This window comes from Asterias amurensis, chromosome 8 (assembly GCF_032118995.1).
Source record: "Asterias amurensis chromosome 8, ASM3211899v1".
NCBI classification, from domain to species: Eukaryota; Metazoa; Echinodermata; class Asteroidea; order Forcipulatida; family Asteriidae; genus Asterias; species Asterias amurensis.
In genome coordinates this window covers 12179461-12291401 of record NC_092655.1, presented here as the reverse complement: position 1 = coordinate 12291401, position 111941 = coordinate 12179461, and the positions used below count along the sequence as shown (strand labels likewise).

At 39.2% G+C, this 111941-nt stretch overlaps 7 protein-coding genes and 1 non-coding gene across 8 annotated transcripts in view; 5 read left to right on the top strand and 3 right to left on the bottom strand.

Annotated features, from left to right (window-relative positions):
* Positions 1-16965: 16965 nt before the first annotated feature.
* Positions 16966-34866, top strand: LOC139940589 (uncharacterized). The gene is made up of 11 exons (XM_071936920.1): positions 16966-17070; positions 17416-17479; positions 18808-18918; positions 19783-19872; positions 21972-22208; positions 25611-25736; positions 27289-27378; positions 28514-28759; positions 31124-31252; positions 31595-31684; positions 31783-34866. Exons 1-11 carry the CDS (start codon positions 17014-17016, stop codon positions 32148-32150), a joined length of 1608 nt encoding a protein of 535 aa, XP_071793021.1. The 5' UTR covers positions 16966-17013; the 3' UTR covers positions 32151-34866.
* Positions 34867-37108: 2242 nt separating this feature from the next.
* Positions 37109-46912, top strand: LOC139940591 (uncharacterized). Its single transcript, XM_071936923.1, has 10 exons — positions 37109-37208; positions 38525-38588; positions 39536-39643; positions 40648-40737; positions 42294-42536; positions 42941-43066; positions 44035-44121; positions 45261-45506; positions 46115-46243; positions 46345-46912. The coding sequence occupies exons 1-10, from the start codon at positions 37152-37154 to the stop codon at positions 46461-46463; spliced, it is 1269 nt and encodes a 422-aa protein (XP_071793024.1). The 5' UTR covers positions 37109-37151; the 3' UTR covers positions 46464-46912.
* An 11610-nt stretch (positions 46913-58522) lies between these two features.
* Positions 58523-60682, bottom strand: LOC139940869 (uncharacterized). The gene has a single exon (XM_071937245.1). It carries the CDS (start codon positions 60680-60682, stop codon positions 58523-58525), a length of 2160 nt encoding a protein of 719 aa, XP_071793346.1.
* A 42-nt stretch (positions 60683-60724) lies between these two features.
* Positions 60725-62128, bottom strand: LOC139940868 (uncharacterized). Its single transcript, XM_071937244.1, has one exon. It carries the CDS (start codon positions 62126-62128, stop codon positions 60725-60727), a length of 1404 nt encoding a protein of 467 aa, XP_071793345.1.
* A 4093-nt stretch (positions 62129-66221) lies between these two features.
* On the top strand, positions 66222-80277 carry LOC139940590 (uncharacterized). The gene is made up of 11 exons (XM_071936922.1): positions 66222-66343; positions 66653-66716; positions 67967-68077; positions 69442-69531; positions 71150-71386; positions 73833-73958; positions 75128-75217; positions 76553-76798; positions 78554-78682; positions 78830-78919; positions 79018-80277. Exons 1-11 carry the CDS (start codon positions 66287-66289, stop codon positions 79383-79385), a joined length of 1608 nt encoding a protein of 535 aa, XP_071793023.1. The 5' UTR covers positions 66222-66286; the 3' UTR covers positions 79386-80277.
* Positions 80278-91333: 11056 nt separating this feature from the next.
* Trnas-aga (transfer RNA serine (anticodon AGA)) lies at positions 91334-91408 on the bottom strand. The gene has a single exon. It is a non-coding gene; the product is annotated as a tRNA-Ser (tRNA).
* A 395-nt stretch (positions 91409-91803) lies between these two features.
* Positions 91804-102846, top strand: LOC139940867 (uncharacterized). The gene is made up of 9 exons (XM_071937243.1): positions 91804-91918; positions 92727-92816; positions 93762-94004; positions 94586-94711; positions 96731-96820; positions 98197-98442; positions 101472-101600; positions 102131-102220; positions 102323-102846. Exons 1-9 carry the CDS (start codon positions 91804-91806, stop codon positions 102730-102732), a joined length of 1539 nt encoding a protein of 512 aa, XP_071793344.1. The 3' UTR covers positions 102733-102846.
* A 6237-nt stretch (positions 102847-109083) lies between these two features.
* The window catches only part of LOC139940588 (uncharacterized), a 13037-nt gene continuing 10179 nt past the window's right edge, over positions 109084-111941 (top strand). The window contains exons 1-3 of the mRNA XM_071936919.1: positions 109084-109181; positions 110628-110673; positions 111165-111281. Coding sequence (XP_071793020.1) covers positions 109125-109181; positions 110628-110673; positions 111165-111281 — 220 coding nt within the window. The 5' untranslated portion in view covers positions 109084-109124. The remainder of the gene's footprint in view (positions 109182-110627; positions 110674-111164; positions 111282-111941) is intronic.

Sequence of the window (111941 nt, the reverse complement as noted above, 5' to 3'; positions counted from 1 at the left end):
TACCATATTTTTTGCTCTCAAAATTCCATTTTTTCAGGGGTCTCAGAATATTTTCCTTTCGGTTTTGATCAGAGCCATAATTTGTCTTTTTATTTCTGGTAAGAAAAACTCGGGCAATTGTATCCTGATGTAACAGAACTGTCTCAAAAATAGACCCTTTTCCCCGAAAACATAGAGAAATGCATTTTGAAATATTTGCTTCATTTTGAATTTATAACATGAAGAAGTTAGCTATAATTCCATCAATCTGGCAGCTTTTTATAAGCACTTTGTAGGTTTAGTGCATTACCAAACATTGATCAGGACTTGTTGATGACCTAAATCTTATAATTTGCCCCACCCCGGCCCTGGCCCAATCATATTTCTTGACATTGCATAAAATAAAATAACAGTTTTGTGAACAGCGCCTCTTTTTTGAAAGTCACATTTTTTAATTCCCCTTGCACATCAAGAAAGTTTGTACTGTCTTTAATGTTTTATTGGTTCTCGGAATATTTCCCTTTTTGTTTTGATGGGCTATCATTATGGTTTGCATGTCTACTTGGGAGAAACACTTTGGTTTATTGTATCCTGTTGTGACACTTCTGCCTCAAAAATGGTAATTTTTCCAAAAACAATAAAAATGCATTTTGAAGTTATCCCTTAGTTTGAATTGATAAAAAACAAAAAACGAGCATGCTTGTTAAAAGAATATGGCACTGTTTCCATGCTCTTTAAGCCACTGAGTTCTTGTTTTGTCATAACTACTTTACCTAGTTGTACAGGTATGATTCACATTGCAAGAAGAGAAGTAGTGCGATGAGCAATCTTTACTGTTCTTGTCTTTACATGGCCTTATAACAGTCTTCTTGGTCCCCTGCCCGCTACCAAACTAAACATTATCATCCTAATCAGAACAAAGAGGCTCTAAAAGTGAGCAAAAACTGTATCCAAAGTATCTAACCATTTAGCCGCTGTACCGCCCAGCCGCATTATAGCGATACACTGTATGCGGTACGAGGAAACCTCGCTAGCTTGTGTTTGTAGAAAAAAAGGAACATCAAAAGAAAACTTGATAGTCATTAGTAGGTCTACGCATTAGTTAATATATCTAGTTGTTATAGATCGTTATTAATTCTCCCTTCACAGTTGACTTGTCGAAGCTAATGATGAATATGAAATAATTTAGCTCTTACGAAAAATAAAACGCTCATTTGTAAACAGGAAACTGTTCATTATTTATGATATTGTCAAAAATTAACGCCTTCGCATTTAATCAGTATGAGCATTGAGCCAGAAAAAAGCCTTGAAAAGCTATTGTATTCATTTTATCCGTGCACAAAAATATTCGCCATAAAAATTACCGTAGCCGTTTAACGAGAGGCATTTATTGTTCCCATGAGAACTTTTATACAAATATTACCAAAAGGGTAAAAAATTGTGCATACACATTAACCATGGCTATCTTTTAAAATTTGAACTATGATTCCAGTAATTTACTGCAAGACTCTTGAGAAATTGGATTTCAGCAAACTCGGGCGGTGCAGGGACTAAAGGGCTAAATGGCCATTCACCTGCTTTGGCCTTCTGTAAGCAGTTCCCCCATCTATGGTGGGGTTCCTTTCAATTGTACTGTTGCAAACAATAAAAGAGTTGGTTTATTTAATGTGATAAAAAATTCAATGTTTTAGTGAATTAGTAAGATAGTGAATGGAAAAAATATCAAACTAGCCTGATTAGACTTTTGTCACTGCAAATGCATCTTACTTATTTATGTTCAGCAGGTGCAAGTTTTTACAACTTCTTTCAATGTTGTTTCATTAAAGGAACACGTTGCCTTGGATCGGTCGAGTTGGTATTTGAAAAGCGTTTGTAAACGTTTATTAAAAAATGCATATGATTAGAAAGATATTTTAAAAGTAGAATATAATGATCCACACAAGTATCACTCAAAAACATCTTTCTAACCATGCATTTTAAAACAAACCGTTACAAACGCATTTCAAAGACCAACTTAACCGATCCCAGGCAACGTGTTCCTTTTAAATAATCTCTTACGCTCATCTTGCAAATCGTTAGTATCATTGTTTTTAATAAGATCTTGGCAAACTTTTCCAACAATTTTAAGTGGGCTTTTTAATTTCCCACGTTTGTGTTGGATATGATTGGATGCTCTAAACCATCTGCCGCAAGCACAGAAACTACATTGTTTATGATCTCTATCTCTAAGAAAAGTTTTACATTTGGTAGCAGGCAGGGACCAAGGAGAGTAGGCCCTGTATTAAAGACAACTTGTAAAGAATGCTCATCGCACTCTACTTGCAATGGGAATCATACCTGTACAATAGGTAAAGTAGCCAAATCAAGAACTCTCAGTGGCAAAGCATTGGTTATGGTTTGGTTGGATACCATTATGTTTAAATAAAAACTTTGCATTCATTACTCAAAGGGCATGGAAACAGTTCCAGATTTTTAACAAGCATGCATTGTTTTTGGAAAAATTACTATACTTAAGGCATGATCAGTCACAACAGGATACAATAAACACAGTGTTTCTACCCAGAAGATATGAAAACACCAATAACAACCGAACACTTTCACAAAAAGAGGCGCTATTCACAAAACATTGTTTTATGCAATGTCAAGAAATATGATTGGGGCTGGGCCGGGCAAATTGTAAAATTAAGGTCATCAACACTTCCTGATCAATGTTGGGTAATCCACTAGTGCTAAGGAAAAGCTGCAAGATTGATAGAATTATTACTTTTTAATGTTAGAAATTCAATATGAAGAAGAAACAATTCAAAATGCATTTTTCTGTTTGAGGAAAAAAGTCTATTTTTGAGACAGTACTGTTAACATCAGGATACACTTGCCAAGTTTTTCTTACCAGAAATAAAAAAGACAAATTTTGGCCCTGATCAAAACCGAAAGGACAATATTCTGAGACCCCTGAAAAAAAAAATGAAATTTTGAGGGCAAAAAATATGGTAAAAATGTTGATTTTGCAAGTTCTAAAAACATACTCTAATGCATGTTCTAAAAATAGCACAAGGGGGAAATTTATAGCAATATTTTTGTCTCAAGTAAAGCCAAAGATGATAATTTGTAGTGATGTAAAAGGTTTTATGAAATAATTTTGTTTTTTGGTGGGGTGGAGTTGTAAATATTAACTAAAAAAAACAGTTTTTCATTCCCCAAGATCAGCCTAAAGTGGCCTAAACACACATGAACTGTTACCATGGCAACGTGTTATATTATGATTTGAAATGTAAATGTTGTTTATTTCGACCCCAAGTCCTTACCATCCTTCTATCCACAAAAAAATGAAAAATATTCTTCTTTTTTTTTACCGTGGACACGTATTTCGATATTATGTGAAAAGACCCTTAAAAAGGCATTTTTCATGTTTTGGGGAAAAAAGTCTAGTTTTGAGGCAGTACTGTCACAACAGGATACAATTGCCCAAGTTTTTGACACCAGATATGGAAAGACCACTGTTGGCCCTAATCACAGCCGAAAGGGAAATTTTCTGAGACCCCTGGCAAGTTGACATTTTGGGGTCCAAAAATAGGGTAAAAATGCTGATTTTGCAAGTTCTAAAAACATACTGTAATGCATAATGCAAAAATAACACAAGGGTGATATTTAAAGCAATAATTTTTTATCTCAAGGAAGCCCAAGGATGATACTTTGTAGTGATATAAAAGGTTTTTTGAAATAATGTTGCATTTTGGTTGGGTGGAGTTGTAAATATGAGCTAAAAACCAGTTTTTCAGACCCCAAAATCGGCCTAAAATGGCCAAAAAACAAAATGAGCCGTAACCATGGCAACGGGCTATATATAGAATTGAAAATGCAATTTTATTTACTTGCACCCCAAGGCCCTTCAACCAACAAAGTATAAAAAAAATTCATTTTTTGACCGTGAGCAAGTATGTCAACTATTTACCTGAACTGACTCTTAAGACTAGTCTTATCTCGAGTTAGGACGAGTTACTCGTCCTAACTTAGGACTAGCCATACGTTTTTCATATCTCCTATGGATTAGCCCTAAAATAGGACTAGTCCTAACTCTTTGTGAAATCGACCCCTGGACACTTTTGCATATGCAATCGTGTCCGGGGCTTTGCAAAAACCGTCCGGCGGACATGTACATGACTGCACATGTATGTGCGCGCGTTATAAGCGAGCTTGCATGCACTGAACCTTTGCAGGATGAATATTCACGTATTTTATGATTTTATTTCCCATGTCATTCGTGACATGCACTTAGCTTGTCGAAAAAATGGCGAACGTGTTCTGTCGACCCAGGGCGTTTAATTTACTGCAAGGACGGTTTTGCACGGGGGCGGACACAACTGCATATGCAAAATGTGTCCGGGCGGACACAATTGCATTATGCAGCAGCGTCCGGGAGGCCCAATTGCATGCGACACCTGGGCCCAATTTCATAAAGCTGTTACCCGTAAGCAAATATTTTGTGTGCTTACTGTGGCAGACACTTTGCGTAATAATCTCAATTGATCAGATAATAGGCGCACATGCACGTTCAGCAAGGATTTGCGTTATTACGTCACTCGTGTGCTTACCGCGGGTTAGTATTTACCCTTGCTTACGGTAAATAGCTTAATGAAGAAAAAAAATTGCAAAGGGAAGCGCCGTAAGCACATAGCGGCTGCTTACATCTTTTATGAATTCGGGTCCTGCTTTCGGCGCTTATGGAAGCAGGGAATTCCGAGCTTTACGTCAAGCGTATATTTCACGGGTTAGCATGCGACCCCATAGCCCAAATTTATTACGCTGCTTAACGGCCGATTTGTGCTTACTGGTGCGCCTTTAGGTCATTTTCGTTTCAAAGCATTTTACAGCTTAGCATGGTTTGCAATCAAAAATGAGAATTAAAGCCAGCAGCAGATTTCACGAAACGCTAGGATAAATCCTAACTCGAGTTTGTAGGACGAGTATTTTTTCACAAATTAGGATGGGTTCCATGCGTCCTTACTGCTTTGGAAACGGATATTAACTCATCCTCGGTCCTAAGATTAATCCTTATAAGTTTAATTTAGGAAGAGTTTCGTGAAATCAAAGGCAGGTCTATGTTCTGCTATGAAATTTGGCCGAGGTTACTAAGCATTCTTTGCTTAAAATACAGCTGCGCAGATATTTGGCGCTCACAAAGTAAGTCTTTCGCAGGACGTATTCTCTCCTGTTTGACATCAAAGATGGCGGCCAGTGTAAAGGTCTATTCACACACCAATTAATGCAGGGCACCCCAAAGGCCATGCGAACATACAGAGCTCATGATATCAGCATCATTCCAGCTCTTTTAAAAGAAATTGTAAAAAGTAGTTCTCATTTATGAGGGCTTTGTTAGTGTTTTGGAATGCTTAAAGCCATTGGACCCTTTCGGTAAACAGTATTGTCCAAGGCCCACACTTCGTGTATCACAACTTCTATATCAAATAACAAACCTGTGAAAATTTAGGCTCAATCGGTCATCGGAGTCGGGAGAAAATAACGGGAAAACCCACCCTTGTATCCGCGCGTTTCGCCGTGTCATGACATGTGTTTAAAATAAATCCGTAATTCTCGCTATCGAGAATTGATATTGTTTTACTGTTTTCTCAAAAAGTAAAGCATTTCATGGAATAATATTTCAAGAGAACTTTTTTACCATTACCTTTTGTAAACCCTGTCAGTTATTTGTAAATCTGCGAACTTTTTTTTCTGTCTGAAAGTGTATAGTGGCTTTAATGAATGATAAAGTACAAGGAAACCAAACTATCATTATGGTATTATGAATCGGCAACTGGAAAGTTTTGTTCTGATTGGAACTATCGATGATCAGGAAAGGGGTGGGGTATGATGAGGGGTGTTCCCTTCCCCCAAACCAAAATTACACCGGCTGTTATAATGACATTAATCACATTTCCGGAGCTTAATATCAAGAGAACAAATCTACCAAAAAGATTATCAGGGCTGCTATACACAGAGCAGAAATGGGGGCAAATAACAACAGAAACTGTTTAAGAAGGTCACAGTTTAGTGGAAATCTTCAGCCTCATAAATAAGTACCAAGCTGAACATTCCTAGTGTAGTTGTTCCTTTCTACTGCATTGTTTATCGGCTGGCCGAATACCTTTATAAAGTGGCCACGTTTATTTTACACTATTGCCGGTATGCATTTGAATGTATGCCAGCGTTACGGTCTCATTCGACTCAGAGCCCGGGATGGGACGCTGACCGGCTGCAACACGGGAGTTGACGGCACTCATCTATGGAACGCCAAAGAGGCATTTAATCATCGGTGATGGTCGTTTGCAACCGGTGATCAAATTTGTCATCGGTGGTGGTCCTATGCGATCGGTGATCAACTTTAGCAATCGGTGATAAAACACGATCGGTGGTCCATTTTAGCGATCGGTCATGCATATTTATGATCGGTGATGGTATTAGCGATCGGTCATGCATATTCACGACCGGTGATGGCTTTTTGCAATCGGTGGTCAACTTTAATGATCGGTGGTGGCTTTTTGCAATCGGTCAACTTAAGTGATCGGTGATGGCTTTTTGCAATCGGTCAACTTTAGGGATCGGTGCTGGCTTTTTGCAATCGGTCAACTTTAGTGATCGGTGGTGGAATTTGGGGATATCCGAATTGTGCGTTCAAAACCTATGATTGTGTAGATTGTGGATATTATTAATTGTTGTTATTTTCTAGTTCACACCACCATGGAGGAATATTACACTCACCAGCGGGTTGAATGACTTGCCAAACATTTTTAGAAGAGTACCATTTTATAACTATGTAAGGGGGAACGCAACAAACATCAAATTAATTAGCTCTTTGTGAAAGAAATAATAATAATAACAAATCGGTAGGAGAGGGTGGGGTTAGGGTCTGTACCGATAATTTTTCTGAATTTCATGATTGCTCTATGAAATTATGACAAAATACTCTCATTTTGTTTGACAAGTGACCCTACTCAGATTTCTCACATATTCGCTTTTGTTTGGCCATGGTTGGTGTGTCTTTGTGTGCATATAGTTCAGGGAATGAAATTTTGCCCCTTTGTTCAAAGGAGAAGTTAGCTTTGTTCAGAGGAGAAGTTGAAACTTAAGATACGGTAGATTTACAGATTGAGTTTGGAAAAGGAAATCACTAGTTTTTGTATGAGTATTTGAACTGGAGATTTCCAAATTCTAGAAGATAAAGACATACAGATGATCAATGAAGTGAGACCAGTCACTCAAGTTGTCCCCACGCCTTTGGTTATTGTGAATTTATTGTTTCCCATAGCCACTGCACTATAGCTTAGTTCTTATTAAAACGTGGTACGGTTTAACAATTTTATAATGATATGCATGCAACCAGGTGGTTAAAGATACCTATACTACAGTACAGTACATGGACACAGGAAGACTCCTGCTGGGGACGTCCAGAGATGGGTGTTGATCGGGACATTCCTCCATGATTGGGAGATAAACTATGAGATAAACTGGTCAAGTGAATGATTATTCAGTGAAGTACGGTCCCCCATGAGAGTGTCATACCACGTCAGGTCAGAGCTTTAGCGATTTTCTCGAATTGTCAATGCTATTGAATTAGGTTTTAACGTTTTTTTTTTTTAATGATTATGTTATCAATGACTCAAACAGTCAGATACCACACCGATAACATGTTTTCCTTTTCCAAACACCTCCACCCCCCTGACACTGGATTTGGTTGAGAATTTCTCGCTCCTGTATTATTTCCGCTTTAGTACTTTATAACACCTGTTTCGCCTTGCGCCCCCCCCCCCCTAAATTAAGAACTTTATACAGTACGTTTTTCACTTTGGATTCAATTAATACATGCCTCTCCGTTTAAAAGGAAATATTTGTGTAATACTTTACCTAGCCTTTTATAAAACGTGTTGAGTGCGACCCGGTTTTACTATATCTGTGCTTGTCCTAAAAAAAAACACATTCATATGATGCACATAAAAATTATGTTTTTTCGATCAAAAACGGTTTTTGAGTGGTCTGTTTCAATTTGTGCTCGTTGAATTCAGCATATTAAACAAACGTTCTGTTTACTAGCTGATCAAAGTTTAGTTTAAAATGACGTGGGTTATAGAAAAGACTGTTTTGATTGGTCGACAGCCGAGTGATATCGGTGACCGATTTGCATTTCGTGATGGTACTCTGGTGGTCGAGTGATTCGAAAAATTAAATATTGATTTCACTGGATTCAAATGCAACTTTCTTTAACAATTTGTTTTTTTAAAGCATTTCAGACAAAAACATGTCTCTATTTTGCTGGGGATAAATTTCAACTTTTTTTAAGTAACCTTACAGACAAAATATCACAACTTTATATCTAGACACTAGACTTAGCTTTTGCGAACTGCTATACCAACCAAAAGGACATATGGTTTAATTGGAAGATAAATATTATTGGCCTGACGGAGGCTAAAAAAGAAAGATTCTGCAAGGGTCGAAACGTCGGGTTATGAACTTTCTTTCTTTTTCTTTTTTCCCCTTTTTTCTTTCTTTCTTTTTTTTTCTTTTTTTTTTTTTTTTTCTTTTTTTTTTTGGGGGGGGGGGGGGTGGGTTACCAACTGTTTAGCTGTTGAAAGTGTATATAATGTAGGCCCCTTCCCATAACAGAATTACAAATACCTAATGCAAATCTTGACTGTTGATGTTGTGTGCTGTCAACTGACGGGAATGTGAACCAGTGGAATTTTGAACAAAAGAATGAAAAAAAACCATACATTCAAAATCAGGGTTGCTCAGCTACTGTGAAGTCAGTTTGCTTTTCAACTCATCAATGTTTATTTTCGAATTTTAAAATTCATTTAGAATATTGACTTAAAGGCAGTGGACACTATTGGTAATTACTCAAAATAATAATTTGCATAAAACCTTTCTTGGTAAAGAGTAATGGGGAGAGGTTTATAGTATAAAACATTGTGAGAAACGGCTCCCTCTGAAGTGACGTAGTTTTTGAGAAAGAAGTAATTTTCAACGAATTTGATTTCGAGACCTCAAGTTTAAAATTTGAGGTCTCGAAATCAATCATGTAAAAGCACACAACTTCGTGCGACAAGGGTGTTTGTTTACTTCATTCATATCTTGCAACTTCGACGACCATTTGAGCTCAAATTTTCACAGGTTGGTTATTTTATGCATATGTTGAGATACACCAAGTGAGAAGACTGGTCTTTGACAATTACCAATAGTGTCCACTGTCTTTAAGCCCTTATAATGAATGCATTAATGGGCGATGTGATGTCCTATGTGTTTTATTTGCATTTATATTGTAGCGGCGGTACCGATCGACCGGTAGGGGGCGCCAGCACGCGTCCCCATCGGAGCACCGCTGGCAACTCAAGCAGACCGATCGGTATATCTGCTCGCCAGAGCTTAGGTTTCTGCTTCGTGTAATTTTATGACTTGTGTGTGAATAAACCTCCATAGAAACGGACAGAAAAGGCAGTTAATTGTACGTTCTTGTGTCATTAAACTGTGTACAACGCAACCCACGGTCAACGCCACAATATATAAAGGGGGGTACAAACACTTATATTTTGTGTGCGTGCATTTCTAAGTATTTGGTATTATACATTTTTTTGAAGAAATCTAGATGACAGACCCGTGTTAATCTTTCTTCACTAGGAACTCAACCCAACCATTCCAACCTCATATTCCCATGTATGTATGGACTTTCATACCATCTTTACTAAGAACAATCAATGTTGAATTAGTGTTTCGAATGGTCATATATCTTTACATATATATATTTTTAAATGTAACATTTTCCTCTGTAAACGGATCAGTGTTAATTGTAAAGAAATAACTAAACAAAATGAATAAACACAATTGTGAAAACCCTCAAGAAACGTCAATAGATATAAGTGCAGGGCTGATGAACGAACTGAAGTTTTGAGGAAAACCAATGACTATCCTTTATTGTTTTTGATCATCTGTAGTTTTGGTATACACGCATTATTCAACAGATAAGTGCCGTAGTGGGTGTATACGATGTTAAAATAATGTCCACAGTGTCAAATCAATCATCTTTGCTAATTAATTTTGTTGTATCTAATTAGATACAAACTTGTTGTCCTTAGTTGAAGTATACCCGCGTCACCTCGATAGAACCGGGCGTCAATCGGTTTAATACATAAGACTCCAGACAGTAATTGGGTTTTACTTGTAACAGCCTTGACTTTAGGCTACACTATTGGTATATTAGTCACAATAATTGTTAGAAAAAACTTACTTGGTAACGAGCAGTGGAGAGCTGTTGATAGTTTAAAACATTGTGAAGAACGGCTCCCTTTGTAGTAACGTAGTTTTTTGAGAAAGAGGTAAATTCTCACTCAAATATTGAAAGACTTCTAGGCATCTGAAAGTACACACATTGTGCAACAAGGGTGTTTTTCATTTCATTATTTTCTTGCAACTTTCGATGACTAATTGAGTCAAACTTTTCACAGATTTGTTATTTTGTGCATTATGAATACTGGTCTTTGACAGTTACTACACACGTCCAGTGCATTTAACACGAAATGAGTTCACGTACAGTTCATTATTGTGCGTGCGGTTTATATGCTTTACGTAAAAAACCCGAAAATGATTAAAAGTTGCGTTTAGGTTCCATGGCCCAATTTTTGACAACATTGGGTGCGTTCGATTAGCTTCTCCGGGTCGACCCCGATATGCCCCGGTGCGTTCGAATAGCTTTGACGTCATTCCAGGGGCTCACCCGGGTCAGCCCCAAACCAAGTGCCCTGCTTATGGAACGGGTCACTTGGGGCTGACCCGCGGTGCACGACGTCACCACGAGAGGGTGAGTGATCGTTCGATTAGCTCTTGTCAGGAGCTCACCCGAATGAGCCCGCGGGTTCGACACAGGGAAGCTATTATCGAACGCACCCATTGTTTGTGTAAAACACATATCGGAACTAATTTTGCCAGATGGTGCTACTTCCTAACTAAAACCATAAAAACATTTTCGCATTATGACATTGATAATGCACAACACATGTAAAATGCAAAATTATTTGTACGGCTTATGGTCGCGAAATAATATCCGATTCCTGGCAATGAGTAAACTTTTCAATGAACTATACCCGCACACCATTATTAGACTTGCGGGTACAACCATGTGTAAAATCTCTTTTTAGGGAGTGTTGGCTCGATCTGAAAAGAGCCGTTGTGGTCTTGACGTTTCGGACAGTATACTGTGCTCGTCTTCAGGAGAATGCTGCACTACTGGTGGTGATTGAGCTTATGGCTTGAGGGATGGGGCGGGAAGCTGTGAATTGGTTGCTGGCTGGATGTGTGTGCCATAGTCCAGCATTCTCCAAGACGAGCAGAGTATACTGTTCGAAACCGGCTCTTTTCAGAGCCGCGAACACACCCTCATAAGAGATTTTACACATGGTTCTCTACTAACTATTTTATTTATAGTTATTGTGTACAAAACATATTTGAACTTGTTTTGACAAAATTGGTGCTGCTTCCTTTGATTATATTCTTATATAATAAGCAATGTTCATACTTTCTGCTGAAACAATACGGAAAGGAATTGATAAGCTCACAGATGATATAACTTACAATCCATAATTATTTTTTATCATCCACAAGAAGACTATATTGTTTTTGTGTAATAATTTCCATAAACAGCGTGTCCGAATTAATTCACTCAGTGCCCCCATAACTCAAAGTTTTCTTGACAAGAAGTTACTGGCAGACCTCGACTTGATATGTCAAGAGAGAGTAAACATTAATTTGCAATCTATATGCAAATCTCAATCATGTTCAAGGCCTGTGACCTTCAATCATAACTATTCAATTTAATGTTCATGGAAATAACTTTTCCCATTAAAAAAAAGCGGGTTTTGGCAGTACGAACCGTTGTGTTAACGCTCCTCTCCAAATTCACCTCTCCAACTTTGTAGCGAGAAGTCAAAAAGGTAATTAATAATAAACTGTGAATTATTCCACCATGACGCCATCAGTAAGATGTAAAAGTACTTGAGTCGTAATGAGATACAATGAAAATCATATTTCTTTATTTAAATTTCGTAAACTCATCAAAAAAGAGAAAAATTGGCTTTCCCTGCAAGGTTGGCATCAAAAACAAGCTGGTACTCAACAAGGCTATGTTGTTGTTTGACATTTCTTTTTGACATTTTGTGACATTCAAAGATTACAGGGCTAAAAGGGGGCGTTTCCCCATTGTTTCCAGGCTCCGCCCATATTTGTTGTCCCAAACAGACTTGGCAAGATAAGCACTGTCCCTACTATTAAAGTTTATTTGAATAAGGCTTGCGGATGAGTATGGAACGCCAAAGAGGCATTTAATCATCGGTGATGGTCTTTTGCAACCGGTGATCAAATTTGTCATCGGTGGTGGTCCTATGCGATCGGTGATCAACTTTAGCAATCGGTGATAAAACACGATCGGTGGTCCATTTTAGCGATCGGCCATGCATATTCATGATCGGTGATGGTATTAGCGATCGGTCATGCATATTCACGACCGGTGATGGCTTTTTGCAATCAGTGGTCAACTTTAGTGATCGGTGATGGCTTTTTGCAATCGGTCAACTATAGGGGTCGGTGATGGCTTTTTGCAATCGGTCAACTTTAGGGATCGGTGGTAGCTTTTTGCAATCGGTCAACTTTAGTGATCGGTGGTGGCTTTTTGCAATCGGTCAACTTTAGGGATCGGTGATGGCTTTTTGCAATCGGTCAACTTTAGTGATCGGTGATGGCTTTTTACAATCGGTCAACTTTAGGGATCGGTGATGGCTTTTTGCAATTGGTCAACTTTAGGGATCGGTGATGGCTTTTTGCAATTGGTTAACTTTAGGGATCGGTGGTGGCTTTTTGCAATCGGTCAACTTTTGCAACCGGTGATGGAATTTTGGGATATCCGAATTTTGCGTCCGGTCGGTGCAGGCCTACTTCAAAACCTATGATTGTGTAGATTGTGGATATTAATTGTAAGTTATTATCTAGTTCACACCACCATGGAGGAATAAATTACACGCAGCGGGTTGACTGACTTGCGAAACATTTTAAGAAGAGTACCATTTTATAACTATGTAAGGGGGAACGCAACAAACATCAAATTAATCAGCTTTTTCTAAAAAGATAATAATAATAATAACAAATGGGTAGGAGAGGGTGTGGAAGGGTTATCTATGTCCCACAATTGGTTTCCTAGTTCACACCACCATGGAGGAATAAATTACACTCACCAGCGGGTTGACTGACTTGCCAAACATTTTTAGAAGAGTACCGTTTTATACCCAGATAACATAAATACATTGGGCAATCAGTTATTCCAAATTATTACATTATTGCAATCAAGATTTATTAATATCTACAATTTCTGGGGTATTTTATAGCAAAAAAAATCTCAACAAATTACATTACTTTGTCATTTTTTAATTGTTTTGACAATCCCAAGACATCCTGTGCCACGGCTTTGACACCCTGCCTTGAAAATTGCATATTATGACCAATGTCGGTTCAATGCCGGCCCAATGGTGGCCGTTACCAAATCAGTATTGGCACAAAAAAAGTTGTTTTATACCATTATTTGCCAAAATGGTGTGCCACTTCGAAACCAGTATTGGCCCAGAAAAAGTTTTCTATACCATTTTGTCAAAATGGCGTGGCGCAAAAAAAAAGCATTGGCCCAGAAAAGATTGTCTATGGTGCAGCTACAAAACCAGTGTTGGCCCAATAGAGGTTTTCTACCATTTTGCCAAAATGGTGTGCCGCCAACAAACCAGTAGACAGATGACAGAAAGTAAAACTTTCATTATCAGACGAAAATTCAACCAGCATTTTAACTCGTAAGTTTTTATTCATAAAATAAAAATGCAAAAAGTATATCAAATATATTAAATTTCAATGAAATTACTTTGCAATAAAAAAGTTCATTACAATAAAGTGTAGCTGTCCATGATAAACTAAAAACATAAAAAATAAAAAAAAAACAGCAGCAATGAATCAATCAAATTAAAAATGCTATGTAAAAACCAGTAAAATAATAAAGGAGGTATACGTTTTATAATTTTGTTTTATTAATAGTATTCGGTTTCTCAAAATGCCGGTACCATCAGGGGTCGATTTCACAGAGAGTTAGGCCTACTCCTAACTTAGAACATAGTCCTTGGAGATATAAGAAACGTATGACTTGTCCTAAGTTAGGACGATTAACTATTCCTAACTCGAGATAAGACTAGTCTTAACTCTTTGTGAAATCCACCCCAGCTTAAATAACTTGCATGGGCTAAACACAATATTCTCAAATTGGAAGATATTTATAATGTGCAAATAGCTACTCATTATTTTGATTATCGGAATAATTCACTTCCAGAAAATCTAAGCAATCCCATTTTCTTTTCATTGAATCGAGATTTTCATGCTTTCTCCACAAGACAAGACAGTCTACTTCACGCCTTTTGTATTTGTAGAGTTGACGTTGCTTCATCCAATTATCGCTTTACCCTTCCAAAAATTTACAATTCTTTTCCTAATGAACTTAGGGAATGTTTTATTAATGTTCCAAAAAAGCGCTTGATTAAACAACTGAAAGACTTTTATTTAATTAAGTATAAAGATTTTCTATGTACTAATTTGAATTGTCACACATGTCATTAGAGCAGGACATTGAAAGAAAAATATATATTTATATTTAAATATGTGTACAAGTTTATATCTTTTAGGCCTAATACCTATATTTTGCTTTACACTATTGTTCTTCAAAGATGTGCTTTATTTTATTTTAGGGTTACTATAATTTACTTTCATATTACACTTGTCATTTGTGAAACCAGTGCAGCATTTTATTTTTTATTTTTTATAGCAGTTCGGGTGCTCCACTACAGGAGGGTCTTACCTCCTCTGGCTGCAACCCCCATTTGTACTTAATTTAAATTTATAACAGTATTTATATACTTGAAATCATCATTGTTGTATTTTTTGTTGTACAAATGGAAAAACAAAACAAAAAACAAACAAACAAACAAACAAACAAACAAACAAACAAACAAACCACCCACCGCAGCACCACCATCCACAGCAACCCCCGGACAACGACCCTCGACCGTCCCTGGACAAAAACTGACGCCAAAATCAAAGGAACAACAAAAGAAACCTTCACTCCCACCGAAACCTACACTACAGCCAAAACCTAAACCCCCACCGAAACTAGAACACACTACACCCAACCAAGAACCCAACCTAAGTGACTCAAGCCTGCCTACATCAACAGACCACCCTTCAGACGACGGCGACGACGGCGACGACTCCGACGGATCACAAATGTCCGTGGTAAGTACATCAACAAAACGCCACCTCACCACGGATGAGTCGGAGTCGTCATTCCACGACGCACAAATACCCCAGACACCAGAACCAGAGCCTTCGCCGGAACTGGAGTTCAGAAGCCAATGACGAAAGAAATCACGGAGAAGGAAACCCTATGAACATTGAACATTGAATAATGAACTGGTTTCTTTACTCATTCACAGGCACACACAACTTTGGCATTTTTGTTATATTTATCATGTGTAGCTTAAACATATGTACTTTAAATGTAAACGGGCTGAGAAACCCGATCAAAACGCAGAACCCATAAAATATCCATCCGTGGCGTCACTATTTCTTATAACACCTGTTCCCTATCAATAATTGAGAAATAACATAATTGACAGAATAACATAATGATAATTACACCATTGCTTATTAATCAAAATAACTATTAAAAAATTAATATATTAAAAATTACTCTGTATAACGAGAAAATGGAAAGCTGTTACAGTATACAAACATTGAAAAGTATATTATTTTTGAGAAAGAGGTAATTTCTTACTCAAATATTAGAGCGGAAATCTTTTCATAATTTCTCAGACATTTGTAAGCTACCAAGAGTGTTTTTCTTTCTTTCTTTCATTTTTTTCTTGCAACTTCGATGACCAATTGAGTACCAATTTTCACACATTATGTTATGTAATGTAGCCTTGCTCAAGGCAGTCGCATTATTCGCTCCGAAAAGACGCCGCTGTAAACCCACCCGTATACCCTGTTCGTGGTGCGTGCGATCACACCGCATGACCCACCCGTATACACACTGTCAGATCGTACGAATACTGTTCACACAAGTCATCGCACTCGTACCACTAACCGCATGCGGAGGCCGTCAGGCCGACAGCCTTGTCGGGTCTGTATCTTCCGGGTTTAATGTGTTGTATTGAAAAAATTCCACTAGTGGAAAAAATTGGGGGGGGGGGGGGTCTCTCGGATATGCTAGTATGCAGCTCATGAATATGTATATCGTTCGTCAGACCTATCAGACAACACAGGATGTGAGGCAAATGAATTATTCATTTTGACGTCCAATCACGCACGCCTATCATGCTCGCTGAGCGTCCGTGGTGGTGGTGTGTGATGATGTAGACATGTCTCGTCTTTTGCGGGCATTATGGTAATGAGCTGACCGTGGGAACTCTTCGCTTATTATAGTAATGAGGTCAGTGGCTTCAAAACAGACCCTACAAGGCTGTCGGCCTGACGGCCTCCGCATGCGGATAGTGTACGGGGGCACCGTGTCGTGCGATGTTACGCAGAGTGAATACGGGTGGGTTTTATACAACGGCGGTCTTTTTTTGGAGTGAACAATTCGACTGCCTTGAGCAAGGCTATATGTAATGCGGATGTTTGGATACACAAAGTGAGCAAACTGAACTTGGCAAATTGCCAGCCGTGTCCAGTGCTTTAAAGTGCGCTTAGTACGTTATTTTAAGAGCTGTCACGTCTGACAAAACATATGGGGGTTCGTTTTAATGTGTCAAATGAAAGGACCTTGAAAGCATGCGTCCTTTACCTTTAATTTTAGTTAATGAATATTTTTTAGCCGGGGTTTTTATAATAAAAAGCAACTGAGAGAGAACTTAGCATCAATTGGTGTCTGCATCAGTGAGAAGAGAGGAACAGATGAGAATAAATTAATGTACAATGGAGGTCTTCATCCTTGTGTTACTGTTCAGCCTCTTGACAACCAAGGGAGCAGTGGTAAGACAAACATTTATTTCTGTATCTCTACTCTGACTTGTCCATGGCGTGATACTTCACTCAGAGCGGGGGGACGGGGCAATTGCCATTATGCCCCTTTGACACATTTACATGGGCGTCACCGGGGGGGGGGGTGCAGGGGTATATATCCCCAACTGTTCCAAATCTCGGCTAAGAATCCTCCTGCGCCCTTTCCCATGTAAATGTTCTCAAGTTTGTTAATATTTGTTTTGCTTTTTCATAGCTGTGCATGAAAAGAATGAGTCTCTTCTTTTTAAATCACTAGCTCACGGTAGCCCCAAAATGTCTAAAACCAGTTTTTGTTCATTTTGTTTCTCGTTACAGGCTCAAGATGATTTGGACTGGGACGGTTTTGGAGAGGCTGATTACAGTCTGTATAAACTCAAACGTACGTAGAAACTTTGGGATTATAGTTAGCGAAGTGGTTCACTCCCTGCTTTTCACATCATGTTGAGACCCAGGTTCCATTCCCATGCCTGAACCTTGCTTCAGGTATTACAGTTCCTTTTGCAATCGTCAACAAATTAGTGACAATACAAAACATACTTTTGGTATAAAGAGCACTTGAGAGTTGTTGAACCCCTTGTGGTTTATATTGATATCTGAAACAAAAAGTCGCACCCCCTTAAGGTGATCCCCTGGCTGCCGCTTCCCAGGTTGTATCGTAATTTGGGTGTGATCCCTGGCTACACGGCAGTTAACGGTTGTAAGGCTTCTGACTGTTACCCCGAACAAAGATATTGACAAAACAGAGACTCCGCCAAAATAGGGCTAGATAGCGCCGGCACGTTAATCCGGAGGTCGTTGGTTTGAATCCCACTCTAGTCAATTCTTTGTTCAACCCAAAAAATCATTTCAAAATTTACCCAGTCAGTTTCCCTTGTGGTTTATATTGATATCTGAAACAAAAAGTCGCACCCCCTTAAGGTCTATATTGATATTAAAAACAGTATGAGGAACGACCCTTTTAACTAGTTTTAGAGAAAGGGGTATCTTTGTTACCCCCACAGGTTTTAATCTGAGAAAGGCGTCAGGCTTATTGGCATGAAATCTATAACAAAATACACTTTCTATGATCCAAAGATGTTTCAAACCAAACACATTTTTTTTTTTTTTTTTTTTTTTTTGGGGGGGGGGACGTTTAGGAAAAGGTATACTTTGTCTTTAAAACTGCAAGTGTTATTATCAAGACTGATAAAGTCTTTCAAAGTTGAACCGTTCGATTGTTTTAATCCTTTAATAATGTAGATGTACATACAACGAAATTTGGCCCTGATCATCACATGTTATTCCCTTATTGTTGTTCATATTTATTAACTTTTTGTTCATGCGTAAATGTACATCCCTCACAAAGTCTACACAAGCTTCAGCAGTTATATCACCACCACAAACAAATGAATGGAAAGGGTGTAAACAAATCACAAAAGTCGAAGCCGGGAGTAACGAAAGGAACCATTTCTAGAACTCACATGTTTTGGTCATGCAGGCCCAAAAGGTGTAAACAAATCACAAAACATAAAATGTTGAGAAAGCTTACAGAAATACGAACATTCTTTGGATTTTGTTCAAAATTCTGTAGATTTTGTTTCCTTTAAATAAAACATTCAGATACTATAGTTTGATGGTATGTTATCTGCATACGATTGAAACAAGCGTATGGTCCCAAATACCAAATGTTATGCAATCCCTTGAAATGAATTTGGTTTTGTTTGACAGCATTGTCCATCATCGGATTCCATACGGAACAAAGTTCTGACTATGATAGCAACCTATATCCATCCTCAAAAGGTGTAGACGGAAACGTAGATTATGGCTTCTTCCATACAAGTGAGTATGAACCAATTGTAATCATGTATACATATTTTATTTATTTTATTTTATTTTAATTCTTCGGACAAAATAATAAAACAAGTACAGGCCGTCCAGGGAAGGGCAAAAGTAAGAACAATACAAAAAACAAAACACCTCACATCAAAAGTAAATGTGCCCTCCCAGACCTATAGCTCGTAAAAAGGTAAACATTTATATACTGTACATTAAACACTGGTAAATAAAAAGCAATTTACACAAACGATATAAACAAGAACTATTATAACATAAAACAATAAAACTAAGGCCCTTGAAGGATTTGGGTACTTTTTCAAAATGTCCACATTTCCAAACCAAACCTTCTAGGCCCGAAGACAATGACAGTAGAAAGCCTCCCCCTAAATACCACTCACTGAGGCGCTGCAGCCCCTGAGAAATGAGCAAACAAATATACAGTTTTTGAGTGATATTGATAATGCGTCTGTTTAATATTTTCTTCTATTGCCAATTACTTGCCCAACCGTCTGACGACTTCGTGTGTAGTTTTTTTAATTTAACTTATCGTTATAGTTCTAGAGATTTTGTTGTATCTATCTTTCATCTTCAGAATCTTCAGAAATTATACTGCATGAAAACGCCTTGGAAGGCTTTTTAAACACACAGTTATCATGGTAAATCTCGAATGCTCACTGTGCGATAAACTCCAAACACGGAAATAGATTATTCATTTCTCATCAAATGACTTTTCAGACAAACATTTTTTAGGGGATGTTTTCTGCTATCATCATCATGAGAACGTGCAAGCTGTAATCTGTGATCTTAACGATTATTTTTCTTAATTTCTTTAAATTCCCAAGTGTGTTTTGCCTGTTTCTAAAATAGAGAATGATGAGCATTCGTTCTGGACAGTTCAACTCAAGGAGGAACACTGTATTGGAAAGGTCACCCTTTTCAATCGTAAAGACTGTTGCGGTAAGTATTTAAAGACCAACTCGACGAACGAAGTCGCTAAAACAATTTGGACCCTTTATGTGTTAAGATATCATATGGCGTAAGTTTGAAGATTTCTACGCAAAAAATTTTGCTAAAATGTCATCGGTAAAACTATATAGCCCCGTTTCCCAACGAATGGAGTCCGCAATATATTTTGTTGCAGTGTTGTTTTGATTTATTTGTCAACTTCCAATACTAGTTCCTCAACTTCCAATATACTAGTTTCTCACTTTCCAGTAGGGTCAACTTCCAATACATGTCTGTCACTTCCAATACTAGTTCGTCAACTTGTATACTAGTTTCTCAAATTCCAACACTAGTTTATTAGCTTCAAATACTAGACCGCCAAGTTCCAATACTAGTTCGTCAACTTGAAATACAAGTTCCTCAACTTCCAATACTAGTTTCTCACTTTCCAGTATAGGGTCAACTTCCAATACATGTCTGTCACTTCCAATACTAGTTCGTCAACTTGAAATACTAGTTTCTCAAATTCCAACACTAGTTTATTAGCTTCAAATACTAGACCGCCAACTTCCAACACTAGTTTGTCCACTTCCAATACTAGTTTCTCAACTTCCAATACTAGTTACTCACTTTCCAGTAGGGTCAACTTCCAATAAAAATCTGTCACTTCCAATACTAGTTCGTCAACTTGAAATACTAGTTCCTCAACTTCCAATACTAGTTACTCACTTTCCAGTATAGGGTCAACTTCCAATACAAGTCTGTCACTTCCAATACTAGTTCGTCAACTTGAAATATTAGTTTCTCAACTTCCAACACTAGTTTAATGACTTCCAATACTAGACTGCCAACTTCCAATACTAATTTGTCAACTTCCAACACTAGTTTATTAACTTCAAATACTAGACCGCCAACTTCAAACACTAGATTGTCAACTTCCAGTACTAGTTTTTCAACTTCCATTACTGGTCTGTCAACACTAGTTTTTCAACTTCCAATACTAGTTTCTCACTTGCCAGTAGGGTAAACTTCCAATAGGCCTATACTAGTTTCTAACCTTCTATTACTAGTTTCTAAACTTCTGATACAAGTTTGCAACCTTCCAAAATACGAAGGGGAGCTAACATCAACTGGTCACCCGAAATAACCATGTATTGTTTGTATGATTTTATCTCAAACAGTTTACGATATCTCTGTTTCAGCTTCATTAAAGGATCTATGTACTTTTTGTTGAAAAAAACACAATGTCTACAGATTTACACTAAACTTATACAGTTTGAAGACAGTTTGATGATAGTAGAAAGCTTCCCTGAAAATATTACTTGCTGAAGTGCTATTGTTTTTTAGAAATGAGTAAAACAATATCATGAAAATAATTTTCGTCTCAGTGATCATGAGACAAACAATTTTTTAGCATGTAAAAACGTATTTTCATGACATTGTATTACTCATTTCTCAGCAACCAATAGTTTTAGGTACGCTTTCTACTATAATAATCTTCAAACGGTAGAGTTTAACGTAAATTTGTGGACATGGTGTTTTGTGTTTTGTAACAAGTATCCAAACCCTTTAAGCTCCACATGCGCCACCATTTTCATACGGCCTAAGGCATCGTTCACGCATGCGCGCAATATCGCCAGCTAATCCAACCATGTGATTAACAAGTGTGTACAAACTCTTCAAAACTCGTGAAAACATTGTAATATTCAACTAATGGCAAAGAAATACTATCTCGCTGAAAGGTGACATGGGACCATGTGGAAGTTAAAAAAATCACGACCATTCATAATTTGTGTGGAGATTCATCCAGTATCCAGAAATTACCCCAAAATGGATTTCACAAAGGTAGTCCTAACTTAGGACTAGTCCTAGGCAATGCTAATAGATAGGACCAGTCCTAAGTTAGGATGAGTTACGTCCTAACTTAGGACCAGTCCTATCTCTTAGCATTGCCTAGGACTAGTCCTAAGTTAGGACTACCTTTGTGAAATCCACCCCAGAGGTGCTTCATCTCTTGTGCCTAAATACCCCTTTCCATTTAGGCAATGACATATTGAACACTAATTAATCAAAACGACTGAAAGTTGAACACTTGTTTTTTTGTGCAACAGGTGCACGTTTAGCGAACGCCGTTGTCCGAGCTGGGGTCAGTCCATTCTACAATCTGAATCAACGATGCGGGTCACCAGTGGAATCCCACTTTAACAATGGGGACGTCATTGATGTTTACTGTGACCCGCCGTTGTTGGCGAGTGAGGTCAACGTTGTTCTACCAAACAGGGAATACCTACATCTTCATGAAGTTAAGGTTGAGGAATATCCTATTCAACGATGCCACCAAATAGAAAGTACGTCAGGGAGTATTATCAGAAATTATTTCCCCACTAAATCGTAAAATACTTTAGTAGTAAAAAAGTATACGTTTGATAATCACTCTTTTAAACTAATGACACTACTAATCTTTGTTTTTTATGAAGCCTACATCAGCGTTTGATAGTATACAGCATTTTGAGAAACATTTTACTTCGAAGAAATCTGGTTGTGAAAAAAAAAAGATTCTTATGACACGACATTTTGAATCTGTGCGCTGCAGATGTGTATTTTTTTGAAGGAATTGATCAGCCTAGAAATTGCAGGTTCAAATCCTTTGATCTTGTCATGTGTCTATCGCTTACACCATTATTACTGAAATCTAATTAAGTTAGCGATTATGCTACACTACATGTATAAAAAAGTTAATCCCGATAATTAAAGTAGGCCTATGCATCAACTATCGTGAATCATTTTCTATTAAAGGCAGTGGACACTATTGGTAGTTACTCACAATAATTATTAGCATAAAACCTTTCTTGTTGACGAGTAATGGGGAGAGGTTGGTGGTATAAAACATTGTGAGAAACGGCTCCCTCTGAAGTGCCATAGTTTTCGAGAAAGAAGCCATTTTTAACGAATTTGATTTCGAGACCTCAGATTTAGAACTTGAGGTCTCGAAATCAACCATCTAAACGCGCACAACTTAGTGTGATTAGGGTGTTTTCTTCTTTCATTATTATCTCGCAACTTTGATGACCGATTGAGCTCAAATTTTCACAAGTTATTTATTTTATGCATATGTTGAGATACACCAACTGTGAAGGCTAGTCGTTGACAATTACCAATAGTGTCCACTGCCTTTAACTGAAGAGCTAATTAGTTTGTACACAAAGGCATCTTACAGGTGTCGCCAACAAAACACATTTTGGTTTAACGTTCAATCCCATTTGGTTCCAAAGAGTTTGTCTTTCATTGTATGTAATCCATAATTTAAAGTTCACGAATACAAAAGAGGCGTTATGCATTAACCTTCATCCTTTTGTAGTTAGATGTAACACTACTGGAAATAACATTCATAACAGGAATCAATTTCACCCATTGATCACAGAGAGTTGAATAATCAGAATTACGTCAAACATAAAACATCCATAATTTTTTAATTAATGTGAATTTATGAGAACAAAAGGAAAACCAGATAATGCACGCTCTAACAGGATTCAGATTAATTTGAGTGTGTGTCTACAAGCATAGTAAAACAATAAATTGGGATGTAATTAGAATATGTTTAGTGAAGAAAAAGCAAAACAATAAGATGCGTATATTAACCTCTCATACCAAATTTACCCCTAAACCGAAATTAACATCTAAACTCAATATTTCTTAAACCCGAATGTACCTAAAAACCCAAATTTACACCAAAACCAAAATTTACATCTCAACCCAATTTACCTCTAAACCTCAAATTTACCTCCTTCCCAAATTTACCTCTAACTCAAATTTACCTCGAAACCATAAAGCTAATTTAGGTCTTATTATATAGCTCTATGCTCTAAACTCAAATGAACCTATTAAAGCCATTGGACACTTTCGGAACAGAAAGAAAAGTTCACAGATTTACAAATAATTTACAGGGTTTACAGAAGGGAATGGTGAAAGACTTCTCTTGAAATATTATTCCATGAAATGCTTTACTTTTTGAGAAAGAGATAAAACAATATCAATTCTCGACATCGAGATTTACGGATATATTTTAAACACATGTCATTACACGGCGAAACGTGCGGAAACAAGAGTGGGTTTTCCCGTTATTTTCTCCCGACTCCGATGACTGATTGAGCCTGAATTTTCGCAGGTTTGTCATTATTTTTGGCGAGCTGCTGTAGCAGTATGTGAGCCTATGTAATACCGTCCGTCCGTCTGTCCGTCCGTCCGGCCGTCCGCACTAAGTGGAAATGTTAAAGTTTATGGTTTAAGTTTCAGTCTTTGAATTGAATTGTTTTTGGTATGTACAAGCCCAAGTGAGATTGTTATATATACTTGTCAGTAATTTTTTGTAGTTTTTAGCTATGTTTTCCAATAATGGTGAAGTTTTTGGAATAAGAAAATGTTAAAGTTTTTGGAATACAAAAAATTTTAACGTTTTTTTTCATGCTCAAAGTCAAACATTGACATCTGGATTTTAAAGAAACAAACTCAAACTTAAATCTTAAAGTTTTGAAATAATTTGTTTAAACAAAAATCCATCTCTCTGTCACTGGTTCCAGTTGAATGAGCTGAAACAATGAAAAACATAAAATGATCATAACTCCTGATTGCAACGATGTACTGACTTGAAACTTAAGTAAAACATTGCTTCTGTCGTATAGATACATATGAAAAGATAAAATTCAAAGAGTGCATCAATGATTCCAGTTGAATGAGCTGAAACAATGAAAACCTTAAATGGTCATAACTTCTTATTGCAACGATGTACTGACTTGAAATTTAATACATTGCTTCTGTCGTATAGATACATATGAAAAGATAAAATTCAAAGAGTGCATCAATGATTCCAGTTGAATGAGCTGAAACAATGAAAACCTTAAATGATCATAACTTCTTATTGCACTGATGTACTGAATTGAAACTATTCTTCTGGAAATTAAACATCTGAATACATTTCTTGTACTTGTACGTGTATACATGTACATGTACCACTGACTAGTTCAATGAATGTGTGAGTGTGCACTGAATTGAACCAATGCATGTGTGGATTTTCTGGTGTACTGATGTGTGACACTATTGAACAATTGTGGTGGGGTCTAATTCAATTCCAATTGTACAGATTTTTTTCTCTGTTTGACACAAAGAGGGTTTTAGGTCTTGTTGTAAGTGTGGCAGAGATGCTGTTCAGTAGGTGTCTCTATTTTCAGCACAAGGCAACGTGTCCCTTTAAATTGTCATCACTCTTTATTGCGATGATGTACAGATTTAAAACTTCAATCAAATATTGCTACTTACATGTAGATAATATGAAAAGATGAAAACCTTAAATGGTCTTAACTTCATACTTGTCAATGTCTCCACCCCTGTGACCATCAGTTGATCACATGGTTGGTTTTTCTGTCAGTCATTGGTTCTATCTGGCGACCGGCAGCTCGTAATGGCAGCTTCGCTGTCTAGTTATATATAAATTGTGATACACGAAGTGTGGGCCTTGGGCAATACTGTTTACCGAAAGTGTCCAATGGCTTTAAACCCAAATTTACCTCCAAACCCAAATTTACCCCCTCAACATTATTTACCCCAAACCCAAATTAACCTCAAACCCCAAACTATTACCTCTTTACCCAAATTGACCTATTTCTCAAATTAACATCGGAACCGGAATTTACACCCAAACCCAAATTTACTTCTAACACAAATTTACCTCGTTCTCAAATTTACCTCTAACCCAGGGAGAATCTCCATTCTGAATTCCCCGACCGAACAAAGCTCCGGATACGATGATACCAAGTACCCAGCGAAGAGGGCCGCCGATGGTTTTATTGGCAAGTTTGTAAGTCCAGGTTTCAGTCACACCGGTAAGTCATTCTGCTGGACCGTAAGCAACCTATATTAGGGTGCCTCATCATATACCCACTGCCACTTAGAGACAATAACAGGTTCATTTTTTAAAGACACTGGACACTATTGGTAATTACTCAAAATAATTGTTAGCATTACAACTTTCTTGGTAACGAGTCATGAAGAGAGGTTGATAGTATAAAACATTGTGAGAAACGGCACCCTCTGAAGTAACGTAGTTTTCGAGAAAAAAGTAATTTTCCGCCAGAATATTCGAATTTGATTTCAAAACCTCAGAATTAGACTTTGAGCTCCCGAAATCAACATCTGAAAGCATACAACTTCAAAAGTTTCTCGCAACTTCGAAACATTTTCACAGGTTCATTATTTTGTTTATATGTTGAGATGCACCAAGCACAACATTTACCAACTGTGTCCAGTGTCTGAAACAAGTTAGCCATGATTGTTCACTCTTTTGTCGTAATGTATAGAAACTTGTCTAAAGGTTGTTTTCAAAATGTTAAAATTATACTGTTTTTCTTGGTAAAATAAAAGTGGAAAGGATAGATTTGTTTCTCCTTTGATGCTCAACTTGCTCTATGCTCAAACCTAGCGAAAAAGAGTTTGTGAAAGATTTGTTTATCTCTTAAAGGAACACGTTGCCTTGGATCGGTCGAGTTGGTCTTTGAAAAGCGTATGTAACCGTTTGTTATAGAATGCATATGATTAGAAAGATATTTTAAAAGTAGAATATAGTGATCCACAGAAGTATCACTCGAAATTACGTGGTTTTCTTTTTACCTCGCCGACAAACACGGTCGGCCATTTATGGGAGTCAATTTTTTTACTCCCATAAATGGCCGACCGTGTTAGCTCTCAAAGCAAAACGCAATTTCGAGGCAAATGTGTGTGGATCATTGTATTCTACTTTTTAAACATCTTTCTATCCATATGCATTTTATAACAAACGGTTATAAACGCTTTTCAAAGACCAACTCGACCGATCCAAGGCAACGTGTTCCTTTAAAGCTTAAACATAACGAATATAAATTATGTATTTGAACTGTAGTGTATACACTAATTGTACAAAGACTGTCGTGACGATAATTATTTTTTATTGACTAGTCTGGTCTGTGTAATTGTTTGTTTTTTGTTTATTTGTTCTGTTTTTGGTTGCTTTTGTTTTTTCTCCTTGTCGTCCAAGTCCTTGTCTGTCTCAGGGAAATAATATACAAAAGCATTATGCTTAAACTTTTTCCCTGCATGTTGACTATTACGTTAATTTTTGTAGTTATTATCTTCAAATCAGTACTTCATTATTATATTCATCGATATTTGTTTTCTAGTGTATATGTTTAAATTGTTATTGTCTACATGAAAATAAATGTTCATTGGATTGAATTGAACCTCTTTACGAATCAGGGTAGTGGAGACAGACCTCGGATAACTAAGTGACGTCACAAAAGATTAAGACGGGCAGTGTGTGATTTTCAAACTTTTATAGAGTAGGGTTTTAGTGGAAAGTATTCCCTCAGTTTTCCGTTCAAAATATCAATATTTCATTTGCAGGTCATGACTTTGATCCATGGTGGAGAGTAGATCTGGTAGACACGCACTGCATCAGTAAAGTGGTTTTGTTCAACCGTTGGGATTGCTGCAGTAAGTATAGGGTTTCCATGTCAGTTATGACAGATAGAAGCCTAATTCACAATCATGCATTCTTGTAAATTGCTACTCAGTTTATTTCGGCAAGCCGCATGCAGTGTGAATGTTAAATGAATTTAGGTGAAAGGTGATTATGGACTTTGATTGAAGTAAGCTAAAGGCAGATCTCCTGCCTAATTCACCAGCCTTGACGTGTGACGTCAGATGTCCAGGTTAGCAATGAGACCAATAGAGCATGCTATCCCCCAAGACACTGGACATTATTGGTAATTGTCAAAAACCAGTCAATTGGTCGTCGAAGTTGCGAGATAATAATGAAAGAGAAAAACACCCTTGTCACACGAAGTTCTGTGCGTTCAGATGCTTGATTTCGAGACCTCAAGTTCTAAGTCTGAGGTCTCGAAATAAAATTCTTTTATTATCTCGCAACCTCGACGACGACCAATTGATTTTAAATTTTCACAGGTTTGTTATTTGTATGCATATTATGTTGAGATACACAAAGTGAGAAGACTGGTCTTTGACAATTACCAATAATGTCCAGTATCTTTAAGAGCATGTACAGAGAGCAAGGCAATGTCCTCACAGCGACTGCACAACAAATTATTTTATAATCACTACCTTCTGGAGGCAGAGAAAAACAAAACCCCAAAACAGGGACTCATACTTAGACTTAGGGGCTCCTGCGTCGTCCGACGCATGAGGCAGTCAACGCTCTCCAGGCAGATCGGTCGGCAGTCAGTGACCTGACGTCGCTCCAGCCTCTATTGACCCTATGAAGGTCCCGCTGGATGGTCTGGTGCCAGTTCATTTTAGGTCGGCCTCTCCTCCTCCTTCCCGGCGGGTTCCACCACAGGACTTGATTGGCGAGTCTCGAAGGGGGGAGCCGCGAAACATGGCCCAGCCAGTTCATGAGCCGCCCACAGATTGTATTGGACACTGGAGTTTGTTGTGATCGATCTCTGACCTCCTCGTTGCGGACGAAGTCACTCCACTTAATGCCCAAGATCTTCCTTTGGACTCATAGGGGAATTCTAAATACTGTTTCCACAAGGATGCAAAACATTGAATGTGTGCGTGTGACCAAAGTAAGATTTTGATATTGTATTTTTTCCATTTATTTCATTAGGCGACCGTTTATCGAATGCTGTTGTGAGAGCAGGAACAAGCAAATGCATACATACAAATACCCGATGCGGATCAGCAATCACCGCTGAACAAGCCAAGATTAGAGGCGGAGTTCTGGCCGTTTACTGTGGACCACCGTTATCGGCGCGTTACGTCAGTGTTAACATACCAGGCAGAAAAGAATATTTGCAACTACGTGAAGTAGAGATCTACGAACTTGACGTCAACCAGTGTGAAAGTGACGAACGTAAGTATAGTCAGTTTTATAAGACACCCCTTGCTTGTTCTGTAATCTGGTTGGCTGAAACACGGTCACGTGGGATGAACTTATATCTAGTGATTGCGCGCACGTGTTTTGCGGGAACTAGTTCCTGAGCGGGCACTTAATTGTCTTTGAAAAAAGCCTCCGTTACAGCGCCCTCTCTTGACTTGAACATTGAACAGCAACAACAAAACTTCCTTTCTTTTCAAGATTTCTGTTCTTATTTCACATTCATTAATACCTTGAAACATGGGCGTGACACGCGACCTTGCACCTGTGATTATAAGACAGTTTCTTCATCCCTATTGGTCGAGAGCAACGGCCGCGACAGTTGTGCCACACTACGCGATACGCGCGACGCGCACAGCATTCCCTTATAAGGAGTTGTTTACCCGAGGGCGGCGGAGGGCTTTACCATTTCATAGCTGGAGGGGTGGTGTGTTGAAAGAAATCATTGAACAATTGTAATGTTTGCATTTATTTTACTTTTTGACCCAAAGTGTTGATGTTTCTTTACCGAAAGTGTATTAATTTTATGAACTAGTTTTCACTTAGTGGTTTAAACCTGCCGAGGCCTGGTTCTTGATAATTTACCTCGACTTCGTCCCCGTAAAATTATCAAGAACCAGGCCTCTTTGGGAGTAAACCACTAGTTGAAACCTCTTCACCACACATTGATTCCCTTATTTAAGAACGAGCTGTGTTATAAAACACATAATTGACTGGCTTAATTCGGTAACTAGTGTACGTCTATTCCCCCTCGGGCCTGTGAGTGACCAGAAGAGGGGCCTACTTCCCTTTTGCCTTCGGCCTCGGGAAATAATGTCGCTCTTCTGGTCACTCAAAGTCCCTCGGGGGAATAGACGTACAGTAGTTACCTCATTACCAGTCAATATCTGTATAATAATGTGACGGTCATAGGAATTGTACCCCAACTATTATTTTTATTGCATTTTTTTAAATTATGTAACATTTAATTATTCATGAGGAGCGCCCTCTCTTGAGATGCATTTCAATTTCGCGCGCTTCCACAACCCTCATACTGATTTCCAGTGAAAACCTGGCAACACATATTTATTCGTCTGTTACAGGAATAAAATGGTAACTGTGCACCGAGTGTCAATAAACCAAACTGCCGTAGCCTCTATCCTTATCCGATGATTTAATTTTTTGAGAGGGTCACAATAATATACATGATGATCATCAGCAGGGTGTGGGTTCGGATCTCGGTCGTGTCGTGACACTTGCTACATAAAAAACTACGTGACACTTGCTACCGGCCAGGCTTCGAATTGATGATACCCAAGCCTACATTCGTATGGACTGTAAAAGGGGTAACCCTGTTTCAGCCCTAGGAGTAGGTGGCAATGGCCTCTGGAAAAAACAATTGTAGCCCACACCTTGAAGTGGCCTTCAGGCCTTGTGTGTGAGGCGACTTGCATAAAAAAAATATAAAAAAAATCGTAGAGGGTAAACACAAATAACAATAATCAACCATCACACCATGGCAGCAAAGTAAGTTTGATGTTTGATACGTCCAACAAACCTACTTGAATGTCAAATGACAAACATCGATATAGCAACATTCACAATTCGCTGTACAAATCTCAGTGATTCACTGAGATTTGTACAGCGAAAATCAACGTTGCTATATCGATATTGGACATAGCACATTCAAGTAGGTTTGTCAACGTTGCTATATCGATATTGGAATTAAATAATTTATTTAGCACATTCAAGTAGGTTTGTCAACGTTGCTATATCGATATTGGACATAGCACATTCAAGTAGGTTTGTCAACGTTGCTATATCGATATTGGACATAGCACATTTAAGTAGGTTTGTCAACGTTGCTATATCGATGTTGGAAATAGCACATTCAAGTAGGTTTGTCAACGTTGCTATATCGATATTGGACATAGCACATTCAAGTAGGTTTGTCAACGTTGCTATATCGATATTGGAAATAGCACATTCAAGTAGGTTTGTACCCATTAATTGTACATCGATTGTGGACACTGCACAAACCTATGTGAATGTCAAAATGCCCAATTTCAAAGTAGCTTTAAGGCCCAGTCCCACTGCAGCGATAACGAGAACGATAACGATAACGACGCCAAGAGAACGCATTCTATTTGTTGAATGGGCGTGTGCGTATTCTGCGTGAAGCAATTCAACCAATAGAACGCGTTCTCTTTGCGTCGTGATCGTTATCGTTCTCGTTATCGCTGTAGTGGGACCGTTATCACATCTACTTGGTAAGCTGTTAAACTTAGTTGAGTTTGAATGCAAAGCAATTCGGACAACAAAGTCACAAAACACTAAATATATTTTTTGGTTTCTGAACAGGCGATTTGTCTATAATCGGTAAGCCGACGGAGCAAAGTTCTTACTATGACTATAGGTACTCGCCAGATAAAGCTGCAGACGGAAACCTGGACACTAACCTGTCACCAGAATTTATCTGTACACACACAAGTAAGTCGACAAATCGTAACTTCTTTGTGGATACAACATGTCATGTTAGTTGTGCAAAATACCTAGATGAGGTTAGAATAGTATTATGGCTTTGTCAGCCTACCGGGATACTAGTACACAAACTTCAAATAAAACAGGCTTGTGAGACTTCTTATTAGAGAACACAATAGCTTTATTTAATAACTTAACTTAATAAACTTAGGTAAATTAAAGACGGAGACTCCAACCTCCCAGACCAGGCTAACGGCTACTGGCGATCATAGTCCCATAACAATAGCATGTACTGATGTAATTTGTTAACTCTGGTTTTAATGTTTTGTTGTTATTTTGTGTACTAAACAGAGGAAGAGGATGATCCATGGTGGATAGTAGACCTTGAAGATGAACATTGCATCAGTAAAGTTGTCCTTCTCAATCGTGGGGATTGTTGTAGTAAGTACTCAACACAACTGCTTTATTGAAATAATGGGTTACTTTTGTTTCATTAATGAAAACAAATTCTCTGTTATTTTGTTCATCTCTATCACTAGGTGAGCGTTTGACGAATGCTGTTGTTCGCGCGGGTACCAGTCGCAACATTCAAAGCAATCCCCAGTGCGGAGATGTAGTCAGTCCTGCCATGGCAACTCCACGCGGAGGCACAATTGAGTTGGTATGTGACCCACCGTTGGTGGCGCGTTACATTAGCGTCGACATCCCCTCTGATAAGCATTCGTTTCTACAGCTGTGTGAGGTGACAGTAAAGGAGTTCATCGGAGAAGACGGGTGTCGAGAACCTGAACCGTTAGTCATAAAGGCACCCGAACCAAAAGAACCTGTCGAAGACCAGGAGCAAAAGAAGGTTCTTGGTGGTGAGGTCAAGATTCTAGAGGATGTCCCAGATGACATGGGTCCCTAAGCTTCACTCTAAGCTAACACCTGACAAAAGAACCATTACTTATAGCGTTTGAATTGTCTCGTGTTTTAGCACAACCTAAACAAGGTTTTTGATTCGAGGTTCTGAAATTTTATGTTTTAATTCACTATATCCAAGTAGCGCAATACAAAACAGGTTAGGTATCTGTAGCAGTGTGCGTTGTTTAATCCATTGCACGTACAGTGGATAGATACAGATATCCAATTATAATACTGAAATTCTTATATAGTTATCGTAGTATTCATTATGGTGCGTCGGAAACCTGTCTTAGAAAAAAACATCATCCAAAAAAGTAGTTTAAAGGCAGTGGACACTGCTCAAAATGAGCTCAAATGTTCACAGGTTTGTTATTTTGTGCATATGTTGAGATACAGCAAGTGAGAAGACATGGTCTTTGACAATTACCAATGGTGTCTAGTGTCTTCAACATTGCTCAAAATAATACCAGGATTACCGCATTGTTCCATTGACCTGAACTGTAACACAAATCAGGCAGTAGCTTCGTGTGCTCAAATAACATTCAGTGTACCTTTAACGTTTTAGTTACACCGTACAGTACAGCAGCAGATGTGAGGTGGAAAATAATTATGTCCTTAAAAAGAACAAGAAAAAAAGATGGATGAAATATAAGAAGCATTTTCAAAAGGATAAAAACTGTTACCATTGATGGTTAGAGTTTTACCTAGATTACCTTAGGTCAAATCTGCAATGTCTCTTTAGGAGAATGTCGTTCTCAATATACATACCCCGACTGTGTGCGGAACTCCGTGCTTGTTTCATCAAAAATTCAATTCCCCCAATATGTGGCCACTATAGTAGATCGTCACGTAGCCAATGGCTTCGCATTAAAATTGAGATTCAGTGGTAACCAAGTATCCTAATACAGTTCGTCGATATCATAATACGGTATTCCTGCCAATGGTCTGATATAATACTATCCATTTTTCTCAGTAGATGCGGTATCTCCCTTTTGTAGAATATTGTAACAGTAACGTTAGGCCGGATCCGAACTGGTGGCTACGGCCACGGCTACGGCCGGATCGCCGCGTCATCATGCATTGAAGTATAGGACACCCTTAGCAACACCCCTGACAACGGTCGTAGCCGCATCCGTAGCCACCATTTCGGACACGGCCTTATAAAGGAAACAAATATTACCCGATACAGCATGCGGCAACTTCCTATAGTATAGACGATGTGACCTCTGACGTCACACGAAAACCATAACATGATTCACGCGCATACCGCCGGGCAAAACCTTTGTGTTTTGGCAGCCAGCTAGAAAGTGTATGCAATCTTACCATGACTAACTGTCTTTTTGCCCGGCGAAACATGACGTATACAGTGTTTTTTTCAACAGAGGGCGGTTTGAATGTAAACATAGGTCACATCGTCTATTATTATTTCAAATAGTTGTACCCAGGTACAATAGCCAGTTGCATAACATTATTAAAGTTAGTTGTAGCAAAGCATGTGGTGTCACAGTAAAATTTATTTGGTGTTTTATAAGCAGCCTCATAGGTGTATACCAGTATAGTCTATCACAGGAACCCTCTGCGATATCACAGTAGCCAATGCTTTATGCAGTAGCCTCACATGGTATACCATTACAATATCACATTAGCCAATGTTGTATGCAGTATAGCCTCATATTATAGTATACCAGTATAGCCTAAAAGGCACCGAAGGAACCAAATATAAAATTACAGAAGCCAATGCTGTATGCAGTAGCCTCTCATATGGTGTACCAGTATGGAAATATTGACTGCTATGAGGGGCACAGTTAAAATTATAGGCCCAAGGTGATGTCAAAACCATGACTATGCCCGAAGCGAAGGTGAGGGCATAGCCATGGTTTTGACATCACAGAGGGCCTATAACTTTATTTATGTACCGATTGAAGAATCTTACAATCAACACTCTGACTATACGGTGAAAGGTCGTCTGCGAAGAAAGGTCGCGCCGTGACACGGAACGTATAGTCGTACAATATACATAATTTTGCGTTATTTTCAGAGCGGGCATAGTCAATTGACTATCGCGCCCCGGGCATAGTCACTATGACGTCATATTTCCATGACTCCATTTTTAACCAATCAGATTAGATGATTCTATATCCTAATGTGATTTTGCATGAGCCTCACACAGAATCATATAATCGTATTAATTTAATTATAAACATGTGTAGCCCCTGCTCCAAATCAATATAGCGCCCTCATTCGGCCAAATATAGTTAGGGCCATGTGACAGGCAGCCATGTTGTTGCATGTACCGATAAATTCATCTCCGTGTAAACTGTAAACAAAGTTATCTTTTCGTTGTATACAGTGTGTTTTTGATGAACCATTAATAGAAAGTTAATACATAAACCCTACCAGAATATCGGTTTTCATATACAGTAATCGTTGGCTCTCAGTTGTCTCAGGTAAACTGGGGGATAACTGTGGTGTGTGTGTGCCTGCCCTACTGGATGGATGTCCCTTGGAACTTGAGTATTCACCACTGATCCTTGTTGGAACTCTTCATCGGGAAGGGGATCGTCAGTGCATCAGGAGAGGGACTGGAACTACTACTACCTAGGGAGGAACAGTGTACACCAACTATACCGGTAACCGTGGATCGCGTGTGCACAAACTGAACAAAACAGAGATCTCTGATTAAGGCCTGATACGACGATCGTATCCTTTTTTTTTATATAGTAAACTTACTTGTTTTAAACTTGTTGTTTGTGAAATAAACAAGAATACATTGTTATTGTTAAACAGACATAAATTGTGTACTTGGTGATTTATTAGACTGTATCTCATTGCATAGGTGCACGGCTTACATGAATACCTTAGTTCTTTTATAAAGTGGCCATGCTTGATTTTACACTATTGCCGGTATGCATTTGCCAGCGCTACGGTCTTCGACTCAGAGCCCGGGATGGGACGCTGACTGGCTACACCACGGGAATTGACGGCGCTCATCTGTGCCAGTGAAAGGACGACACTTTGGCCTGGTCGCTGGCTTGGTACTGTGCTGTAGTCTAGGGCGCGTTTTCGCAGTCGTTACCAGTAACTGTTTCGATGGTAAATCACTGGCCAATGACCGAAACAGTAATTTGGTACAACCGCGAAAAAATGGCACCCTGGTTTTGGGGCATGGTCTGACATGATGTCCCGGGGTGAAGGCTACCCACTACCCCACTCCTTGTGACTGTGTGGTTGACATCGGAGTCACATTCCCGCGATGTGAGTATTTTTAAACTGATGTATACCAACTTGATTTGCCCGTGCTTCTTGTTTAATTTGTTTGTCATATGGATAATATACAACGTCTGGCCCTGCACCGTTTTGAATGTTGCTGATTTTCCCCTTCGTCAATTAATTGTTATACGCAATTTTCGTTATTTCGGAGTCGTGGGAACCATTTCAACTTGTAAAACGTTTGATGAGTAATGACTGAATAGTTTTCGAGGCGGTGATGTGTAAAGGAAAACTGGTTCCATGGCGCCTGGAATGCTCCATAAAATAAATCAGCAAAAAAAACAACGTCATCAACGTGAACACTTTATAATGAAATAAAGCATTCCCACACTAACACCAAAACACATCCATAACCCATTGACCATTAACCCATTTACACTTGAAACCTACAAACACTACAAAGGCTGTTGTTCACACCTTCTCTCATTGGCCGCACCTTGATGACCCGATTGAAAAATAGCAAAGATCACGGCCACTATTTGATGTATCCGGTTATAATCGATTTGTTCCACTTCTCACATATTAGTGGGGTAATAACTATGGGGTTTATTGTGTACATACTCTAAAACAACAACAACAGAACAAACAAGCACACAAACAAACAAAGTTTGTAGTTAACAATGTGGGAGCGATATTTATGCAAATGAAAAACCCCAAAGTCTCAATAGCTGAACGAAGAATAAGAATGCTTTCAAAGGGGAAATAAGCAACCTTTCTTTTAATTGCATAAATTAGCATATAATTTGCATTAGGTTCGGCTCATTAATAAAAAGATCGACGTCTAAAACCAAGACGTTATACAGTTTTCCGGACGACTGTATACAGTCAATCCGCAGGTATTTAAATTTCCTTTCCCATTTTTACGTACAATTTTCTCTTTTTTAATTTTTTGCTCATACATAACGACATATATGCTCTTCGTTTTATTTTACTGATGCATTATTTTGGTTGAGACTTTTCAGAAAAGGCCGAAAATGACCGAATTCCAGAAGCCCTTTGGACTAATTATATATTCAAACCCAGGCCACGCATGAAAAACCACACAAAATGCTGCAGATAAAACCCGGCAATTATGCTTATTAACGCATGGACTGATAGACTGTACACGACTTCCAGCGCGTCCGGTCACTCCTAATCGAACATTATTTTCTTGTACTTGAACATAATAATCGGGTTCAGTCTTATAGACTAGACTGGGTGTAACCTGTATTTTTATACATTTTTATAGTCGCTACCTTGGAAGTTTTGCTTGTATTCGATTGAGGAGTCCGTTAAAGGCAGTGGACACTACTGGTAATATAAGAGCGGAAGTCTTTTCATAATTTCTCAGACATTTGCAAGCTGCCAAGAGTGTTTTTCTATCTTCCTTTCACTATTCTCTTGCAGCTTCGACGACCAATTGAGTACCAATTTTCACACATTATGTTATGTAATGCGGATGTTTGGATACACAAAGTGAGCATACTTGACTTTGACAATTACCAGCCATGTCCAGTGCCTTTAAAGAACGCTTAGTACGTGAATTTCAAGCGCTGTCAAGTTTGACAAAACAGATGGGTTTTGTTTAAATGTGTCAAATGAAAGGACCTTGAACACATGCGTCCTTTACCTTTAAGTTAATCAATATTTTTTAGCCAGGGTTTTTATAATAAAAAGCAACTGAGAGAGAACTTAGCATCAATTGGCGTCTTCATTAGTGAGAAGAGAGGAACAGATGAGAATAAATTAATGTACAATGGAGGTCTTCATCCTTGTGTTACTGTTCAGCGTCTTGACAACCAAGGGAGCAGTGGTAAGACAAACATTTGTTTCTGTATCTCTCACCTGTCCATGGCGTGATACTTCACAGAGCGGGGGGACGGGTGTGCGGCACCACAATGTAGCCCAAGCCCTAATTGTAGCCTGACCTAAATGCAGCCCCAAACATGTACCTAAATGTAGCCCGTTGGGGCTACATTAAGGTCCGGGCTACATTTGGGTACATATTGGGGCTACATTTAGGTCCGGGCTACATTTAGGTACATGTTTGGGGGCTACATTTAGGTCAGGCTACATTTTTAGGGCTCGGGCTACATTAAGGTGCCGCACAGACGGGGCAATTGCCATTTTGCCCCTTTGACATAGAATCTTTCCCGCTTGAGATGTTCCAGTACACGTTTACATGGGCGTCACCCGGGGGGGGGGGTGTGGGTGCAGGGTTATATATCCCCCAACTGTTCCAAACCTCGGCTCAGGCTCCTTTAGTGCCCTTTCCCATCCTCGGCTCGCGATGCTCCCTTTCGGCCTTTTACGAAACTCGGCTCGTGCTCCCCGCTCCCTGTATATAGGCCTTGTCCAAACCTCGGTTCGTGGCCCTGTCGCCTCCATAGGCAAAAGGACGTTTACAAAATCTACTTTGGGCCTTTTTCGAACCAAGCTGAGACTCTGCCGTTGTCACATAGGTTATTTTGTCTCCCATCCAACAAATCGTAAGCAAATCATCTCACCGTCCTCTGTTGACTTTCTATGTTTAAAGGCAGTGGACAGTTGGTGTATCTCAATCGGTCATCGAAGTTGCAAGATAATAATGAAAGAAAAAAAACACCCTTGTCACACGAAGTTGTGTGCGTTTAAATGGTTGATTTCGAGACCTCAAGTTCTAAATCTGAGGTTTCGAAATCAAATTCGTGGAAAATTACTTCTTTCTCAAAAACTATGGCACTTCAGAGGGAGCCGTTTCTCACAATGTTTTATACCATCAGCCGCTCCGCATTACTTGTCACCAAGAAAGGTTTTATGCTAATAATTATTTTGAGTAATTACCAATAGTGTCCACTGCCTTTTATACAGTCATGTCGTGTTGTGACACAAACACAGGGGACCCAATCCCCTATGACACTGGAGCCAATGCCTAGGTATGGAACAATTTCGTCATGTTCTTCAATGGCCACCTTGGCTTAACAAATTTGTCGACCGATTGTTATGTAAATGTTCTCAAGTTTGTTAATATTTGTTTTGCTTTTTCATAGCTGTGCATGACAGGAATGGATCTTTTCTTTTTAAATCACTAGCTCACGGTAGCCCCAAAATGTCTAAAACCAGTTTTTGTTCATTTTTTTCTCGTTAAAGGCTCAAGATGGCTTGGACTGGGACGGTTTTGGAGAGGCAGATGGGAGTCTGTATGAACTCAAACGTACGTAGAAACTTTGGGATTATAGTTAGCGAAGTGGTTCACTCCCTGCTTTTCACATCATGTTGAGACCCAGGTTCCATTCCCATGCCTGAACCTTGCTTCAGTTATTAAGGCCCGGTCACACAGGCCCCGATAACGAGAACGAAAACGAGAACGATAAAAATGCACGCCCTCGATTGGTTGAATGAGCGTGTGTGTATTCTGCGTGGATCAGTTCAACCAATCGCGAGCGTGCATTTTTATCGTTCTCGTTTTCGTTCTCGTTATCGGGGCCTGTGTGACCGGGCCTTAAAAGTTCCTTTTGCAATCGTCAACAAATTAGTGACAATACAGAACATACTTTTGGTATAAAGACCACTTGAGTGTTGTTGATATCAAAAACAGTATGATGAACGACACTTTTTAATTAGTTTTAGAGAAAGGGTAATTTGTGTTACCCCACAGGTTTGAATATGAGAAAGGCGTCAGGCTTATTTTTATTTTTATTTTTTTACATTCAACAGTCATGATGTATTTTGTTTGTCTTCATCCTTGCGGTTAAACTGTTTCTAGCGTGCGATTGAGAGCCATTGTTGTCCCCTTCTGAAGGGCACTTTCATATTTCAAAAATCTTCACGATACATCGTCATATCGGCGATATTTACCTGACGATATATCGATTTCGATTTCGTCCAGGGTTAGTATACATATTATAGTATACAATAAAAACTAACATGTGAAAACTTCATTTCAAAAGGTCAGCGTTGATCAGATTGTGGTGGTATTCACCTGGGTCGTGCAATAAACCTCTCTAGGGTTTCGGCGATATCTCAAAAAAATTACAAACTAAATGAAATGTTCACAGGTTTTAGTTGTGTGGTATACGGCTACACAGGATTGAAACAAACAGTGGGTTCCATTAACCAAACGTTAACAATCCCTTGAAATGTTTTTCTGTTTTCTTACAGCATTATCCATCATCGGATTCAACACGGAACAGAGTTCGACCTATAGCAAAAACACCCGATCATCAAAAGGTGTGGACGGAGACATAGAGAATGGATTCTTCCACACAAGTGAGTATGAGCTTATGAACAGTTATTTGTTTGAAATGGATAAGGATTTGATTGTGTTTATTTAATAAGGGAATAAAAGGGTAGCGACGAGTTTTTAAGGCCCAGTCACACAGGCCCTGATAACGAGTACGAAAACGAGAACGATAAAAATGCACGCCCTCGATTGGTTGAATGAGCGTGTGTGTATTCTGCGTGGAGCAATTCAACCAATCAAGGGCGTGCACTTTTATCGTTCTCGTTTTCGTTCTCGTTATCGGGGCCTGACAACCGGCAGGGTCGCTGCCGTGCGATATGCTCGGGCCTTTCTCGCAAGGCCACGACCCTACAAAGTCTTAAACGGCAGTTTAAGAACGAGTCACTATATACTATTTTCTTTCCATTCATAAATGCCTTTTTGGTTAAAATGCGTCTTAAAGAACGAAGCTCTGTCAAACTTATCTCCGTTTCCGACGTCCTTGAGCTCTGTACGGGTGTTGTATATTTTTTTGACTGGGACAGTTTTCGGATATGCATTCGGGCAAGTAGTAGTCTTCATAAGTAGGATTTGAAACTTTGCATGGTGGAAATAAGATATAGAAGAGTTTGCGGTAACACCATGTAATAACAATCTCTAAATGAGTTGGGGTGGTATTCATGTAAACGTATCCGAAAACAACCGGTTATAAACAGCTCCAGCTGGTCATTACCCACCGTTTAAACAGCCCACGCGACGCGCTCTCCACCAATAGGAATAGCGAAATTGTCTGAGGTATTTATGAATATGTATTTATTGCCAACCATGCACACTTGACAAACCGTCAAATGACTTCACGATAGTATTTTTTTAAATTAAAGCAGTGATGGGCTAAATAGCATCACTTTTATCGCGAGATAAGTAACATTAGTGTTTCAGTTCTGGTTAACTGAGTTTTACGTGTTGTTCCTCTGGCTGAAAACGACTTGCGAAAGCATTGTTGCTGTTTCTTTCTAAGCTAATCTCGATGTTTTGCTTCTTTTAAAAACAGAGGATGATGAGCGTCCGTTCTGGACTGTCCAACTCAAAGAGGAACATTGTATCGGAAGGGTCACCCTGTTCAATCGTAAAGAACTCTGCTGTAAGTATTGAATTTGGGTTTTAATTCTTAAGATCAACTTATCACTGAAGTATGTCTATATTTTGTACAAGGCATCCCAGCCTACAAGGTTTTGCTTTAATGTGTCATACAGTTTCAGTTTTGTAAAATCATATTGTTTATAGTTGTTTATGTTTGTATGGAAATAAATAATGGATTGTTGAATAATGTAGTCTGGGTACCAGGGTATCCATGCACTAGTACATCGGTTGCTAGGCTATCGTTGAATAGTCCATTGAGTAGTTACTTTGGTCGGTGAACATGTACAAGAGTAAAAAATACACAGCACCATGTGACACGCTCTCGGCCAATCAACAGATAGAATCAAAGGAAGGGGTGTTGTAATTTTAACCATTGCACGAGTAAAAGCAGCCAATATTTGTTTTACAACACCCCAAACATTAATTCTAAATACTGTACTATTAAGTTACAGACCTGAATGCTACAATCCACGGACGACGCGAAAACAGATTGCGAAAACTTTTACTGTACTGCATGTAGTGTCATGTAATCCGAAATGATTACAATTATATTAATTTATCATCCTCGTACACGCAACGGACGTCTTGGTACTGCACGCCGTGTGATAGTCTTCGGACTATAAGCGCATGGCAAACCGATGCACTATCAACACGGCCGTCGTCTAGTAAAACTAAGACATATCATGTGACGCGCTCTAAACCAATGAAAGGGCAGAATATTGGTAAGGGGTATTATAAGCACGTACTTGAAGATAAGAGCTAATATCGACTGTTCGCCTGAAAATAAGACATGTTATTATCTGTGTGTGTGCCACCATCTTTTCATATGATGGACGTCCCTAGGGTGATGTTCACGCATGCGTACAATAGCGCATAACCAATCTCCCCTTGTGAAAAAAAGGTGTAGAAACTTACCCAAACTCGTGAAAACTTTGTATTATTCATTTATTCATTTATTCACACTGGACACCGTTGGTTATTGTGAAAGACCAGTCTTCTCACTTGGTGTACCGCAACGTGTACAAAGTAACAAACCTGTGGAAATTTGAACTGTGGAAGTTGAACTCAAATGGTCGTTAAAGTTGCGAGAGAATAACGGAAGAAAAACACCTTTGTAACACCTTTGTCACACGAAGCTTTGTGCTTTCAGATGCTTGATTTCGGGACCTTAAAATCTTATTCTCGAAATCGAATTCGATTTTTTTTTTTTGAGGAAAAATTACTTCTTTCTCGAAAACTACGTTTCTTCAGAGGGAAATGTTTCTCGAAATGTTTTATACTTTTAACAGCTCTCTATTGCTTGTTACCAATAAGCTTTGATGCTAACAATTATTTTGAGAAATTATCAATAGTGTCGCAGTGCCTTTAATGCAATAAAAGAGCATTTCGAAGAAAGTGACGTATGAAAGGGAACTAAATCACGACTAAATCAGGTTTATCCAGATCCACTTTATCCCCTAACCTACAAAACCCTTTCTCCACTGCTTGTTAGGCAGTGACATACTGAACACTAATTGGTCGAAACGACTGAAAGTTGTACATTTTGTTTTTGAACAGGTACACGTTTAGCGAATGCTGTTGTCCGAGCTGGGGTCAGTCGATTCTACAATGCGAATGGACGGTGCGGGGTACCAGTGACAGCCAGACAAGCCGAGAAGCCTGGGGGTGTCATTGATGTTTACTGTAACCCGCCGTTGTTGGCAAGTGAGGTCAACGTTGTTTTACCAAACAAGGAATTCCTACATCTGCGAGAAGTTATGCTTCAAGAGTATCCTATTCAACGTTGCCATCAACAAGAAAGTACGTCAGGGAGTATTAATCAGAACTTTTTTCTCCACTAAAGTTACTCTAAAGGGAAGGCATACCATTGGTAATCATTCTTAAAGTTAATGACAAATTTACCTCTTAACTAAAATTTACTTCTTAACCTAAGTTTACTTTAAACAAAAATTTACCTCTAAACTCATACTTACCTCGAAACCACCAACGTACCTCTAAACCCAATTTACCTCTAAACCCACAGTTGTCTCTTTACTAATACCTGTGACCCAACTTTACCTAATAAACCCAAATTTACCTCTATACCCAAATTTACCTCCAAACCAAACTTTTCCTCTAAACCCAAATTTACTTCTTAACCAAAAAGTAACCTCTGTTACCTCAGACCCCAATTTACCTCTAACCCAAATTTACTTCTTACACAGGGAGGCTCTCCACTCTGAGTTTGCCGACCGAACAAAGCTCAGAATACGATGCTGCCAAATATTCAGCGGAGAGGGCCGCCGATGGTTTTATTAACAAGTTTGTATATGAAGGTTTCAGTCACACCGGTAAGTCATTCTGCTGGACGGTAAGCAACCTCCTACGTTGCCCATCAATCCCACTATAAGCACTTAGATTCAAGAACAGGTTCATTTTTTTTAGTTTTTACAAAAAGCTATGTTGTTTTCTTTACTATAATTCTGGGAGAACAAAGTATGAATCTGGTGCTAAAACTCAGCCAAAAAGTGGAAGGGATAGGTGTTTTTACCCTTTGCTGCTCAAACCAAGCAACAGGAAGGAGAGATTGGTTTATCCCTTGAAACTGAAACATATTGCAACAAATAACTGGAGTTATCCAATTTTTGAAATGTTAGTCTAGAAAAGTTATATTGATTCGTAAAACATCTAGAGTATGTTTTTCCTGTAAGAGATCACGGTAAAAGAAATGTGTTGCTCCAAAATCCTGTTTCGATACCAGTTTTTGAACTATCATGACAATTTCCAATTCTAAATCTGACGTCTCGAAGTCAAGGGAAAAATACTTCCTTCTCGAAAACTAAGTGATTTCAGAGGGAGCCGTTTCTCACAATGTTTTATACTATCAACAGCCCACCATTATTCGTTACATAGTATGGGCCTAGGTTTGTATGCTAAAAATTATTGATTGTCCACTGCCTTTAACACTCATTCACATTGACTGTAAGTTTGTATTGCGTTTACAAACATTCAATCCTGGACTTGTTGATCGATACTTTTATCAGCAACTATTGTCTCCGATAAAACTCAATGAGCAAACAATTCTGGGAAACCTTGTAGCTGCCAGCGAATACTAACTCTTTAAGGTTTGCTTTTGAAAATGTCCGAACAGCTGCTGAGGTAAGTATTTGTTGACCCGCCACGAATCAGGGTAGTGGAGACAGACCTCGGATCAGTGACGTCACAAAATATTCAGGCGGGCAGTGAGTGATTTTCAAACTTTTTGGGGTTAGGGGATTAATAATTGTTCATTCATTATTAAAATATTTTTTTTTTGCAGGTCAAGATTTTGATCCTTGGTGGAGAGTAGATCTTCTAGACACACACTGCATCAGTAAAGTGGTTTTGTTCAACCGTGCCTCAAGTAGTAAGTATAGGACTTCCCCGTCATTTATAGCAAGAGGCAGCCTACTTCTTTTGCATGCATTCTTCTTCATTGCATATTCAGTTAATTTTTTCACATCAATCACATTTTAAGGCATGCAGTGTTTACAAAACATGTAACTGGAAGGTGATTATGGACGTGGATTGATGTAGGTTAACAACAGATGTCGGGTGTACTTCACGAGCCTCGACGTGTGACGTCTCTTTTTAGACAAATGTCCCTCTTTTGGTCACTCACAGAGATCTGCCATTAACCTACGTCAATCCACATCAATAATCACGTTTCAACTACATTTTTTCGTACATACACACTGCATGCTGTATGCCTTAAATGAGATTGAATGACGAAATAAAACTGAATTATGCAATGAACAAGATGCATAAAAGTGAGATAGGCTGCTTCGGGGAAAAACCTATATTACCCAGTGTTGTTAAAGATATGGCAGAATGAGGAGGAAACAATTTCAGTAAAGTCTTTTATTCAAATAAATAATAAATAAATAAATCTCAATGCAATTATCAGTATTGTAACTTTGTGAATGCTCTTCAAAAGGTGAAATCAAGCTTTTCGGTCTTGTGTTTTACATTATAGAACAATGGAGGACCCCTCAAGGGAATTCTTCGTTCAACCTGTACCCCACAAGGGAACTCTTTGTTAAACATGGAACCCAAAAGGGAACTATTTGTTCTACCTCGACCCAACAAGGGAATTCTTTGTTCAACATGGAACCCACAAGGGAATCATTTGTTCAACCTCGAACCCACAAGGGAATTCTTTGTTCAACCTGAAGCCCACAAGAGAATCCTTTGTTAAACATGGAACCCATAAGGGAATTCTTTGTTCGACCTGGACCCCACAAGGGAATTCTTTGTTCAACCTGGACCCCACAGGTGAATTCTTTGTTCAATATGGAACCCACAAGGGAACTTTTTGGTCAACCTGGACCCCACAAGGGAATTATTTGTTCAACATGGACCCCACAAGGGAATTATTTAGAAAGGGGAATAAAAGAACAGTAGCAAGACCCCACAAACCTAATCCATAATAATTTGGGCGCTTGTGGGTGTTTGTGTGTGCGTGGGATGAGATTTTTATTCTGTACTTCACATTTATTTCATTAGGCAAACGATTAGCAGATGCCGTCGTAAGAGCAGGAACAAATAAAAACATACATAAAAATGCTCAATGTGGATCAGCGATCACCGCTGACCAAGCCAAGATTCCAGGTGGAGATCTAGCCGTCTACTGTCAACGACCGTTGAAGGCGCGTTACGTCAGTGTTAACATACCAGGCAGGAAAGAATGGTTGCATTTACGTGAAGTAGAGATCTACGAACTTGATGTTGACCCGTGTGAAAGTGACGAACGTTAGTATACTTATATATGCCTGTCAATGTTCACTGTAAACATATACAGCTCTATGTTACATACACTCTGTGGACATCCCTTTATTCTGTACACTGAAAGAAAAAATCATATTCTTCAACACTGTAAAAAACTATTTTTGGACGTGTTTAAGTCCACATAGTGTTTCAAAGCACTGCCTTGTGTGGACCTCTTTTGTTCACACTTCGTATGTAATGCTCTAACACATTGGATCGGTAAAGGGTTAAACACAAGCAAACAACGATAATCAATCGTCATCCTACATAAAAGTAAAGTGGGTTTAATATTGGACATTTGACATTCATTAAGGTTTGTACAGGAGAATATCAATGTTGCTTTTTCGATATTTGACATTGGACATTTTACATTCAAGTAGGTTTGTACAGTGAATGTCTATCTGGTACATCGATATTGGACACTGAACAAATCTATGTAAATGTCCAATATCAAACCAGCTTTACTGTCATCACATCTACTTGATAAGCTGAAACTTAGTGGAGATTAAATGCCAAGCAATTCGGACATCAAAGTCACAATACACTAAACATTACCCTAAACTTGAAATAATTACCTTTTGATTTTTAAACAGGCGATGTATCTCTAATTGGTAAGCCAACGAAGCAAAGTTCTCTCCTGGGCAATAAGTACTCACCGGTCACAGCTGCAGATGGAAACGAGGACACTAAGCTGTCACCAGAACACATCTGTACACACACAAGTAAGTCAACAAATCTGAACCACTTTGATGAGGATAGCATGTACTGATGTAATTTGCTTACACTGGTTTTAATGTTCTGTGTTATTTTGTGTACTTAACAGAGGAAGAGGATAATCCATGGTGGATGGTTGACCTTCAAGATAAACGCTGCATCAGTAAAGTTGTCCTTCTCAATCGTGGGGATTGTTGCAGTAAGTACTCAACACAACTGCTTTATTGAAATAATGGGTTGCCGATTGAGCTCAAATTTGCACAGGTTTGTTATTTTATGCATATATGTTGAGATACACAAAGTGAGAACACTGTTCTTTGACAAATACCAATAGTGCCCAGTGTCTTTAAAAAGAAAACATAAGTACAATAGGATTTTGTGTGAAGATGGAGGTCTCCAAGAAGCATCAGCTTGTCGAGTAGAGACCCCACTCATACCATAACAAATCAAAGAACAATACAACAATATGACAACACTATTACAACTAAATTACAACTTAGATATTGGCATAGCTAGTTTATAAAGTAAGCTCGAGGTTGGAATAAAGAAAGTCTGCTTAGAAGTGTTTGCCGATGAAATGTTAAATTTCCTAATATTTCCGCTATGTGCCCCACAAGTAGACCGTCTAAGTATTTTGGTATAGCTAGTTAGCAGTATTAGCCTGTGGCTTTATATTATAGTTGGTTCAATATGAGATTCATTTTTGGGATCAAATAAAGATTAATTGAATTGAATTGAATTGAATTGAATTGAAGTATTCCATTCCAGTAGATGCAGTCTATTCCTATGTTATTTTAAATAATTAACAATAGTGATGTCCAGTGCCTTTTTTAATTTTTTATAATTATTTACCCAACGACATGATTTTCAGAAATGTCAAACTTCACATCATAATGCACGCGTACATGCCCAAGTTTTCTCGTTCGCGTGGTGCATCGATGAAGCAATGATTGCAACAAGGGACGTGTAGTTCTTAAGATAATGGTCCCTCTTTTTTTTAACTGGAAATGCAAGGTCAGCATAGGATCTAGGTAAACAAATGCTAATGATTATGCAATACTCATAGACTCTATAATTGAGAAGAACTTGAAACTCGGATGTGTAGTTTTTGTCATGACACTTCATTTTGCCTTTTAGTACACTGGACACTTCTTACCTTCTTACAAGACTCATCGTTCGTTCTTTATAAGAAACTTCGCACCTCCTTCGTACCTCTTACCATGGAGGTATCTTGTACTTCATTCGGGATTTCTGCATCATTTATAGAGGTTCACGCCGCCAGTTTAAAGGCAGTGGACACTATTGGTAATTACTCAAAATAATTATTAGCATAAAACCTTGCTTGGTAACGAGTAATGGGGGTTGATAGTATTAAACATTGTGAGAAACGGCTCCCTCTGAAGTGATGTAGTTTTCGAGAAAGAAGTAATTTTCCACGATTTTGATTTCGAGACCTCAGAATCAGATTTTGAGGTCTCGAAATCAAGCTACTGAAAGCACACACCTTCATGTGACAAGGGTGTTTTTATTTCAATATTATTTCGCAACTTCGACGACCAACTGAGCTCAAATTTTCAATGGTTTGTTATTTCATGCATATGTTGAGATACACCAAGTGATGAGACTTGTCTTTGACAATAGACCGATCCATTAAGCTCCGCCCCTTTGCGTATTGACCAATCACAACGCAACGAAGGTCCGACAAAATGAGGTCCGACATTAGTGCGCGTATGCTTGGCGCGCGGCAAAGTTGTGCAGAAAGGCATTGGAGAGGCTCACGTGTTCTTGCTCACACGAGCGTCGTGGGCGGAGCCAAATGGATTGGTCTATTACCAATACTCTGGTCCCCTGACCAAAGATTCCTTGACGTCTCTTGTTAAAAATCTTAGGTCAGGTATCACCCACGGTTAAAAATAGAGCATGACGCAACTTGTCAGGGTCGGGGTCATCTCCAGGGAAACCATGTCTGCACCTAGTTGCGATATATAACGGAACCCTGCTCCCGACGGCCGCCAGGCCGGAGGGTTACGAGATTATTTTGATCGGCAATGTTCAACACGTATAATTTCGAGAGCTAGTCACCAGATTTGCCCCATTTTTACCACTTTCAAAAATCATGAAACTTAATTCTCAATCAATGTCTCTAATGAACAGTCAAGTCAAAACACCTTTGAAAATTATATTTTTGAAGAAAAAGGACAAAAACTTACCAGACCCCGGAGCGATTTCCCAGGTTTAAATGTTTTGAACTTGTCGCATTGCTTTGCAAACGCTTTATTTAGGCACAACGCCTGCATTGGCTTTAAATAACAATAGCTGGCATATGTGCGAGTATACTCCACAGGAGGTTTCTGCACAGTATAGGAAGATGATGATAAAAAAAACTCCTGGATCTACGGCCGACAGGACTGACATTATGATTCCATACCGAACATCAACGATACTGTCCGAATGTTGACGACAACACGTTCGAAACATTTCGGATAACTTCGAAAAAGGAGGAATTCCTCCTTTTTGGTCACGTGATTTTGGGTGATACCGGACCCTAAATTCGACAGAGCCTAGTCGGAGATTTTTGGGTCTGGGAACCAGACTATATTACCAATAGTGTCCAGTGTCTGTAGTGACTATTTAGACCTGGTAAAAAAACATGTCAAATATTATTTTGCGTGCAGGCAATATATACATATGACGTCACAGGCCCCCCAAAAAATCTGGTTGAGAGAGTCCTTCGCAGGGCGTATTCTCTGTTTGACATCAAAGATGGCGGCCAGTGTAAGGGTCTATTAACACACCAAACCATGCAGGGCACCCCAAAGGCCATGCGAACATACAGAGCTCATGATATCAGCATCATTCCAGCTCTTTTAAAAGAAATTGTAAAAAGTAGTTCTCATTTTTTTTTATGAGGGCTTTGTTAGTGTTTTGGAATGCTTAATGAATGATAAACTACAAGGAAACCAAATATCATACAAACAGTTTGTTTGGTATTGTGAATTGGCCACTGGAAAGTTTTGTTCTGTTTGGAACTATCAATGATCAGGAATGGGGTGGGGTATAATGAGGGGTGTGCCCTTCCCCCAAACCAAAATTACACCGGCTGTTATAATGACATTAATCACATTTACGGAGCTTTATCAAGAGAACAAATCTACCAAAAAGATTATCAGGGCGCTGCTATACACAAAGCAGAAATGGGGGCAAATAAAAACAGAAACTGTTTAAGAAGGTCACAGTTTAGTGGAAATCTTCAGCCTCATAAATAAGTAGCAAGCTGAACATTCCTAGTGTAGTTGTTCCTTTCTACTGCATTGTTATCGGCTGGCTGAATACCTTTATAAAATGGCCACGTTTTTTTTACACTATTAAATGTATGCCAGTGTTACGGTCTCCTTCGACTCGGAGCCCGGGATGGGACGCTGACCGGCTGCAACACGGGAGTTGACGGCGCTCATCTGCCAGTGAAAGGACGACACTTTGGCCCGGTCGCTGGCTTGGTGCTCTTGTCTTACGTTTTCGCAGTTGTTACCAGTAACTTTTTTAATTGATGTCCCGGGCGGAAGGCTACCCACCACCCCACTCCTTGTGACTGTGTGGTTGACATCGGAGTCACATTCCAACGATGTGAGTATTTTTAAACTGATGTATACCAACTTGATTTGTCCGTGCTGTTTGTTCAAAGGCAGTGTACACTATTGGTAATTATTAAAAATATTTATTGCTATAAAACCTTTCTTGGTGACGAGTAATGGGAAGAGGTTGATGGTATAAAACATTGTGACAAACGGCTCCCTCTGAAGTGCCATAGTTTTCGAGAAAGAACTAATTTTCCGCGAATTTGATTTCAAGACCTCAGATTTAGAACTTGAGGTCTCGAAATCAACCATCTAAACGCACACAACTTCGTGTGACAAGGGTGTTTTTTCCTTTTTTTATTATCTCGCAAGTTCGATGACCGATTGAGCTCAAATTTTCGTCTGGCCCTGCACCGTTTTAAACGTTGCTGATTTTCCCCTTCGTCAATTAATTGTTATACGCAATTTTCGTTATTTCGGAGTCGTGGGAACCATTTCAACTTGTAAAACGTTTGATGAGTAATGACTGAATAGTTTTGGAGGCGGTGATGTGTAAAGGAAAACTGGTTCCATGGCGCCTGGAGTGCTCCATAAAATAAATCAACAAAAAACAACGTCATCAACCCGAACACTTACAATGAAATAAAGCATTCCCACACTAACAACCTAACACCAAAACACCAGGATCTTGGTAAACTAATGCTAATGATTATGCAATTCTCATAGTCTCTATAATTGAAAAGAACTTGAAACTCGGATGTGTAGTTTTTGTCGTGACACTTCATTTTGCCATTTAGTACACTGGACACTGGTGATGTGTAAAGGAAAACTGGTTCTATGGCGCCTGGAATATGGCGCCTGGAATGCTCCATAAAATAAAATAAAAAAAAACAAAAAACAAAAACAACGTCATCAACTCGAACGCTTACAATGAAATAAAGCATTCCCACACTAACAACCTAACGCCAAAACACCAAACACTACAAAGGCTGTTGTTCACACCTTCTCCCATTTGCCCGCCCCTTGATGACCCGATTGAATAATAGCAAAGATCACGGCTACTATTTGATATATCCGGTTAATCGATTTGTTCCACTTCTCACATATCAGTGGGGTAATTACTATGGGATTTATTGTGTACATACTCTAAAACAAAAAAGACAACAGAACAAACAAACACACAAACAAACAAAGTTTGTAGTCAACAATGTGGGAGCGATATTTATGCAAACAAAAACCCAAAGTCTCAATAGCTGAACGAAGAAAAAGAATGCTTTCAAAGGGGCGTTAAGCAACCTTTCTTTTAATTGCATAAATTAGCATATAATTTGCATTAGGTTATACTCATAAGATCGACGTCTAAAACCAAGACGCTATACATTTGTTCCGGACGACTGTATACAGTCTAGCCGCAGGTCTTTTAATTTCCTTTCCCATTTTTTACGTATAATTTTCTCCTTTTAATTTTTTTTCCACACGACAGACATGCTCTTCGTTTCAATTTACTGGTACATTATTTTGGTTGAGACTTTTCAGAAAAGGCCGAAAATTACCGAGTTCCAGAAGCCCTTTGGACTAATTGTATATTCAAACCGAGGTCACGCATGAAAACCACACAAAATGCTGCAGATAAAACAATTCGGATGGGACGTAAAGCCGTTGGTCCCATGTGTTGTGTAACGCATGTAAAAGAACCCAGTGCACTTATCAAAAAAGAGAAGGTGTTCGCCCCGGTGTTCCTGGCTGTGGCTGCTCTATGCGCAGTAGCACCTTGTAAACCCTTATAAGGTGCTAACTAATTGGGTCTCAAAATTCATCACTGCAATGACCTATCTTTCTGAAAGTTTGTATATACTCAGCGCATTGAGTACCTTGTTTGGTAGATACGTGCGCTGTATAAAACTTCGTTATTATTATTATTATATTATTAATCAGCTTATTACCGCATGGGCTGCTGACAGACTGTATACGACTTCCAGCGCGTCCGGGGTCACTCCTGGTCGAACATTATTTTCTTGTACTTGAAAATAACAATCGGGTTCGGTGTTGCTAGACTAGACTGGGTGTAACAAGCTGTTGTTACATTGTTATAGTCGCTACCTTGGAAGTCTCCCGTGTAATCGATTGAGGTGTCCGTTAAAATGATGCGAAATTTGGTTTCTTTTGCACGGTAAGCATAGGCGTGGGAAACGGATGTTCAAATGAACCACGCTAGATCTTCGCACTGTTTGTATCAATCAATCAATTAATGACGTATCAAACATTATTGTTTCTGCAAAATGTGTCAATACAATTTCCAAAAACTAGAACAGCCCCTAGAGAGCACATTGTCACGTGGGCAGCTGGGGAAAATACAAATGGACTCCTAATTGGTCGTGAAAGTTTGTGTTTCTCAAGAGATGTGGTGGTTTGAACTATCTTCAGCTTGCGACAAAATAATGAATTGTTTATGTGTAAAGGGGTAAACTGACATTTTTGCAACTTACCATAATGTTTTTCTTTTTTTACTGAAGTTTAAAACAGGAAAGGTATTACATTTAAAAGGCAGTGGACACATTATCAGCATAAAACCTCACTTGGTACAAGTAATGGGGAGAGGTTGATAGTATAAAACATTGTAAGAAACGGCTCCCTCTGAAGTGACGTAGTTTTCGAGAAAGAAGTAATTTTCCACGAATTTGATTTCAAGACCTCAGATTTAGAACTTGAGGTCTCGAAATCAACCATCTAAACGCACACAACTTCGTGTGACAAGGGTGTTTTTTCCTTTTTTTATTATCTCGCAAGTTCGATGACCGATTGAGCTCAAATTTTCGTCTGGCCCTGCACCGTTTTAAACGTTGCTGATTTTCCCCTTCGTCAATTAATTGTTATACGCAATTTTCGTTATTTCGGAGTCGTGGGAACCATTTCAACTTGTAAAACGTTTGATGAGTAATGACTGAATAGTTTTGGAGGCGGTGATGTGTAAAGGAAAACTGGTTCCATGGCGCCTGGAGTGCTCCATAAAATAAATCAACAAAAAACAACGTCATCAACCCGAACACTTACAATGAAATAAAGCATTCCCACACTAACAACCTAACACCAAAACACCAGGATCTTGGTAAACTAATGCTAATGATTATGCAATTCTCATAGTCTCTATAATTGAAAAGAACTTGAAACTCGGATGTGTAGTTTTTGTCGTGACACTTCATTTTGCCATTTAGTACACTGGACACTGGTGATGTGTAAAGGAAAACTGGTTCTATGGCGCCTGGAATATGGCGCCTGGAATGCTCCATAAAATAAAATAAAAAAAACAAAAAACAAAAACAACGTCATCAACTCGAACGCTTTCAATGAAATAAAGCATTCCCACACTAACAACCTAACGCCAAAACACCAAACACTACAAAGGCTGTTGTTCACACCTTCTCCCATTTGCCCGCCCCTTGATGACCCGATTGAATAATAGCAAAGATCACGGCTACTATTTGATATATCCGGTTAATCGACTTGTTCCACTTCTCACATATCAGTGGGGTAATTACTATGGGATTTATTGTGTACATACTCTAAAACAAAAAAGACAACAGAACAAACAAACACACAAACAAACAAAGTTTGTAGTCAACAATGTGGGAGCGATATTTATGCAAACAAAAACCCAAAGTCTCAATAGCTGAACGAAGAATAAGAATGCTTTCAAAGGGGCGTTAAGCAACCTTTCTTTTAATTGCATAAATTAGCATATAATTTGCATTAGGTTATACTCATAAGATCGACGTCTAAAACCAAGACGCTATACATTTGTTCCGGACGACTGTATACAGTCTAGCCGCAGGTCTTTTAATTTCCTTTCCCATTTTTTACGTACAATTTTCTCCTTTTAATTTTTTTTCCACACGACAGACATGCTCTTCGTTTCAATTTACTGGTACATTATTTTGGTTGAGACTTTTCAGAAAAGGCCGAAAATTACCGAGTTCCAGAAGCCCTTTGGACTAATTGTATATTCAAACCGAGGTCACGCATGAAAACCACACAAAATGCTGCAGATAAAACAATTCGGATGGGACGTAAAGCCGTTGGTCCCATGTGTTGTGTAACGCATGTAAAAGAACCCAGTGCACTTATCAAAAAAGAGAAGGTGTTCGCCCCGGTGTTCCTGGCTGTGGCTGCTCTATGCGCAGTAGCACCTTGTAAACCCTTATAAGGTGCTAACTAATTGGGTCTCAAAATTCATCACTGCAATGACCTATCTTTCTGAAAGTTTGTATATACTCAGCGCATTGAGTACCTTGTTTGGTAGATACGTGCGCTGTATAAAACTTCGTTATTATTATTATTATATTATTAATCAGCTTATTACCGCATGGGCTGCTGACAGACTGTATACGACTTCCAGCGCGTCCGGGGTCACTCCTGGTCGAACATTATTTTCTTGTACTTGAAAATAACAATCGGGTTCGGTGTTGCTAGACTAGACTGGGTGTAACAAGCTGTTGTTACATTGTTATAGTCGCTACCTTGGAAGTCTCCCGTGTAATCGATTGAGGTGTCCGTTAAAATGATGCGGAATTTGGTTTCTTTTGCACGGTAAGCATAGGCGTGGGAAACGGATGTTCAAATGAACCACGCTAGATCTTCGCACTGTTTGTATCAATCAATCAATTAATGACGTATCAAACATTATTGTTTCTGCAAAATGTGTCAATACAATTTCCAAAAACTAGAACAGCCCCTAGAGAGCACATTGTCACGTGGGCAGCTGGGGAAAATACAAATGGACTCCTAATTGGTCGTGAAAGTTTGTGTTTCTCAAGAGATGTGGTGGTTTGAACTATCTTCAGCTTGCGACAAAATAATGAATTGTTTATGTGTAAAGGGGTAAACTGACATTTTTGCAATTTACCATAATGTTTTTCTTTTTTTACTGAAGTTTAAAACAGGAAAGGTATTACATTTAAAAGGCAGTGGACACATTATCAGCATAAAACCTCACTTGGTACAAGTAATGGGGAGAGGTTGATAGTATAAAACATTGTAAGAAACGGCTCCCTCTGAAGTGACGTAGTTTTCGAGAAAGAAGTAATTTTCCACGAATTTGATTTCGAGACCTCAAGTTTAGAACTTGAGGTCTCGAAATCAAGCATCTGAAAGCACACAACTTCGTGTGACAAGGGTGTTTTTTCTTTCATAGTTATCTCGCAACTCCGACGACCAATCGAGCTCAAATTTTCACAGGTTTGTAATTATATGCATATGTTGAGATACACCATATGAGAAGACTGGTCTTTGACAATTACCAATAGTGTCCATTGTCTTTAAAGCGCAACTTTTTTAGGGTAATTATTTGTTTTTCGTATTAAAATTTAGCTTTGTTGTGACTCATTTCTGTAACTCATGACGGGAGGGTGGCGCTTCGATATGGGGTGTCGTGGCTGAGCGGGTAAATGCACCGAATTCAAGCTCTGGTGATTCTGTTCAGCAGAGTGTGGGTTCGAATCCCGGTCGTGACACTTGTGTCCTTGAGCAAGACACTTCACTATTATTGCGTCTCTCCACCCAGGGGTAAATGGGTACCTGTGAGGGCAGAGATGGTTCCTGAGATTGATTAGCCTTGATTGCGCTACATATTTGGCGCCACAGGCTGTATACTCCACAGGGAGCTGAGATGGTTTAAGGAACGATTTAAGGCCCAGTGACCAGGGGGTAATGATGTTGAAGCGCCATGAGCGTCATTGCGTGACGGACCTGAGCGCTAAATAAGAAGCCACTATTATTATTAAACACATATTGACTAGCATGAGGTAACGAGTGTACGTCTATTCCCCCGAGGGACTTTGAGTGATCAGAAGAGGGACCCGAGGCCGAAGGCCGAGGGAAATAGGCCCCTCTTCTGGTCACTCACAGGCCCGAGGGGGGAATAGACGTACACTAGTTACCGAATTGCAGCTCACGGTTCATGTCAAGAGAGGGCGCTGTAACCGGGCACTATTTTCAAAGACTAGTGCCCGCTCGGGTACTAGTTCCCGCAAAACACGCGCGCGCGACCACTAGCCTATATTAGTTCATCCCACGTGACCGTGTTTCAGCCAACCAGAATACAGAACAAGCAAGAGGTGTGTTATAATATACAAATATAACATGGTTTTAGGGTGACTAGTCGATATTAGCTCCCCGAGGTATGTGAAGTTGGCAAACTAGTTCCAGAGGCGAAGCCGAGGGAACTAGTTTGTCAACTTCCAATACCGAGGGGAGCTAATAATCGACTAGTCACACGAAAGAAACCATGTTATATTATTTGTTTTACTATATGGAAATATTGACTGCTATGAGGGGCACAGTTAAAATTATAGGCCCAAGGTGATGTCAAAACAATGACTATGCCCGAAGCGAAGCTGAGGGCATAGCCATGGTTTTGACATCACCGAGGGCCTATAATTTCAACTGTCCCCCGAATAATAAGCAGTAAATATTACTTTTATATACCAAACAATATAGATTCTTCTAATCTGATTGGTTAAAAGATGTCATGAACTGGGCCTTGATTTTGAAGTGTATACAAAAAAGTGTAACTAAGTAATAGTAAATAACTTACCAAATCATGTCTTTCATTTCGCATGAAGATACCAACACTGTTGGTAACAGTTAAAATCCAACACGGGTAAAAAATATACAAATATAACTGGGATAACAGTTTAAATCCAACATCAGTCACCGTCAACAGAAACATTTTTTTTTTTTTACGTGTGGTTGATTTCATGTGGTTGTCAACGAGATGAAATCTTGCCTCAGCCATTTTACGTTGCGAGTTTGACATGAACACAAACAACCAAATTTCCCACACAAACTACGTTGAAAGGTCGTCTGCGAAAAAAAGGTCACAGCTATAGTTCTAGTAGTTCGCGCCGTGACGACACGACGAACGTACACAACGCATCAAACACTTGCGCGACCTACATGTAGTAATACAGTGTGTTGAGACTGATATATTATTTCCAGGGCGGGCATAGTCGATTGACTATGCCCCGGGCATAGTCAATATGACGTCATCTTGAAAGAAAAAGCGGGCATAGCTATTTCCATGACTCCCTTTTTAACCAATCAGATTAGAAGATTCTATATGTGAGGTATATAATACTTCATACATATTCAGGTACTGTCTCATCAAGGAGTAAGGCATTTAGTTGTGACACGGACTAGAGATCTTGCATTCGTATTTTAATGTAATTCGAACTGTAAATAAACATACAGAAAAGAGATCCTTAATACATGTGATCCTTAATAAAAAATGCACTTGTCAGTAAGAAAGTGGTTCTTAAAACTCCTTAGTTTCTCATAATAATCCAGTAGATACTTGGGATACATATTAATCTTTCCTTAGTTCTGAGTAATGTCAATCAATAATAAACAATCCCTAATTTCTCATATCTGGTCTGAACCTAGCAAAAGCTGGGAAACTTCTTATCCGTTAATGTAATCAATCTGCATGTAAACAAGTTGCATGTCCCTTTAATTTCAACATGAAAACCAGTAAATTATGTCTGCTCTAATAAGGGCTTATATCATCGTAAGTCACAACTGAAAAGGTACTCACTTCTTTGGCAAGACTCTAGTAACACCAGGTGTCCATAATCTCTGAAGAAAAACACTGATAACTGCTGTTTTGATTACAAACTTTTCGGCTGAAAACTGTTACAGTAAAACATGGTCAAACATGGCTGAAAAAACCACATGTAAACAATAAACAACTACAGTCACTTGAGGGCGCTCTTCAACCTACAGTCACCATCTCACAGGTCACTGGCTCAGTGGAACATCCTCGCCCCGATGAGCGACTAGTCCTCATCATCATAACCTTCTGCCGGGTAGATCACTGCTATCTTTGTGATAGGCCTCTGGTATTCTCCGCTCTCAGTCTTCACCTTCACGTTCCTCACCTTGCCATCCAATCCAGGGAAGACCTCAAGAACCCTGCCGACACACCACTTGCCCCGGACAGGATTGGTATCTGACACAGTTACCACATCACCAACTCGTACGTTACGCCTTTCAGCTCTCCATTTCTTGCGTGGTACCAGGCAGGGTAGAACATCTCGGCTCCAGCGCTTCCAGAAAGAGTCGATAATCCTCTGAACAAACTCCACACGGTGTCTAGGATTTTTGGTCTCCTGGAATGGCCCCTGAGGAACATCAGTCGAAGCTCTTCCAAGTAGTATATCATTCGGACTCAGGTAGGAGCCATCATCTGGGTCATTTGGGATCCTTCCAATCGGGCGTTGGTTTACGAGGTTCGCAACTTCTAATAAAACTGTGTAAAGCCCCAACAGCCCTTTTCAGCGCAGTCTTGCAGCTCTTGACTAATGCCTCTGCACACCCATTTTGATGTGGTGCTCTTGGTGTGATGAACTTCCATTCCATGCCTTTCTCTGCACCGAACTGTTTCAGCTCTTCGATGTTCCAACCTTGAATCATCTTTTGGAGTTCCCGTTGTGCTCCGACCAGTTGGGTTCCGTTATCACTAATCATCTGAGCTGGATAGCCTCGAATAGAAAAGAATCTGCGGAGCACTTGAATGTATTCCATAGTGGAATAGTCCACCGCTAGCTCTAGGTGCACTGCTCTGGTGTTCAGGCAAGTGAAGATCACTCCATAGTGTTTGGCTGTTTTGTTACGTCCAATCTTCACTTGGTAGGGTCCAAAGTAATCGCATGACGTGAATTAGAATGGTGGTGTGTATGGCGCTAGGCGTTGCTTCGGTAAATCAGCCATGATCTGTGTCTCAAGTTTATGCTCTGCCTCTCTGCAAACCACACAGCGGAATTTGATCGTCTTGGCTAGGTTGTGTGCCTTCAGGATCCAGTATCTTTGCCTTGTTTTTGCAACAGTGGTAGCAACACCAGTGTGGCCCTGTTGGTGAACACTACGCACAATCAGAATTGAAATGTGATGATCATTGGGAAGCAGTGCTGGGTGCTTTGAAGTGTAAGACATCGTAGACTCCTGCAGTCGGCCTCCAACCCTTAAGATTTCTGCATCATCTGTGAATGGACTCAATGACTTGAACTCTCCGTTGGCCCTGCGCTTGTGCAGATTTTTCTGTGCCTTGGTAATCCAGTAGTTGGCAGCATCTGTCAGCTCTTGGGGTGAGAGCGGACCCTGTTTAGACTCCTTGTTTACACAAGACTGCATCTTGGCTCGTATGTTCTGGACAAATCGACGAACGTAGGCTGTGACCCTGATTAGCTTTCTCCAGCTAGAATACTTCTTGCAGTCAACGGCTTCCTCAGTTTCGGTGGTGATGAATACAGCTTGGGTCTTGTGTCGTTCCTTATCTACCTCCATCTGGTTTACCCTCTCTGCATCTTTTGGCCAACTTTCTTCTGGGAAGCACCGGAATTCTGGACCATTTTTCCAACGCTGGGTCAATTGTTTCACAGGTATTTCACGAGAGACGTCATCTGCTACATTCAGCTCTCCTGGAACATGTCTCCATTGTGAGGGATCTGTTTGGCTCTGAATCTCGCTTACTCGGTTGGATACAAATGTTTTGAATCCTCTGGCTTGGCTTCGAATCCAAGATAGGGCAATCATACTGTCAGTCATAAACACTGCTTCCTCTACTGGTAGGCGCATTTCTTCCTTGATGGCCTGGTACAGCCTTGTACCCATAACTGCTGCTTGCAACTCCAATCGTGGGATGGTGAGCCTCTTCAGGGGTGCTACTCTAGACTTGGCTGCAATGAATCTGACATCATAGGTGCCATCATTAATCTGCCATCGGATGTAGGCACAGGCTCCGAAAGCTTCCTCTGAAGCATCGCAGAAGATACACAGCAAGGGCACACCAACACCATTCGACGGAGTAAGACATCTTTCAAAACTGATCTCATTCAACTCTTTCATCTCTTCGAATAGTTGAATCCAACTGTCATGATCTGCCTTGGGTATTTCTTGGTCCCAGTCCAGACCCTGTTGCCATAGATGTTGCATTCCAATCTTGGTACGGATGAGAAAGGCTGCAGCGAATCCAATCGGGTCAAAGATTTGTGCAATCTGGCTCAGAATTTGACGCTTTGTTAACTTTCTCTGCATCAGTTCTCGATCATCGGTGGACAAATTCTTGTCCAAGTCCAAGTTGACCTTGTAGTGGAATTCGTCAGTTTTGCGGTTCCATACTGTTCCCAGCACTTTCTCATCAGTTGTGGTGTCCAGGAACTTCATTCTCTCCTCTTCCTTGTCACTGGTATTGTTTTCTTCCAGAGCTTCATTAGATAGCCAGCCCTTTACTCGGAATCCCCCTTCAGCTAACACCTCATCTATCTCACTTGTCAGCTTCTTGGCCTCATTCACAGTGTGGACGGAATCGCATATGTCGTCCATGTAGGTGTTCTCCTTTAAGACTTGTGCTGCATTTGGAAATTGTTTCTCGGCAGCCTCATCTGTTTTCTTCAGGGCGATCTGAGCCATGGCTGGAGCGGGCTTATCCCCGAACGTCAGAACTGTCTTGACGTAAGTATTAGGTGTACGGTCAGTATTCAGGTCTCTCCACAAGAAGCGATGAACATGCTGATCACGTTCTGGAATCAGAATTTGGTGGTACATCTTTGAGATGTCTGCAATGACTGCCACTTCATTTTCACAGAACTTCATGATGACTCCAAATAAATTGTTAAGAAGGTCAGGCCCCTTGTACCAGTAGTCGTTCAGACATTGCCCGTGGTAGGTTGCTGAAGAATTGAAGACAATTCGGAGAGGTGTGCTTTTACTTTCTGGCCTCAAAACTCCATGATGAGAGATGTAGTGTACGGGACCTTTGTATGACTTCAGTTCAGCTTCAGACAGCTTCCGGGCAAACTTCTTTTCCACCATTTCCTTCATCTGGGCATCATAGGCTTCTGCATGACTTGTGTTTTTTGCAAGTCAGCGTTCTGTTGAATAGAGCCTCTTCTCTATCTGGATCTTGTTATCTGGTAACTGGTTTGGATCCCTTTTCCAAGGATAAGGGACGGTCCATCGGTTTCCATTTCGGGTACAGGATTCTTCTATTATTTTGGCTTCCTTTAGTTCTGCTGGGCTGAGCTTTTCTGGTTCACATGTGCAGGACTTCACGGCTACTCCCATAGCTTCAGTTTTCCAGAAATCTGTCATATATACTGGTGTTGAGAACTTTACATGGAGAACTCGGCTTGTCTTGGTCTTGTTCCCAGGGCCGGTTCCAAAAATCACCCAACCAAGTGGTGATTGGCGGGCAATCAGATTCTGGGCTTCATGGGTTTCACCAGCATGTATGCTTGCATGATCAATGCCAATGAGTAGGTCTACTGGGCCGCTACCTCGATGGAGACTGCTTGGATGTAGTTTGAACAGTTTGGCCATTTCTGATAGGTCAACTTCAGCAACATCGTCGCTTATGCAGGGGATACCAATGGCAGTAACAGTGTAAGTTGGACCTTTGTACTTCGGACGAAGACGGACCTCATAGCCTTTTGTTTGAAGCTCTTCTTCTTCTCCTCCCACTTTGGTGATGGTAGTAATTACATCCTTTCCTTTGAGCTTCAAGTTTTCGGCAAGGGACTTTCTGATCAATATAATCTGTGCCCCGGAGTCAAGAAGGATATTTGCTGGTTGAGTAATCTGGGTTCCCATGATCTGCACTTGTAGGACTGGTAGCAATACCTCTGCTCGGGTTGTACTTACTGCAACACTGACTGAACCGGTGGCTTGCTGGGGAGTAAAATGCAGTAATTGATGGTGATAGTGTTTACATTGGAGTCCGTTCATCATCTCTGTGCATTGTCGTCTTCTCGAACAGGTAGACACGTTGTGGCCTTTTCCTGCCTTTTTGAGGCAGCTGAAGCAGACATGGTTCTCTTTAACCATCTTAAATCGGTTGGCTGGACTCATTCCCTTGAACTTGTCACACTGGTCTGTCCAGTGGCTGGAAGTGTGACAAACCCAGCACTTGTCACGGAAAGGCATTGATGCCGGGTCTTTCTGCTGAATCTGAATGTGATTGATGCTTGATCGGGGACTTTGACTTACACATCGTACTGGTGCCGTTGCTCTCATCCTCGATTTCATTTCCGATGACATCCAGTCTAGCAGTCCTTGTAGCGTCGCCATTTCTTTATCCCTTTCCAAGTGTCTGGACCCCACCTTACGGTCGTCAGCGTTCATTTTCTGCTCAATGACTGCTAGCATATGATTGTTATCCATGTCGTTTCGGCGCCCCACCTCCTTTAATGTGTTATAGCTCCTTCTCACAAGATGAACTAACTCACGGAATCTGGCATCTTCCCCGTCTCGGAGTGGCTTGAACTTCATGATATCTTGGGTGACGGTGTCAGTAATGAATCGTGGATCACCATATATTGTATCGAGATACTCCCAGGCTGCATCGTATCGGACCCAATTCCCTTAATCAGCTCCAACGGCTTTCCTTGTAGGCATGTACGCAACAGAGTGATGGCATCCCTCTTACCATACCTCTTATCAACCATATGTTTGAAGTCATCTTTAAAGATGGCGTATTCTCTGACATCCCCTGTGTACTTGGGCATCTTTGGCTTTTCCATTTTAAACCCACAGAATTTGTCGACATCATGGACTGCTGTATTCACTTTCTTCTGCTCTTCTTTCTGATCACTTGCTTCATTTTTACTGATATGGCTATCGGATTCTGTTATTTGCTTGGCACTGGAAGTTGTACTGGTTTGCTCTGCACTGGATATTTGCTCGGTACTTGAACTGTACTGGTCATCACTGGAACTCGTTTTCTCTGCACTGGCACTGGCTTCTTCCTTCGGGTTTGACTCTTTCTCTGTAGGTGTTGGAGTAAGATGATCTTTTGCCTCACACTGTAAAGCTATGAACATTTGTTGGCATTCTTCTAACCACTCCTCTTCGGTAGTAAATTCATCGTCATCCAATATCTGCTCGGTATAAGCCTCATGCTTTTGAACTAGACTGTCATACACCAGTTCAAACTTTTCAAGCTGACTTGAAACTTCATCGGTTGCCCTGTTGCCTTCGATCATCAAGCGTAGGGCTTTTCCCTGTCTTGTGAGTGCCGCCTTGGCATTCCTTCTTTTGACCTTTAACTCTTTTACTGTTGAGTCGGTCATTCTGATACAGGTGCAGTACTCCCTTCTGATCCCGGGTTAGCAGAATAGAATTCGAATGTTGTGGCTCATCAAAGAGTAAGGCATTTAGTTGTGACACGGACTAGAGATCTTGCATTCGTATTTTAATGTAATTCGAACTGTAAATAAACATACAGAAAAGAGATCCTTAATACATGTGATCCTTAATAAAAAATGAACTTGTCAGTAAGAAAGTGGTTCTTAAAACTCCTTAGTTTCTCATAATAATCCAGTAGATACTTGGGATACATATTAATCTTTCCTTAGTTCTGAGTAATGTCAATCAATAATAAACAATCCCTAATTTCTCATATCTGGTCTGAACCTAGCAAAAGCTGGGAAACTTCTTATCCGTTAATGTACTCAATCTGCATGTAAACAAGTTGCATGTCCCTTTAATTTCAACATTAAAACCAGTAAATTATGTCTGCTCTAATAAGGGCTTATATCATCGTAAGTCACAACTGAAAAGGTACTCACTTCTTTGGCAAGACTCTAGTAACACCAGGTGTCAATAATCTCTGAAGAAAAACACTGATAACTGCTGTTTTGATTACAAACTTTTCGGCTGAAAACTGTTACAGTAAAACATGGTCAAACATGCGGATAGTGTACGGGGCATCGTGTCGTGCGATGTGGTTAACACACATTTTACGCACAGTGTAGTATAAGGGTGGGTTTTCATACAGGGGCGGGTTTTTTTCCGGAGTGAATAATTCGACTGCCTTGAACAAGGCTAGAATCATTCTTGCAGCAGTCTTTTGAACATTATGAAGCCTTCTTTCCAGGTTCAATTGTGAAAAATTCATACGCATTTGTGAAAGACGATTACGCAGTGCGCTTCCTTTTACGCACTGCGGACTTTAAAAACGGGTCCGCGCGGTGCGTACGCAGTGAATGCGCAGCGAGTATGAACCGGCCTCTAGTAGTACGAGTGCGGATGACTTGCGCATAGTAGTCGTACGGTGTGCGTTGAGCACTGTGATGGTGTATACGGTTGGGTCGTGCGGTGTGAATACACACAGTGAGCACAGTGTATACGGGTGGGTTTACAGCGGTGTCTTCTTTCAGAGTGAATAATGCGACTGCCTTGAGCAAGGCTAGATTGATTCATAATATACGCAAATTTGATGTCAACAGTCCGCATCTTATCAACCTATAGACGATGTGACCTCTGACGTCACACGAAAACCATAACATGACCTTTGTGTTTTGGCAGCCAGCTAGAAAGTGTACGCAATCTTACTGTGGCTACGCAACTAGCGTGCTTTCGAAAGACCACGGTAGGGACACAGGACGGGACAGAGCATAACACAGTAATCTGTATTCTCACGCTTGAGTGCTCCCGTCCTGTATGTTGTGGACCGCATGGTGATATAGAATTGATTCAAGTCCCAGTCCCCATGAGGTTCCTTTTATTTACAGTCTCATCGCCTAAAAATTATACAACTTTTGCGAGGTTGGCATCCCCCAACCTAGCCCCCTGTGCCTGGCCATTCTCGGGACCACAATAGCTACATTTTGAAGTCGGATATTATTTTTTAGGATCTCTCGCACGAGAACGGGGCTTGAATCGAGTCTATCACAAGGCTCCCCCACCATACAACGTGTACAAACGACATCACTCCGTTGTCGTACAGACCGGACGTTGTTTCACCAAATTAGCGTTCCGAAACTCTACACGACGGAGTCTACTTCAGTTTGGCGCATGCGTCGATCGATTTTCCTGCTTCCTACACTGATCTCTATTATAAACAATCAGTAATCCCTTATAGCTTATTTTTTCCCCCAGGAAAGATAAGGCCACTTGGACGGGTTGTACATGTAGGCGCGGTGGCAACCATGGTGCAACCAACCAAGCGTGTCGAGAGTACCCTCTACTATACACGTGTGTAATTGTATTGCATCTCCATGCGAGCTCCATGTAACATGTAGCGTCCTCCGTCTTGGGGACGGGGAGCTACTTATAAGCATAGAGCAAGGCTTGCTCAATGTTATAAGGTACACATGTACGTTGTTATTGTTGTTTAGGTGCTTGACGCTAAGTAGCCTCATCTTCCCTGGGAAAAAAAAAAAAACACGCTTAGAATTTGTTCACCGTCCTGTGTCCCTACCGTGGTCTTTCGAAAGCACGCTACTCTTTGCCTGGCGAAACATGTGTTTTGTCAACAGAGGACGGTTTGAATGTAAACATAGGTCATATCGTCTATATTATTGGATACCTAATTCTCAAAGAAACATCTTTAAACAGCTACTTGAGCGGAATGTTTTAACGGAGATGCTATTTTGACTTGTCTATGATGCGTATGTTCACCATAAAAATGTACTTTTGATATGTGTACACTTCTGAATTTTTCGTAATTTAAAATAAAAATCAGCCCCCTACCTCAAGGTTTTGAAAAAACTAAAAACACTTCTGCCGTTGACGGCGCGCGTCAAAATGACAATGCTTTGACATATCAATATATTAATTTAAAAACATTTTTAATGAAATTCAGCAAAGTTCACGGCTTGACATTTTCGATTTCACAAAACTCCTCCTAACGTAGGGCAACTTTTGTATTGTTTTTTTCCCACAGGGCGGGAACGGAGGGGAAAATGGTCGCCTATAAACACTGACTGCATTTATAATGTTATTCAACCGTGTTTAGGCATAATGATCAAAACGCAGAACCCATAAAATATCAATCCATGGCGTCACTATTTCTTATAACACCTGTTCCCTATCAATAATTGAGAAATAATATAATTAACAAAATAACATTATGATAATTACACCATTGCTTATTAATCAAAATAACTATTAGAAAAAATTACTCTGTATAACGAGAAAATGGAAAGCTGTTACAGTATAAAAAAATTGAAAAGTAGATTTTGAGAAAGAGGTAATTTCTTACTCAATATTAAAGCGGAAGTCTTTTCATAATTTCTCAGACATTTGTAAGTTACCAAGAGTGATTTTCTTTTTCTTTCATTATTCTCTTGCAACTTCGATGACCAATTGAGTACCCATTTTCACACATTATGTTACGTAATGCGGATGTTTGGATACACAAAGTGAGCAAACTGAACTTGGCAAATTACCAGCCGTGTCGAGTGCTTTAAAGTGCGCTTAGTGCGTTATTTTAAGAGCTGTCCAGTTTGACAAAACAGATGGGGTTTGTTTTAATGTGTCAAATGAAAAGACCTTGAAAGCATGCGTCGTTTACCTTTAATTTAAGTTAATCAATATTTTTTGGCCAGGGTTTTTATAATAAAAAGCAACTGAGAGAGAACTTTAAATCAATTGGTGTCTGCATCAGTGAGAAGAGAGGAACGGATGAGAAGAAATTAATGTACAATGGAGGTCTTCACCCTTGTGTTACTGTTCAGCCTCTTGACAACCAAGGGAGCAGTGGTAAGACAAACATTTATTTATGTATCTCTACTCTGACCTGTCCATGGCGTGATACTTCACTCAGAGCGTAGGAACGGGGCAATTGCCATTTTGCCCCTTTGACACATTTACATGGGTGTCACCCGGGGGGTGCAGGGGTATATATTCCCAACTGTTCCCAATCTCGGCTAAGGCTCCTTATGTGCCCTTTCCCATGTAAATTTGCATAGCTGTGCATGACAGGAATGAGTCTTTTCTTTTTAAATCGCTAGCTCACGGTAGCCCCAAAATGTCTAAAACCATTTGTTCATTTTTTTTTTATCGTTACAGGCTCAAGATGATTTGGACTGGGACGGTTTTGGAGAGGCTGATCGCAGTCTGTATGAACTCAAACGTACGTAGAAACTTTGCCTTTATAGTAAGCGAAGTGGTTCACTGACTACTTTTCACATCATGTTGAGACCCAGGTTCCATTCCCATGCCTGAACCTTGCTTCAGGTATTACAGTTCCTTTTGCAATCGTCAACAAATTAGTGACAATACAAAACATACTTTTGGTATAAAGACCACTTGAGAGTTGTTGAGCCCCTTGTGGTTTATATCGATATCTGAAAAAAAAGTCCTGGCTGCCGCTTCCCAGGTTGTATCGTAATTTGGGTGTGATCCCTGGCTACACGGCAGTTAACGGTTGTAAGGCTTCTGACTGTTACCCCGAACAAAGATATTGACAAAACAGGGACTCCGCCAACATAGGGCTAGATAGCGCCGGCACGTTAATCCGGAGGTCGTTGGTTTGAATCCCACTCTAGTCAATTCTTTGTTCAACCCAAAAAATCATTTCAAAATTTACCCAGTCAGTTTCCCTCGTGGTCTAAATTGATATTAAAAACAGTATGAGGAACGACCCTTTTAACTAGTTTTAGAGAAAGGGATATTTTTGTTACCCCCACAGGTTTGAATATGAGAAAAGCGTCAGGCTTATTGGCATGAAATCTATAACAACATACACTTTCTATGATCCAAAGATGTTTCAAACCAAACACATTTATTTTTTGGGGGGTGTGGGGGGGTCAGGAAAACGTACACTTTGTCTTTAAAACTGCAAGTGTTGTTATCAAGACTGACAAAGTCTTTCAAAGTTGAACCGTTCGATTGTTTTAATCCTTTAATAATGTACATGTACATACAACGAAATTTGGCCCTGATCATCACATGTTATTCCCTTATTGTTGTTCATATTTATTAACTTTTTGTTCATGCGTAAATGTACATCCCTCACAAAATCTACACAAGCTTCAGCAATTATATCACCACCACAAACAAATGAATGGAAAGTGTGTAAACAAATCACAAAAGTCGAAGCCGGGAATAAAGAAAGGAACCATTTCTAGAACTCACATGTTTTGGTCATGCAGGCCCAAAAGGTGTAAACAAATCACAAAACATAAATGTTGAGAAAGCCTACAGAAACACGAACATTCTTTGGATTTTGTTCAACATTCTGTAGATTTTGTTCCCTTTAAATAAAACATTCAGATACTATAGTTTGATGGTATGTTATCTGCATACGATTGAAACAAGCGTATGGTCCCAAATACCAAATGTTATGCAATCCCTTGAAATGAATTTATTTTTGTTTGACAGCATTGTCCATCATCGGATTCCATACGGAACAAAGTTCTGACTATGATAGCAACCTATATCCATCCTCAAAAGGTGTAGACGGAGACGTAAATCATGGCTTCTTCCATACAAGTGAGTATCATGTATACATATTTTATTTATTTTATTTTGCTTTAATTCTTCGGACAAAACAATAAAACAAGTACGTCAAGGGAAGGGCAAAAGTAAGAACAATACAAAAAAAAAAAAAAACACCTGACATCAAAAATAAATGTGCCCTTCCAGACCTAGCTCATAAAAAGGTAAACATTTATATACTGTACATTAAACACTGGTAAATAAAAAGCAATTTACACAAACGATATACACAATAACTATTATAACATAAAACAATAAAACTAAGGCCCATGAAGGATTTGGGTACTTTTTCAAAATGTCCACATTTCCAAACCAAACCTACTGGGCCCGAAGACAATGACAGTAGAAAACCTCCCCCGAAATACCACTCACTGAGGCGCTGCAGCCCCTGAGAAATGAGCAAAACAATTATACAGTTTTTGAGTGATATTGATAATGCGTCTGTTTAATATTTTCTTCTATTGCCAATTACTTGCCCAATCGTCTGACGACTTCGTGTGTAGTTTTTTAAATTTAACTTATCGTTATAGTTCTAGAGATCTTGTTGTATCTATCTTTTATCTTCAGAATCTTCAGAAATTATACTGCATGAAAACGCCTTGGAAGGCTTTTTAAACACACAGTTATAATGGTAAATCTCGAATGCTCACTGAGCGATAAACTCCAAACACGGAAATAGATTATTCATTTCTCATCAAATGACTTTTCAGACAAACATTTTTTAAGGGATGTTTTCTGCTATCAGTGGCGTAACCAGAGGGGGGGGGGGGGCAGGAGGGGCAGGGGGGGGGGCAGGGGGGCGGCGCCACCCCCGCTCAGAACCCGCTCAGAAAAAAAAAGAGGTGTCCTGTAAAAAGGAAGCGGGCGGGGACGCTAAACATTTCTATTTTTCTATTTTTACTTGGCCTAATATTATTATGTTTTGGGTATTTACACACCCACAAAGCCTAGTTGAGAATACCGTGTACAACTCTAAATTGGTACTTGTTGACCACAGTTGGTAATTTAATCCTTTTATACAGTCAAAAAGTTTTATCTTATACAAAATGACATGTTCTCTAAGATTTTGTTGTTTTCGCAATCTTTTGTTACATGCTGACTATAGACTGTTTTAGAACTGCATTGGTGTGTATCAACTATATATCAGTTAACATATTTAATAATAATCTTGCACTTCTTTGGCCCCCCCCCCAAATTTAATCTTTGCCCCCACTTGCCCCACCAAATGAAAATGTCTAGTTACGCCACTGTCTGCTATCATCATCATGAGAACGTGCAAGCTGTAATCTGTGATCTTAACGATTATTTTTCTTAATTTCTTTAAATTCCCAAGTGTGTTTTGCCTGTTTCTAAAATAGAGAATGATGAGCATTCGTTCTGGACAGTTCAACTCAAGGAGGAACACTGTATTGGAAAGGTCACCCTTTTCAATCGTAAAGACTGTTGCGGTAAGTATTTAAAGATCAACTCGACGAACGAAGTCGCTAAAACAATTTGGACCCTTTATGTGTTAAGATATCATTTGGCGTAAGTTTGAAGTTTTCTACGCAACAAATTTTGCTGAAATGTCATCGGTAAAACTATATAGCCCCGTTTCCCAACGAATGGAGTCCGCAATATAATTTGTTGCAGTGTTGTTTTGATTTATTTGTCAACTTCCAATACTAGTTCCTCAACTTCCAATATACTAGTTTCTCACCTTCCAGTAGGGTCAACTTCCAATACATGTCTGTCACTTCCAATACTAGTTCGTGAACTTGAAATACTAGTTTCTCAAATTCCAACACTAGTTTATTAGCTTCAAATACTAGACCGCCAACTTCCAACACTAGTTTGTCCACTTCCAATACTAGTTTCTCAACTTCCAATACTAATTACTCACTTTCCAGTAGGGTCAACTTCCAATACAAGTCTGTCACTTCCAATACTAGTTCGTCAACTTGAAATATTAGTTTCTCAATTTCCAACACTAGTTTAATAACTTCCAACACTAGTTTGTCAACTTCCAGTACTAGTTTTTCAACTTCCAATACTAGTTTCTCACTTGCCAGTAGGGTAAACTTCCAATAGGCCTATACTAGTTTCTAACCTTCTATTACTAGTTTCTAAACTTCTGATACAAGTTTGCAACCTTCCAAAATACGAAGGGGAGCTAACATCAACTGGTCACCCGAAATAACCATGTATTGTTTGTATGATTCTATCTCAAACAGTTTACGATATCTCTGTTTCAGCTTCATTAAAGGGTTATGTAATTTTTGTTGAAAAAAACACAATGTCTACAGATTTACACTAAACTTAAACAGTTTGAAGATAATGATAGAAGAAAGCTACCCTGAAAATATTACTTGCTGAAATACTATTGTTTTTTAGAAATGAGTAAAACAATATCATGAAAATAATTTTCGTCTCAGTGATCATGAGACAAAATTTTTTTAGCATGTAAAAACGTATTTTCATGACATTGTATTACTCATATCTCAGCAACCAATATTTTAAGGTACGCTTTCTACTATAATAATCTTCAAACGGTATGAGTTTAACGTAAATTTGTGGACATGGTGTTTTGTGTTAAAACAAGTATCCAAACCCTTTAAGCTCCTGCACATGCGCCACCATTTTCATACGGCCTAAGGCATCGTTCACGCATGCGCGCAATTTCGCCAGCCAATCCCACCATGTGATTAACAAGGGTGTACAAACTTTTCCAAACTCGTGAAAATGTTGTATTCAATAATGGCAACGAAAGACTATCTCGCTGAAAAGTGATGAGTGACCATGTGGAAGTTAAAAAAATCACGACCATTAATAATTTGTGTGGAGATTCATCCAGTATCCAGAAATTACCCCAGGGGTGGATTTCACAAAGGTAGTCCTAACTTAGGACTAGTCCTATCTCTTAGCATTGCCTAGGACTAGTCCTAAGTTAGGACTACCTTTGTGAAATCCACCCCAGAGGTGCTTCATCTCTTGTGCCTAAATACCCCTTTCCATTTAGGCAATGACATATTGAACACAAATTAATCAAAACGACTGAAAGTTGAACACTTGTTTTTTGTGCAACAGGTGCACGTTTAGCGAACGCCGTTGTCCGAGCTGGGGTCAGTCCATTCTACAATCTGAATCAACGATGCGGGTCACCACTGGAATCCCACTTGAACAATGGGGACGTCATTGATGTTTACTGTGACCCGCCGTTGTTGGCGAGTGAGGTCAACGTTGTTCTACCAAACAGGGATTACCTACATCTTCATGAAGTTAAGGTTGAGGAATATCCTATTCAACGATGCCACCAAATAGAAAGTACGTCAGGGAGTATTATCAGAAATTATTTCCCCACTAAATCGTAAAATACTTTAGTAGTAAAAAAGTAAACGTTTGATAATCACTCTTTTAAACTAATGACACTACTAATCTTTTCAGCGTTTGATAGTATACAGCATTTTGAGAAACATTTTACTTCGAAGAAATCTGGTTGTGAAAAAAAAAAAAAGATTCTTATGACACGACATTTTGCGTAACGCTGCAGATGTGTATTTTTTTAAGGAACTGATCAGCCTAGAAATTGCAGGTTCAAATCCTTTGATCTTGTCATGTGTCTATCGCTTACACCATTATTACTAAAATGTAATTAAGTTAGCGATTATGCTACACTACATGTATAAAAAAAGTTAATCCCGATAATTAAAGTAGGCCTACGCATCAACTATCGTGACTCATTTTCTATTAAAGAGAGTGGACACTATTGGTAGTTACTCAAAATAATCATAAGCAAAAAACCTTTCTTGGTGACGAGTAATGGGGAGAGGTTGATGGTATAAAACATTGTGAGAAACGGCTCCCTCTGAAGTGCCATAGTTTTCGAGAAAGAAGCCATTTTCAACGAATTTGATTTCGAGACCTCAGATTTAGAACTTGAGGTCTCAAAATCAACCATCTAATAAACGCACACAACTTAGTATGACTAGGGTGTTTTCTTCTTTCATTACTATCTCGCAACTTTGATGACCGATTGAGCTCAAATTCTCACAGGTTAGTTATTTTATGCATATGTTGAGATACACCAACTGTGAAGGCTATTCTTTGACAACTAACAATAGTATTCACTGCCTTTAACCAAAGAGCTAATTAGTTTGCACACAAAGGCATCTCACAGCTGTCGCCAACAAAACACTCTTTGGTTTAACGTTCAAGCCCATTTGGTTCCAAAGAGTTTGTCTTTCATTGTATATAATCCATAATCTAAAGTTCACGAATACAAAAGAGCCTTTATGCATTAACCTTCATCCTTTTGTAGTTAGATGTAACGCTACTAAAAATAACATTCATGACAGGAATCAACGTCACCCATTGATCACAGAGAGTTGAATAATCAGAATTACGTCAAACGAAAACATCCATAATTTTTCAATCAATGTGAATTTATGAGAACAAAAGGAAAAACAGATAACGCACGCTCTAACAGTATTCAGATTAATTAAATAATGAAGTGTGGGTGTACAAGCATCGTAAAACAGTAAATTGGGATATAACTAGAATATGTTTTGAAGCCATTGGACCCTTTCGGTACAGAAAAAAAAGAAGGTCACAGATTTACAAATAACTTACAGGGTTTACAGAAGGTAGTGGTTAAAGACTTCCCATGAAATATTATTCCATGAAATGCTTTGCTTTTTGAGGAAACAGTAAAACAATATCAATTCTCGTTAGCGAGAATTACGGATTTTTAAACACATGTCACGACACGGCGAAACGCGCGGATACACGGATGGGTTTTCCCCGTTATTTTCTCCAGACTCCGATAATCGATTTAGCCTAAATTTTCACAGGTTTGTTATTTGATATAGAAGTTGTGATACACGAAGTGTGGGCCTTGGACAATAGTGTTTACCGAAAGGGTCCAATGGCTTTAATGAAGAAAAAGCAAAACAATAAGCTGTGTATTTACCTCTCAAACCAAATTTACCTCTAAACCGAAATAATTAACCTCTACACTCAATTATTTCTTAAACCCGATTTTACCTCAAAACCCAAGTTTACCCCAAAACCAAAATTTACATCTGAACCCAATTAATCTCTAAACCTCAAGTTTATCTCCACCCCAAATTTACCTCCATCCCAAATTTACCTCGAAACCATCAAGCTAATTAAGATCTTATTATATAGCTCTTCGCTCTAAACCCAAGTGAACCTATTAAAGACATTGAAAACAAAATTCACAGATTTACAAATAACTTACAGGGATTACAGAAGGTAAATGTGAAAGACTTCTCTAGAAATATTGTTCTATGAAATGCTTTACTTTTTGAGAAAACTCAATTCTCAATTCTCGATGTCGAGATTTACGGATATATTTTAAACACATGTCATGACACGGCGAAACGTATGGAAACAAGGGTGGGTTTTCCCGTTATTTTCTCCAGACTCCGATGATTGATTGAGTCTGAATTTTCACAGGTTTGTAATTTTATTTATACATAAATTGTGATACACGAAGTGTAGGCCTTGGGCAGTACTTTTTACCGAAAGTGTCCAATGGCTTTAAACCCAAATTTACCTCCAAACCCAAATTTACCTCCTCAACATGATTTACCCCAAAACACAAATATTAACCTCGAACCCCAAACTATTACCTCTTTACCCAAATCGACCTATTTCTCAAATTAACTTCGGAACCCGAAGTTACACCCAAACCCAAGTTTACTTCTAACACAAATTTACCTCGTTCTCATATTTACCTCTAACCCAGGGAGAATCTCCATTCTGAGTTCCCCGACCGAACAAAGCTCCGGATACGATGATACGAGGTTCCCATCGGAGAGGGCCGCCGATGGTTTTATTGGCAAGTTTGTAGACTCAGGTTTCAGTCACACCGGTAAGTCATTCTGCTGGACGGTAAACAACCTCTAGACGATCTGACCTATGTTTACATTCAAACCGCCCTCTGTTGACAAAACACTCTATAGGTCATGTTTCGCCGGGCACTGAGTTGCGCAGTCACAGTAAGATTGCGTACACTTTCTAGCTGGCTGCCAAAACACAAAGGTTTTGCCCGGCGGTATGCGCGCGAATCATGTTATGGTTTTCGTGTTACGTCAGAGGTCACATCGTCTATATTAGGGTGCCTCATTATATACCCACTTTCACTTGGAGACAATAACAGGTTCATTTTTTAAAGACACTGGACACTATTGGTAATTACTCAAAATAATTGTTAGCATTACAACTTTCTTGGTAACATTAACAAGTCATGAGGAGAGGTTGATAGTATAACACATTGTGAGAAACGGCACCTTCTGAAGTAACGTAGTTTTCAAGAAAAAAGTAATTTTCCGCCAGAATATTCGAATTTGATTTCAAAACCTCAGAATATTAGACTTTGAGCTCCCGAAGTTAACATCTGAAAGCATACAACTTTGGGTGACAAGGATACTTTTTCTTCAAAAGTTTCTCGCAACTTCGAAAATTTTTCACAGGTTCATTATGTTGTTTAGATGTTTAGTTGCACCAAGCACAACATTTACCAACGGTGTCCAGTGTCTGAAACAAGTTAGCCATAAATGTTCACTCTTTTGTCGTAATATATAGAAACTTTTCTTAAGGTTGTTTTCAAAATGTTAAAATTATACTGTTTTTCTTAGTAAAATAAAAGTGGAAAGGACAGATTTGTTTCTCCTTTGATGCTCAACTTGCTCCAAGCTCAAACCTAGCGAAAAAGAGTTTGTGAAAAATTTGTTTATCTCTTAAAGGAACACGTTGCCTTAGATTATCTTCAAATCAGTCCTTCATTATTATATTCATCGATATTTGTTTTCTAGTGTATATGCTTAAATTGTTATTGTCTACATGAAAATGAATGTTCATTGAATTGAATTGAATTGAACCTCCCTGAATCAGGGTAGTGGAGACAGACCTCGGATAACTAAGTGACGTCACAAAAGATTAAGACGGGTAGTGTGTGTCTTTCAAACTTTTATAGAGTAGGGTTTTAGTGGAAAATATTCCCTCAGTTTTCCGTTCAAAATATCAATATTTCCTTTGCAGGTCATGACTTTGATCCATGGTGGAGAGTAGATCTTATAGACACGCACTGCATCAGTAAAGTGGTTTTGTTCAACCGTTATGATTGCTGCAGTAAGTATAGGGTTTCCATGTCAGTTATGACAGATAGAAGCCTAATTCACAATCATGCATTCTTGTAAATTGCTATTCAATTTATTTCGGCAAGCCGCATGCAGTGTGTATGTTAAATGAATTTAGGTGAAAGGTGATTATGGACTTTGACAGTAAGCTAAAGGCAGATCTCCTGCCTAATTCACCAGCCTTGACGTGTGACGTCAGATGTCCAGGTTAGCAATGAGACCAATAGAGCATGCTATCCCCCAAGACACTGGACATTATTGGTAATTGTCAAAGACCAGCCTGCACACTTGCTGTATCTCAAAATATGCATAAAATAACAAACCTGTGGAAATTTGAGCTCAATTGGTCGTCGAAGTTGCGAGATAATAATGAAAGAGAAAAACACCCTTGTCAAACGAAGTTCTGTGCGTTCAGATGCTTGATTTCGAGACCTCAAGTTCTAAATCTGAGGTCTCGAAATCAAATTCCTCTATTATTATCTCGCAACCTCTTTGACAATTACCAATAATGTCCAGTAATAAAGTCACCTGGAAGTGGGTTTTTTTCAAAATAAAGCTTTTGTCACTAATATATGTGTTTTAATGAGTGGAATGTGAATAAACAGTTAACTAAGGTTTTAAAAAATCAGTTCTTATGTTATTTACAAATTTAAGAATAGACCCCGACCCGAGAGGGCGCTGGCTGTGACGTCCATCGAGGCAGACTTTGCCTGTAATGCGTATTGTAAACACAATTGCAAAGTACATGTACGGACCAAGTCGTGAGTTTGTACGTTTCAACAACAAAAAATTGTTTTTTTTCCGGCAATGCCGACCAGGTGCATTGCTGCTGAATGCAGAAAAACACTTTTTGAAATGTACCAACTCACGACTTAGACGTACATTTACTTTGCACGTGTGTTTACTATACGCATTGCAGGCAAAGTCTGCCTCGATTGACGTCACAAAAGGGGTAGGCGGAGTCAGCCCCCCAAACAACTTTATATATTTTTTAAACATATAAATCGTGACAAACAATTACTTAAAGAATTGTTTTATTGTTCGTAAGCATATACTCTTATGTTTGAAAAAAAAAAAATTATATTTCCAGTATCTTTAAGAGCATGTATACAGAGACCAAGGCAATGTCCTCACAGCGACTGCAACACAAACTAAATTATTTTATAATCACTACATTCTGGAGACCGAGATCCAAACAAGGAAGGAACACAAACAGGGACTCATAGGGGAATTCTGAATACTGTTTCAACAGGGATGCAAAACATTGAATGTGTGCGTGTGACCGAAACAAGATTTTGATATTGTATTTTTACATTTATTTCATTAGGCGCACGTTTATCGAATGCTGTTGTGAGAGCAGGAACAAGTAAAGACATACACACAAATTCCCGATGCGGATCAGCAATCACCGCTGAACAAGCCAAGATTAGAGGCGGAGTTCTGGCCGTCTACTGTGGACCACCGTTGAGTGCGCGTTACGTCAGTGTTAACATACCAGGCAGAAACGAATATTTGCAACTACGTGAAGTAGAGATCTACGAACTTGACGTCAACCAGTGTGAAAGTGACGAACGTTAGTATAATCAGTTTTATAACACACCACTTGCTTATTCTGTATTCTGGTTGGCTGAAACACGGTCACGTGGGATGAACTCATATAGTCTAGTGATGGCGCGCACGTGTTTTGCGGGAACTAGTTCCCAAGCGGGCACTAGTCTTTGGAAATAGTGCCCGGTTACAGCGCCTTCTCTTGACTTGAACCGTGAACAGCAACTACAACACTTCCTTTCTTTTTCAGGATTTCGGTTCTTAATTCCATTTCAGACCGAGCTGTGTTATAAAACACACATTGACTGGCATAATTCGGTAACCAGTGTACATCTATTCCCCTCGGGCCTGTGAGTGACCAGAAGAGGGGGCCTATTTTTATCGGCCTTCGGCCTCGGGAAATCGGTCGCACTTCTGGTCACTCAAGTCCCTCGTGGGAATAGACGTACAGTAGTTACCTCATTACCAGTAAATATCTGTATAATAATGTGACGGTCATATGAATTGTACCCCAACTATTATTTTTATTGCATTTTTTTTTATTATGTAACATTTAATTATTCATGAGGAGCGCCCTCTCTTGAGATGCATTTCAATTTCGCGCGCTTCCACAACCCTCATACTGATTTCCAGCGAAAACCTTGCAACACATATTTATTCGTCTGTTACAGGAATAAAATGGTCACTGTGCACCGAGTGTAAAGAAACAAACTGCCGTAGCCTCTATCCTTATCCGATGATTTAATTTTTTGAGAGGGTCACAATAATATACATGATGATCATCAGCAGGGTGTGGGTACGGATCTATGTCGTGTCGTGACACTCGCTACATAAACTTGGGGAGGTAGTGCTTTCTGTTCTACCGGCCCGGCTTCGAATTGATGATACCCAAGCCTACATTCGTATGGACTGTAAAAGGGGTAACCCTGTTTCAGCCCTAGGAGTAGGTGGCAATGGCCTCTGGAAAAAACAATTGTAGCTCACACCTTGAAATTGCCTTCAGGCCTTGTGTGTCAGGCGACTTGCATAAAACAAACAAAAACAAAACATCGTGGAGGGTAAACACAAATAACAATAATCAACCTTCACACCATGGCAGCAAAGTTAGTTTGATGTTTGACACGTCCAACAAACCTACTTAAATGTCAAGTGACAAACACCGAAATAGCAACATTCATAGTTCGCTGTACAAATCTCAGTGATTCACTGAGATTTGTACAGCGAAAATCAACGTTGCTATATCGATATTGGACATAGCACATTCAAGTAGGTTTGTCAACGTTGCTATATCGATATTGGACATAGCACATTCAGATCGGTTTGTCAACGTTGCTATATCGATATTGGACATAGCACATTCAAGTAGGTTTGTCAACGTTGCTATATCGGTATTGGAAATAGCACATTCAAGTAGGTTTCTACCCAGTAATTGTACATCGATTGTGGACACTGCACAAACCTATGTAAATGTCAAAATGCCCAATTTCAAAGTAGCTTTAAGGCCCAGTCCCACTGCAGCGATAACGAGAACATTAACGATAACGACGCCAAGAGAACGCATTTTATTGGTTGAATGGGCGTGTGCGTAATCTGCGTGGAGCAATTCAACCAATAAAACGCGTTCTCTTTGCGTCGTGATCGTTATCGTTCTCGTTATCGCTGCAGTGGGACCGTTATCACATCTACTTGGTAAGCTGCTAAACTTAGTGGAGTTTGAATGCCAAGCAATTCTGACAACAAAGTCACAATACACTAAATATATTTTTTGGTTTCTGAACAGGCGATTTGTCTATAATCGGTAAGCCGACGGAGCAAAGTTCTTACTATGACAACAGGTACTCGCCAGATAAAGCTGCAGACGGAAACCTGGACACTAAGCTGTCACCAGGATTTATCTGTACACACACAAGTAAGTCGACAAATCGTAACTTCTTTGTGGATACAACATGTCATGTTAATTTGTGCAAAATACCTAGATGAGGTTAGAATAGCATGTACTGATGTAATTTGTTAACTCTGGTTTTAATGTTTTGTTGTTATTTTGTGTACTAAACAGAGATAGAGATTGATCCATGGTGGATAGTAGACCTTGAAGATGAACACTGCATCAGTAAAGTTGTCCTTCTCAATCGTGGGGATTGTTGTAGTAAGTACTCAACACAACTGCTTTATTGAAATAATGGGTTACTTTTGTTTCATTAATGAAAACAAATTCTCTGTTATTTTGTTCATCTCTATCACTAGGTGAGCGTTTGACGAATGCTGTTGTTCGCGCGGGTACCAGTCGCAACATTCAAAGCAATCCCCAGTGCGGAGATGTAGTCAGTCCTGCCATGGCAACTCCACCCGGAGGCACAATTGAGTTGGTATGTGACCCACCGTTGGTGGCGCGTTACATTAGCGTCGACATCCCCTCTGATAAGCGTTCGTTTCTACAGCTGTGTGAGGTGACAGTAAAGGAGTTCATCGGAGAAGACGCGTGTCGAGAACCTGAACCGGTAGTCATAAAGGCACCCGAACCAGAAGAACCTGTCGAAGACCAGGAGCAAAAGAAGGTTATTGGTGGTGAAGTCAAGATTCTAGAGGATGTCCCAGATGACATGGGTCCCTAAGCTTCAATCTAAGCTAACACCTGACAAAAGAACCACTACTTATAGCGTTTGAATTGTCTCGTGTTTAAGCACAACCTAAACAAGGTTTTTGATTCGAGGTTCTGAAATTGTATGTTTTAATTCACTATATCCAAGTAGCGCAATACAAAACAGGTTTGGTATCTGTAGTAGTGTGCGTTGTTTAATCCATTGCACGTACAGTAGATACAGATATCAAATTATAACACTGAAATTCTTATATAGTTATCATAGTATTCATTATGGTGCGTCGGAAGCCTGTCTTAAAAAAAACATCATCCAAAAAGTAGTTTAAAGGCAGTGGACACTATTGGTAATTACTCACAATAATTATTAGCATTAAACCTTCTTGGTAACGAGTAATGGGGAGCTGTTGATAGTATAAAACATTGTAAGAAACTGATCCTTCTGAAGTAACGTAGTTTTCCTAAAAGAAGTATGTTTCCACGACTTTTAATTTCGAGACCTCAGATTTAGAATTTGAGGTCTCAACATCAAGCATCTGAAATCACACAATTTCGTGTGACAACACAAGGGTGTTTTTCTGTCATTATTATCTCGCAACTTCGATGACCGATTACGCTCAAATGTTCACAGGTTTGTTATTTTGTGCACATGTTGAGATACAGCAAGTGAGAAGACGTGGTCTTTGACAATTACCAATGGTGTCCAGTGTTCTCAACATTGCTCAAGCCGCATTGTTCCATTGACCTGAACTGTAACACAAATCAGGCAGTAGCTTCATGTGCTCAAATATCATTCAGTGTACCTTTAACGTTTTAGTTATACCGTACAGTACAGCAGCAGATGGGAGGTGGAAAATATTTTTTTCCTTAAAAACAACAAGAAAAAAAGATGGATGAAATATAACAAGCATTTTCAAAATGATAAAAACTGTTACCATTGATGGTTAGAGTTTTACCTAGATTACCTTAGGTCAAATCTGCAATGTCTCTTTAGGAGATTTTCGTTCTCAATATACATACCCCGACTGTGTGCGGAACTCCGTTCTTGTTTCATCAAAAATTCAATTCCCCCAATATGTGGCCACTATAGTAGATCGTCACGTAGCCAATGGCTTCGCATTAAAGTTGAGATTCAATGGTAACCAAATATCCTAACACAGTTCGTCGATATCCTAATACGGTACTCCTGCCAATGGTCTGATATAATACTATCCATTTTTCTCAGTAGATGCGGTATCTCCCTTTTGTAGAATATTGTAACGGTAACGTTAGGCCGGATCCGAACTGGCGGCAACGGCAGCGGCTACGGCTGGATCACCGCGTCATCATGCATTGAAGTATAGGGCACTCTTAGCAACACCCCTGGCAACGGTCGTAGCCGCATCCGTAGCCACCAACTCGGAAACGGCCTTATAAAGGAAACAAATATTACCCGATACAGCATGCGGCAACTTCCTATAGTATAGACAATGTGACCTCTGACGTCACACGAAAACCATAACATGATTCGCGCGCATACCGCCGGTCAAAACCTTTGTGTTTTGGCAGCCAGCTAGAAAGTGTATGCAATCTTACCACGACTAAAGTGTCGTTTTGCTCGGCGAAACATGACGTATACAGTGTTTTTTCAACAGAGGGCGGTTTGAACGTAAACATAGGTCACATGGTCTATATTATTTCAAATAGTTGACCCAGGTACAATAGCCAGTTGCATAACATTATTAAAGTTAGTTGTAGCAAAACATGTGGTGTCACAGTAAAATTTATTTTGTGTTTTATAAGCAGCCTCGTAGGTGTATACCAGTATACAAATATTGACTGCTTCGAGTGCTATGGTTAAAACTATGACTCCCGAGGTGATCCCCGGAGCGTTCTATTTTCCCGAGGCTTCGCCTCGGGAAAATAGAACGCTCCGGGGATCACCGAGGGAGTCATAGTTTTTAACCATTGCACGAGTAAAAGCAGTCAATATTTGTTTTATAACACCCCAAACATTTCTAAATACTGTACTATTATTATTAAGTTACAGACCTGAATGCTACAATCCACGGACGACGCGAATACAGATTGCAAACACTTTTATTTACTGTGTTGCATGTAGTGTCGTGCAATCCGAAATGGTTACAGACTATTAATTTATCATCCTCGTACACGCAACGGACGTCTGGGTACTGCACGCCGTGTGCTAGTCTGTCGGACTAGCGCACGGCGCCGTGTGCTAGTCTTCGGACTAGCGCATGGCAAACCGACGCACTATCACACGGCCGTCGTCTAGCAAAACTAAGACATGTCATGTGACGCGCTCTAAACCAATGAGCAGGCAGAATACTTGCAAGGGGTGTTATAATATAGTCTATCACAGGAAACCTCTGCAGTATCACAGTAGCCAATGCTTTATGCAGTAGCCACACATGGTATACCATTACAATATCACATTAGCCAATGTTGTATGCAGTATAGCCTCATATTATAGTATACCAGTATAGCCTAAAAGGCACCGAAGGAACCAAATACCAATTCACAGTAGCCAATGCTGTATGCAGTTGCCTCTCACATGGTATACCAATGTAGCCTAATGTGGCATTGCATGAACCTGATACAGATCCACAGTAGCCATTGCTGTATGCAATAGCCTCATATGATATACCAGTACAGCCTAATAATGTAAAGAAGGAACCCAGTACAAAATTTACAGTAGCCAAAGCTGTATGATGCAGTGGCCTCCCACATGGTATACCAATGTAGCCTAATGTGGCATTGCATGAAAACCTGATACAGATCTACAGTACAATGTTGTATGTAGTAGCCTCGTGTGGTATACCATAGCGTGGTATATTATTGAATATAGCGTCTTTACAAGGTATCTACAAAGCGCTCTAACTAACAGGGGAAAGTACCACAGCGCTGTACACACAAAATAAACAAAGAGCATATAAGAAATAAAAGCAAGCAAATCTTTTGAACAGGTGTGTTTTGAGAGATTTCTTGAAGGCTGCTAGTGAGCTAGAGTGGCGGATGCTTTGAGGTAAATCATTCCAGAGTTTGGGGGCAGCAGCGTGGAAGCTTTTTTCCCCAGTAGTGGTGCGTGTTTTGGGGATGGCAAGTAGTCTGGTGTCAGTAGATGACCGGAGGTATCTGTTAGGTTTGTACAACTGAATGAGATCCGTTAGGTATGAAGGCGCAGAGGCGGTATTGAGACATTTATAGACCAGGGTAAGTATGTTAAAATTGATACGGTTAGAGACTGTCAGCCAGTGAAGATCGTGAAGGATGGGAGTGACTCATATTTCTTGGCCAGGTAGATCAGTTTAGCTGCACGATTTTGGAGCCGTTGAAGGCGTTGACAATCAACAGATGATATTACGTGAGTCTTACATAAACAAATCCAAATCGCTGTAAAGACAATATTGACATGTTAACATTAAGCTAAAAAAAGATAAGCAATGAGAAAAAACAATAAGAGTCAATAAACACTATAACACAAAAAGAAAAAAAAGCAATAAATTAAACAGATCCAAAGGATGTCTTTTAAACCAACTGGAATCCAGCCTAATCCAACTGGAATCCCGATTAATCTAACCGGAATCCAATTTCTTCTCAATGACCATGACCGGGATCCCAGTAAAGAACCGGGATATCCAGGAGTTTCTCTCATCCTAGTGCGATCCCAGCAGAATCCTGGCACAATCCCGGCTTCATTTTTGGGGCTGCCAGTGGTATCTAAGTTATAGCAAACCGCAGTATCTTTGTTGAAAGTGGCATCACATCACGTGACAGTAACCTATAAAGGTTTCCCTGTACTAAATCAGGTTCCAGGCCGATATTCCTTATCTTCTGACTGACCTTAACATGGATCTTGGTAAGAAACTTGGATGATTCTCTATACCGGTAGGATCCCGGTGGATCCTGTTGGAATCGTGGGGAAATCTTGACTAATTTTCTATGGAAGTAATAAAAAACTCATCAGAAGATGTATAAACACAAATCAAAGATCACTACCCTAATAGGAGACTTTAGAACGGTAGGTGGCAGCAGACTTACCAGGTAAATGCCCATTGTTTACGTAGTTCTGGGTACGCGCACATTACCAAGAACAATGGATTTTACCTGGTAAGTCTGCTGCCACCAAGCGTCCTGAAAGTCTCCCATTGCCTATAAGTTAATAGCTGAAATCTCGCTAAAAGTAAGCACTGCACATATTTGTCATCTCTTTGATATTTACTTTATTGGGTTACCTTGAGTTGGAAAGCAAAGACTCTTTTTATCCGCTGCTTGTAAAGATACAAACTATGAACTTTATTACTAGACAACACCAACTATTCTGAATGAAATTTATATCAACACTATGTATGAGAGTCTGTCCCGAGCCAAAATGGCTCATCGGGTCAGTGTTTATCAAGTTTCCTTCTCAAAATATGATTGTCGTGGCCTAAGGCTGTGAACATCTGTAATTGACAGCATTGACACTATCCTGGCCTGGTTAGTTGCTTCACCTGTGTCCTTGAGCAAGGCACTTTGTACAATTTGCTTCTCTCCACCGAGTTGTTTAAGTCCGTGGAACAAAAAATTGTTTACCCCATGGGTCTTTTAATATACTTTTCTACAACAATTTATGCACTTTTTGAGCCGGCACTCGGTGCTAGAGTGGAGCCCGCGTTAACAGAGGTGTGACTAAAGTGAGATGAGCAAGCTTAAATTTGCCCACTATTTTGTAAACGTTTCGAAAATCCTTTTCCCCAAATACCCCACCCTGAAATTTTGTTAACATCTAAATGTGTGATCCTGTTTGTTGGCTGAAGAGAGGTGCCCAGCAACCACAGATACCATCCACGCTGCTAAATTAAAATAACTTGTTAAACAAATTAAGCTTTGTACCCGGATCTCAGACACGTCAAATTGTACAATAAGCGCGTATACATGCCTGCGTTTTCGCGATCTAAGCCACACCTTCTACGATGCCCAGCCCCCTGAGGACATCTCAAAGCGCTTCCGTTATTAACCCTGGTCACTGGGCCTTAAATCATTCCTAAAACCATCTCAGCTCCCTGGTGGGGAGTATACAGCCTTGTGCAACAAATATGAGCTACTCGGCTATATCAATTGACCCTTCCCATGAAATATGTAAATTGCACATAGCGCGTGCGCACTAACGTTTTGGTTGGCAAAATGAGGGAACATCGCACCGTTTTGCACACGGCTAATGTGTGCGTGACGCAGACGCGATTGCGCGTCTGCTTAGTGCACAACTCTATGGCGTTTGCCAACCAACATGGTCTGTACGCATGCGTGAATGTGATTAGCATATTTCATGGGAAGGGTCCATTACAAGAGCCATCTCTGCCCTCACATGTACCCATTAATACCCGTGGGTTGAGAGAAGCATCTAGTTATGTGTTTTGCTCAGGGACACAGCCTCATGTACCGAGCTAAACATTCCTTATCGCCAGGCTGAACACCTGAGTTCCTTTATAACTACAAGTGGTCATGCTTCATTTGACACCTTGCGGATTAACATAATAAGTCATTTGGTTGTATGCCAACGCTACGGCCTGCTTCGACTCAGAGTCCTGTATGAGATGCTGACCGGCTACACCCCGGGGATTGACGGCACTCAACTACTACTGACAGATGATGAAACTTTAGTGTGGTCGCTGGCTTGGTGCCGTGCGATTTCGCGGTCGTAACCAATAACTGTTTCGATTGAATTGGCCATTGGTAAATCACTGGCCAATGACCGAAACATTTATTGGTTACAGCCGCGAAAAAAGGCACCCCTGGCCAGGGGGCATGGTCTGACAAGATTATTAATTTTGGTTTTTACCCATACACCGATGTGTGTTAGCACTGTATACTCAGTACTTTCCCGAGTCCTGTGTACAAATATCACAGGCATGCTACTCGGGTGGGATTCGAACCCATAACCCTTGCAATTTTAGAGCAGTGTCTTTTTGCAAGAATTGCAAGGGTCGTGGGTTCGAATCCCACCCGAGTAACATGCCTGTGATATTTTTTTCACAGGACTCGGGAAAGTACCGAGTATACAGTGCTAAACACACATCGGTGTATGGGTAAACAACAAAATAATAATAATAATAGTATTCTTTATCCCCGATGCAAATTTAACATCTATTATGTCTGACAAGTTGTTTCGCTGTGAAGACCACTCACTATCCCACGCCGTGTGGTGTTGTTGACAACAGACTTCATTCCCGCGATGTGAGTATTCTCAGCAGTTTTTTTAATTTTTTAAGCAGCCAAATATTACAAACAATTGATGTATACAAACTTCAAGTTGCTTTAAAGGCAGTGAACACTATTGGTAGTTACTCAAAATAATTATTGGCATAAAATCTTTCTTTGTGACGAGTAATGGGGAGAGGTTGATGGTATAAAACATTGTAAGAAACGGCTCCCTCTGAAGTATCATAGTTTTCGAGAAAGAAGTAATTTTCCACGAATTTGATTTCGAGACCTCAGATTTAGAACTTGAGGTCTCGAAATCAACCATCTAAACGCATACAACTTCGTGTGACCTCGCAACTTCGATGACTGATTGAGCTCAAATTTTCACAGGTTTGTTATTTTATGCACATGTTGAGATGCACCAACTATGAAGGCTAGTCTTTGACAATTACCAATAGTGTCCACTGCCTTTAAGTTTTGCACCGGTTTGTTTGTTGCTGGTGTTCCCATTTTATCAACTAGCTATTCCCGTATTCGTTATTTCGGAGTCGTGGAAACCACTTCAATTGGTTAAACTCTGGATGAGAAACAAAAGACTGAATGCTTTTCGATTTCTGATAATTATGTACAAGAGGAAACTGCACATGGCGTTTGGAACTTATAAACCAAACAAACAATAACAACGCCATCAACGGCTACAATTGATGAAAGACAAGCATTTCCACACCAATGACCTATTAAAACCAAACACAACCATAACCCAGTAACCTACTACACTCAAAACCAACAAACATATACAAAGGCCGTGTTTAATTGAGGCCTTCTAATGCTCAATGTCACGCACCCTGATGACAAAATTCAATTGCAAAGATCACGGCTGTTATTTGATGTAGATGGTTGATTGTTTTTTTTTAGTCATCTGAAAGCTAAACAGATTGTTTTTTTTATCACTATTCTCTTGCAACGTCGATGACCAATTGAGTCCCAATTTTCATTGATTTGCTGTTTTCCGCATATGCTGGAACATACTAACTTAAGTGAGAATACTGGACTACAACAATGACCACACGTTTCCAGTGTAGAGTGCTTAATACGTTATTTCAAGAGCTGTCCAGTTTGACAAAACCAAATGTGTTTTTGAGTAATGATTTTAACGTGTCCAAAGAAAAAAAACCTTGAAAGCATGGCCGCCATGGCGTCATTTCCTCTAGGCAAATCAATATTTTTTAGCCAGGGTTTTTATAATAAAAAGCAACTGAGAGAGAACTTAAAATCAATTGGTGTCTGCATCAGTGAGAAGAGAGGAACAGATGAGAATAAATTAATGTACAATGGAGGTCTTCATCCTTGTGTTACTGTTCAGCGTCTTGACAACCAAGGGAGCAGTGGTAAGGACAATCATTTATTTCTGTATCTCTACTCTCACCTGTCCATGGCGTGATAGGGGTAGGGGCAAGCTGGGGGGGGGCGGGGACAATTGTTTTTTTTTTATCCCATTGACATTGCATCGTTGCCCCCTTGAGATGTTTCCGTACACATTAACATTTCCACCAATATGGTGCACTCTTCTAACAACAATCTGCCTTGCCTCTAAGAATGAAGATTGGGTTATTATCTGTATTTGTTTATAATATGTTTCTTAGCTCATTTGAATGGAACTATTATTTTGGGGCATTTACCGAGCCTCGGCTCGAGTGTTTGGTCTTTTGCAAACTTCGGCTCTTGCTCCTATACGGCCCTTTTCCAACCTAGGCTCCCTTTTGGTCTTTTTCAAACCTCGGCTCAGGCTCCTCCTGTGCCCTTGCCAATCTACGCTCGTGGTACTCTCTTTCGGCCTTTTACGAACCTCAGCCTGTGCTCCCTGTGGGCCTAATCCAAACCTCGGCTCGTGCTCCCTTGTGCTTTTTCCAAACCTCGGCTCGTGCTTACTTTTGGCTTTTTCTAAACATCGCCTGGTGCTCCCTTTATGCCTTTTAAAATGAGGCTCCCCCTGTGCCTTTTCCAATCCTCGGCTCGCGATTCTCCCTTTTGGTCATTTCGAAACTCGGTTCGTGCTCCCTTTTTTTCAAACCTCTGCTCTTTCTTCTTATGGACCTTGTCAAACCTTACCTTTGCTTTGGCTTTGTCGCCTCATCAATAAAGCAAAAAGACGCGCACAAAATCTGCTTTAGGCCTTTTCCTAACGTCCTTCATTGTTAGATCCTAGTAACTTGCACATTGGTTTGAACATCAAAATGAGACTCTGAGTACTGTTGTCACAGAGGTGATTCTGTCTCCCATTCATCAAATCGCGTACAAAATTTATCTCATACCGTCCTCGTGACTTTCCATAGTTTATGTTACTTTCCCCATCGGGAAACACACACATGCAAGCTTGTATACGTCTGTAACTGTGGACCAGATATAGTCCCTCTTTGTTTATACTCAAACTGTTTTTGAAACGGGCCCCTTTGGTTTTGTACACGTTCTCCAACTGTGGACCTTTCCGACCCGTTTAACTCTACTGTCCTATTTTGTCTCGGTTTAAATGGTGTATATCTACTCAGGGAATACATTCCCTTATGACACTGTCCCTTATGACAATGTCCCTTATGACACTGTCCCTTATGACACTGTCCCTTATGACACTGTCCCTTATGACACTGTCCCTTATGACACTGTCCCTTATGACACTGTCCCTTATGACACTGTCCCTTATGACACTGTCCCTTATGACACTGTCCCTTATGACACTGTCCCCTTATGACACTGTCCCTTATGACACTGCCCCTTATGACACTGTCCCTTATGACACTGTCTCTTATTGACACTGTCCCTTATGACACTGTCCCTTAATGACACTGAAACCAACGCCTATGTATAAGCCTTTTTGAGATATGGCTGACACATTGCTACAACACTATTATAAGGTTTTGATAAATTTGTGTGTATACACCCAAACAAAAAATAAATGTACACTCCTATCACGTCTGCCATACCTCAAAAAGGCTTATAGAACACTTGTGTGATGTGTTTTCCTTCAATGGCCGCCTTGGCTGAACATTTGTGCACCGATTTCGATAAACGTTCTCACGTTTGTTAAAACTGATAGTTTTAACTTCTAGATGAAAGAGAACATGAGTGAGTCTTCTCTTCTAAAATTAATAGCTCATGGTAGACCCAAAATGACTCGATTGTTCATGTTTTTTTCTATTTTATCTGAACAGGCTCAAGGTGGTGCTGATTGGGACGGCTTAGGAGGGGTGGATGACATTCTATATAGCTCAAACGTACGTACAAACTCGGGCATTTAAAAGGAGGGTACACGTTTGGTAATTACTCAAAACACACATTAACTTAAAAACTGACTTGGTAACGAGCATTTGAGAGCTGTTGATAGTATAAAACATTGTGAGGAACGGCTCCCCCTCTGAAGTAGCATAGATTTCCGAGAAAGAGGGTAATTTCTCACTTAAATAATAAAAGGCTTCTTACTAGCTAGAAGTCTTTTATTCCTATCTGAAAAGCACACAAATTCGTCCAACAAGGATATGTTTTCTCTCATCTTTTTCTCGCAACTTCGATTACCAATTTAGCTCAAATTTTTACAGGCTTGTTATTATATGCTTATGTTGGGATACACCAAGTGAGGAGGACTGATCACTTTGTGACCTAGTCACATTCCCGAACTGAAATCTTGCCAGAGTGGGTAAGGGTACAGGGTACAGCTTAGTAATCGCTCAACAATTAGTGACAACTAGTATTATTTTGACAAAAATTTAACTTTATATAAAACATAATAATAATTGACAAAGGCTGGGGTCGTATATGCAACGTTTTATCACTACGTCAAGCCGTGATAGCCCGACAACATTCAAATGACATGATAACTTGGTTGGATTCAACTCTATTTTAAAACCGACGTGGTTGCTTTCCCCTAAAACTTACCTCTCTAGTGTCATATTCTTTGGCCACGGAGTTTGTACAGACCTACTTCAAATGATTTGGGTACTTTTTGTAGCACAAAACACACTTCCACAGAGTAACATTTTAGGAACACTTTGCCTTTGGTCGAGTTAGTCTTTTAAAAGCGTTTGTAACCGTTTGTTATAAAATGCATATGGTTAGAGAAGATGTTTTAAAAGTAGAATATAATATAATGATCCACACAAGTATCACTCGAAATTGCGTGGTTTTCTTCTTACCTCGTCGACAAACACGGTCGGCCATTTATGGGAGTCAAATTTTTGACTCCCATAAATGGCCGACCGTGTTAGTTCGCAGAAAGTAAAAGGCAAACCACGCAATTTCGAGGCAAATGTGTGTGGATCATTGTATTCTACTTTTTATACATCTTTCTAACCAAATGCATCTTATAACAAACGGTTACATACGCTTTTGAAAGACCAACTCGACCGATCCAATGCAACATGTTCCTTTTAAGTTGACACTGTTTGAAAATAATGAAAGTAGAAAGCTTTATACCTTAAAATGTTACTTGCTGAGGTGCTATAGTTTTTGAGAATTTAGTAAAACAAGGTCACAAACGTTTTCACGCTAAAATAATTTTCGTCTGCTGTAACAACAATATATTCGTGACTTGTTTTTGACATCCAACATATTAATGTATTTTTGAGATACTCATCGAAACTGCATTTCATTTCTTCTTTTGACCGAACGAAATGTACAAACTTGAAATGTGCAAACTATTTATTGCTGATGACCCAAATCACGTCATGAGTTTTGCTCTTAAAAGGCAGTGGGACACTATTGGTAATTGCTCAAAATAATTATCATCATAAAACCTCACTTGGTAACGGGTAATGGGGAAAGGTTGGTAGTATTAAAACATTGTGAAAAACGGCTCCCCTCTGAAGTGACTTAGGTTTCGAGAAAGAAACAATTTTCCACGATTTGATTTCGAAACCTAAATTTTAGAATATGAGGTCTCGAAATCAAGCATCTGAAAGCACACAACTTCGTGTTACAAGGGTGTTTTTTCGTTCGTAGTTATCTCGCAACTCCGACGACCAATCGAGCTCAAGAATGTCCACAGGTTTGTTATTTTATGCATATGGTGGGATACACCAAGTGAGAAGAGTGGTCTTTGACATACAGAGTGTCCAGTGTCTTAAAGGTGATGTTTGAGATTTGTAACGAAAAGACTCTAACTGTAGGTTTTCCTGGCCAGTTTCAGCAAAAAATAGACATGTATTTAATGTTTTCGTGCACAACAATCTAATTAGATGTACTGCTTCGTACTTACCAATCCATGTTACCTATGGCCACTCCCTTGTTCCCATGTATTGTCTTCCCACCCCACCCTTCCTTCTGTCCTTTTCCACCCCCTTCCTTTCCTTGCAATTCATCCTTGGTTTATTAACTGTTTTGATGAATATTTTAATTCCGGTGTATTTAAAAAAAAACTATTTATATGTACCGTGTGATATTTTAGTAGATTTTTGGTGTTTTAATTTCTACGGTTCATGTAGAAAGTGACTTTCGTGTTGGACATGATGAATAAAGAATTGAATAAAGAATTGAATTGATTTGATTTGACTTGAATTGATTTGACTGTTTGTTTGACAGCATTGTCCATCATCGGATTCCACACGGAACAAAGCTCTGACTACAAAGTATATATTCATCCTCAAAAGCTGTGGACGGTAACGTAGTGGATGGCCCTCGCCATCACAAGTGAGTATGAGCCAATTAACAGGTTTTTTTTTCCCGTACACCGATGTGTGTTAGCACTGTATACTCAGTACTTTCCCGAGTCCTGTGAAAAAAGTATCACGGGCATATTACTCGGGTGGGATTCGAACCCACGACCCTTGCAATTCTAGTGCAGTGTCTTACCAACTAGACTACCGAGGTTGCCCAGTAGCTAGAGGCAGTTCGAATCCTATGTTTTGGCAGCGGGTACCGCAACGATATAATAGATGTTAAATTTGCATCGGGGATAAAGGATATTTTTTCACAGGACTCGGGAAAGTACTGAGTATACAGTGCTAAGACACATAGGTGTATGGGTAAAATAGGTGTAATATATAAAAAATTGACACTTGTTGTGTGAATCTGATATTGATTTGTTTGTGTTAGTTACCATCATCATCACCAACATCGTCATCGTCATCGTCATCGTCTTCATCTCCCATCGATTTAAGGGAAACAAAACTCTGGCCCAGTGCCCTTAAATTCGGGATCCACCCTTCAATGATAAGTCAAAATGCTACCTCATTGATGATATAAATGCATACACCCATACAAACATGAAAGACCGATGGAGCGGGCAGGGGTTGGATCCAGGGGGTTGTAGACTCACCCCTGGAGGTGATGGGTCAAAGAGCAACATTTCCATTCAGAATTACATTTGCTTCAGTTCTGGTAAAAGCTGAATTATTGTGTATGGTTTCACAGGCTTAGATACACTGGACACTATTGGCAATTGTCAGATTTTCTCAACAGGTGTATCTCGAAATACGCATAAAATAACATCCTTGTTGCACAAGTTGTGTGCTTTTAGATGCTTGATTTCTAGACCTCGGATTCTAATTCTGATGTCTCGAAATCAAATTCTAATACTTTAGTGAGAAATTGCTTGTTACTCCAAAACTATTCGTTACTTCAGAGGGGGCTGTATTATACTTTCAACATCAGCTCTCCATTACTCGTTACCAAGTAATGTTTATGTAAACAAAAAATTAAAAATTACCAATAGTGTTCAATGCCTTTAAAGGTAGTGGACACTATTGGTAATTACTTAAAATATTTATTGGCATAAAACCTTTCTTGGGGACGAGTAATGGGGAGAGGTTGATGGTATAAAACATTGTGAGAAACGGCTCCCTCTGAAGTGCCATAGTTTTCGAGAAAGAAGTAATTTTCCACGAAATTGATTTCGAGACCTCAGGTTTAGAACTTGAGGTCTCGAAATCAACCATCTAAACGCACACAACTTCGTGTGACAAGGGTGTTTTATTCTTTTATTATTATCTCGTAAGTTCGATGACCGATTGAGCTCAAACTTTCACAGGTTTGTTATTTTATGCATATGTTGAGATACACCAACTGTGAAGGCTAGTCTTGGACAATTACCAATAGTGTCCACTGTCTTTAAAGTAACGACTTGTATAGACATTGTTGCTGTTTCTACCTAACTGCTCTCATTGTGTTTTGCTTGTTTTAAAAACAGAGAACGATAAGCGTCCGTTCTGGACTGTTCGACTCGAGGAGGAACACTGTATTGGAAAGGTCACCCTTTTCAATCGTAGAGACTGTTGCAGTAAGTATTGACTTTTAAGATCAACTTGAACAAAAACGCTTAAACATTACGAACAGATTTGACCTTTTGTGTGTTTAGTTATCATTTGGTCGTAGTTTTGAAGTTTGCTGCGCATCAATTTTTCATCGGAGAGCCTTTTTTTTCAACGAGTCAGAAGTGTAATTTGTTTGAGTGTTGTTTTGATTTAGTTTTTTAACTTTCAATACTAGTTTGAAACTTCCAATTCTAGTTTGGCGACTTCCAATACGAGACTGTCAACTTCCGTAGTCTGCCACCTCCAAACACTAGTTTGTCGACTTCAAATACTAGTTTTTCAACTTCAAAATACTAGTTTGTTAAAGGGTCTACGTACTTTTTGTAGGGCAAAAACCACAATATCCACGGAATTACACTAAACTTACCAATTTGAAGATAATGATAGTAGAAATGGTAAACAAATCACGACTTTTCAGATTTGTTTGAGGGTTCATCAAGTATCCACAAAGAAATGCCGTAGGCACTTGTACTTTAAAGGGTCTATGTACTTTTTGTAGGACAAAACACATTGTCCACAGATTTACATTAAACTTACACAGTTTGAAGATAATGATAGCTTCCCTGAAATTATGACTTGCTGAGGTGCTGTAGTTTTTGAGTATTGATTAAAACAATGCCATGAAAATAACTTTCAGCTGTTAGATCATGGGACGAACATTCTTTTAGCATGTAAAAACGTATTTCCATGACATTGTTTTACTCATTTCCCAAAAACTACAGCACCTCAGCTACTAATATTTTAAGGTACGCTTTCTACTATCATTATTTTCAAATGGTGTTAGTTTAATGCAAATCTTTGGACATTGTGTGTTGTGTTACAAAAAGTACCCAATCCTTGAATACATTATCTCTATTGGGCATTAACATACTGAACGACTGAAAGCTATACATGAATGTTTTCTTTAACAGGTGATCGTTTAGGGAATGCTGTGGTCAGAGCTGGCGTCAGTAAATTCTACAATCTGAATGAACGGTGCGGGGTACCTGTGGAACCCCACTTGACGAAAAAGTATGGCGGTGTCATTGATGTTTACTGTGACCCGCCGTTGTTGGCGAGTGAGGTCAATGTTGTTCTACCGTACAAGCAATACCTACAACTGCATGAAGTTAAGCTTGAAGAGTATCCCATTGAACGCTGTCAAAAACTTGAAAGTACGTCAGGGAGTAATAATCAGACGAATGTTTCACTAAATCATAAAATACTTTAAAATGGAAGGTACACAGTTGATATTCACTCTTAAATGGTCCCGAACTAAGATTCTGACAATTGGAAGACGGCCATTAATTGTCAGAAGCCGTTTTAAATTAATGCTGGACACAATGAATGGCACTTTAAGATTTGGATAAATCATTTGGTATACGCAAACCAAACACCATATCTCAACAAGTATATTATTGATAGAGAACATATATCTTAGGTTTAAATCCTGCTATTGTCATGGTTTCATTGCTCACCCCATTATAAGTTAGCGATATTCATTTTGTATTTACATCACTATATATAAAAAAGTTACTTCTTAACCCAAGTTTATCTCAAAACCCCAATATACCCTAAAAACTAAGTCTACCTCTTAACCTAAACTAACCTCAAACCCAAATTGACCTCCAACCCAAACTAACCTCCAACCCAAATTAAACTCCAACTCAAATTAACCTCCAACCCAAATTAACACCTAACCCTAGTTTAAATCTAACCCCACATTTACCGTTAACTATATTTACCTCTAACCCAGGAAAACTCTCCATTCTGAACTCCCCGACCGAACAAAGCTCTGGATACGATGATACCAAGTACCCAGCGGAAATGGCTGCCGATGGTTTTATTGGCAAGTTTAAAGGGCTAGGTTTTAGTGTCACCGGTAAGTCAATCATATGATGCCTAATTAATCCTACTGTCACTTAGAGTCCAGAACAGGTTTATTTTGAATTATAATCTTCATTTGTATGTAATATAGGTTTTCTCGGTCAATTTCGGCAAATGAGCAGTCAATTAACCACCAAGCTATTCTATTTCGCGCGAAATCGAATGCTACTGAAAAGGGTCATTCGATTTCGTTTTATGATTAGTCAAATGTAATGTTGTGTCACTCAATTTAACAAAAGAATCATTCAATTTAACAATTCATCAAAGCAGCATTCAAATTCACAGACGCTTCTTGAGGCGTGTGTGTCACAAAAAAGAATGACGATACGCTAAATTGAACATAGTTCTTTAGGAATTTGACCCGAATCAAACGTAATTGAATGGCCGAATTCTGAATTTGAAACGCAGTAGCAACTGGAGAGGCAAAACAGCTATAATTCGAACGCATGAACATGAAATTGGCTGTTCATTTTCTGAATTTGACAGAGAAAACCTATATAAAAAAGCTTCTTCTATATACTTTTTCCTCACACAAAACACAATATCCACAGATTTACATTGAACTTAAATATTTTGAAGATTATGACAGTAGAAAGCTTCCCTTGAAATTTTACTTACTGGGGTGCTGCAGTTTTTTAAAAATGAATGAAATGAGCATATAAAAACGTATTAACCAGTTATGTAATGTTTATGGTATAATATCATAACTGGTTAATGGGTTTATACATTCAAAATAATTTTCATCTCACTGAGACGAAATTATTTTGTGACTTGTATAACTCGTTTCTCAAAAACTACAGAAATTTAGTTGCCAATATTTGAACGGTAGCTTTCCACTATCATTATCTTCAAACCCTGTAAGTTTAATGTAAATCTGTGGACATTTTGAAAAAGTACCCAAATCCTTCAAGTTATTTTCAAAATGTTTGTTTTCTAAATACAAACTTCTAGAAGAACAAAGTAAGAACCGGGTCCTCTCACCAGGCCGAAAAGAGATCGGGAGAGACATGTTTATGACGAGTATGCAATATACTACAAGACAAAAGAGGGAATTATCAATTTCCACATGCATGTCTACAAAAGTTAGATTGATTTGTTTGATATAAGGCATGTTTAATTTATTTGGAAGGAAAACATGGTACAATAAATATTTGTTGCTTTAAAATCCTGTTTCGATAGCATTTGTCGAAATATTGCGACAGTTTAAAGGGTGTATGTACATTTTGTAGGACAAAAACACAATGTACACAATTTACACTAAACGTACACAGTTTGAACATAATGATAGTACAAAGCTTCCCTGAAAATATTACATGTTGAGGTGCTGTAGTTTTTGGGGAAATGAGTAAAACAATGTCATGAAAATAATTTTCGTCTCATGAGACGAAATACATTTTAAGCATTTACAAACGTATTTTCATGACATTGTTTTACTCATTTCTCAAAAACTACAGCACCTTAGTAAGTAATGTTTGAATGGCAGCTTTCCACTAACATTATCTTCAAACCCTGTAAGTTTATTGTAAGTCTATGGACATTTTGAAAAAGTACCCAAATCCTTTAATCGAAATCGATCAGTCGTTATCAGACCCCATTGTCACTGAAATCCATACACCCCAAATCCTTTACACGAATTTTTGCCTTTCAACTGTCCCTAAGACTTACACAATTTGTTACACCAATAAACAGGGTATGCCGCGCCTGGAAGTTCTTCCACCAGATAAAGCTGGCACTTAATATTCAATCACATTGATTGTCAGTTTGTTTTTGGTTTACAAACATTCAATCCATAAGTAGTTGCTCGATATTTTTCCAGCAATCTAATTGTCCCCGATAAAACTCAATGAGCAAAAGTTCTGTGAAAGATTGTGGTTACCAGCGAATAGCGACTTTTAAGGTTTGCTTTCGAAAGTATTTGCTGATTTCCCCCACGAATCAAATGTTTGTTGTTTAGGGCTTTATTTGAAATCTCTTCCTTAATTTTCCATTCAAAATATTAATACTTCATTTGCAGGTCATGACTTTGATCCGTGGTGGAGAGTAGATCTTCAAGAAACACACTGCATCAGTAAAGTGGTTCTGTTCAACCGTTGGGATTGCTGCAGTAAGTATTCCCTGTCATTTATGGAAAGAAACAGCCCGTTTCACCAATCCATTTTGCTCTACTCTGCGCTGTCCGTTGCCAAGTAATGCCCCTATATATGTACTTTAGTTCATCTGTCCACCTTCTGTTTTGCGCACTGTTTTTTTTTTATTGTTGATAGGTTTTTTGGAGTCCAGTAGTTTGTTTTGCATGCCCATCTGTTGTTATACCTTTATGCTAGTAGGGGTCGATTTCACAAAGAGTTAGGACTAGTCTTAGGACTATTCCCAAGAGATACTAAAAACATACGGGTTGTCCTAAGTTAGGATGAGTAACTCGTCATCTCGAGATAAGACTAGTCTTAACTCCTTGTGAAATCCACACCTGTATCTCAGCTTACTGTGAAAGGGGTAACCCTGTTTCAGCCCTAGGAGTAGGTGACAATGGCCTCTGGAAAAAAAAAAATTGTAGCCCACACCTTGAAGTGGCCTTCAGGCCTTGTGTGTCAGGCGACTTGCATAAAAAAAAAAAAATAATTGTCTTAACAATATCCTGCATTCGTGCTTTCTTTCGTAGGTCCTCATTCGTCACCCTGTCCTTCTTTGTTGTAGTTTTTTTCTTCCAAGTTGTTTGGTGGTTGTACATGTTTTGGCAACAAAGGAAAGGACATGTATGATGCACTGCTCGGTTGTTGTCCATGTCTCGGCACCGTACTACAGGACACGTATAATGCTATGATAGAATACCTGCCTTTTCTGAGACATGGGTTGGGTGTGGTCTCGAAAGATGGAGCTCATTGTGCCAAACTTCACCTATCCTAACTGAGTTCTTCTCTTTATTTCCTCTCCCGTTTCGTTGTTAAAGTTGATCTTCTTGCCCAGATAGATGTAGTAGTCTATACTATTTCCAAATCTTTATCCTGAGCCATTATTTGGAATTTTTTAAATATTGCTACAGTGATATAGAAACGAACAAAAACTGTATCCATTGTATGTGTAAGACTTAAAGACTCTGGACACAATTGGGAATTGTCAAAGACCAACATGCGCATAAAATAACAAACCTGTAAAAAATTGAGTTTAATTGGTCGTCCAAGTTGCGAGATAATAATGGAAGGAAAAACACCCTTGTCACACGAAGTTGTGTGCTTTCAGATGCTTGAATTCGAGACCTCAAATTCTAAATCTGAGGTCTCGAAATCAAATTCGTGGAAAATTACTCTCTCGAAAACTACATTAATTCAGAGGGAGCAGTTTCTAACATTGTTTTATCCTAGAAAACCCCCATTACTCGTTACCAAGAAAGGTTTTATGGTGATAATTATTTTGAGTAACTTCCAATAGTGTCCACTGCCTTTAATGAAGATTTTTTATTGTAACTTACACTTGTTTCTGTAGGCGACCGGTTAGCAAATGCCGTTGTGAGAGTAGGAACAGAAAAAGACATAAATCAAAATGCTCAATGCGGATTATCGATAACCAAAGACCAAGCCAAGATTGTTGGTGGAGATCTAGCCGTCTACTGTGGACCACCGTTATCGGGGCGTTACGTCAGTGTTAACATACCAGGCAGGAAAGAATATTTGCAACTACGTGAAGTAGAGATCTACGAACTTGACGTCAACCAGTGCGAGAGTGACGAACGTTAGTATAACCAGTTGTGATTTATTACACCTGTGGATTTCAAATGTTAACACACATCGGTAAAAGGTAAAACACAAGTAACAGTAATCAACCGTCGTACTACATGGCAGTAAAGTTAGTTTGATGTTGGACTTTTTCATTCACTTTAATAATGATATAATAATAATAATAATAATAATAATAATAATAATAATAATAATAATAATAATAATAGTAGTAGTAGTAGTAGTAGTAGTAGTAGTAGTAGTAGTAGTAGTAGTAGTAGTAGTAGTAGTAGTAGTAGTAGTAGTAGTAGTAGTAGTAGTAGTAGTAGTAGTAGTAGTAGTAGTAGTAGTAGTAGTAGTAGTAGTAGTAGTAGTAGTAGTAGTAGTAGTAGTAGTAGTAGTAGTAGTAGTAGTAGTAGTAGTAGTAGTAGTAGTAGTAGTAGTAGTAGTAGTAGTAGTAGTAGTAGTAGTAGTAGTAGTAGTAGTAGTAGTAGTAGTAGTAGTAGTAGTAGTAGTAGTAGTAGTAGTAGTAGTAGTAGTAGTAGTAGTAGTAGTAGTAGTAGTAGTAGTAGTAGTAGTAGTAGTAGTAGTAGTAGTAGTAGTAGTAGTAGTAGTAGTAGTAGTAGTAGTAGTAGTAGTAGTAGTAGTAGTAGTAGTAGTAGTAGTAGTAGTAGTAGTAGTAGTAGTAGTAGTAGTAGTAGTAGTAGTAGTAGTAGTAGTAGTAGTAGTAGTAGTAGTAGTAGTAGTAGTAGTAGTAGTAGTAGTAGTAGTAGTAGTAGTAGTAGTAGTAGTAGTAGTAGTAGTAGTAGTAGTAGTAGTAGTAGTAGTAGTAGTAGTAGTAGTAGTAGTAGTAGTAGTAGTAGTAGTAGTAGTAGTAGTAGTAGTAGTAGTAGTAGTAGTAGTAGTAGTAGTAGTAGTAGTAGTAGTAGTAGTAGTAGTAGTAGTAGTAGTAGTAGTAGTAGTAGTAGTAGTAGTAGTAGTAGTAGTAGTAGTAGTAGTAGTAGTAGTAGTAGTAGTAGTAGTAGTAGTAGTAGTAGTAGTAGTAGTAGTAGTAGTAGTAGTAGTAGTAGTAGTAGTAGTAGTAGTAGTAGTAGTAGTAGTAGTAGTAGTAGTAGTAGTAGTAGTAGTAGTAGTAGTAGTAGTAGTAGTAGTAGTAGTAGTAGTAGTAGTAGTAGTAGTAGTAGTAGTAGTAGTAGTAGTAGTAGTAGTAGTAGTAGTAGTAGTAGTAGTAGTAGTAGTAGTAGTAGTAGTAGTAGTAGTAGTAGTAGTAGTAGTAGTAGTAGTAGTAGTAGTAGTAGTAGTAGTAGTAGTAGTAGTAGTAGTAGTAGTAGTAGTAGTAGTAGTAGTAGTAGTAGTAGTAGTAGTAGTAGTAGTAGTAGTAGTAGTAGTAGTAGTAGTAGTAGTAGTAGTAGTAGTAGTAGTAGTAGTAGTAGTAGTAGTAGTAGTAGTAGTAGTAGTAGTAGTAGTAGTAGTAGTAGTAGTAGTAGTAGTAGTAGTAGTAGTAGTAGTAGTAGTAGTAGTAGTAGTAGTAGTAGTAGTAGTAGTAGTAGTAGTAGTAGTAGTAGTAGTAGTAGTAGTAGTAGTAGTAGTAGTAGTAGTAGTAGTAGTAGTAGTAGTAGTAGTAGTAGTAGTAGTAGTAGTAGTAGTAGTAGTAGTAGTAGTAGTAGTAGTAGTAGTAGTAGTAGTAGTAGTAGTAGTAGTAGTAGTAGTAGTAGTAGTAGTAGTAGTAGTAGTAGTAGTAGTAGTAGTAGTAGTAGTAGTAGTAGTAGTAGTAGTAGTAGTAGTAGTAGTAGTAGTAGTAGTAGTAGTAGTAGTAGTAGTAGTAGTAGTAGTAGTAGTAGTAGTAGTAGTAGTAGTAGTAGTAGTAGTAGTAGTAGTAGTAGTAGTAGTAGTAGTAGTAGTAGTAGTAGTAGTAGTAGTAGTAGTAGTAGTAGTAGTAGTAGTAGTAGTAGTAGTAGTAGTAGTAGTAGTAGTAGTAGTAGTAGTAGTAGTAGTAGTAGTAGTAGTAGTAGTAGTAGTAGTAGTAGTAGTAGTAGTAGTAGTAGTAGTAGTAGTAGTAGTAGTAGTAGTAGTAGTAGTAGTAGTAGTAGTAGTAGTAGTAGTAGTAGTAGTAGTAGTAGTAGTAGTAGTAGTAGTAGTAGTAGTAGTAGTAGTAGTAGTAGTAGTAGTAGTAGTAGTAGTAGTAGTAGTAGTAGTAGTAGTAGTAGTAGTAGTAGTAGTAGTAGTAGTAGTAGTAGTAGTAGTAGTAGTAGTAGTAGTAGTAGTAGTAGTAGTAGTAGTAGTAGTAGTAGTAGTAGTAGTAGTAGTAGTAGTAGTAGTAGTAGTAGTAGTAGTAGTAGTAGTAGTAGTAGTAGTAGTAGTAGTAGTAGTAGTAGTAGTAGTAGTAGTAGTAGTAGTAGTAGTAGTAGTAGTAGTAGTAGTAGTAGTAGTAGTAGTAGTAGTAGTAGTAGTAGTAGTAGTAGTAGTAGTAGTAGTAGTAGTAGTAGTAGTAGTAGTAGTAGTAGTAGTAGTAGTAGTAGTAGTAGTAGTAGTAGTAGTAGTAGTAGTAGTAGTAGTAGTAGTAGTAGTAGTAGTAGTAGTAGTAGTAGTAGTAGTAGTAGTAGTAGTAGTAGTAGTAGTAGTAGTAGTAGTAGTAGTAGTAGTAGTAGTAGTAGTAGTAGTAGTAGTAGTAGTAGTAGTAGTAGTAATAATTTTTAAAAGCAAGTGTGGTAAGGAAGACTATTCCACACCTTCCCCGCAGTAGCCAAGAAAGAACGTGCTCCCCACAACTGTAGGTTTGTAGAGCGAATATCAATGTTGCTATTTCAATATTGGACATTTGACATTCAAGTAGGTTTGTACAGTGATTGTCTATATTGAACATCGTTATTGGACACTGTACAAATCTATGTGAATGTCCAATACCAAACTAAATTTACTGTCACCATAGCTACTCGATGTAATCACACCTATTTGAGATTGAATAGCAAGCAATTCGGACACAAAGGTTACTCTAAACCAAATATTAGTCTAACTTGAAAGGGTTACTTTTCAATTTCTGAACAGGCGATTTGTCTATAATCGGTAAGCCGACGGAGCAAAGTTCTTACTATGACAACAGGTACTCGCCAGATAAAGCTGCAGACGGAAACCTGGACGCTAAGGTGGCACCGGGATTTACCTGTTCAATTACAAGTAAGTCAACATTCGCTAAACCAATTTGTGAATACTTGTCATGTGAATTTGTGCTAAAGATCTTACAGGCAGTGGACACTATTGGTTATTACTCAAAATAATTATCAGCATAAAACTACACTTGGTAACGAGTAATGGGGAGAGGTTGATAATATAAAACATTGTGAGAAACGGCTCCCTCTGAAGTGACATAGCTTTCGAGAAAGAAGTAATTTTCCACGAATTTGGTTTTGAGACCTCAAGTTTAGAATTTGAGGTCTTGTAATCAAGCATCTGAAAGCACACAACTTTGTGTGACAAGAGTGTTTTTTTTAATTCATTCATACCTCGCATCTTCGACGACCAATTGAGCTCAAATTTTCACAGGTTTGTTATTTTATGCATATGTTGAGATACAACAAGTGAGAAGACTGGTCTTTGACAATTACCAAAAGTGTCCACTGTCTATAAAGGAGGTTGAAATAGCATGGGCTGATGCGATTTGCTTACTCTGTTTTAATGTTTGTGTTGTTGTTTTGTGTACTAAACAGAGGAAGACGACGATCCATGGTGGCTGGTTGACCTTGAAAAAGAACACTGCATCAGTAAAGTTGTCCTTCTCAATCGTGGGGATTGTTGTAGTAAGTGCTCAACACAACTGCTTTATTAAATTATTAATGGGCTACTTTGTGTTTCAACAATGAAAAACATCTCTCTATTATTTCGTTAATAAATATTAACAGGTGAGCGTTTGACGAATGCTGTTGTTCGCGCGGGTACCAGTCGCAACATTCAACGCAACCCCCAGTGTGGTGATGTAGTCAGTCCTGCCATGGCAACTCCACGCGGAGGCACAATTGAGTTGGTATGTGACCCACCGTTGGTGGCGCGTTACATTAGCGTCGACATCCCCTCTGATAAGCATTCGTTTCTACAGCTGTGTGAGGTGACAGTAAAGGAGCTCATTGGAGAAGACGCGTGTCGAGAACCTGAAGAGATAGTCATAAAGGCGCCAGAACCACAACAACCACAACAACCTGTCGAAGCTGTCGAAGAGGATAACCAAAAGAAGGTTCTTGGTGATCGAGAGAGGTGGGTTGCTGGTGGTGGGGTCAAGATTCGACAGGATGTTCCAGATGACATGGGGCCCTAAGCTTTAACAGCAAAGAACACGATCCCAAACCTCCTCTTACAGATGAACCATTATTTATAGCGTTTTAATTGTCTCGTGTTTTACAACACTGCAAGGTTTTTAATTTGAGGTTCTGGGTTGCCATGTGTTTATTTCACTAAATGATATTTGCCAAGTAGCTTAACACAAAACTGATTATCTGCTGCACGCACTGTAGATAGGTACAGATTACCGTTTAAGGTTATAAAATATTATTATAAAAATGTATTCATTCGTCGGAAGCCTGTATTAGAAGAAAAAATCCAAAAGGTTGATTACCATAGATAATACACCAGTTCTTCTAGCGTTAAAGTATCATTTAGTGTACCAGTCCTGTGAAGTTTCAGTTACACAGTACAGTACAACAGCAGGTATGATGTGGAAGATATGTCCTTACAAAGAAAAAATAAAAATAAGATAGATTATAAGTATTATTAATATTTATTCGACCAATACAAACAAACCAAGTTGAAATAGCACAAGACAGAACATTAACGGAAAAACAATTATAAAAAAGCAAGAAATGAGGAAAATAAATACAGAATTATATAAATAAATAAATAAATAAATAAATTAAATTAAATTAAACTAAATTAATTGATAACATGGATACCAGAGTATAGCCGTGTGTGGTATAGAAGGAGCCTAATACAATATCACTTGAGCCCAAGACAGGATTATTTATAAAATGTTGTCAGAGTGCCATCTCATGTACAGAGTATCACAGAAAATATCTACAGCGTATGAGGTAGCCGGTTGTTTTCGTTAAAAACACTGCTTAAAGAAAGGGGTATTTACGTTCTTCAATAAACATAGCCTATTAGCCGTTGGCTGTGAAAAGCCATATGGAGAAAGCCTGTTTTGTGTCTAATTGTTAACACCTTTAAAGAGTTCTTATTTGTACAAAGATATGATTTTAAAACGTGATTCTACAGAGGTTGTGCGACCTGGATGTGTTCCCAACCATACAGACGATTTTACATGTGACATCACATGTTTACAAAAGAGCCACAGATCCTTGACTTCCTGCAGGGACGATTTGTACACAGCTCAATGGAAGAAAATATAAAATCTGATATTTTATGGAGATTGCACTGTCTAATACTTATCAACTTTTTATTTTCACAACTTTAGGTTTTATGTGGAAATTGTTACACAATTAATATCCAATTTCCCATAGGACCAGTGCAGTATTGTGTCTGCAAGAATACTCATAGAATGTACAAGGTCACACTTAATGTAAACAAAGTTTCCATGGTCTATACAAATGTTTTACATACAGATTGCCAGCAGGATTCCCTCCGGGACCCCTCCGGAAATGCCGCTGGGGACCACCGAGGTTCCGGCTGGAACAACTTGGAGATATTTTGCAGGATCCCGGTGGAATCCTGGATGGGAATTTAATGGGATACTGTTAGGATGTTGACAGGGTCCAAGCCAACCGGAATTTTGGTTAATCCAACCAGTATCCCGCTTAATCTAAACTGGAGTCCCGTTTTAATCCAGTAACCCTACCATCCGCGTTCCCGGTTAAAACTCATCTGGAATCCTGGTTAATCCAATCGGAATCTCGGTTGATTTTTACTTCCTTCGTGAATCAACTGGAACCCCGGTTAATGCAACCGGAAACACAGTCGATTCCAATTGGAATCCTGGTTGAAAACCAGAATCCTGGTTAATCCAACCGTAATCCTGGTTGATCCGACTGATATCCCGTTTAATCAAACCTTAATTTCGATCGAAATAACTGGAATCCTGGTTGAACCAAGTTACCTTAACGGTCAATTCTTAAATTTATCTGGAATCCCGGTTAATCCAACCGGGATCCCGGATTAGGCAACTTGAATTCTGGTTGATTTAACTGGAATCCCAGATAATCCAACCGGAATCCCGGTTTGGCCAACGAGAGTCCCTATTAATCAAACCGGAATCCCGGGCAATCCAACTTGAATCCTGGTTGATTTAACTGGAATCCCAGGTAAGCCAACCGGAATCCCGGTTGATCCGACTGAAATTTCGGTTACAGCTATTTACTCAACCAACCGGGATTTAGGTTAAATTTAAATAATCTTTTTCTTTCGTACTCTCTGCTGTTTTTTTTCGATTGTGCAGATTTTTGTGAACATTTTTGTGTGTGAAATGCGCACATAATGTGGTTTTAATATCATTATCATTAACATCCGAAATCTCCGAAAATCCAACCGGGATTTGGTTAATTCGACATGTTTCAATACAAATAAGGGCCTTGTCACAGTTGCAGGCAACTCGGAGGTAACCAGCTGCAGTGCATGCTACAGATCCACTTGGGTATTACACAAGTCATTTTCCCAACTTTGTCTTACGATCCCCTAAAACAAAAGGTGAACACTAAAATGAGAATGACTTTTCTTCTTAAAGATTGCCTCGAACAGGTTGCCTGTAAATTGCCTCGTGTGACATGGGCCTAGTACAACGCAGAGGACTTGAGCTTGTAAAAGTTGTACCTTCTTGATTATTCGTATTATTAGATGAACAGTAAAAATCAAACCAACGGAAACGAACCCATAACATCCATGAATCGGCAACTGTGACTTTTTTGTTTATGACATGGAACTATCAATGGCCAGGTGCTCTGAAGGAATGAAGTTTGGGAAGGTATGAGGAGTGGTACGTCCTCTCCCCAAACCAAAATTAAACCAGCTATTACATGGTGAGATTAACCTCATTTACGGAGCTACTAGAACAAATCCAGAATAAAAAAAAAAGGGAAAATAAAAATGTTTTTGAAAGTATTAAGGTCACAGTTTTTACAACCTGATTCCTTTTTGACATTGTGTTCAGCTACATAATTACCGGGCTGAACATTCCTAGTGTATGTCTCCCTTTCTACGCTGTTATCGGCTGGCTGAATACCTACTTTTATATAACAATTAAGTGGTCGTGCTTCATTTAACACGAAAGTGCGTACATTCAAAAGCATTGCCCACCAACGCAAGTGAGGTCTCCGTCGACTCGACCATGGGGATTGACTGACGCTCTCAACTACGACTGACAGAACGACACTTTGGCGTGATGGTCGACGTGCTTCATGATGTGCTCTAGCTGGGGGGGGGGGGGGCAATGTCCGACAGCATGTATAGCTTTGAAGACTACCCCACTCGCTCGATGGACTTCCCATTACACGGACCTAAGTTGTGTTTAAGTAGGTATTTCATTCTCTTATGAGGCCAAATATGTTTTTGGACGTCTTCAATGTTTTTCAGTATTTATTGATTGTGGGTTTCATTGGTTCACCGTTGCTGTTTATTAAATTATTGCATACAGTTTGTTGTTATAAAAAATCGTCTGGACACGCGCCGTTTCGTTTGTTGTTGCTTTTCCGTTTTTATCAACCAGTTATTCCCATTTTTGGTATTTCGCAGTCGTGCGAACCACCTCAAATTGGTAAAATTCCAAATGCTATATATTATGGTTATACGTATAACAACAGACTGAATAGTTTTCGAAACTGGTTCTACGTCGTTTTGTAATTGATCTCACCCGCTTGAAGGTGTCAGGAATGCCTTGCAAAATAGACAAACAAAAAACAATGTCATAAACGCAAACACTTATAATGAAATAAAAACATTCCCACACTAACAGCCTAACACCATAACGCAACCATAACCCATTAACCCACTACTCTCAATACCTTTCACAAACACGATCAAGAGTGTTGTGTCGTTGCCGTCTACGGATCAATTTCACGCACCTGGATGCCCCAATTCAATACAATAGCAAAGATCACGGCCATTATTTGATGTATCCGGCGGATTGATCTGTGCCACTTCTCACAATGTCATTTGGGTTAATTACTGTAAAGTTTTATTGTGTATACCAAAGTAAACAGCTGCAGTTGGCCAGAATGGTAATAATTAGTTTTGATAAACAAATTAACCAACTGTTTTGTTATAGATTTAATTCAAAACACAAATTATTACACAACAATTAGCACAATTAGCGCCATATCACGAGGAATATGAAACGAGAAGAAATGCCTGGATTTATTACAGTTTTCGGTCAATTTCGGCAAATGAGCAGCCAATTCAACAACCACGCTATTCTATTTCGTGCAAAATCGAATGCTACTAAAAAGGGTCATTCCAAAAAACCAAAGAAGGAAACAAAAAATTCTCCAGAAGACGATCAGAGCATACTGATCGAAACGTCGAGTTGAAACCAACGGTTCCTTTCAAAACCACCCAACTCATTAGAAATAGTCATTACATGGTGTTACCGTAAACCTTTCCATATCATAACTAATAATGGTATAAATATAGTAATGGTGGGAACATTAAATAGGCCTAGCCAAAACACACAGTGCACTTGGGCAGTGTCTTTGCATTCCTCAGAAAGGCTAATTCGATTGGTTGTCCGTTAAAATGGGTGGTTTGTCTATTTCGCACGTAAGTAATCGTGGGAAACGGAGGTTTCAAGGAATCACGTGCGATATTTGAACAGTATTGATCGATTAATTAGTTATTGACGTATCAAACAGTATTGTTTATGCAAAATATGTCGATTATATTTCTTAAAACTAGAACAGCCCACTAAAAGAGGACATTGTCACGCGAGCAGCAGAGGGCGGTACAATGTTTATATTGAGGTCTTATATAGCGCACATATCTACCGAACAAGGTACTCAAGGCGCTGAGTATTATACAACCTTTCAGAAAGATAGGTTATTGCAGAGATGAATTCTGAGACCCAATGTGTAGCACCTTATAAGGGGTTACAAAGTGCTACGGCGCATACAGCAGCCACAGCCAGAAACACCGGGGCGAACCCCTTCTTATTTCGATAAGTGCAATGGGTTCTTTTACATGCGTTTCACAAGACATGGGACCAACAGCTTTACGTCCCACCCGAAGGACGAAGCAATGGTTAAGTGTCTTGCTTAAGGGCACACGTGTCACGGCTGGGGATTTGAACCCACACTCTGCTGATCAGAAACACCAGAGTTTACAATCAGTGCTCTTAACCGCTCGGCCGAGACACTTCCCTGGCTGTCTGTTTGTTTGTTTGTTTGTAGGACTGAAAATCCGGAGCGACTTATGTCCACGAAGGGAGTAAAACCCCTCTTAGGAACACACAATCTGGAAGACATTGCTGTCAGTAGTAACGCTTCTCAGGTTCAAGTTTTGGGGAACTGATAGATTTTGTCCGTTACCGCACTACTTAAAATTATTGTAAATAATATGCTGTGTTGCTTATAACCAAGTAGGCATTAGTTTTTGCAGTGGACACTATTGGTAATTACTCAAAATAATTATTGCCATAAAACCTTTATTGGTGATGTGTATTATGGGAAGAGGTTGATGGTATAAAACATTGTGAGAAACGGCTCCCTCTGAAGTGCCATAGTTTTCGAGAAAGAAGTAATTTTCCACAAATTTGATTTCTTGACCTCAGATTTAGAACTTGAGGTCTCGAAATCAATCAATTAAACGCACACAACTTCGTGTGACGAGGGTGTTTTAAGTTATAAACTCGAGGTCTCGAACTCAAATTCGTGGAAAATTACTTCTTTTTCGAAAACTACGTCACTTCGGAGGGTGCTGTTTCTCACAATGTTTTATAATATCAATTTCTCCCCATTACTCGTTACCAAGTAAAGTTTTATGCTAATAATTACTTTGAGTAATACCAAAGACCAACATGCGCATAAAATAACAAACCTGTAAAAATTTGAGTTTAATTGGTCGTCCAAGTTGCGAGATAATAATGGAAGGAAAAACACCCTTGTCACACGAAGTTGTGTGCTTTCAGATGCTTGAATTCGAGACCTCAAATCATAAATCTGATGACTCGAAATCAAATTCGTGGAAAATTACTTTCTCGTCTAACTACATTAATTCAGAGGGAGCAGTTTCTCACATGATTGTATCCTATAAAACCCCCATTACTCGTAATCAAGAAAGGTTTTATGACGATAATTATTTTGAGTAATTACCAATAGTGTCCACTGCCTTTAAACCTATCAAGATAAATAATTCAAAACGTAAAAAGGAAATTGTTGTTTGTTTACAGAGGGGGAACGAAAGAGGGCGTGGTCACCTAACAGTTAATGCAATCAAAACAACCCTTCAACCGTGTTTAGGCATAATGATCAAAACACAGAACCCATAGGAGATAAGTCGGTGACGTCATCACTGTTTCCCAATTACACCTGCTCCCTATCGATAATTGATTAATAGCATATTTACCTAAAAAGATTTATAGGCAAATCAATATATTCTAGGTATTCCCAAAATAACCGTTTTCCATAATAAAAAGCACTTGAAGAGAGATTTTGTAATCAATTGGTGTCTGCATCTGTGAGAAAAGAGGAACGGATGAGAGGAGATTAACGTACAATGGAGGTCGCCATCTTTTTGTTACTGTTCAGCCTCTTGGCAATCACGGGATTAAAGGTATGACAACTCTAGTTCTAGTGTAGCTTGTTTTCTACTGAACTGTCTCAGGTAATACTTAATTGAGGCAGGGGTGAGGGCAATTGTCACTGTGCCTCTTTGACATTGAATCGTAGCCCCTTGATATCTAGTACACAATTTACGTTTTCATCAATAAGATGCACTCATCCTGCCTTGAAACATCCTGCCTTGAAACTAAGACTCAAGAATGGGTCGTCAACTGCTTGTGAACTGACCTGAACTGTTCTGAACTGAATGTATAACTGTTTTTCAGCGATTTTTATTATTATTAAACGCACTCTAAGCGAAAACTTTATGCATTTTTACTGCGTAATAACAGCTTTTAGATGTTTGATTTCCATGTAAAAACTATATAGCCCATCTATGCTGTACTCTGGGACTAGGTTTAAACATCAATTCATAAATACCTCAGACAGTTTCGCTGGTGGAGAGCGCGTCACGTGTGGGTGTTTAAACGGTTGATAAAGACTAGGTGGAGCTGTTTATAAGCGGTTGTTTTTGAATACGTTTAGATGCATACTACGCGCTAGTCCTGGTGCAAGACGTTTCTCGTTACGGACGATGCGGGCGCTATGGTGAGTTGGCCGCGCTGTGTGTGAAAGGAAAACGAGAAACGTCTTGCACCAAGACTAACTACGCGCACGAATGCAACACACATACAAAGCTCAAGGACGTCTGAGTTGCTTACTTTATTACGCCTTTTAACCAAAAGGCAGTTATGAATGGGAATAAAAGAGTAGTGACTCGTTCTTAAACTGGCGTTTAAAACCATGCAGGGTCGTGCTCGTGCGGCTCGGGCCTTTATCGCACGGCCACGACCCTGTCGGTTTTAACAATGTCGATATCACTTTTGAGCCTTTGGTTATCTATGTCTACAAAATCATTGTATAAGTGACTTGTCTTAAAACAACATAGTGACTGTTTGAAGGCAGAGGACACTACTGGTAATTACTCAAAATAATTATTATCATAAAACCTTTCTTGATTACGAGTAGTGGGGAGAGGTTGACAGTATAAAACATTGTAAAAAACAGCTCCCTCTGTAGTTTTCGAGGAAAAAGTAATTTTCGACGAATTGATTTCGAGACCTCAGATTTAGAATTTGAGGTCTCGAAATGAAGCATCTTAAAGCTTCGTGTAACCATGGTGCGACAAGGGTTTTTTCATTAATATCTTGCAACTTCGATGACCGATTGAGCTGAAATTTTCACAGGTTTGTTATTTTACGCGTGCGTTGATATACACCAAGTGAGAAGACTGGTCTTTGACAGTGTCTAGTGTCTTTAAAACGTCCCCAAACCTCAGGTGTTACTCTCATTTTTGAACATTATACACACATTCGCACCCGTTGTGGTCCAGTGCAACCCTTTTCATACACGAACCTTAACGTAATGTTTGACTGCATTTGTTTCGTTATGTATTTAGGCAGATGACACAGGGGATGCTGACATCAACAAGTATAAACTCCAAAGTACGTACAATTCGTTCTCGTATAAATGCAACAAAACCTGCGTGTGGGGATAATCCTTATTTGCACAGTTTACACGAAAGACAAATTGGGAAACATAATAATTGTGCATTCTGATGACAATCTTGCCCAGTATATTGTTATTACTCACGGGAAGAGAACTTATTACAAAGCTTCAATTTAACAGCTTCAAAGTTTGTTAATTTTTTTTTTTTTTTTAATGGGGTGTTTGTTTGTTTGTTTGTATAACAAGTGACACATATTCAATAGGAGACTTTGGAACGCTAGGTGGCAGCAGACTTACCAGGTAAATGTCCATTTTACGTATAGTTAACATTGTTATAGTTTACGTATAGTTAACATAATGCGCACATTACCGAGAACAATGGATTTTATCTGGTAAGTCTGCTGCCACCAAGCGTCCCAAAAGTCTCCCATTGCTGTAGAGGCATTATTAATATTAACTTAATATTATTTTGTTAATGATATCATAGAGTTGTCCATTGTTGGATTGAAGACCAAGCAAAGCTCTACATTCGAGGAAGGCGATATAGATTACAGTTCCCAAAATGCAGCTGATGGCGACACAGAGAATGGTATCGCGATAACAGGTAAGACACAACCTCGTTCACAGAAGTGATCGATATCACCGCGCCATTTTTTCCCAGCATGCCTCGCTCGATCACAACCCCTGGAATTGGCAAATTTAAATGTGCTATATGCTCGCACATTTAAATTAGCCATAAATGAGCGTACATATTCATTATTCAATCTTTTCTACGCGCGCATGCATGTCTTTCGTCTTGAAGAGTGTTTTTGTTTTTGTTTTTGTTTTTAAAAAACGGGTTCGTGTCATAAAAAACGCGGGCTTGATCAACATAAAAAAATGATAGATATAGAAAAGTATTATAATCTATATTTATAAAAAAAAACTTAAAACTACGCCACACGCACTTGACATCTAATGCATAACCATTTTCCTGGGCCAATCAGCGTTCTTTCTCAGTACATGCCTCCCAGTGGTTAGTGATGAGAGGTATCGATATCGATACTTTCGTTAAATGCCGTATTTTGAACCGCCTGAGAGCGAAGTGGATCAATTTCACATGGCGAAAAACAAGTAAACATACGTTTCCATTAATTTTGTGTTAATAATGTGTTCGTATTGTAGTTAATGTTTGATAAACTGTAATTGTGATGCAAGACGTTCCCCGATGAAAGCGCCCTCACGCAGTCATGGTCAATTTGTGTACCGTGTCTGACATTGCAAA

Excerpts from the sequence above, each read along its gene's own strand:
- LOC139940591 (XM_071936923.1), top strand. The coding sequence starts at position 37,152 with ATGGAGGTCTTCATCCTTGTGTTACTGTTCAGCGTCTTGACAACCAAG. Across the intron at positions 37,209-38,524 it reads TGACAACCAAGGGAGCAGTG|GCTCAAGATGGCTTGGACTG; the intron begins GTAAGACAAACA and ends TTCTCGTTAAAG. Across the intron at positions 39,644-40,647 it reads GAATGGATTCTTCCACACAA|AGGATGATGAGCGTCCGTTC; the intron begins GTGAGTATGAGC and ends TTTTAAAAACAG.
- LOC139940589 (XM_071936920.1), top strand. The coding sequence starts at position 17,014 with ATGGAGGTCTTCATCCTTGTGTTACTGTTCAGCCTCTTGACAACCAAG. Across the intron at positions 28,760-31,123 it reads CCAGTGTGAAAGTGACGAAC|GCGATTTGTCTATAATCGGT; the intron begins GTAAGTATAGTC and ends GTTTCTGAACAG. Across the intron at positions 31,253-31,594 it reads ATTTATCTGTACACACACAA|AGGAAGAGGATGATCCATGG; the intron begins GTAAGTCGACAA and ends TGTACTAAACAG.
- LOC139940867 (XM_071937243.1), top strand. The coding sequence starts at position 91,804 with ATGAAAGACCGATGGAGCGGGCAGGGGTTGGATCCAGGGGGTTGTAGA. Across the intron at positions 98,443-101,471 it reads CCAGTGCGAGAGTGACGAAC|GCGATTTGTCTATAATCGGT; the intron begins GTTAGTATAACC and ends ATTTCTGAACAG. Across the intron at positions 101,601-102,130 it reads ATTTACCTGTTCAATTACAA|AGGAAGACGACGATCCATGG; the intron begins GTAAGTCAACAT and ends TGTACTAAACAG.
- LOC139940868 (XM_071937244.1), bottom strand. The coding sequence starts at position 62,128 with ATGAAGTTCAAGCCACTCCGAGACGGGGAAGATGCCAGATTCCGTGAG.
- LOC139940869 (XM_071937245.1), bottom strand. The coding sequence starts at position 60,682 with ATGAAGGAAATGGTGGAAAAGAAGTTTGCCCGGAAGCTGTCTGAAGCT.
- LOC139940590 (XM_071936922.1), top strand. The coding sequence starts at position 66,287 with ATGGAGGTCTTCACCCTTGTGTTACTGTTCAGCCTCTTGACAACCAAG. Across the intron at positions 75,218-76,552 it reads CAACCGTTATGATTGCTGCA|GCGCACGTTTATCGAATGCT; the intron begins GTAAGTATAGGG and ends TTATTTCATTAG. Across the intron at positions 78,683-78,829 it reads ATTTATCTGTACACACACAA|AGATAGAGATTGATCCATGG; the intron begins GTAAGTCGACAA and ends TGTACTAAACAG.